Source organism: Zea mays, chromosome 5 (assembly GCF_902167145.1).
Source record: "Zea mays cultivar B73 chromosome 5, Zm-B73-REFERENCE-NAM-5.0, whole genome shotgun sequence".
Lineage (NCBI taxonomy): Eukaryota > Viridiplantae > Streptophyta > Magnoliopsida > Poales > Poaceae > Zea > Zea mays.
Window position 1 is genome coordinate 216,472,183 of NC_050100.1, and position 116,827 is coordinate 216,589,009.

Genomic DNA, 116,827 nt, shown 5'->3' on the forward strand with positions numbered 1-116,827 from the left:
TGTTGTGAAGCAGAGTTAAGTACATGCGTGCTAATCTCCTGGTTGAGCTGCCGGTTGTTTTTTCTCACGGCACGGCCAGTCGAGAAGAGTCAGTAGTGTAATCTCGTGGTTTTATGATCATCTGTTGCAGCTTATGTATGGAACTTTGTCTATCTAGTACTATTTATTGGTCTTGAACGTGTCGTGATGATGATCTGCGTCTTTGTTGTTCTCACGTCGCATGTATGTATGGTGTGCGCACTTGTGACTTGTCATCTAAGGCCCTGTTTGGGAACAAAGTTTTTGAAAACTACAGTTTTTGAAATACTATACTTTAGTTATGACAATACCGTAGCTTATAATACCGCAGTTTTGAAAACTGAGGTCCAGAGCTAAGTTTAGAATGCCTTAAAACAACTATAGTATTTGTAATACTTCAGTTTTGAAAACAGAGATTTTACCCAGCTTGCCAAACACCATTATGTATATAATACTGCAGTATTTGAGAATACTGCAGTATTCTTCCAAAACTGCAGAAAAACTTTGTTCCCAAACACCCCTAAGCTGTTGAGCTGTGGCTTTTGGCTCCTGGTTTTGTTTTGTACTGTAGCTGCAAAGCAGAGATGATGCGGCTGGCAGCCGCCTGGTGAAACTAAGCCAAAGAATTTGATGTTGCCTGCACAGCAAACCCACATGGAAAAAAAGTCGACATGCAGTGCAGTGGTGGTTTGGCGATGATCTAGGCGTGACCAGTCATCAGCTGCCCTTCGTTCGTTCATCTACCACTACCGCTGCCGGTATGGATGCACACGAGTGGTGTCCTATGGTTTGCGAGACGTTCACAATCGAGCCCGTCCATTTGTTTATTCCAAGGCGGCAATGCAATATGCGGCAGAAGCATCTGGACAACCGGCCGGCCGTGCCCATCCATCATCAGCCTCATTTCCGAAAGCTTATCCCGGCGAAAACGACCGGACGCCCGCGGCGGCCCAGCCAATCCTTTTTCCTTTGTTCGCGTTCCTTCCACCTCCAGCAACCGGTGGTTGCGCAAGAGAACCGAGAACAGTTGGGGGTATGTACAACTTGAGACACTAGTTAAAGAGACTACATAATAAAATTTGAGACCATATATTATATATGCAGCGTATGTATAAAAAATCGTGAACTCGTCTCTTTATTTTTCACTAAGCCTCTCCGAGACTCCTCGAGAAAATCCATATTAAATGAGGTTGCCCTTTGTTCACACGAAAGAAAGCAAACGTTTTCTGTATTCGTGCAGAGATCATTTCGAATCGCACTCGCTTTCAACTGAAGGCGCAGCGCAGCCAAGTCCGGAGGGCATAGGATGCGTTCACATCGCCCGAATCTGCCGTAGCCCCACCGGCAAATTATATTGCTGTAATAGCTGCGGCCGCCAATTATTTGGCTCGCTCTATGGTAATGGCACCGGATTTTGATTTCTTGGCCGCTTTGATAGTGGATGGATGGAAGGAAGGAAGGTGTGATGTGGTTGTTCACAAATTTAAAGTGACGGCAGTTACTGTCACTTGTAATAAGTCCTTGGCGAAGAATGGAATAACCTACAGGGCATGCAAACGAGGCGTGCTGAGTTTAGCAGGAAGCAGGCACTGCGTTAGAAGACGTTTCATACACTAAAGGTAATAGTGAGGGAAGTCCAATAGTTAGTTGACTAAAAAATTGTTCCAAGAGAGGCTCTAAATATGGTTCTATTTTACATATATGGCTCAAAACCATAAAACATTCTTCCAACAGCGGACCTATTTTATAAAATTTCATCAAATGGTTATAGGGCTCAGTCTCTCGGGTCGTAAATATAGTACCCATATACTGGAGCCCTATCCTCATTTCCACTTAATCTCCAACCATTTATTTCCTAATATTATGATTTATTTCCTTAATAGCATTATTTAAGGCCTGACTATTGGAGTAAACATTTCTTTTGAGACCCTAAACATTCTAAATATGGTCCTATTTCAAATTTTAGGACTCTATTTTAGGGTTCGTTGTTGGAGATGCTCTAACTAGCTAACTATTGACTAATCTATTAAAAATAATTAATAGTTAAACTAGTAGATATGATGTTTAGATGTCTATAATTAATTTTAGTCCGTAACTATTAGCTTTATTACCTCTAAACATCACCGAAGAGTTATACCCACCACCAACTAAAGTCCGGTTAGGTTGAACTGCCACGCCACGCAGGCACGCACGACACGACGTTAGTGTTAGTTCTCCTCCGGCAGCTCTTGCCTGTCCTGTCCAGCGCAGCGCAGCACAGCACAGCGGCGCGCGCCACGTTTGGTGGCTTCCGCTAGCTCACGTTTGGTGCGCCATCGTCTCCATCGCCAGCGTGACCGCGCCCACACGCCCTTCCTGGACGAGCCGCCGGCCCATGTGCGCTCCCGCGAACAGCAGCCACGCCCACGCCTTCTGGGCCACGCGCTCCAGCTCCTGTCCGCTCTATATGGCGCCGGAAAAACCGGATGGCCCAGGCCAAATTTTTTGTTCAACCGGCGCCACTAACAGGGAGCCTTGCTACGAAATTCAAGCCAGGTGGGCTGGAATACCGGCCCAGACTGAAATACTTACCCTTTTTCTTTACCTTTTCACCTCTTCTCCTCATGACATATGCAAACTCTTGCCAAAAGCACTAAAAATGTAGCACTTGGATCAGCTTTCCATAAATATATCTCTCTCTCTAGGTTTTCTCAAACACCTCACCACGTCACTAAGCACAATGCATATGCAAAAGAGACTCATATTTAATGGGACTAGATTATCCCAAGTCCCAATTAAAAGATTTCTTCTCCTTATAGTATGTTTATCTATCCTAAACTCGGTCGAGCACTTCTCTACACACCATTCGACCATTTAGAGACGAAGCCAGCCGACGGATGCACCGGTGTCAGCTCTATACTAGGCATAAATGTTAATTCTATAGTTGAACAGTTCATATCAAACATTTCTAGTTGATTTTGTGAAAATCGACGGTGTCAGCTGACACCAGTGAGTAGCCCTAGCTCTGCCCCTGCGACCATTGAAATGAAATAACATATAAGTTATATCTTTGCCTTGTGTATTCCATTTTATCTACTCCAGCTGTGAGCCTGTGATGCACACATATTCACACTTACCGAACCAACAGAAAAACACATATTTTATATATTATATACTCAAGTATATATACTTTTGTTAAAAATAGAGAAAAAAAAATAAAACCGGTTTGTACCGGGTCTAGCCCCACCATGCAGCCCCTAAGGCCTAGGTATATGACATTGTGATCGGGTTGGGCCGGCATGGCCCTAGTGGATAACAGGACAAGTCGTCCTCGGCCTGTGCTAAACTGTTCGTAATTAGATGCCCAGGCGCCAGCGTAGCCCCAAATTTATATTCTTGTCAGAAACTATGGTCATCGTGCTAAGCAACTTAGATGGAGTTTAGGCTTAAAAAGGTGAGTGTTCAATCTAGTAGTAAACTAGTAGTGATGGTTGAAGTGGCGGCTTAGCCCTTTTTTGGGATGATAATGCATTGGTGATCGGTATATTGATGTGCCAGTGTTAGGTATATTGATGTGTCGGTGTCTATATATATCCAAATTCTTTTTACTTGGCGCGTGACTTTGTTTGATGGTGAGCCACGGGAAGAAAATCGACAGCGCATGTGGGATACTTTGCAGAGTTGGAAAGCCCGGGTCCAGAGAGTCATGCTGGTTTACTACTGGGTATTTTAATGAGACTCTTTGGCAATTTCAGCATTTTTCAGCCACTAGAAGAGGGGAGAAACAAATAATGGAAGCTTTCAGGGAAACTTTAAATTTCTGTGACTTGCACGATATTGGTTTTATATGCTTTGCCATGGATCTACGACAATTGTCAGCATGGGGTTCATAATGTTAGAGTGGTACGGTGCTGGATAGAGGTGTCGGGTCCGAAGCCAGAGCTGGATGGGTTTGTTTCGTAAAGGTACGGGTGACTCAGTTTGGACTTGCCCTGACCATTGGCCTCTATTGCTGCAGACATCGCAGGTTGCGGCTGCTGATGGGCGCCAGAAAAAACGTGTCTTTTACGAGATCATGTGCGAGAACAGGAGCCTTCCATTGATGAACGAGTACAGGGTACCTGGGGATGGTCTCAGCTGTACTCCCCGCGAGTAAAAAGAGATGGACTGATGGAGTAAAAAGAAGTTCAGCTCAGTACTGTGACAAGTGTGATGAGTGATGACCAAGGGGAGTAGTGCACGGATAATGCAGGTATGGCAAATATTCATCTAGAAGATGAACGGAGATACATGCAAGCCTCTTCGGCAAAACCCAGATTGGTTATAGGCCTTCGCGGAAGGATTATTGGAAAATTATATTCAGGTGGTGGGATGACCATAAACAATGGGGTTAGCGACGCAACAGAATAAACGTCACAGGAACCTGTTCATCAGATGAGGAACAGCTCCTAAGCGTGGACAGCTAGCTTGCTTTTCTTGTGCACACATGCTAGTCTTCTTTACTGTTCTACGACTGCAGCAGCCGCTGCGAGCGAGACGAGAAATGCATTGCGGCCGGTCGGACTGACCTGCAAGCTGATGCCTAGATCGATATCAATTCGGTAACTAAAGTCGAACTAGGATCCTACTCACCAGACCAAGAAATACAAAGCGCATTTGTTCTGGCCGTTTTGTTTTTGGGGTAAAAAAAAGACGCTTTTCATCTGCTGGTGCAAACTAAAGAAGGAAAAAAAAGGCAGCAACAAATAAAAAGCAGGAAAGACGCTGATGGGTACTTTGGTGGGGGACGCGGAAAGCGGCCGCGTAGTTTTTACACGACGATGGTTTTGCCATCCCCAAGCTTTTTCTCTCTCTCCCTCTTTTCCCCCCGGCCCGCCGCGCACTAGCGAGCTCGGCCCGATCGCGACGGGCCTGAAAAATCTCTGGTGCCGACCGAGCCCACGAGCAGATAAAAAAAATTCATTTCGAACTTTCCATCTGAAATACGCATGGCGCGCAGCAATTAATGTTTGCGAGCTGACTGACATGACAGCAACCGTTCATCAGGTAATGATATTTCTACGCATTTTTATAGACGAGCAGTCTGACCTACCTATCCCCCCATCTTTCCGACCATGAACACGACGATTTAACTAATTATATGCTGTACGTGTCGCTGCAACTGCAAGTACGCGCACGGAAAGCCGGCGGCTCGTCGAGTCCATCACGATGGAAAAGTATATTTGGTAGCAGCAGTTGCTCGGTTTGTTGTTCCGACTGGCTGTTGTTATTGTTGTTGTTGCTGCTGCTGCCACCAAGAACGATGATGCGGGGTGTGTTTTTCCGTTTATTAATTTGGCTGCATCTTTTAGTGAAGAGCATCAGGCAAATCAACAGCGTAAAAGCTAGAGCAGATACCGGCCAATGAAAGCCGCTGGTGCCCGACTTAGGTCTCAGAGAATTATATGTTAGGGGGTGTTTGGTTATGTGGACTAAAGTTTAGCCCGGGTCACATCAAACGCCTCCAAACACCCCCTTAGTTGACCCTCCTTCTCTTCTTTTTTTAAGTTGCTACGCTGCACTTGACAGCGTGATCGAACAGCTAGCTAGCGCCTGACGACAGCGGGAAGAATCTGAATGGGCGGTTCCTAACATGTGAGTCAGAACTCAGAAGCAGGGTCCTAGGCATATAATTGGTATGTACGATTAAGCTTAGGGCATATACAATGGGTGTGTTGAGTTGTGTCTTTAAACAGATGCAAATTTATATCCTTGATGGTTTTGGTTATGCAATCAGTGTCGTCCCAGACCCTCCAGAAATACAGAAAAGCAACGAGCTGCGGAGTATATAAGGGTCGAATAATTTCTTCTTCTTTAACAAGTCGTCGGTTCCTAACATGTGAAGCCGCCTAGCTGCGTGGGGCATAGTTATATATGCAGCGGAATCATGTATTTTATATAACACCATCTTTGTTTCGTCCATAACAAGTTTAATTCCTAAGGAAAAAAAGACGAAAATTAGAGGAAAACCTCTAATTTGAACAAGAGAAGTAATAAGGCCGCGTCAAGCAGTCTTTCTCTCTCTCAAGAACTCGAACGGACGGCGACAAACACAATTAACTACTACTGCCACATCGTGCAGAGTGTACTTGCACACGACATTTCCCTTCTTGTTGGACAAGTGTCTAGGTTCGATGAATTTACATAACCGCGCGCCTCGAACACTGTTCTCTCTCCATCTATCCGGGTTGTTCTTACACAGACCCTACTTATCAATAGGCCAACAAGTCTATCATCTTAATGATTCAATGCTCTGATCATTTCATGTGTGCACATGAGAGATCTGGCAAATGGGCAAGGAATGCTAAACATAACATGGCATAGCACACGTCATTTCTAAAATAAATCGACTATAGTAACAGATCCCCCCAATCCAGTATTGTGCAGCCGGGACTAAACACTCTACTCTGTAGTTCAAAATGCATGTCCTAGTACCGAAAACGGCGCTTTAATTAGTATTGTTTTTTTGTGAGCACCAGTAGTAAAGGTTCCTTTTTAATACTAGTTCATATGGCATGAATCGGTACTAAGATGTGATGTTCCTCTGGACCGGTTCTAACCACAAAAGGTACTGAAAGTCTATTTTAGTAACGGTTCTTTTAAGGACCACTACCAAATTGGATTTATAAATATGTACATTAACTAATATGCGTACAAACAGATGTAGCAAGCTCTTTCCAAAGAAATATATTTACAAATAGTAGCAATAGTTTTTTTAAGAGTACTAGTAAGACGTCTATACATTGCTACAGTATCGAAACACTGTTTTTATGTTTTATTGGACAGTGTTGAAACAGTGGCCGAAATCCAAAGGTTTCCATTCAGCCCCAAGCCCCCAACGCGTTTCTTCGTCCTTCGAGATGGGTAGAACGAATAGTGCATGCGGTCTCGTGTTATGCACATCAGCACATGTAGATGTAGACTTGCTTTTTCCCTTCGCCCTCGCCCAGTTGCCGTTGCGTGCTACGGAACAAAACAATACGGCAGGGGAGCAGGGCCATCACGCACCAATGCCACTGCGGCGACCACCCCGGCCCAGAAGTCGGCTCCACTCCGGATCCTACGTGGCATGCCATCTGGGCCCACTCCCGCGCTATAAAAGTACCCCGCACTCCTCCCACCCGCATCGACCCACATCTGAAGCCCTGTCCTGAGAAGCCCGCACAGTCCTCCCAAGTCAAGGCTCGCTGCGTTTGTCCCGTCCGTCCATTTGCTTCGTGCTGCACTGCTGCGACGGGACGATCGAGAAAGTCGCCGGATTTGCCTCCCACGAACCTGCTGCCTGGGCTAGGCCGCTGGAGAAGCGAAGCACATGACGAACCAGCAGGACGTGGTCGTGTCCGAGATGGGCATTGCGGCCGGAGCCGCGCTGCCGGGCCCCAGCCCGGCCCTCCTTGCCTGCCGGGGCGCGGCCGCCGGCGCAATGTCCCTGCGGTACCTCGACCTGGCAGCGGCGGCCGCGCGCTCGGCCAGCGGCACCTGGGCCGACGCCATGCGCGCCTCCTCGCCCACCCGCTCCCGCGCCGCCGACGAGTTCACGGCCTGGGTGGTGAGTCTTCTTTGCCGCGCGCGCGTGCGCTCGTCTTCCTGACACGCGTCGGGAGCTTGCACGCGCACGCGTGCATGTTTTTTTTGCCTCGAGGTACGATGCTGACCCTGTCTGCTTGGCCTCTCCTGCTGCAGAGGAAGCACCCGTCGGCGCTGGGGAAGTTCGAGCAGATCGCCAGCGCGTCCAAGGGGAAGAAGGTCGTCATGTTCCTAGACTACGACGGCACGCTCTCCCCCATCGTCGCCGACCCCGACGCCGCCTACATGAGCGACGCGGTGAGGCTTCTCGTGCTGCTCGATCGACCACGGTCCCCGGCGCATACAACCTTCCATGCCGTCCGGCCGGGCAAAAGTAGCTCTCACTCGACTGACGTCCCCCCCTCCCCTCATCTTGCGCAGATGAGAGCGGCGGTGCGCGACGTAGCGAAGCACTTCCCGACGTCGATCGTGAGCGGGCGCTGCCGCGACAAGGTACATTGCCTGCGCCACTACTCGTCTCAGCAGCCAGTCGTCAGCACCGCAGAGGCGCAGACACTTGAGAAAAGCTCGCACGCGCGTGCAGCATGTGCACACATACATACACACCATTGGCTGATTTGGCTTTCTTCTTCGTTGTCGCGCGCGCGCGCGCGCTGCTCAGGTGCGCAACTTCGTCGCCCTCTCGGAGCTCTACTACGCCGGCAGCCATGGCATGGACATCAAGGGACCAAGCTCCAATGTGCGGTTTCTAGCTCTCCTCACTTTCATCTCCTCCTTGAGAGTTCGTCCGAGCTAGACTACCGATCATTCTCATCCCTCTGCACTCCATGCATGATGACTTTGGCTGATCAATCAAATCTTCCCCTCTCATTCCTACCTCTGCAGCCCGAGTCAGTTCTGTGCCAACCAGCAAGCGAGTTCCTCCCGGTGATGGACGAGGTACGCTGCTAATTAAAGTCGATTAGAAGAACACTACTTGCCTGCAGTCCACCTGCGCTTAGCTTGTGAAGTCCACTGTCCACCCGATGCAAGAGGAGATTTAACAATAATGGCCATGCGCGCGCGCGCGGTGACTCCCATCTCTGTCAGGTGTACAAGGCGCTGGTGGAAAAGACCAAGTCCACACCTGGCGCCAAGGTGGAGCACAACAAGTTCTGCCTGTCCGTGCACTTCAGATGTGTAGATGAAAAGGTAGGCAACGCCTTACTCCGACGATCCATCCCGGCCGTAGATGAAAATAAAGTTTGCATCGATCACGTACGCGCGGCTAATTTATTCTGAAAAAAAACAAGGAATTTGTCGTAGCTAACCACCGCCTCCATACCTTATATATCTTCCTTCCCTGCAGAGATGGAATGGTCTGGCGGAGCAGGTGAAGGCGGTGACCAAGGACTATCCCAAGCTGAAGCTCACTCATGGGAGGAAGGTAACTAGACAGACTTGACCGGAACACGCATATACAAACGCAGTGCAGCTGATTGACTGTCCTTGTCCTTGCCTGACGATAATAGCAGTACTGCTAGTGATCAGTAGTGAAGAAACTGAGCAAGACTGATGGAAACTTTGGTGTGCGCATCAGGTTCTGGAGATCCGCCCGAGCATCATGTGGGACAAGGGCAAGGCGTTGGAGTTCCTGCTCGAATCGCTCGGTACGTGCATCGCGACAATGCAGCCAACAGACTTCCCTCCCGCCTTCTTCTTCCGTATTTCCCCTGGCGCGCGCGCGGGATATCGTCTTGTCTCCGTCCGTGTGTCGTCCACAGTCGCTTTCGCCTGCAGTTTTTGTATTCAGTACTTGCGTATCACACCCCCTGCTGCATGCCCAAAAACAAATGGCAGCTGATGGATGGATGGATGGATGGATGGATGACACGCCGCCTACGTTTCCGCTGTCTCTCTCTCTCCAGGATTCGCCAACCGCAGCGACGTCCTCCCGGTGTACATCGGCGACGACCGCACCGACGAGGATGCTTTCAAGGTGCTGAGGAAGAGGGGCCAAGGCATCGGGATCCTCGTGTCCAAGTGCCCCAAGGAGACGAACGCCTCCTACTCCCTGCAGGACCCCGGCGAGGTCATGGACTTCCTGCTCCGTCTCGTGGATTGGAAGCGGAAATCATCGGCGGCCCCGATGGTTCGGCCGCGGGTGTAGCTCGGCAGCCCGGAGGTCGACTACTCGATCGATGGAATCGGTGTCCAATCATGCGAACATACCCGACCACGACCATTTTTCCTCTCTCTCTCTCTCTCTCTCTAGCTTGTGTGGTGGCCTCGGAAACCGACCTGTGGTGGTTGCTGCATTACATGTTCTTCGATTCCCTGACCACTGTGTGCTGCCTACGCCACCGAGGAAAAAGAGAGGCCACACACAAAGCACAACGTCGCTGAAAATGTGTTTGGGCATGTTGGCACTACTGTCGAATACAGTAACCGTGTCTACTCCAAGGCAGTGTACTACCCCGGCCCCTCCTCCAATTGTCGCGTTATTATTTTTGTCCCTCTTCCCCCAATGGGTCTGGAACTGGAAGGCATCTGCAAATTAAGCTACCTGCCGTCCTAGAAGAACCAACCAACAGAGAAGGTTCTTCACTTGACTTCACCCCCATCATCATGTAACTAGCTAGTACGTCTAGAGGGCCCGGCACTGTTCATGCGTACTTACCCTCTGTAAAATCTAGTGGATGAAAGTAAGATCCAGGTAACGGAATTACATTACGTCTGCAAATTGTTCCGTACCTCGATCCTATAGGTGCAGCACTGCAGCTATATGCATCATATGCCTCTCGCATGATCTGCCTGCCGTCTCCAACTGCCACTTCTTACCGTGACAAATTAATGCTATCTCCATAACAAATATTACTTAGATGATACATACAGTCATGTGTGAGCTCAGCTGATTCGTGTCGAGCAGCTGCGATCACTGGGGTGGTACGAACACGCCTGATATTAATATTATACGGCGAGCTCCTGAATAGTTTTTGGGAGTGTACTGTACGATGGGGACAGCTCATTATTGAGATGGCGATCGGAGCGCGCATATAAATAGCAGGTCTACACGGCCCCTATACTAAACTCACGCTGTGGATCCCGTATACGTGATTCCTTCAGATGGCATACAATAGGCCGGCTCGCTCGTCTCCTCCGATCCTACAACTGTGCCGTGGTCCCTGCTGATGAATTAATGTGGATGATGCTAGTATTTTATGGCGCATCTTCGAATATTAAGTACGTACTGTACTGTGGAGTAGTAAGTTCTTGAGATACGATCAGGATTCGCTGCTGCCCCGGTAACGTAAGTGCCTGGAATTAGGCGGCATACTCGATCGAGATCTAACCATTAACAATCTAGCTATGTGGAGTTCGTGGCCTTGATCAGGCCGCCAAACCCTCCTTATCTGAAGATGAGTCATTAGGCAGCCTCCTATATATATTATTAATCCCCGGTAGACGCATAGATTATTAAGGAACCAGTGAGTAATTAAGTGACAGAAGCCTTAGCTTCTCGTGTTCTCTCATTCATGCGCCCTGTCCGATCCTGCTGTCCAGATATGACGATTCCTCGCAATGATTCGACGCATATTCTCGATCACGTGATCGCATGGTGGCGTGTACAGCACACTTCTAGAGCTCATGTTCTAGTGCTCAAAAAAGCCAATGAGCACTGCTTAAAATGGAGAGAATATGTAAGGGCGACAGGGAGATAGAGAGACTGCTTCCGCGCAGCCCGGCGCCTCTCTCTCGCCGGCGGATCGGAGGTTCCATGCCACGAGCCCCTACTTACAGCCGGACGGCGCGAAGGGGTTCGTTATGCTGTTTTATGAATTATGTCATTCTTTATTTATGGTTTATAAATTAAGTAATTTGTATTTATTTTAATAAACTATATAATTTTTTGTTTGCTTAGTTATATGTGCCTCCTGCCACAAGGAAGGTATATTTTTTCTTTAAGTGTTGGCTAGCCTGGTCAGTCTGGGAGTGTGTTACAAATTGCCACTTAAATCAATCAACCACAAAACATACACTATTCGTCTGATTGGATGCCTATGTCTGGACGCGCTGGCTCGGGTGGCCCTGGCTGACCTGATACGTCAGTTTTCTGGGTACGAGTGGATGCAACCAAATGGCTATAAAATGGCTTCTTTTGCATCCGCTCATGCAGTATGCGTCTCTCTTGTGCAGACAACCAAACAGGAGCTTAGACAGAGTCAATGCATATGGTGGTCCAAGACGAGACGGTGCGAGTAACCAAACATATCATATATGTTTAGAGATTGGCTTTAGGGTTTTAATAGAGCGTCAAAACACGTGTTTCAGTGTTTATATTTGGAGAAACAAAAAAAACTCTTTTATTCTTCTTCGTAGGTTATTCATTTAGCGACACAGTGGCTTTCAAATTGGTTTATCCTCCAGCGAGAGGAGGCGCGACCGTTGGACGTGGCACGGTCGCGGCTCTTGGTGCGAACAACCATGACATTTTTCCCCGGGCGCATAGGTGGCACTATAGTCTTCGGATTGATTGTCGCTAGCTTTGGCATGGTGATGTGTTCCTTTTTTTAGTCCTTTAGGTTGGCTATGTGCATTGAGCAGAGACCAAAAGTTTGTATAAAAGACTTTGTATCCTCTTAACGTAACGCTCTTGGTAACCTTTTATAAAGCTTCATTCATCGAAAAACTGAATTTTTATTTTTGATAAAACGCCGTGCTCCATTTCAAATAAGAGTGTAAAAAAGCTGACGTGACGCTGAGATGGTTGTAAGTTGATGGTTGCGGTAGTTGTCGACCGGTGATGGTAGATACATAGATCGGACGAAAGCTAATGTGGTGATAGATATAGCCTAGTGGCATTGGATCCAACCTTATACTTGTTACCTTGTTTAAAAAAAAGCAGAATGTCATCCTCCTCATTTTTTTTTAAAAAAATATGCTGCTCAAAATGTTGATCGGTCTTTATCAGACACCGTACGCCCGCATGGTGGCCAACTGGCCAAGAGTTGACTGCTCGGGCGGACCACCAATTATCAGCCGTCATATGCGTGTTTTGAATTTTTATTATCGCCCCGAAAGAAGTCTTCCTAGCTATGGCATAAAAGGAGTAACTGGCTCTAATTGCTGCTGCAGATATGGAAGCATTGCCAGTCACACACAATAATGCAGTTCCCCTGGACTGATGCTAGGTAGGGGTGGCTTCTTGTTCTAGGTTGGCCCTCTTTGGCTGTTTCCTGCATGCATACAGCACTGCTGGAGTCTGCGTCAGGCTTTTAGTAGCTACATACATTACCCTGATGAAATGTATATGACATGGGCTTCTGTTTGATACTAGAAGCAACTTTAAAAATGAACCATGCCTGCACTGCGGAGCGCAGAGACAGGGATAGTAGTTATTCACTCTCCAAAACAAGGGGCCGGCCGGAAGCAGAAGCACACTGCAATGCGCGCGCGTCGTCCCCGGCAATCCCTCCTCCCCTTCGCTGTGTGGTCCGAAACGATGGGATGTTTGTTTCGGCTTCTGGCAGCTTCTAGCCACCAGAAACTGCTACGGACTGCTAAACGGTCAGCTTTTTAGCCAGCTTGTATAAAATTCGTTAGGGCAAAAACCATCCAAAATCAACATCTCTACTACTCTTAAGATGCTACTGTAGGCGTCCACATATTAATTTGGTGCACGGTTCTGCCCACCAAGCGCCCCCTCTGCTCCCCGCCATCAACGCGACGACGAGCGCCATCAACGCCGAGCCTGCGATCCGGGGCCCTAGCTGCGCGGCCGCCATCAACGCAAGAGATCCTCGATCCGCCATCTACGCTCCCCGCTATCAAAGCTCCTCGATCTCTGCTCCCCGCCGTCAACGCGGCCACCCCGCTCACCTTCCATCGACGGGGCCGCCCCGCTCACCTTCCATTGATGGGGCCGCCCCACCCACCGCCATCCCTGCTCCCCGCCATCAAACCGACGCCGATGGTGGTAGCCCGGATGGTGCGGCCGCCCCGCTCACCTTCCGTTGACGGGCGCTAAACCTAGATCCCCTTCCACCGATCTCGTGCTCACCTTCCATGTTCGCGGCCGTCCCGCTCCCCTTCCGTTCTCATTCTCACGCCCCGATCTATCGATGGAAGTGTTGATGGTCCGTGGCCGCCCACGCAATCAACGCTATGGTGGATGGCAGGATCGGCTTGAGGTCGACGCGGGATTTGGACGAGGCGCTGCTGCTTTGGGAGCACAACCAGAAACTAGCGGAAGCGTCGTCATCAGCAATTCAGCATCGGCGCCACTGCTGTCCGCCGCAGGGGTGCCCGGTACGCTCCCCGACCGCGTCCGCCTCGCCACCATCCCCAACGTCATCCCCTCCGAGAGGGTCCGCGGTGCCGACTTCTCAGGCTTCGTCGAGGCCGTGCATATCAAGATGGTGGCGCCCGTCGAGCGGCTGCTGGACCGGCTGTCCTGGAGCGGAAGCCGAACGCCATCGTGGCCGACACCTTCCTAGCTTGGGGCATTGGGGTTGGATTTGCGCGGGGGATACCAGTGTGCTCGCTGTGGACGCAACCGGCCACGTTCTTCTTGGCGCTCTGGCACCTGGACCGATGGCCGCCGGTGGATGGTCAGGCCGTCCGCCTCGCCACCATCCCCAACGTCATCCCCTCCGAGAGGGTCCGCGGCACCGACTTCGCAGGCTTCTTCGAGGCCGTGCATATCAAGATGGTGGCGCCCGTCGAGCGGCTGTTGGACTGGTTGTCCCTGGAGCAGAAGCCGGACGCCATCGTGGCCGACACCTTCCTGGCTTGGGGCATTGGGGTTGGATCTGCGCGGGGGATACCGGTGTGCTCGCTGTGGACGCAACCGGCCACGTTCTTCTTGGCGCTCTGGCACCTGGACCGATGGCCGACAGTGGATGGTCAGGATGTATGTTTCTTTGGGGAAAATACTGCTTTTGCTTGCAGCTCATGGGCAATAAAGAAATGCATGTCCTCATAAATCATGAATGGTAATTAACCACAAATTTCTTGATGTTAAACATGATGACCATGTTTTTTTCACTTCCTGTAATCTTGCTCTTTGTAGGTGGATCAAGTGCATCATGCCTTAGGGGAAGCCCCTTGGAGGCTTGGACAAGCCTCGGCGGGCGTGGCATGCTCTTCTTTGTTCATCATGGACACTGAGGCTACGCCAATGGATTCGAGAAGGTCAAGCACTGGAAACCAATGGCGAAGGTAGTGCTTGGTGTATAGTAGGGGCGAAACAAGAGCACATTATGAATAAAGAAAATCAATAGATTATTTTCGGTTCTATTTTCTGTTATTATCGTTCGATAGTTTGTTGCATTTGATTTTAACCATGTGTGTACTTATCTGCGATAAATTAATTGTTATAGTTAACCAAATTACCCAATGTTTTCATGACTATCGTTGCCTCCTGATTACAGGACAAGCTTGCAAATAACATCACTACACAGCAGGGGAAGACGTTGAAAGATGCTTGGGGTGACGTGTTCTGGAGCCTAGGTTACTTCCCAGATTATTGAAAGCACACACTTTGTTTTCTTATCTGGATAGACAACTAGAGTAATTATCTTAAAGTTTCTGTATCGCCCAAAAGAAAATTTCAATCATCACTTTAATTCAGACCTTAGTTTTGCAACAATAGGCACATAAACTTTGCTTTCTCATATATGCTCATAATTATTTGTGTAGCTTTACATGTGGTCTCATGATTTCCATATATAGATTCCATGAGATGTCAATATTACTGATGAATTATTTATTTTAGCCCCCAATACTCTGCTCATATGCTCCAAATGTTGACCTTTTTGTGATAGAACTCTTTCTTATGTTGATCAATTATTGTACCACTTTGGTTTTGAACTCCATATCATACAGAGGTGGAGCATGCTTGTGGAATGGGAACATTGCAAATGGGCGAATATGAATCAAATGTTTCTAATGGGAACGACACCTTCATCATTCGGGAGCCACTTGGTGTTTGCGCTGGGACATGCCCATTTAATTTTCCTGCTATGATTCCGCTATGGGTATGCCTAAACTAACCTTTTCTTCCCAGTCAGTTTGTTTGTAATAGAAGCCTTGGCACCAATGGTCATTTGAACTATGTGACAGTTATACCATTGCATTCTTACTTCAACATGACCTGTGTTGTTTTCATGAGCATAATATTCTAGACACTTTCATTATTTCTGCTGCTATTTTCCATTGAAAATTTTCAGCTAGGGAGAATATATTTGGTCACTTTGAATGATTTTTATTTCCAATGGTCAACATATTTCTATAGCAGTTACGTGTGGCAACATTAGCATCTACAATACCAAATAAATGCACTTGACATGTGGGTGGCTTTAAATATTGTGGGCTCTTTTCTAATAACATGGCCTACACTTGCTTAGCCTGGGCAACAACAGCCTCATGGGTACATTCTCGGACATGTCAGCGCTCCCCGTGCTAAGGTTCTTCCTCGTTTTGATGCCTTACTGGTTACATTCTAGAGCATTTTCTGAGCCACACCTGTTCTTCCTAGCCGCTACCCAGAAGAACAATGTTTAAATTACAAACAAATGACAAAAATCTTTTATTGGGTATCTTTTCAACGTTGGATCAGATTCTATTAGTTGGTTTTATCTTGTATGTACTCTTGAAAAATGTTGCGGTATCATTTTGTGCTTTAGTTAGTATCGAGACACTGAAACTAAAATGCTCTTTTGTGATCCGTTTGTCATATTACAATTTATTACCATACTTGACATACCAGGTACCAGTTTGACCGTCACTGTTTATAATTGATATCCATAGCTGAAAGCCTGAAACTAAGAATATAAGAAGATAAGAACGTAGCTCCCACTGGCTCTCGAGGTCTGTTTCAGTTATGCAAGTTCTGAAGGCATAGGAAAATATTTTTTATTCATAATTAATAGAATTACAGTTAAAAGTGCTTTTCCCACTGGCTTGTGTATGGTAGATGAGCATCTTCACTTTTGTTGGTGTTAAATGCAGCCCACTGTATAGCTGCTATTGAGGTATAGAGCTGGTATAGTTTCTATTTGGCCGATACTTGTCTTTATAATTCATGTACAGTAAGAATTGCAACCTCATAATATGACCAAATTTCTGATTTGCTCTACAAAGTTGTTGTGTCCAATTTTGAATATGTCTTTCTGGCTCAGGATTCTATGTGCATGTTATTATACTTTAGAGGCTTTGATGAAACAAAATCCTAGAAGACATCTCAACCACCACACTTGTTGGCTTTTGTCCATTGCTGCAGCGACCAAGATCTTCATTTGAAATTAATACCAGGGAGCCGATGCTAGAGTTCGTGATCGCTATGTGGATCGCAGTGCACGGAATAGCCGGAGCTGCTCATATCTTCTACTATTATAGAAGAATATATATTGCTAATTTGTTATCTACTGACATCATAATCTTGTTTTGATTGGTGCAATGTAGTTTTGAAAAGCTATATTTTCAGTTCTTCCTTATATGAGCTGCCATTTGCGAGGTTTCTCCTGAAGGACCATGTTGGAGCCCAACCAACCACTTGAAGAACATCACCTCTCCGTTGAATTTGAGCAAGTTTGCGGTCCTTTCTTTAAGCTTGTGTATGTAAGGAAATCAAATCACTGTAGAGCAGTTAACAATATCATATGTAAGAACTATTGTAGATATATGTTTTATATAATTGCAAATTATTCTCTAAGAAATAAAACTACTGTCTTTCTTCTTTTGGAATCAGTTTAAAGTGGAATACTCCACTGAATGTCCAGATCCATAATCATATTTGGGTGACTGCTACAGCTAATCTAAATAATGATAGTAAAGGGAAGCCATGGGAGAATGTTGCTTATGACCACTCTTGCTTTTCTATTTGTTTTTTTCTACCTAATAAATTTCACTTAATTTGCTTTTCCACATTTGAGTATGATTTCATCTGTTTTCTAGCTAATATAAACTGTAGAAGTTTATTATCCATTTCATCTGTTTCTATAGCTTGAAGCTAGCATGAGGAAGCTGAATAATGAATATATTATCCAGGTCATAAAATAGTGACAGTATAATGGGGTCGATGTTAATATATGTATTGTTGTTTTTATGTGATCGTTGTATGCTAATATTTTATCACACGTCAATATTTCATTTTATATTTGGACCAATAGGCATGAGTTCATGATTTTCTATTTATACTATTTTAGTATAAATAAGACACTTTTTTATTTAGTAGATTCTGCACACCTTTTTATTTGAGAGATTCTGCACTTAATTTCATTTTCCTATTTCTTGATTCTATATTAATGTTTTTATTTTGAGGAGTATAGACATCAAAGAAGCTGATATTTTACTTGTTCAATTGTGCAGAACCCACCCAACTGGCAGAAAATTCTTACATACTTCCATGGGTCTGAACTTTAGAACTACTTCACATGCATATTGGGAGATAACCTGAAGGTCATGTTTTTGCACTTCGGTTTCTCTGTTTGTACTTCATGCAGAGTGTGTTAGCATGTAGTCTGTAATTGCTAGAACGCGATTTCTTGTTGACTGGCACTATGCTCTGGCTTTTTTCATATGCTCTCTTTAGTCTTGCCTGTTTGCTATCCCTACAACATGTGCAATGATTTACATATTTTTACAATGTTTGTATTACATCTAAAGTTGCAAGCAATAGATGATTACAACACTATAAAGATAAGAATGGTTGTCGCTTCATAAATTTGACAAGTCATACATATTTGCGCTAAGACTGTTACTAATGGATCTACTTGCTAGAATAGAAAGGGAGACAACCATTGTTGCAACTACTTCACCCTCTTTGATCAAGTTATCTTTCTCTAGATGATCTTAAATTATTTTATGTAACCTTCCATCTCAAATTATTTTCTGCAAAGTTTCTACGTACATAGTTTTTTTGCTTTTGCTTTGTACCCAGAAAAGTCAAAAGACTTATACTTTGAAATAAAGGAAGGAGAATAATATTTTATTGTTAAAAGTACTTGCCTTGCAAACTGAATGAACCATGTTTCTTCGCTTCAAAATGAGTGCAAATTGAAGTAACTCCACCAGGTCATTTCCTTAGCGCTGACGTGAGCTACAATGCCTGCTGTAATGTTGCTTGTGTTTGGTGTTTCTTGCGATGCCCACGAGCTGTATTTTAGCCTTAGGTGGTGCTTTGGCTAACATTGTAGAGTTCCAGAAAATTGCAGAGGTGGTAGGTGATTGGTACTTCGAAAGAGGAGCTGCCGTGGAGATTGATTGCGCCTATCCCTGTGATTCAACTTGTTGCAACCTTATACCAATTGATAAGGTTAGTTGCTTCCGTGAAAAGAGGTTAACTGTTTTGGCAAAATAAATCTACTGGTTAGTAACACTTCAGCCAAAAATGGAACTGAAAAAAATCATCATTTGACATAGGAACTGAGGATTTATTAGGAGTTCGGCAGACGATTATACTCAACTAGGAGTTCCCTGTATCTACCAAATCCTGCATCTATATTGGGTTATTAGCAAATGGTTTCTCTTAAAAAGACTTGGAACATTTTTTTGTTAGGTTTGCTTGGAAATGCTGAGCTTTGCTAATTACTCTGGAGACGCTGATAGCAAAATTGTTCGAGAAGTTTGGGCTAGACTCCTTGATCAGGCACTTACTAAAGGGGGTGTTGCAGAAGCTTGTTCTGTTGTGAAAAGAGTAGGCTCGAAACTTGATCCTGCAAATGGAGCTTGTTTACCTTTAGATATTATATGCCTTCACCTTGAGAAGGCTGCAGTGGTAATGTGTATTTTCTGTACTTTCTGTACATGCATACTTGAGACTACCTGTGAGAGCATTCCACTTTGGTACTCATTATCATGCTCTTATCTACAGGATAGATTAAGTTCAGGAGAAGAATTAGTTGGTGATGATGATGTTGCAAGAGCTCTTCTTGGTGCCTGTAAAGGTCTTCCTGGACCTGTACTTGTTGTGTATGATCACCTGTTATCGAACGGTGCAATCATACCCTCACTAAATCTGAAGTTGCGCCTGCTGCGATCAGTTCTAGCAATCCTCCGTGAGTGGGGGATATCTGTCATTGCACACAGGCTAGGCACCACAAGTGCTGGGGCTTCATTCTTTCTTGATGGAACATTCTCATTGAACCAAACAGGGACTGCGAATCAAGGTGCTCGAGATAAAATAATTAGTTTGGCGAACAGGTAAGTCTATACATTAATGACACCTATGTTTACGATTCTCTTTTATCTGGACTATTTCATACAAATGTATTTTTATCAATTGTTTGAACGTTGTTAATTTCTTAAAAAACCATTACATTATTCCACTACTTGGCTGTTAAATTCTTAAAAAAATCATTGCATTATTCCACTACTTGACCTGCTTTTATTTTGTTACGTGAACCATGCTACCACTTCATACATCACCAGACCATTCTCTTACATTGTATTGCAACTTCAGGTACATGACTGAGGTGAGGCGATTAAACCTTCCATAGAACCAAACGGAGAATGTCTACCGTGGTTTCCATGAACTTGAGGAGAAATTACTATCTTCTTATTAGGCAATTTGTAATCATTACTGCATGAGCTGCTTGCCCATAGGAGCCCAATGCCAATGTGCAGCTTCCAGACTGAACTCTACATTTTTCTTGCAAACTCATGAAACCATTTTTCATTTTCATTCTTTAGTACTTAGGCTTTAGGTTAGTTTACTTGGTAGCTGAAGTTTAGGCTGCGCTGGGGCCTTTGTCAAACCGTGCCCTAGGGCGTGGCAAACAAACTGGGGCATGTTTTGGCAGAGATGTGCTGCAATATATGTACATCAACCAATCATGCCCACAACTATATTCTACTTCAAACTGAAAACTGACTAACGCAAAAGCAATCAGCTATATTCTACTTCAAGCTTGAGAGATACACATACATAGAACAGAGTACAAGTATAACACACAATGGCTCAATTTAACTGGTTTCAAAGATGGTCATTACATCGAGAACCTTTTGTTTTGTGGCATTGTCATGAGAGATTCATCTGTATCAATGTTTCATACAAATTTTGTACTTCCGTCGCAACGTACGGACACATACCTATAACAATATAACACACATATGAACATAAGTTATCTTGTTATTATACGGTTCCGTTGCAACGCACGGGCACTCAACTAGTAAACACATAATCGGTTGAGTCGTTGTAATAGTAGGAATCCGTCACTTTCTAGATCCTAAGCCCTATGAACAACTTTACCTTTCTCCGTACGTAATCGTAATGATACTCAGATTCTCCCCACAGTCACATTCTCCCTATAACCAGATTTTCAGAAAAGTTGATCAGAAAAAAGCTGAACCAAACAGACCCGATCTCTGATGGCTACAGCAAAGGAGCCTAGCCCGACCGCGCGTGTAGTGTTTCCATCCATTTGGATCCCATCCATCGTCGCACGATCGATCTGAGGATTGAAAAGTGTATAAATTTTCAATAGATCAAAAACTATCACAATATATCTTAATCCACTTTAATCTTTCTCACTACTTTAGGACTAGTTTGGGAGTCCAAAAACCGGAGAAGATTGGAGAGACTAAAATCTCCTCTTTATTGAAAATTAAATAAGGAGAGGAATTTAGCCCCTCCAATCCTTTCCGGTTTTATAGCTCTTAAACTAACCTTTAGAGTATCCAAACTACGCTGAAAGGTGTGGCATGGGATGGATCCACGTTCGTACTTTTGTGTCTTTACTCTTTAGTGCCTTTGTAATTGGGACAGCAGCCAACCAATCCCCGTTCTTTGGCTCGATTCAACTGTTGTTTGCTGCAATCCAATCAGGAGACGGTAAAATGCCTAATCCCTGAAGCGACGACAACGAGGCGAGCTGTCGTACTGCTTGTCACCACCATATCCCACTTCTCGCAGGCTGCAAACTTTTCTTTTCAAGCTACACACTTGTACTCTACTACTAGTGTAACATCTATTACTACATTTGTTCTTGAATATTTGTTCATTTTTTTAACTAAAACACGATAAATAAAAAAAAAGACTGGAGAAAGTAGTATTAATGTATGTTCAGCCTACGACTTTGTACAGTATAACCAAATAAAATATTTCAGAAGTCAGATATGCATGCTGAACTCATATAGGCGGCCATAAGTATTTCGTCACTGGCGTAACGAAGAGATAATGAAGTTCCTGCAGGCTAATAAGGACGTCATATTGTTTCCCATGCATCCTCCCACACGCCAACCCAAACATGCAATGCAATGCAACAAGACATCATTTAGAGATGTGGTAGTATAATCTATCTGGCATTATTGAGATCCCCACAGTTCAAGCGGCGATTATATTATATTAATTAAATAAGGCGTTGAAGAGGGCCATCAGGGCGACTGAAGGGTAGGGGTGGTAATGGATTGTGATCCAAATGTTATTTCATAAATTTTTGTTAGGGTGCTAAATAAATTTTAGTTTAAAAATAAATATAAATATTGTTGAACCATAATTCGATTCGATCTTTAAATTTTATAGTGTAAAATTTAGAGTTTATTGTCATCTCTAGTGCAGGGAGGATTTGCTACTTTATACAGATCAAGACTGTTGTTGTGCCAAAGGCCTTGGAGATATATCGCTTGATTGGTTGACAGTGTGTGGGAAGCCAGGCTCGCACGAGCCTGACGGGCGAGATACGTGGGTTCTAGGCGTACGAGCAGATGCAACAAATGGTGTTAAAATGCAATGTTATTGCATCCACTCAGACAGGCTGCGTGCTCCGCGTGCAAGCAACCAAATAAAACCTCAGATAGAGTCAACGCATACGGTGGTCCAGGATATGTTGGTGCGGATAACCAATAAGACAAATATTGGACGAGAAAGCTGCATGCGCGCACCTGCCTGCCCTCGAACCAAGGGACACGCATAGCGGCGACGCGAGCGGAGCGTAGCGGAGAGGAGCCAGACTCCCTCCCACATGGCTCCCAGGTGGAGATCGCGCGGAGAAGCCGGGAGATGAGATCGATGGGGCACGGAAAGGCGTGGTGACTGGCTGCTGCCGTGCCGACTGCCGAGGCACAAATTATTAGTATGTGTAAAGGAATCGGATGGATTATTGTGGAGGGAGTTGGAATCCACTAAATCCGCGCGCGCTTTTCCTTCCATTAATTTCGTGCGCTGTACGTGCAGGTGCAGCACCACCGCGCGCGATCGGCTACGGCAGGTAGGAGGTGTCCAGAAAAGGGGTTGTTTGACATTTGACAATGCAAGCTAAATTTGCCTCCCCCCGCACCGCACCTCAGTGTATATGTGGAAAGCTCGATCGGCACGTCGCAGTGTGTTTTTCACTCATGATTGGTGCCTGATTAACCCTGCCGATCGATCCAGATGGGTGGCCCTCATTATTGGTGCATGCAATGGTGTGGTGGTTGGCTGCGTGCGGTCTTGTCGATCGTGCCGAGCTCATGCCCTGCTGGTGCCTGCGCCACATCGTCTCTGAATTGAATCAGCCGAAGCTGCTAGCCCGGCCGGCCGGCAACTGCAAGCGCAGCCATTCCGGCAGAGGCGGCGTGTGAATCTATTGCGTGCGTGCCAATCATGGGTCTAGCAGTCTACCCTGCAGGTTAGCTGCTAGCCAGGTGCATGTGAGGTGGTTCCATATAGCTAGCTTAAACTGCTGGTCATGTCAAATTACCGGCGCCAGATCTAGCTTTATCGACTAGCTAGCCCGTCCCGTCCCGTCCCATGCGTGCATATGCTGCTTTCCATGCATGCCTTGTGATGCTGCTGCTGCTAGCCTGCTACCGCGCCCTAGTTCTGCTACGTACAAAAGCTTAAAAGCTTTGGCAGATCAGTCGCCAGGTTAAAGACCACGCGAGCGGGGCTCTGGCCTCTGTCTCGTCGTAGTCCTAGAGTAGAGTGCTATATGGAACCACCTCGCTCGTCGTAGGCATGCACGCTACTAGCTGCAGCAATGTAGCATGCATATGCTATTATAAATTGTTTATTCATAGCTCAAATCTTTCGTCAACCAGATTAGACGACAATTCAGGATACGGCAGACAAGTGGCGGACTAGATCTACACTAGTACAATTAATATGCCGTTGCTTGCGAGCATGCATGGCCGACGCCCGACGAGTAGAAAAACCTAACGCCGCTGGCTCGTTGCCACCTGCAGGCCGGACGATCGATCGAGGCGCTTTTCCGTGGCCCGGCCGGCAGGCGGCAGGGCCGTACGTCCATCGGTTAGGTCAGTCAGGCTCAGGGGATGGCTGAGCAGCCCCCGCCACGGCGATATATAGCTCGCTCGACCGGCGCCCACACATCCTGTCATCTTTTAAAAGAAAAAAATGGAAGCAAGAGGCTCCTCCTGCTTAGCTTGTGCGTCTCCGCACACAGCGGGGAAGATAAATCATAAACCATAAGGGAATGTAAAAATTATGTATAATATTCTTTTAATTTATTATCAAATTTCTAATTATTGAAGGAAACGGCACTAGCAATATGCATGGTCTCTAGCTCTAGTTTTCTAGGCACTAACCGGAAAGACTACTTTGTTTCATCATCACGTTGTAACTAACAGTGTTCAAAACTGTATCTAATATGTTCTCCTAAAAACAGTCTACATAAAAAAAAAATTATTTGCAATTTCTTAAGATTAGAATATTCTGACATCTTCTAATTGATCTACATAAAATGCATGGCAACCCCCACTACCGGAATCCGAGGCTTTGCCGAGTGTTGCATTCTTTGCCGAGTGCCTTTTGTCGGGCACTCGGCAAAGACGGCTTTGCCGAGTGCCGCACTCGGTAAAGTTAGGCTCTCGGCAAAGAGCCCCTTTACCGAGTGCTAAACACTCGGCACAGGTAGGCACTCGGCAAAGACAAGTTTGCCGAGTGTAACGCACTCGGCAAACGGGGCTCTCGGCAAAGGGCCGTCAGCGGCCGTCCCAGAGCTGACGGCCGTCAGTCTTTGCCGAGAGCCAACGGCTGGCACTCGGCAAAGAGGCTTCTTTGCCGAGTGCTACGTAATAGACACTCGGCAAAGCCCTCTTTGCCGAGTGTCATACCTAGACACTCGGCAAAGTGTATTTTCATTTTTTTTATTTTGTCTCCCAAACTTTTTGTGGTATGTTCCTACACTATGTAGACCTACATGTATCATTTGTGGACAATTATAACATAGTTTCCATAGTTAGTAGATTTAGTTCGTTTATTTGAATTTCTTCGGAAAATTCAAATTTGAACTGCAGGTCACTCGAAACTTGGAAAACCGTGCATGAAAAAATGATATTCATGTTACTTAGCATAAGTTACGACCGATTGCAGAAGCGTACCGGAAACTTCGAGCAACATGCTCACTAAACATGGCCGTGAACTTGGCATCCACATGTTTAAAAATTGTATAAAACACAAACAAAGTCAGAACATCATGAAACTTGTCCACGTGTCATGATATCATATGTATAGGCTGTGATAAAAATTTTAGAATGTTTGGAGAAAGTTGTGAGACACTATGTGTAGAAACCTAAGAGATCCACATGAAATAACTAGATTTCATGTGGATCTCTTAGGTTTCTACACATAGTGTCTCACAACTTTCTCCAAACATTCTAAAATTTTTATCACAGCCTGTACATATGATATCATGACACGTGGACAAGTTTCATGATTTTCTGACTTTGTTTGTGTTTTATACAATTTTTAAACATGTGGATGCCAAGTTCACGGCCATGTTTAGTGAGCATGTTGCTCGAAGTTTCCGGTACGCTTCTGCAATCGGTCGTAACTTATGCTAAGTAACATGAATATCATTTTTTCATGCACAGTTTTCCAAGTTTCGAGTGACCTGCAGTTCAAATTTGAATTTTCCGAAGAAATTCAAATAAACGAACTAAATCTACTAACTATGTAAACTATGTTATAATTGTCCACAAATGATACATGTAGGTCTACATAGTGTAGGAACATACCACAAAAAGTTTGGGAGGCAAAATAAAAAAAATGAAAATACACTTTGCCGAGTGTCTGGAGATGACACTCGGCAAAGAGGGCTTTGCCGAGTGCTAGATGTGTGACACTCGGCAAAGATGTAGTAAAGACTCTTTGCCGAGTGCCGCAACGGGGGACACTCGGCAAAGAACTCTTTGCCGAGTACCGCCGATCTGGCACTCGGCAAAGAATATTTTACAATTTTTAAAAAATCTTTGCCGAGTGCCAAATCGCTGGCACTCGGCAAAGAAGGAAAATAACTATGCTGGTTCTTCTTTCTCCTTTCTCTTCTCTCACGCTCTCTCTTTCTTTGCCCGCGCCGCCGCGCCGCCGTAGTGTCCGCCGCCGCGCCGCCCGCCGTCTGCCCGCCTTGGAGGCCGCGCCGCCCGCCGTCTGCCTTGGAGGCCGTGCGCCGTGCCCGCCGCGCCGCTCGCCGCGCCGCCCGCCGCGCCCTCCTCGGCCGTGCGTCGTGCTCTCCGCGGCCGTGTGCCGTGCACCGTCTGTCCGCCCCCTCCCCGCGGCCGTCCCCGCCGCACCCGCTCGCTCGTCGCTCCGCCGCCTCGCCGCCCGCCACCGAAGGTATAAATTATGCGTTTTTATATTATTTATATGCGTGTTTATATGTGTGTTCATGAATTTATGCATGTTTATATGTTGCGTGTTTGTTAGTTAATAAACAAAAATATTTATATGCATGTTTAACTGTTTTGGTCATTTGTTGATAACGAACCGGTATTAGTTAATAAACAATATTATTTACGCCACCTTTTAATTTGAACAAACACATGTTTATATTAATGTAATCAAAGTAGACACAGTCACATTTTTAATGAGAAGGAGAATGAGGGTATTTGTGCGTAGGTTGAATGTCCTTATCATTTTATGCATGGATTTCCGGCCATCGTGCCGTTGAATTATGCGTGGAAGACAGCCATCGTGCTGATACTTTTATTTGCAGGATTTCGAAACCTCCCCGTGCAGGGGAGGTGCTGCCGAAATTTTCTGTTGCTAGGCTTCTGTTAGGGGATGGAGGACCGTGAGTGGATGTACACGGGCCGTAGAGGAAGGAACGATGTCACCACTGAATGGATTAGAAAGACTGATGATTTCGTGGAACGGGCATATGGCGAAGCTGCTAAAGGAGCGAGTCTAGTCCCGTGCCCGTGCAGCAAATGTGACAACCGGAAAAGAAAACCAAAGAAGACCATGGTAGAACATATTTGGAAGAATGGATTTACGTCGGGCTATACTCGGTGGATATTTCATGGTGAAGCGCATCGTACGAGAGAGGAGGTGCTGAGACAACGTGTCGAGGATTATGACGCGGATGCGGGGGTAGCAGATATGTTGAACGACTATCAGGAGGCACAGTACACGGGAGGATGTATGGATGACGAGCCAGAGCCGACTGCAAAGGCGTTCTACGACATGTTCGACGCGGCACAGAAGCCCCTTCACGGCCAGACAAAGGTTTCTCAACTGGATGCCATTGGGCGTGTAATGGCGTTCAAGTCGCAGTACAGCATGAGTAGAGACGCATTCGATGGCTTGTTGACGGTTATTGGGAGTCTGCTTCCGGATGATCACGTTCTGCCAAAGAGCATGTACGAGGCACAGAAACTACTTCGTGCACTCAAGATGACGTATGAGCAGATTCATGCTTGTTCGAAGGGCTGCGTGCTATTTAGGAAAGAATACGCGGAGGCAAAGTACTGTCCCAAGTGTAATTCGTCTAGGTTTATGGAGGTAGACTCTGGTGATGGACAAAAGAGGCAGCTCGACATCCCCTTGACAATCCTACGACACCTTCCGTTCGTACCGAGGATCCAGCGTCTGTACATGACAGAGGAATCCGCGAAACAGATGACTTGGCACAAAAATGGAAAACGATACAATCCTGACAAGATGGTGCACGCATCAGATGGTGAAGCATGGAAACACTTTGATGACATTCACCGTGAGAAAGCCGAAGAGGCTCGTAATGTACGTGTTGCGTTGGCCACAGATGGGTTCAATCCCTATGGAATGAGCGCTGCCCCGTACACATGTTGGCCCGTGTTTGTTATCCCAATCAATCTCCCCCCTGGTGTGTGCTTTCAAAGGCAGAATATATTCGTGTCGTTGATAATTCCCGGACACCCGGGGAACAAAATGGGCGTGTACATGGAGCCTTTGATCGATGAATTGGTACGTGCCTGGGAGGAAGGGGTATGGACGTTTGACCGAGCTACGAAGACAAACTTCAGAATGCATGTTTGGTACCAGTACTCCATGCATGACTTACCGGCCTATGGGCTATTCTGTGCCTGGTGTGTTCACGGTAAGTTCCCATGCCCAGTTTGCAAGGAAGCTCTCAGGTTCATTTGGTTGAAAAAGGGTGGCAAATATTCGTCCTTCGATAAACATCGACAATTTCTTCCTGCTGACCATCCATTCCGCCTAGACATCAAGAACTTTACGAAAGGTGTCGTAGTGACAGACCGCCCACCTGCAGCGATGACTGGTGCCGAAATTCGTCAACAGATAGATGGGCTCGTGGCCAATACAGAAGGTGGTTTTGTGGGATATGGTGAGCAGCATATGTGGACACATAAGTCTGGCTTGACTCGGCTCCCCTATTATGACGACCTGCTCCTTCCACACAACATTGACGTGATGCACACTGAAAAAATGTTGCCGAGGCACTGTGGGCAACAATTATGGAGACGATGTCTATATCGTGGCCCAACAGGCCACACAAGTGTATTATCTCCCATATGCGTGTCAAACGAAAGAACATCTTAAGGGTTGGGATGTTGTGTATAAGGTATCGCCGCATGGGAGGTTACCTGTTCCTAACGATGAAGATTATAACTTAGACCCGGACACATATGATGGAGAGTTCTTCCAAGAAGATGGGCTAGAAGGGCGATTTGAGATAGACTTAACAGAAGCTATCGGAATGGACGTAGATATTGAAATGGTTGTTGATGAGGAGGATGATGAGGTGCAAAATGATAATGACTTAGTAATCCTTGAAGGCAATGATGAGGTTGCGTCTTCCGATGGTGTTGAGATTGAAATGCTTGATAGTGATGATGAGAGTTTTGATCCGGCTAACCCCGACACATATGAAGATTATTTTTAATCGATGTAATGCTATATGACTTTTTATTTCGCACCTGTTTTTAAATACATCTTTTTATATGTGCTTATTTGTTTACTCTTAATTGCAGGTTGTTGGACAAATATGGTGGGCGGTTTCCTGAGGAGGAGGAGGGGGAGGAGGAGTAGGACGGCGGACGATGCAGAGCAGGCAGCGCAGCAGCAGGAGGCAGAGCAGGCAGCGCAGCAGCAGCCGGCGCCTCAGGACGACGACGACCAGCAGGACGACGACGACCAGCAGCAGGACGCCTCAGGTTCAGGCGGCTCTAGTTCGAGGAGCATCTACCTGCGAGGCCCCGCGAGTCTCCCGCCGCGTCCCATACTTCGGGACAGACGGCCGTTGATTCGGCCGGAAGGGGAGAGGTATGTAACTTTATGTTCTTCATTCTTGTTCATATTATGTGTTCAAAATCATAATATAAACTAATACTTTTTATTTATCACTTGGACAGGTCTTGGACGGTTTTGGATTATGCTGGGGGTCATCGTCGCCCCCCCAACAACATCCTCGGCCTGCTGTGCAGGGAACACTTCCCTGGACTTGTGGAGTACGCCGGAGTGACGGGCCCAGCCTTCACCTTCGACCACTACGCCGTCGCCCCCGATGCAGTAGACCGGGACGGCAGGGAATTCAATAACAAGGCGGAGCGGGTGAAGCAAGAGCTGTGGGTAAGTCTTAGTATAATATAAAATATGTCGCATTCGTTGCAAATTCTTGAAATAATGTATGGATACATCGTTTTTGTATGCAGGATTTCTTCAGATGCGATGTTGGATACGAGGCTAGGGCGGATGTGGTGGCCACCACGTGCTGTAAGAAGCTCGTCGTGGACATGCACTATGAGGCCCGCATCCAGGCCATCATCACCTACCACGGCTCCGTCCTTGGGGAGAAGGTGACCAAACCTCAAGCCCGAACCATGTCGTTGACCAGGGAGCAGTACATGCAGGTAAAGTCATGCATGTTTGGTACCAGTACTCCATGCATGAATTTTATTTTATCTTCTGATATGCACTTTATGTGTTTACTTTGCAGGTGATTCCACATTGGTGCGCCGCACATCCTCTCTGCTGGGAGCAGATGGTGGATAGGTGGTGTTCGGCTGAGTGGGACGAGGTGCACACAGCTAGCCGGGAACGGCGTTTGCAGATGCAAGGGCCCTCGCACCACCAAGGCAGCCGGAGCCTGGGCCAATATGCCGAAGCATGGGTACGCCACCTTTTTATTTCGATATATAGCACTAAGTTAGATATTATTTCTAACTATCTCGTTGGTTTTCGTTGCAGTCGGCATCACATGGTGGCAGGCCTTGTTCCACCTTCTCGGCCTATGCTATGGCCCATAAGGGTAAGGCGACGTCCGACGTCACCTACAACCCGGATGACGGGCCCGAGGCCTACACCAACCCCGCCGTCTACAGCCGCCTCCATGACTACACCGCTATGGCGCAGGAGGTCCATGGCCCAGACTATGATCCGAGCACCGAGCCTATCGACCCCGATGTGCTCATGAGGGTCGGAGGAGGCAAGAGACATGGGCGGTACTGGATTGCCGACGGGGCAATCGACTCGTCCTCCACTCCCACTCTGTCTCAGGTGAGAGCAAGGAGCACTGGCTCGAGCCCAGCCATTCGACCTCGGCACGACAGCTCACAACATCGCATTTCACAACTCGAGGTTAGTGCTTCTGTAACTCGTCCTTCCTTTAGTTATATACCTAGTCTTTGAGTTACTATAACGTTGGCTTGTAATATTACAGACCCAACTAGAAGAGATGGAGGCGAGGATAATGGCGGAGCGGGCGGCGGCTGATCAGAGGATGGCGGAGATGTTCCAGTACATGCAGAGCCTTGGCGCCGCACAGGGCATCGCTCCGCCACCTCCATTGTTCCCCCCAGTTGACCCTACTCTCTTCCACACTCCTGTGAGTACCAAAATTGTAGTTAGATGTTTGTAATGCATCTGGTATAACACATGCTATCTCTTCTTTGTGCAGGGCCAATCTGGGGCGGCATCCAACAACCCTCCGGAAGGGTTCAGCCCAACGCAACCCCGGCCAAACCGCCCACCTCCATGAGTCGTTGTTTTAGACTTCACAACTTATGTATAATACTTATGTTTCTGTTTGATACTTATGTGAGAGCTTGCGACGTTTGAGACTTATGTTTGTGTTGAACACTTATGTTTGTGATGGATATTTATGTTTGTGGTCACGGTTTTATGTTGTGTTGGCTATTTATGTCTGTGATGATATCTGTGATGTATATATGTGATATATATGTGATATCTTCTGTTTGTGTGGATGGAAAACAAAAAACAAATAAAAAAGGTACATACTGGTCACTTTGCCGAGTGTAACACTCGGCAAAGAGGCTCTTTGCCGAGTGTCTGGGTCAAAACACTCGGCAAAGAGCACAGACCTGGGCACCGGCTTAGGTTCTTTGCCGAGTGTTATGCGCTGGCACTCGGCAAACAGGTCGTCTTTGTCGAGTGCCAATTGGTACACTCGGCAAAGAGCCTGACATGGGGACCCTCCCTGGCGGGCTCTTTGCCGAGTGTCCCAAGTGGCACTCGACAAAGAAGGCGGCTTTGCCGAGTGCTGCCAGGAGGACACTCGGCAAAGATATCTTCGTTGCCGAGTGTCACCGTTGACACTCGGCAAAGCCGCCGTCTCCGTCAACCGGCGCCGTAACGGTCGCTTTTCTTTGCCGAGTGCACCATGACACTCGGCAAAGATCTTTGCCGAGTGCCCGAAAAAAAGTACTCGGCAAAGAAGTCTTTGCCGATGTACTGTTTGCCGAGCCTTCTTTGCCGAGTGTTACACTCGGCAAAGGCTTTGCCGAGTGTTTTTAAGGCTTCGCCGAGTGCTTCCGGCACTCGGCGAAGAGGTTGATTCCGGTAGTGCCCAACTATAGAATATATATAGCTTCTCCTTTAAATCAAAATCTGATAGCCAACTGATGCCTAACACGTGGGATACAAAGTTAGGAGGGGGTCAACCCAGTGCAGTGGCTATACATAATACATATGGACGGTCCTCTACATTGTCTTGGCATGACGACAATGGAAGAAAAAAAATATGTTCAATTATTCGTTTCATTACGATCTTAATTAGGTTGTAGTTTATTAAAATTAACTTCACTGCACATACCAAAGATAAATATTAATTTTAGACAAAACTTTAACTTCCAAATCAATTTAGGGCCTGTTTGTTTACCCCACAGATTATATAATCTGGATTAAATAATCCTAAGAGTCAAACAAACAGTCCAACTTATTTGTCCAGATTATATAATCTAACCCCTTGGATTATGATAATCCATAAGCAAGTGAGGAGGTGCTTATTTCAGATTATTTTTTTCCCACTTCCCCACTACCCTTTCAATTTTTCTAGAAATTACCCACCATTGCCATTATAATCCAACGAATCGTTTTTGCGCCTAGTACTAATCAATTTGGGATGAAGAAGGTGACATGAATGCCTTCCGTGATAATATTGCTAATGCAATATTTGCCGATGTCAATTGAATTATTTTTTTTCATATATGAGTTTCAACCTAGTACAAATATAGAGGGCATTCTTGTCTTCCTCATACAAAAGAATCCTATTAACAACTCAAATAATCTGGGTAAACAAACAGGACTACTCAGATTATATAATCCAGATTATATAATCCAGATTATATAATCCTCTAAAAATAATCCAGATTATATAATCCATGGGGTTAAACAAACAGGCCCTTATGAGAGAAATGGATATTCCGTGGTCAGTCGGTTGGCTGGGATCGATGCGCGCGTTTGCCGACGGCCGTTGTGCTGGTCGCGCGTCCGGAGCCCCTCGCTCCGATCGATCGTGTGCTCGTGCGTGCAGATCCAGCTAGGGGTGGGCATTTTAAAACCGAAACCCGAACCCGAACCGAACCCGAACCCGAATAGACCGAATTATCGGTCTATTCGGGTTTTCGGGTTCGGGTTCGGTTCCTATATGTGCTATATTTCGGGTTATGGGTTCGGGTTCGGTTCCTAAGCTTTAAAACCCGAATAGACCGAATAACCCGAAATATAAAAAACCTCTTAATATATGATGATATTATTATATGATTTATGAGTTTATTAGCTAAAAATTATGATATCATCTTAACGATAGTATATATATCTCAGTATGATATTTTTTATAGTCACTTATTGTAATAATAGTACTTCCAATTAATTATAAATTGTATATATTTTAACAAAAGATAATAGTCTCTCTACTATTCGAGTCTATTCGGTGGACCGAATAGACCGAACCGAAATTGTGGGTCTATTCGGGTTCGGTTCCTAAAATTATTTTGGAAATTTCGGTTCTCATTTTTCATAACCCGAAATTTCAAAAACCCGAATAGACCGAACCGAATTACCCTAATAGACCGAATGCCCAGCCCTAGATCCAGCCGGTAGTTTAACTTTGTTTGTACGCGCGCTCCGTGCGCGGATAAGTTGGTGTGTGGTTTGTGCAGATCGACATGCTCACATGCATGACAGGATGTTTATTGGTTGTGCTAGCTCGTGTTGGTTTTCTATAGGGGGCTATGAATCTAAACCCATGTGGCATGTGCTACCAATATGTCTATCCACGCCTAACAAGCCAACTGATATGCATGGTAGTTAATTGGTTGCACTTTCCAAGTTCCAACCCGTAAGCTAAGGTTGTCTCTAATAGTTTCCTCCCGTCTCATATTTTAAACTCTATACCGCAGACAATACACTATATAAGTTAAAATGTTTTTTACACGACCATATACACGATCTCCTGAAGACGACCTAACACCTAAACTACCTCCCTTCACAACTACTTGGACTTTATAAAATTCAAGATTGTCCACAAATCTCTATTTCTTTAAAGCACGAGTTTCCACCGTCGTACGCCATGCGCAAAGTGTGTAGGCCTGTTTCTCTCTCCCATGCTTCGTCTAACAACAAGATAAGCTTCCATATATGTAAACGAATAAAAAACAACGAAACATATGATAGACTTTCATGTGTATGATCGGATAAAATAGCATTACCACTGCTTTATAAAAAGCATTTCTCTCACTTATTTTGTCATCTGTCTCGTCTTTCTACCCTTCTCATGGATGTGCTATCACCATGCTCACGCTGCTGGGACATAGGAGAGCATCGACGTCGCCGCCGTGCAGGTTGGGCGTCGTGCATTGACAGATGCGATGTTTCTTTGGTGGTGGCTTGTTGTGACTAATGGTGAATATGATGTGTTTTTTCTTTAATTTCTTTGTTTCCTTTGTATACGTTTATATATGAATGTGGTAGTTTCTTTTCGGATTGAGATCGTTGTTTGTTGTCCAGTTTCTTTCTCTCCTGGCTCCTGCTCTTGTTCCTGTTCGGTCGATGGTACCTAGCAACAATGATAGCACATCATTCCAAGTTCCAAGTTAAATTACTTTAATTTTGATTAAAATTGTAGAAAATGAATAATAATATTTACGGTATTAAATTAACATAGCTAAATATAGAATTTTGTTTTCATAATTTACCTCTGGGATAGGTACGATAGAGAGAGTAAAATTTTTCTAGGGCAGAGGAGTATCACCAAGAAGATACAGTTTATCTCTATCTTTATCAGCAAAAATCTAGGAAGCTGCCATTCAATGCACTTCCCGTTGAGATGAGCCTGAGAGCTGGGAGCTACTTTGGCAACCACAGTCACAGGTAATTAGCCCAAGGAAGTGACCGGGTGAGAGGGGTTATTTTTTTGGACCGTGCCCCTCTAGTTGCCTTGGGGGGATATCCCCATCCACAAAATGTTGTTATAGAATTTCACTAGGCCAATTTGGTTTTCAGAAACTGTGGCCATCTACGTGACGACAGACACACAGACAACGCAATTAGATCAGAACAGGAGCCTCTATCTCAATCTCGATTGCAACAAACATAGCGGACAAAAAAAAGTCCAATCAAAGTAGCTCTGCAAACAAGATTACTGCTAGCCAATAATTCGACGACGACGACGACGACAGCGAAATAACTTGCTAGGTCAACTGTTCTAATCCTATTACTTGTTTTTAAGAGACTAGTTAAAGATCTGATTGGCACTGGCAACCTGCAGCTGATTGCTAGCTCTAACTAAACCCATTTGTTGATTACTTGATTAACCAGACAATCCATCCATGGATCTGTGTGCTAATTTAGAACGAAGTGAGTAGTGGTTAAACCATCACGTACGGTTGCGATCACATGCACTTCCCGAGTGACGGTTGTTGCATGCTCACCGGTTCATATTCGGATTCCGTTTATGGGGGGCCGGTCTTTATATTAGCATCCACGAAAGTGACGGCACATGAGAGAAATGCAGCATAAGATGCCCCCACTACTTGTATACTCCACGCATTCAGCTCGTGGGCTGAGAAATCGCAGGCAATTCCGAGGTAAAGACACAGGCGCCTGACAACGATGCCACTAAAGAATGAGATCGCGGCGAGCAATGAGATCGCCGGAGCATCGAGGTGCTGACTGTGTTCGACATCAACCGGGCCTTGTCCTCCTCGGCGCCGATGGGTAGCGCACTCGCGCCGGCCGGCGGGGTCAACTGCCGTCCGACCTGGCGCCGCCTGGGAAATATCTACAAGGGTACCCAATCATTGGTGACCTGACGGGTCGTCGTCGGAGCTCGATCGCTTTGTGGCTGGGAACTGTTCGTATCATCGTATGTGCGGAAAATGTGGGGAGTTTTTAGTTACTGGATTCAGCTAACCCAGTCATGAACTCATGATTGACTTGCTGATGAAGTGTGTCAGGTTGGCGAGGAAAATCAGGCACATGGAAAAATGACGCACGTGTGAGCTACCCACCAGACACCTAAGATTCTAAGAACGTGCTCGGTCGTTTGAAAATGCGTTTGTTTTTGCTTCTCGTTGGCCCCCAAAGCTAGATAGTTTTCGAGATCATCTTTATTTAGGTGTAGTTGCTTTAGCCAAAAGTCGTTTGATTCAATTGGTTTTCAGAGTAACTCATAAAAGCCAGCATCCGTAACTTTTTCTTTCGAGAGTGTCAACTCTACGTCCATACACTAGTACAAAAAGGCTCAAAGCCTGCGGCACCCATATATTTTTACAGACGGATCCGGTTATCCACCGACTGTGCTATTTCTAGTGGCGGTTCCTTAAGAAAACCGCCACTAGAAATCGTATTTCTACTGGCGGTTCCTTAAGAAAACCGCCACTACAAATCATGGATTTCTACTGGCGGTTTTCTTAAGGAACCGCCAGTAGAAATACGATTTCTAGTGGCGGTTTTCTTAAGGAACCGCCACTAGAAATCATTTTTATCCTTAATTTTTCGAGTTTTTCAAACGACCTCGTATGATAAAACCACTAAAATAAAAGTTGTAGATCTCTAAAAGTTATGAAACTTTGTAGTTGACAACTTTTTTATTTGAACTCATTTCGGTTCTCAAAAATTGAATCTAAGTATGGCAAATTTAAAATTCAAATTTTGCAAACTACCTCGGATGAAAAAAGTGTCAAAATAAAAGTTGTAGAACTTCAAAAGTTATTTATCTTTGTAGTTGACAACTTTTTTATTTGAATTCGTTTAGGGTCTCAAATAAGCAATTTACACTCAAATGGTTGTAATATGTGGAGAAAACAACTACAAACTAGACACAAGTCATGTCATAGACGGAGTGGTAGTGGAGGGTACGCGCGAGGGTGAGGTCTACGGTTCGATTCCTCACAACCGCGTAGCGCGCGAAAAATGCCGCGACTTGGGGTGGTCCTAATACAAATAAATTTTTTTACTATTTTTAAAATCTGTTTTATGTTTTCTGGAAACGATTTGCACTGGCGGTTTTATTACGTCGACCGCCAGTGAAAATCGATTTTCACTGGCGGTTTTATTACGTCGACCGCCAGTGAAAATCGATTTTCACTGGCGGTCTTCAGTTACCCGCCTGTAAAAATGGTGATTTCTACTGACCTCTAGTACTGGCGGTTACGAAAAACGTCACTGTAAATATGTTTAGGACCGTCAGTATAGAGCTTATCTGTACTAGTGATAAACAATCGTCGTAGCCTAATTTTGCTCTTCAAACTGTAGAATATACCCTATGGTCTCAAAACTACATTACACCCTAAACTCTAAAGATCAGACTATCGCTAATTCGCTATACTTCTCGAATGTAGAATAGAGTTTTTTTTGTTCTTTTCTTGTTCATTATTATACGAAATCTGAAGTCTGAACTCTGAAGGCAAGAGTAAGCTGTAAGCCCATACACTTCCTTTTCTTTAACCCATCCGAATTGTAAGCGCATACGGCCCACGATATATATGGGCTTCGCATTCGGTTGAGAGAGAGGTCCGTTGGTACACAACTCAGCCCAATTAATGCCCGATAATGATCAAAATTAAGCCCGTTAAACACCTTTATTAATCCAGCAAATCTACTGTTAGAAAAAACAGGAGCCCAGTCAATGAGCTTAGCACTTCTCGAGGGCTACTCCTCCGCCGAGGAGGAGGACGGCCCCGCCGCCGGCGCCGGCGCCGAGCTAAGCGAGTCCGCTGATTCGTCAGCCGAGGAAGCCGGATCGGACGGCGACGAGGGGTCCGCTCCTCCGAAGTCGGCCTTCAAGCCCCGCCGCCGACCAAACCGTAAGAAGGGAGATGCCGGCGGCGGCGACGGGGACTCCTGTCTGCCCTCCGCTCTGGAGGCCTTCTCCGATATCTCGGGACCACCGGAGTTCTTGAGGCACAGGGTTGCGGAGCCTGAGGAAGGGACGGAGGCCCTCGGTGTACTCGATCGCCGTGGGAAAGAGGGGAGCAAGCTGCCGCCTCCAGGTAAGTAGATTTAAGGATTCAATTGAAGTGGAATGTAAGTAGATGTGTGGACTCAATTGAAGTGGAAAATAAGTAGATTTAAGCACTTGATTGAAGTGGAAACTGGAGACTACTATTGTTTATTGATCGCTGGGTTAGGAATGGTGTGTGCTTATCAGACTTGCATCGACCAAATTCCATGGTACGCTCTCCCTGTTATTTTGGTAAAAGGTAGAGCCATAGATGTCGATTAGATTTCTACTAACTAGTAGCGCACATAGAAAGTTGATAAGCGATTTGTTGCTGCAGGCAAGCACCTGAAGAATATAGGGACCTGTTATCCAACGCTCAAAACTAGGTTGCAAAGGAACCCAAAATGAGAAATCAATAGTGTTGGACTGTTGGTCACTCATTCTCGATTGCTATACACAATAAAAAACAAGGCAACACAATATTAAAAAGTTAGACAACTTTCGTCACGAAGAAGTTATCCATTCAGGATAACTCCTTCGGAGGCGAAGATTAAATCTTAGGTGAATAAATCATGACTAGGTCAGTGCCCGTGCGTTGCAACGGGGACATATAATATCTCGATAACTTATATATGCACATATGTGTTATATAGTTATGAGATATAGGATGACATATATGCGAGCTGTCCGGGATGACATCGAAGAGAAACTTGGACCTGTGACGCATGGACACTCACCTAGTGTATTATATAAGATAGATCAGTGCCCGTGCATTGCATCTGGAACATATAATATCTCGATAACTTATATATACATATGTGTTATACGATTATGAGATGGATGACAACATTCGCGAGCCGTCCGTAATGATATCAAAGAGAAACCCAGGCCTGCAACGCACAGGCACTCACCTAATAGTGTATTATATAAAATATAAAAACCTAAATGTCAAACAATATTATTTGCTAATCCATCTTACCTATATAGTGCTTTGCATCTTTCTTTGATGAGCGATGTAGCTCATATGTTCATATCCAGCTATTATACCAATGCACCATAGTTGTCAGCTGAAGGGTGGTCCTTAGAGCCACTATCATATGTTGACCTAGCATTTCTACCATACACTGGTGGTGGTGGTCTGGTGGATTGGAGGATTTATTTGGTTCTGCTTTCTTGATCTCCACCGACAAACAAAGCAAATGACCTAAGCCTGGTCAAAGTCCCTTCCATTAATTACTATTAATTTAATCAGTCATGGACCAATAGAAAATTGGTTTGGATTTGTGAGTGCGGTGAGAGGAAAATAACTGATGCATAATTCGTTAGCAAGTAGATTTAGAAGTATAGAAAAATGAGAAGACACTTTGAATGAATTGTACAATAGGAATATAACATGCATATAATCGAATGGCATCAATGAATGCGACAATTCAATGTGAAGCATATAACTTAAGAAAAAAACACTATTCAACTGGTGCAATTCAAAGGTTCTTTGATCAATAGTTGACCTTCTCAATGTTTGTGACAGTAGATTCTTAAAGAATGTCAGCATATCCACTGGATAACAATTGGCATGCCCGCTCATGTGTATTGTAAAGATTGTCTCTCACACCACCGAGTATAATGCGATATGGCTTACTCGAAGGAACCTTCTTCGAGAACTCTGTTACAGAGGAAACAATGGTTAATAGGAATAGCCAAGTTTAGCAATCTACCATCTAAAAATTCTGAAACAAAAAAACCTAAATGTCAAATAATATTATTTGATAATCCATCTTACCTATAAAGTGCTTTGCATCTTTCTTTGACGAAGCGATGTAACTCATATGTTCGTGCCCAGCTATTATACCAATGCACCATAGTTATCAGCTGAAGGGTGGTCCCTAGAGGCACTACCATATGATGACCTAGCATTTCTACCATACACTGGTGGTGGTGGTGCATTGGAGGAATTATTTGGTGTCGCTTTCTTGATCTCCACCTACAAACAAAGCAAATGACCTAAGCCTGGTCAAAGTCCCTTCTATCAAATAAGCATGATTTCCCATGGAATAGCATAACTGGTGACTTGCAATTGAAGAATGCATTTTCCTTTTGTTGACATTACTTTACATATTTTACCGTAGGTAAAAATGGAGGGGATGACCATTTGTGCCATTTCTATAAGGAACTGTAGACTATCTTCGAACCAACAAGGTCAATCATATTTCCATTTGTAACAAATCATCTACAACTTGCTCAGATTGAAAAACTATAGATCCAAAGTCTCGAGAATGTTTGGTCTCATGATCAAACATAATCTAGTGGTCTACCACAGTCCCATATCTTGCAAAGAATATATTGAAATCTTCTGATCAAGGTTAACAAATAAAACATTCATCAAGGAAAAATCAATGTAAAACAAAGCTGATCCATCATGTGACATACTGATGTTACCTTCTGTTAGTGTCGAGGGAAGCCCACCAGCAAATATCTTTTTAGTCTTGAAATCCTTAGAGGTAGACTACACTGATCCTTTTGGTATGGTTCTCTTAATCTCAACTTGGGAGTAAGCAAAAGGAAAGTATTACATATTTTTCAAAGTGCCCCCGGAGAAAACCAGGGATGAGGCCGGATCTAGGTGAACGATACATCTAGGGGGAGGGAGGAGGAGTGGTGGGGGCGTACCTAGGACGGACACGACATCCAACACAGTGGAGTGGGCGCTGGCCGAGCTGATCCAGCATGCGGACGTGCTTAGGAAGGCGTAGCAGAAGATCGACGCCATCATCGGCTGCGACCACAACCGCCTGGTCTTCGAGTCGGACCTCCCGCGCCTCACGCCTTCGAGCTCATCCCTTTCGGCGCCAGCTAGAGGATCTGCGTGCCATCCTCTCCATCGCGGGCACCACAACAACAACATAGGCGCTAGGGACGGATAGGGTTCCGGTCGGCTCGAACGTAGGGGGTCGGGATGACAGCGTAAGAAGAGGTAGGAGGTGAAGGGGCAGGGCAGAGCGGGTAGGGTTCTGGTCGGCCCGGGGACGCATGGGCGGCGACACGGTTGGGGGCGGGCAGTTGGGCAAGAGAGACGACGAGAGGGAGGGGCGGGGAGGGAAGAAGAAGTAGTAGAGACTTCGTCGTCGCTGTGCGGTTTCTTTGGAGTCGTTGTTGTGCGCGTGAGAGCCAAAAGGAGACTTGGGAGAGAAACAACGTTCAGCTGTTAAAATAAAATAAACGACCACCATGTAACACAAAACAACTGTAGGTGGCTTGGTTAAGCGTGGGCTCCTCCAGAGAATTGGTCAGAGTTCGATTCCTGCTGGCCACATATTTTTGCTGCGCGGGAGGGAGGCTACGGCTGGTGGTAGAACAGCGAGGGGCAGACTACCCTTACAACCTTAATAAGTAGTAAGTATAGACTTCGTCGTCGCTGTGCGGTTTCTTTGTAGTCGTTGTTGTGCGCGTGAGAGCCAAAAGGAGACTTGGGAGAGAAACAACGTTCAGCTGTTAAAATAAAATAAACGACCACCATGTAACACAAAACAACTGTAGGTGGCTTGGTTAAGCGTGGGCTCCTCTAGTGAATTGGTCAGAGTTCGATTCCTGCTGGTCACATATTTTTGCTGCGCGGGAGGGAGGCTACGGCTGGTGGCAGAACAACGAGGGGCAGGCTACCCTTACAGCCTTAATAAGTAGTATAGATTTATATTAGTATGAATAAATGGATATGCAAGGAGTATAAAAGAGTTTAAATATGAAAGTTCAATTTAGATATATCAATAACATGTTCCCCTTTTGTAAATTAACTTTACAATTGTACCTTCGGTTCTTCAGAGAGAATTACAATGAAGGTGATGTAGAGAGAGAATTACACAGCGATTGTCCAATCCACCAAAATGTACTTTATGCAGTGCACTGTTCATCTATTTATAGAAAATCGTACAACTTCATGCGAAGTTACACTTATGCCCTCAAGAATTACACACAAGATTTACAAATGGTACGAGGATAACATTGTCTTATGCCTTCAGTATTCATGATAACACCTTCTCCTTGCACCACCTTCCCATTGTTATTATGACGAAGTTACCTTCGTTACTCATCCATCGTTCTACACTGAAGGTGGTCTGATTCTGAAGCTTCTGCAATGCTTGACAAATATGTTGATGACCAATGGTTAGTCGGTGTTTTTGAGGACATTTGAGAAACGAAGGCCCCCAACAAACAGGTCTAGTCTATCCGACTTTTTGAGAGTTAGCTACTCCCTCTGTCCTAGAATAAAATTTGTTTTGGCTTTTTAGTGACTTCATACAATACTTGATGTATATGTACTATATATGTATCATTCATCTGTTAGAATGTGTCCTCTACACTAGCCGGTTAACAGTAACCGGGATATGGTTAATCTTAACCGTCTAACCGTGCCCCTGATTGGGAGGGTTATCCTAACCGTTTGTTGCAGCCCCCGGTCACACGACACAATATAAATAGATTAAGGGGGCCGACGGGTTTAGCTAATGCTAATCACTCGACCACAAAACCCTAATCGACATACTGTGAGGAACTGATCCCCTAAGTGCTCGGAGTGACCGGAAGAGCTGTGACTATCTCAGATCTCCGTCGCCCCATTGGGAACGAGATCTAAGCTTCCCCCTGCAGGTGACTGGAGGAGTTGATCCATCGCCGATCAACGACGGGAATCAATCTCCTCGCCACACACAGGGAGATCGAGGAGGACGAGGATGCGGGTCTTCGCTGCAAGACGCCGCAACGATGGTGGCCAGGAACATCAACGAAGGTATGTGTACCTATACCCCTCAGTAGAATAGATCTACTCATCATCGAGGTATTGTAGATACGGATTGGTATTCTAGGGGCTTAGGAGTCGATCCTAGGCACCATAGATCTTTGGTTGTGTCATAAACACATTTTCTACGAACTCTCCATTTAGGAATGTTGTCTTTACATCCATCTCATGGAGCTCTAGATCAAAATGATCAACAAGTGCCATAATGATGCTGAATGAATCTTTTGTTGAGACAGGTGAGAAGGTGTCATGGTAGTCAATGCCTTCTCTCTGTGTGAACCCTTTGGCCACAAGTCTAGCCTTGTATCTTTCTACATTCCCTCTGGAGTCACGCTTGGTCTTGTAGTTCCACTTACATCCTATTGTTTTGGCTCCTTGGGGAATGACCTCTAAGTCCCAAACTTTATTTATTCTCATGGATTCTAATTCATTTTACATGGCCGATAACTATTCGGATAAATTTACGTTTACGCTTCTCATAGCAACTTCATATGTAGTGGGATCACCTTCTGTATCAATGTCCTCACTTATATAAATCTCACCACATCCTGTGTCTTCTGTTGTATATACTTCATAGTCATCAGGAATCGCAGATTTTTTGTTCCTCTGTGACCTCCTGAGACTTGGTTTGGGTTCCGGTTCTACCTGGGGCTTCTGCAATGGTGTGTCACTTGGCGCAACACTACCACTGTATTCTGAACTTTCCTGTGCAACCGGCTCAGGGCCAAGATATGTAGAAGGTGAAGCTTCTTTATCTGTAGTAGTTGCATTAGGTGATGCAACATTTGTAGCAGGGGTTTCACCCACAATCAATATGATTGTTGGTGGGACCACTGTGGGTATCGAGAAGTATGGTTCTTCAACCATCGAAAACTGGACATACGTCCTCTTTTTCTAAAGGTCAACCTCTCTGAGTATCTTACTCACCTAGAACATGTCATCCTCTATGAAAATGACATGTCTGGTTTCTATAAACTTGGTTTGTCTGCCTGGGCAGTAGAACCTTCGATCTCTCAGGGTAGCCAATAAAATGGTAGCTAGTGATTCTCTCATCTAGCCTCCCCGTGCAGTCACTACAGGAATTCACTTAATTCCCGTCGGCCTGAAACCGACGGGAATAAGCCCTAAACCGACGGGAATAAGTAATTCCCGTCGGTTTAGGGCTTATTCCCGTCGGTTTCAGGCCGACAGGCGTCCCTTGTCGGGGATAAGGTTATCCCCGTCGGCGGCCGACGGGAATAATTAATTCCCGTCGGCTAGATAGTGGCCGACGGGAATTAAGGCTAATTCTCGTCGGTTTTGCTGGCCGACGGGAATTAACTGGGCCGACGGGAGTTATTAATTAATTCCCGTCGGCCCTACGTGGCCGACGGGAATTAACTGGGCCGACGGGAGTTAGTAATTAATTCCCGTCGGTTCGACCATAGCCGACGAGAATTATATGGGCCGACGGGAATTACTGTATACTGCTACAAAAACATCACTAAATTATGTCACTATTTCTGCACACATAACATATATCAAACATAATATAAATCACATATAACAGCCACATTACAAACACATGTAGAGATACGACATCCACAAACACATGCATTTAGACATAAACACTTGCATTTATAATTAAAACATCCACCAACGTGTACGACATAGTATTCAAACATAACATCCACCAACATCAAACAACGAGTACGACATAGTATTGAACATAACATCCACCAACGAGTACGACATTTCAAACATAAGATTAAGTGTTTAGAGATAACCACCACTTGGGTGGTTAGAGCTTTGACCGCTGCCGCCTTCACCACCAGGAGGAGGGAACGCGAAGAGCGAGTCAACAAATCCAGTCCCTACTGCTGGATCAGACCCACTGCCACCCGCTTCAGGCGTAACCTATGCAAGTTAGCAAATATCAACACGTTAAATGCAAATATCAAAAAGTATACAAGTGTATAAATTAATGGAGAGTTATCAAACGTACCCTATCTCCAGGTGCAGGTATATGTGTCGTAGGGGTGGTGAACTGTGGTGGTGGAACTGGTGTGTTTGCAAATTGGCTCCATTGTGGTGGCGGTGGAAAATTTGATGTCATGCCCTGTTTCTGCATTAACTGTTAAACACATATGTGTTACTACCGAAGATGTTGTATTGAAATATAATAATTTAGAGTTCGAATTATGTGTACTCACTTGATACATCGCTTGGTTATGTGCATTGCAAGCCTCCATAAATTCGCGTTGTTGTCTCATCTCTTCACGCATCCTCATAATCTCCAACTCCTGCTCGTTCGGTCGACGAGAGCATGAGCTACGGGAAGATGAACCCGTCCTCTGAGATCTCACCGACGACGAGTCAATAAATCCGTCGAAGAGTGCGTATCTATAAGTTATTCAAAAAATGTGATTACTGTATAATCAATTTAGTGTCAACCATATAATTTCATAAGTTAGAGCTTACCGTCCATGCGCTTTGCCACCACCACTTGCGTACACCACCGAGGGATCCACCGGTTCATGGCGCCAGTCGAAGTCAGGGCCATGGCGACGAACCATCTCCTCCCCATATGCCGCCTATACATCATTCACAACCTTACAAATGCAGGAATTTATATACTTTGAACGTTTGAACTTTTGAGCCAAAACTCACCAAGCGATCCGTGGCTGTCTGGCTGCAGAGCTGGTCAGGGTTGTTCGGGTCTGGTCCTTTGTGGCCCTCCTGGTAGACCTCAATGTCACTAGGCTTTTGGCCACTCGTAGCTTCCTGTATAAACAAAAAACATTCATAAGCAATCGTATTATTTGTTGATCGACATAGAAAGATCAAACTTACCATTCTTTTAGCTTTTCGTATCATGTCGTCATCGCCAAACTTGTGGTTAGGATTGGTTCCTCGACATTGTCTGTGATGCGCTGACGCTTTCTGGAAGCCTTCGGAAGCCCAATATCGACACCAAGCATAGTACGCATCAGGCACGGGCGCCATCCATGGAACCATCACCTGCACACACACAATGTTACATATTATATCAATCACAACAATAAATATAAAGGGTAAAACAAATTGAATACTAACCTCACGATATTGATCCTCAGTCAAATATATCTTTGCGGACCCTTCCTTTTTATTCAAGGGGCCTGCTTCTTCTGGATGCTTTTGAAAATACAGGTTTGTAGCCTGAATTCTCGCATAGTATATGGCATCCTTCACCAGCTTCTTTGCATTGTTTTGCAAGACACGTTCAGCGTGCCCCATGTAATCCTCTCCGTCAGGCAACCGATATCGAAGCTACAACATAAAGAATACAAATACAATAGTATAAGTCATAGATTTACCATATTAAGAAACATAACAAAAATAATAAAGAATTCATACCCAAAAGTCATTACGCACAAGTCCCTGTCTGTCGGTGTGGTTTCGTTCCTTTTTAAACTTGTACTCATCCCAGGTACTGACGAGCACCTCATCCTCGGTATCACCGTTTGACACCTTCACTGTACCAGGGTAGTGAAGGCGGCAAAGAGAACCCAACGTAAGGTTAACCTGAGTGTGGTGTCCCTTGCCGTCGAAGGACAGGTCCTCCCAATTCCTGCATTACACAAAAACATTAATAATACACATAATAGTTATATGAGATAAGTTAATATATTACACTCACCGATCTCCATGTGGCATGATTAAAGTCCTATCAGCCTCTCGCTCTATCGCGTGACGAGGCTTTACTGAGTGGCTTTTTCTTGAGCGACGTGTGCGTGTCGCTGAAGAGCCTCCCGAGCCATCATCCATCGGGTTGTCAGCCGGTTCGCCCTGTTGGCCCCACTGGTCCCACGCCTGTTGCTGCTCTCTCTGGTGGTCCCATTGGTCCCATGGCTGGTGATGCTGTGCGACCTGGTCCCATGTCCCGTGCTCCACCTCCTCATTGTGCTGCTCAGCCTCATTGTGCTGCTCCTCCTCAATGTGCTGCTCCTCAGTGTGCTGCTCATCCTGGTACATACAACTCAAGATTTATTTGTAAATATGTAAATAAATTTATTTGTACAAGATATGTTACCTCATCTCCATGTACCGCGCTCAACAACTCTCGACGTCTGCTGCTGCTCGAAAAACTGCCCTGAAAAAGGCCCAGGCCCTTGAACAACCCTTTCACTGACTTCTTTGATTTTGGCGGCATCCTGCATAAAAAATAAGAAATTATTCATTAGTGCATCAAAAATGACATAATACTTAAAATATAAATGGCTTTGTCGTTTGTCTGAAAAATCGAAAGATCACTACAAGGAGGCATCTCTCGTTCATCATCATGGTACCTTTTCTTTCGAGCAAATACATTATGTTCTTCTGCAAAGTAACAACTTGTGAAGTGTGCTACCTCCTTAAGTTTAAATTGTTCCGCAATACATCCTTCAACTCTTGCCTTATTGCCCACCATTGCTCTAAGCTTCTTTAAAGCTCTTTCTATATGAAACATCCACCTATACTGAACAGGACCACCGACCTTAGCCTCATATGGAAGATGTATAAAGAGATGCTGCATAGGATTGAAGAAACCCGGTGGAAATATTTTTTCCAATTTGCACAAAAGCACTGGTGCCTCTTTCTCCAGCTGTTCCATCACATCTCTTCTGATTTCTTTAGCACACAACTGTCTGTAGAAATAGCTAACTTCAGCTAACGTTTTCCACACAGCTTCTGAAATGTATCCACGAAACATTACAGGCATGAGCCTCTCCATAATTATGTGGAAGTCATGGCTCTTCAGTCCATTCATCTTCATTGTCTTCAAGTTCACAGATCTTCTAAAACCAGCGGCATAACCATCGGGGAATTTAATATCCTTCATCCACTTCATCACTTCTTTCCGTTGCTTAGATTTCAGACAATAGTCAGCTTTTGGTTTGCCTCCGTTTTCTCTAAGCACCAGGGTTGGACGATCACATATCACTGCTAAGTCCATGCGTGCCTTGTCATTGTCTTTCGTTTTATCAGGGAAATCCATGCATGTATTTATGAGGGCTTGGCAAAAGTTACTCTCTTGATGCATGACGTCGATGTTGTGCATCAAAATCAATGACTTAGCATAAGGAAGCTCCCACAAGCCACATATGTGAGTCCAGTTATGCTCCTCACCAAAACCTTGATACCTTTTCCCACTCTCGTCTAGGACAAGTTTCATATGCTCTTCTATAATTTCTATCCCACTACGTCGCTTGGGCGGTCCCTTCGTGACGATGGTGCCCTTCCTAAATTCCTTTCTCTGCCTTCTGAAGGGGTGATTGAAGGGTAGAAAACATCTATGACAATCAAAGTAACATATCTTGCCACCAGCACTAAGACGAAAACAATCTGTATCTTTAGCACAATAAGGACACGTCAATCTACCATGCACGCTCCATCCAGAGAAAATACCATACACCATAAAATCATGAACCGAGAACAGATATGCAACACGAAGATTGAATTTCTGCTTCTTGAAGCAGTCATAGGCTTCCACACCTTGTCATAACTTCTTTAACTCTTCAATCAGTGGTTGAAGCATCACATTGAGGCGTACGCCAGGATGCTCAGGCCCAGGTATAACAAGACATAGGAACATAAACTCATATTTCATGCAAAGAGCAGGTGGAAGGTTGTACGGTATGGCAATGACAGGCCAACATGAATACGACGCAGCGGTCATATTGAACGGCGTGAAACCATCAGTTGCCAAGCCGATACGAACGTTTCTTGCATCGCTGGCAAAATCTGGATCAAATTTGTCAAGAACCTTCCATGCATCACCATCTGACGGGTGCACCATTAACCCATCTTGTCTGTCCGTACAATCTTTATGCCACCTCATGTGCATAGCGGTCTTCCTCGAGAGAAACAAACGTTTCACTCTAGGAGTGAGAGGCATGTACCGAAGCTGTTTATGTGCAACCTTTGTCACCACCTTCTCCCCATCTTCATTTACAAGCTCCACGTACCTCGACTTCCCACATTTTAAGCATTTCTGTTCTCTGTCATGTTCCTTCCAAAAAAGCATACAGTTGTCTTGGCAAACATCAATCTTCTCATACTCCATACCAAGACCTTCAAGCAATTTCTTGGACTGGTACATGTCTTTGGGCATCTTATGACCCGTAGGAAGAACCTCGCTAATCAAATCCACAAGCTCCTTGTAACAATTAATTGAGAATGCAAACTTGGACTTGATTGACATCAGTCGGGTCACGAATTCCAGTACGGTCACGTCAGTGTGCCCGTGAAGAGGCTCTTCTGACGCTTTGAGTAGGTCGAAGAACTTCTGAACCTCCGGTGTAGGTGAATCATGATGATCTGGTGCCAGTTCAGGCTGCAGATCCTCAAGCATCTGGTCCATCCTATCAACATCATCTTCACCGTCATCAACTTCTACTTCTACTGCTCGTTCAACATCTTCACCATGGAGATACCAGACCTTATAGCCTGGCACGAAACCATGCGAACACAGGTGTAGTGTGACCTGCCTCTTGGTGTGGCTCGTCATATTTCTACATTTATTGCATGAACACCTAATATTATCTATTTGTGACAAAGCAGCTGCATGGTCCAGAAACATCTGCGTCTTGGCAAACCATTCACTTGTGTGACATCCACCCTTCTTGAAACCTTCATACATCCAATCACGTCTATCACCCATTATTGCGGCTGTGTGTACGAGTAAAGAGTGCGTGTGAGACAATCATGTTTCTACACGTCACACATATATACATGTTATGGGCCTAAAGCCCATTAGCTAGGGCATTATGGTTAGGTTAGACGCGACCACTGTTCACGCGAGGTTACTGTAGCGCGTGAACAGTGCCGGCCATATAGGGTTTGTTATGTTGCTTAGCTTTTAAGTTAGGGTTACCTCTCTATATAAGGAGGGGCGCATGGTGTTAGTTGAGATAAGCAAGAAGAATAGATCAGGTTTACTCCTAGGGCCTCCTACGGGAGGGCTGAGTACCGGGACTATCTTGCGAGTGCATCGCAGTTCACAACAAATTGGTATCAGAGGCACTACGCGCGCATCGCCACCATGGCCGGCGCGCACGACGATCTTGTGACCTGCTCCGCCAAGATGGACCTCATCCTCGAGCAACTTGCCGCCATCAATGCCCGTTTGGATTCCCACGACGCTCGTCTGGCCAAGCTAGAGCAGGCGTGGGTCAGCCCCTCTGCTTCTACCGCGGGCTGCCTGGGCGCGAGCGAGGGCGGCCTGGGCGCGGGCGGAGGCGACCGAGTCGAGGACGATGGGGTCAATGGGCTGCAACCCAACACACCCAGGGAGGTGGAGGCGGCGTTCTACGTTGAGGTGGCTGTGCCACTGCTGCAGCCTGCCTCCGTGCTTGTGGAGGTCCAGGCGTGGCCCGACTACGGCTACGCACGGATCTGTTCGCCCAATCTGCAACAATCGGCCGCCATGGTGGCCCAACATGTAGGGGCGCTGCTGCAGGATAACCCTCCACGCCACAACTACCAATCCTTCGCGCTGTGGCCATCAATCTTCTGCACCACGGACAGCCATCTGCTGCGTCGTCGCAGCTGTGGTCGACGTCAGCCACCTTGGCCACCGCCACGGCGTGGTCACCTGAGCTACAACACCGGAGGGTGCCATCGACCTTCTCCAGGCGCAGGGAGCCCTCTGCGCCACCGCAGCCGCGTCCGTCATCGGTCGATCTGGCCGCCGACGTGTCCTCCTTCGGTAGATCCGACCAATTTTTTTCTAGGTGAATAAAAGACTAAGTCGAGATGTAAAAGACTTAGTATTGAGTCATTAAGTGCTAGTTTAGTATGGGTCAATTCTTCTTGACTACAGCTCGCGGACGAGCTGTTTTTAAGGAGGGATGGAATGTTATGGGCCTAAAGCCCATTAGCTAGGGCATTATGGTTAGGTTAGACGCGACTACTGTTCACGCGAGGTTACTGTAGCGCGTGAACAGTGCCGGCCATATAGGGTTTGTTATGTTGCTTAGCTTTTAAGTTAGGGTTACCTCTCTATATAAGGAGGGGCGCATGGTGTTAGTTGAGATAAGCAAGAAGAATAGATCAGGTTTACTCCTAGGGCCTCCTACGGGAGGGCTGAGTACCGGGACTATCTTGCGAGTGCATCGCAGTTCACAACAAATTGGTATCAGAGGCACTACGCGCGCATCGCCACCATGGCCGGCGCGCACGACGATCTTGTGACCTGCTCCGCCAAGATGGACCTCATCCTCGAGCAACTTGCCGCCATCAATGCCCGTTTGGATTCCCACGACGCTCGTCTGGCCAAGCTAGAGCAGGCGTGGGTCAGCCCCTCTGCTTCTACCGCGGGCTGCCTGGGCGCGAGCGAGGGCGGCCTGGGCGCGGGCGGAGGCGGCCGAGTCGAGGACGATGGGGTCAATGGGCTGCAATCCAACACACCCAGGGAGGTGGAGGCGGCGTTCTACGTTGAGGTGGCTGTGCCACTGCTGCAGCCTGCCTCCGTGCTTGTGGAGGTCCAGGCGTGGCCCGACTACGGCTACGCACGGATCTGCTCGCCCAATCTGCAACAATCGGCCGCCATGGTGGCCCAACCTGTAGGGGCGCTGCTGCAGGATAACCCTCCACGCCACAACTACCAATCCTCCGCGCTGTGGCCATCAATCTTCTGCACCACGGACAGCCATCTGCTGCGTCGTCGCAGCTGTGGTCGACGTCAGCCACCTTGGCCACCGCCACGGCGTGGTCACCTGAGCTACAACACCGGAGGGTGCCATCGACCTTCTCCAGGCGCAGGGAGCCCTCTGCGCCACCGCAGCCGCGTCCGTCATCGGTCGATCTGGCCGCCGACGCGTCCTCCTTCGGTAGATCCGACCAATTTTTTTCTAGGTGAATAAAAGACTAAGTCGAGATGTAAAAGACTTAGTATTGAGTCATTAAGTGCTAGTTTAGTATGGGTCAATTCTTCTTGACTACAGCTCGCGGACGAGCTGTTTTTAAGGAGGGATGTAATGTTATGGGCCTAAAGCCCATTAGCTAGGGCATTATGGTTAGGTTAGACGCGACCACTGTTCACGCGAGGTTACTGTAGCGCGTGAACAGTGCCGGCCATATAGGGTTTGTTATGTTGCTTAGCTTTTAAGTTAGGGTTACCTCTCTATATAAGGAGGGGCGCATGGTGTTAGTTGAGATAAGCAAGAAGAATAGATCAGGTTTACTCCTAGGGCCTCCTACGGGAGGGCTGAGTACCGGGACTATCTTGCGAGTGCATATGGTCAATTCTTCTTGACTACAGCTCGCGGACGAGCTGTTTTTAAGGAGGGATGGAATGTTATGGGCCTAAAGCCCATTAGCTAGGGCATTATGGTTAGGTTAGACGCGACCACTGTTCACGCGAGGTTACTGTAGCGCGTGAACAGTGCCGGCCATATAGGGTTTGTTATGTTGCTTAGCTTTTAAGTTAGGGTTACCTCTCTATATAAGGAGGGGCGCATGGTGTTAGTTGAGATAAGCAAGAAGAATAGATCAGGTTTACTCCTAGGGCCTCCTACGGGAGGGCTGAGTACCGGGACTATCTTGCGAGTGCATCGCAGTTCACAACAATACATCTATAGGTAAGTAGTATATAAAACTATATATATACATAAATAACTATATATACACATAAATAACATCAAATTAACATGATATTCATCAATTAACAATATTTGCAAACATCCAATCCATCAAATTAAATTATAATTGCAGAACATCAAATTCATTACCTATAACATCAAATCTATCAAATTGATTAATGCTTGCATAACATCAATTTCATTAAATAATAACATCAAATACATCATATCATATTTACAAAATCAAGTTATAAATAACAAATATCATACATCAAATAATATTAGGTCAAACCATACTAACAAATAACAATATTAAACAAATTATAATCGCATTACAGCTAACTCCCGTCGGCCATAAAAACCGACGAAAATTAAAACATAAATCATTTGTTAAATCAACTATAATAATAGAATTAATATTTACCTAACATCAAGCCACACATGATATTAAAACTAGCAAGTATAATGCATAACTCCCGTCGGCCACAAAAAACCGACGAAAATAATCACATATTAATTCACATTTAGAAATAAGATTATACCTCGACGACTCGAACTTGAACGCGGACCGGATGGCGAGCCCTCGGTTTCGGTGGTTGACCGGTGCGTCGAGGCACTGACGGACGGCGGACGACGGTGGGCTGGGGACGGCGACGCTTGTGGACGGCGACGACTTGTTGAGGGCGGACGGCGGACGACGGGGGCTAGGGGGCGGCGCAGCTCGGGTGGGCCGGGGGCGGTGTGGGGACGCTCGAGGCGGGGGCGCGGGTCGGGGCGGCGTCGCGCGCTCGGCCGGGGGCGGTGGCCGCGTGGGGCAGCGGCGGCGCAGCTCAAGCAGGGGCGGCGGCGCGGCTAGGCGCGCGGGGCGTCGGGCAGGGGCGGCGGCGCAGCGCGGGCCGGGGCGGCGGCGTGGCTAGGCGCGCGGGCGTTGGGCAGGGGCGGCGGCGCAGCGCAGGCCGGGGGCGGCCTCGACGGCGGCCTTGGGCGGGGCGGGGGCGGCCTCGACGGCGGCTAGGCGCGCGGGCGTCGGGCAGGGGCGGCCTCGACGGCGGCCTCGGGCGGGGCGGCCTCGACGGCGGCCTCGGGCAGGGCGGCGGTCGGGCAGGGGCGGCGGCGCTCGGGTCGGGCAGGGGCAGGGGCGGTTTGAGTGAACGAAGAAGAATGAGCCCGCGCGTCCGCGGCTGGGCTCTAAAAAGATTAATCCCCGTCGGCTAGAAAACAGGGCCGACGGGGATTAGTTAATCCCCGTGGGCTTGGGATGTGGCCGACGGGAATAAATATAATGCCCGTCGGCTATTTGGTGGCCGACGGCAATTAGTCTATTCCCGTCGGCCAGAGCGAAAGCCGACGGGAATTACCCTGGCCGACGGGGATCAGTAGAATTCTTGTAGTGAGTATTAAATATTCTAACTTCTGGTGGACAACCCCATATGTGGAAGTAGTTGAGCGTGGGCTTTCTGCTAGTTCACAACTCATATGGAGTTTTAGCCACTGATTTACTAGGAACTCTGTTGAGTATATGCATAGTGGTTTTTAAAGCTTTCATCCATAGACCCAATGGTAGGTTAGAGTAACTAAGCATACTTCTTACCATATCCATTAGCGTCCTGTTATGCCTTTCAACCAACCCCATTCAGTTGCGGTTCACCATGTGTTGAATACTGAGCAACAATACTGTTTTCACTTAGAAACCTCGCGAAAGGCCCTAAGACCCATCCATACTCAGTATGGCGCCCACAGTACTCCCCCCACGATCTGATCTGACAATCTTTATCTTCGAATAGTGTTGATTTTCTACTTCAGCCTTGAACTGTTTAAACTTGTTTAAACCTTCTGATCTTTTCTTAATGGAATAAATATAATCGTAGCGAGAGTAGTCATCTGTGAAGGTTATGAAAGAGTTAAACTCATCTACTATCTTAACTGAAAAATGACCACATATATCTATATGAATAATTTCTAACACTCTCGTACTGTGCTTAGGCGCTTAGCATTTTTCTTAATTTGCTTCGCAAATTTACACATAATGCAATCTCTGCATTGGTCTAAGTCTGTGAAGTTTAGGGGATGAAAAATCTGTTATTTAACGAGACGTTCTATTCTTCCCTCGAAATGTGACCCAAACAATAGTGTCATAATTTCGACGAGGTTTCTCCATCACTTTGTTTTCTTTTCCTGCCACTGCTGGCTGGTTCATTTTTTGGTGTATGCAAAACATTAACAACATCAATGTACGAAAGTAAATAAAGCATATCTCGTCGTACGGCGAAATCAACATCTTTATTATCAAACTGAATAACACATTGTCTATCATCGAAATGACAATGAATGTGCTGATCATCTAATCTAGAAACTAAAATAAGGTTCTTTCGCAAGAAAGATATATAGAGTACGTCTCTAAAGAACAATATAAAATCATTAGGTAAACTAAGATGTATATCTCTAATGGCCTCGACTGCTGTTTCGACTCCATTTGCCACTCTAATTGTTCTTCGGCACTTTGTGAGCCTTTGACTTGAACGGAGTCCCTGTAGAGAGTTGGCAACTTGAACAGTTGCACCTAAGTCAACTCAACAAGAATAATTAGAATATTCTAAGTATAGAGACTCATTTACAAAAGTAACTTGGTCCTTACCACTCTTTAAAAGAAACACATGAATTCATGACACTTCCTATTGTAATGACTTGTCTTCTTGTAGTAGAGGCATGTATCAGCGAGAACTGAGAAGCTGCCTGATTGTTTTGGTCGATTGTTGTTGCTAGAAAAAGTCTGGTTATGTTGCTTACCCTGTTTTTTGAACTTCTTATTTGAGTTCTTATTCTGTTTAGGGATATTGTCTTTTACGAAGTTGATATAGTCTCCAGTCTGCTTCAATCTCTTTTCCTGCTAGACATATTGTGTCAAGAGTTGATATATGTTTCACTTATCAGTGACACTGATGTTATACTGGATGTGAAAAGTTTCAAATTCCTTGGTAGAGACTTCATTATCATAAACACTACAAATTTCTCGTGTAAAGCAAACTCGAGGTATTTGTTTATCTTAGCAACGATGAATATCATTTTCTGAATAAATGGTCTGACATCATTTCCATCGTATTTGGCATTTATAAACTCGGTCATCAGAGAGCAAACATTTGTCGTAGAGTACACTTTATGATGAGAAGCTACCCTCTCAAGGTACTCCTTAACAGTCTCACACTCTAATATGGAACTCATAAGAGATTCCTTGATGCCCCTCTTAAGAATAATCATACATTTAGCATTTGATCTCTCTCACTTGACTCTGTCGATGTTGTATTGCATCTACTTGTGATCATAGTTGGGAGTGCCCACTGTGGGCTTTGTTGGTCTATCAAACCGCAGTGAGTAATCTATTTTACCCACTGTGGTTATCACACCAATATACACCTTAGCCAAGAATGGTAATTACTACCATCTAGTGGTTTCACCTGAACAATCTGGATAATCAGCATAGCAGTATGTGCACCTTTGCAATGTAAAACAGAAAATATTTAGGACATCTTTTATATGGGAAATAAAGCATTAATATGCATGAATTAAATATTCAACGTTGGTTAAATAATAATCATGCCAGATCTATGGGAAAAAAATTCTGGTCACAATTGTAAACCATCATTGGATGATCTAGAAAATATAAACTTGTATAAAATTGTGGTAACAATATTCAACATTGGTTAAAATATTCAACCACAACAAAAAATTCTGAATTCTACGCAATTCAAACAATAATTAATCCACGTTGGTTTCATAATCCACTGAAATTTGCATAAAATATAAATAAAGTACCAAAGTACGCAACAGAATAAAATAGTCCATAAAATTCTCTGTAATTTTCTATAACTGGAAAAAATATTTTAGAAATTTCCTGACATTTCTATACAGTTTTACTAATTTCTTTTACTGTTTTTTTCCAATGTATACAGAATTGTGACCAAATTTTTTTTTCATAGATCTGGCATGGTTATTATTTGACCAACGTCAAATATTTAATTCATGCATATTCTATGATTCAATATTTATTTCATATGTACTAAATATTTTCTGTTTTAAATTTTGCAAACGTGCACATACTGCTATGTTGATTAGTCAGATTGCTCAGATAAAATGGCTAGATGGTAGTAGTTATCATTCTTTGAGAGAGGATATTGATATGATGAATACAGTGGGTGAAATATAGATTACTCAGTGCGGTTTGATAGACCAACAGAGCCCGCATTGGACACTCCCAACTATGATCACAAGTGAATGCAATACAACATCGACAAGGTCAAGTGAGAGAGGTCAAATGATAAATGTATGATTATTTTTAAGAGGAGCGTTAATGAGCCTCTTAAGAGTTCCATACCAGAATGTGAGACTGCCAAATAGTACCTTGAGAGGGTAGCCTCTCATCTTAAAGTGTCCTCTAAGGCTTATGCTTACTATCTGATGATCGAGTTTGTAAACTCGAAATACGATAGAAATGGTGTCAGACCATTTATCAAGAAAATGATATCCATCGTTGCTTAGATAAACAAATATCTCGAGTCTCTCTTACACGAGTAATTTGTAATGTTTATGATACTGAAATCTCTTCCCAAAAAGTTTGAGACTTTTCACATCCAGTATAACAACAGTGTCACTGATAAATGAAATATAGATCAACTCTTGACATAGTGTGTCCAGGAGAAAGAGAGATTGAAACAGACTGGAGACTCTATCAACTTCGTAAAAGACAATATCTCTAAACAGAATAAGAACAAATAAGAAGTTTAAAAAGCAGGGTAAGCAGTATAACTAGGATTTTTCTAGCAACAACAATAAGCCAAAACAAGGAGGCAATTTCTCAGTTCCGCTAGATACCTGCCTCTACTGTAAGAAGACAGGTCATTACAAAAGAAAGTGCCCTGAATTGCTGCATTTTCTTCTAGAGAGTGGTAAAGACCAAATTACTTTTGTAAATAAGTCTTTATACTTAGAATATCCTATTTATTCTTGGTGAATTGAATCAGGTGCAACTGTTCATGTTGCCAACTTTTTAAATAGACTCTGTTCAAGTCAAATGCTTTCAAAGGGCCGAAGAACAATTAGAGTGATAAATGTAGTCGAAGCATCAGTCGAGGACATTGGAGATCTACATTTTAGTTTACTTAATGGTTTGTATTGTTGTTGAGAGACGTACTTTATGTACCTTTCTTCCGAAGGACCTTATTTCAGTTTCTAGATTAGATGATCAGCACATCCATTATCATTTCAAGCGATAGACAATGTGTTATTCAGTTTGATAATAAAGATGTTGGTCTCGTCGTCCAACGAGATATGTTTTATTTACCGTTGCATAGTGATGTTGTTAATGTATTAGATACACCATAAAACGAATCAGCCAACATTGGCAGGAAAAGAAAACGAAGTGATGGAGCAACCTCGTCGAAATTGTGGCACTATCGTTTGAGCTACATTTCGAGAGGAGAATAAAACGTCTCGTTAAAGAACATATTCTCTATTCCTAGACTTCACAGACTTCAATGCAGAGATTGCATTAAGGGTAAATTTGTGAAGCAAATCAAGAAAAATGCTAAGCACAGTACGTGAGTGTTAGAAATTATTCATACAGATATTTGTGATTCTTTTCCAGTTATGACAGTAGATGAGTTTAATTTTTCATAACCTTCACAGATAACTACTCTCGCTACGGTTATATTTATCCTATTAAGTAAGATCAGAAGCTTTAGACATGTTTAAACAGTTCAAGGCTGAAGTAGAAAATCAACACGATTGGAAGATAAAGATTGTCACATCAGATCGTGGGGGGAGTACTATGAGCGTCATACTGAGTATGGCCAGGTCCAAGGGTCTTTCGTGAGGTTTTTGAAAACGGTATTGTTGCTCAGTATTAAACACCAGATGAACCACAACAGAATGGGGTTGCCGAAAGGCGTAATAAAACGCTAATGGATATGATAATAAGTATGCTTAGTTACTCTAACCTACCATTGAGTCTTTTGATGGATGCTTTAAAAACCGCTATGCATATACTGAACAGAATTTCTATTAAATAAGTGGCTAAAACTCCATGAGTTGTGGACTGGCAGAAAGCCCACGGTCAACTACTTCACATATGGGGTTGTTCTGTAGAAGCTAGAATATTTAATCTTGGACAGGAAAAGCTAAATGAGAGAACCACTAGCTACCATTTTATTGGCTACCCTGAGATCGATGGGTTATAGATTCTACCGTCAAGGAAGACAAATCAAGTTTATAGAAACCAGACATGCCATTTTCCTAGAGGATGACATGATTAAGGGAGTAAGATACTCATAGAGGTTGATCTTCAGAAACAGAGGACGTATGTCCCGTTTCTGATAGATGAAGAACCATACTTCTCGATACCCACTGTGGTCCCACCAACAGTCATACCGACTGTGGGCGAAACCCCTGCTGCAAATGTTGCATCACATAGTGCAACTACTACAAAGCAAGTTCAGAACACAGTGGTAGTGTTGCACCAAGTGACGCACCATTGCAGGAACCCCAGATAGAACCAGAACCGAGTCTCCGGAGGTCACAAAGGCACAGAAAATCTGCAATTCCTGATGACTATGAAGTCTATGTAACAGAAGACACATGAAGTGATGAGATTTATATGAGTGAGCACATTAATACAGAAGGTGATCCCACTACATTGAAGCTGCTATGAGAAGCGCAAATTCATTCAAATGGTTATCGACCATGTAAGATGAATTAGAATCCATGAGAATGAATAAAATTTCGGACTTATAGGTCATTTCTCAAGGAGCCAAAACAGTAGGATGTAAGTGGGTTTACAAGACTAAGCGTGACTCCAGGGGAATGTAGAAAGATACAAGACTAGACTTGTGGCCAAAGGGTTCACACAGACAGATGACATTGACTACCATAAAACATTCTCACCTATCTCAACAAAAAATTCATTCAGGATCATTATGACACTTGTTACTCATTTTGATTTAGAGCTCAATCAGATAGATGTAAAGACACCATTACTAAATGGAGAGTTAGTAGAAAATGTGTTCATGACACAACCAAAGGGTTTTGTTGTAAGCGGTATAGAACACATGTGATGTCACTTAAGGAGGTCTATTTATGGATTAAAACAAGTCTCTAGATAGTGGTACATCAAGTTGATTAGTCTATCAGAAAGTTTGGTTTTGAGGAAGACAATTGCATTTATGCGAAATTTAGGAAAGGAAAGTATATCTTCCTTATTCTGCATGTCGATGACATACTCTTAGCTAGTAGTGATAAGGATCTGTTGGCGGAAACAATAAGGTTTCTTTACTCGAACTTTGATATGAAAGGCATGGGAGAAGCCTCCTATGTTCTTGGAATAGAAAATCACAGAGACAGACAAAAGGAGTATTAGGACTCTTACAGAAGTCATATATAGAAAATGTACTAAAGAGGTATAATATGCACAAGTGTAATTGTTCGCCTGGTCCAGTAGTCAAGGGTGATAAGTTTGAGGAATATCAGTGTCCCAAGAATCAGTATGAGAAAAACAATATAAAGTCAGTACCATATGCTTCAGCTATCGGAAGCATTATGTATGCTCAAGTATGTACTCGCCCTGACTTAGCTTTTACCACCGGGATGCTTGGTCGCTATCAGAAGAATCCAGGCATAGATCACTGGAAAACTGTCAAGAAGGCTATAAGGTACCTTCAAGGTACTAAATGTCTCATGCTTACGTATAGAAGATATAGTCCCCTACAAATAGTTTGCTATGCAGATGCCGACTGGGGAGGGTGTAGAGATACACTGAAGTCCACTTCAGGGTATATATTTATGCTCTCTGGGAGCTATTTCTTGGAATAGTTGCAAACAGACAGCGACAACATCGTCGACAATGCACGCTGAGTTTCTAGCTACGTATGAGGCAACTGGACATGCAATATGGATAAAGAAATTTGTATCCGAATTACTGCGACAATGCACGCTGAGTTTCTAGCTACGTAAGAGTGGTTGATAGCATAGAGCGACCACTGAGACAATGATCCAGCGGTATTTTTCTCCCATAACAATAAGTCAATTGGCTCTGCCAAGTATATTGACATTAAGTGTTATATTGTTAAGGAGAAGATTTTGGATCACACCATTGAAGTTGAGCATATAAGAACCCATCAGATGCTTGCGGATCCGCTCACAAAAGGTCTTCCACCCAACGTGTTTAGTAAGCACATAGCCGACATGGGATTAGAGAGTACCTATGATCCTGAATCACAGGGGCTACAGATTGCAACCTAGTAAAGTCTTTTTGTTCTGAAGCAGGGGAGCATGATGTAGTCAATGCATTGGTCTCTATGTGTAAACTTGTCAAAGAATGGAATTCATAAAAGTTTTGAGTGAAAGGTATGTTGAGAACAAGGGGGACATTGTTAGGATGTGTCTTTTACACTAGTCGGTTAACAGTATCCGGTGTAGGATTAATCCTAACCGTCTAACCGCGCCCCTGATGGGGGGGTGGTATTCTAACCGTTGATTGCAGCCCCCGGTCACATGATGCCATATAAATAGATTAAGGGAGCGACAGGTTTAGCTAACGCTAATCACTCGACCACAAAACCCTAATCAACACACTGTGAGGAACCGTCCCCTAGGCGCTCGGAGTGACTGGAAGAGCTGTGACTATGTCTTAGATCCCCATCACCCCATTGGGAACGGGATCTGAGCTTCCCCCTACAAGTGACACAGGAGGAGTTGATCCACCGTCGATCAACGACGAGAACCAATCTCCTTGCCACACACAGGGAGGTCGAGGAGGAGGAGACGAGTCTTCGCTGCAAGACGTCGCCGCGATGGTGGCCAGAAACAACAACGAAGGTATGTGTACCTATACCCCTCAGTAGAATATAACTACTCATCATCGAGGTATTGTAGACACGTATTGATATTCTAGGGGCTTAGGAGTCGATCCTAGGCACCATAGATTCTAACATCATCATCATCTTGTTGAATATGGACGTAAAAATCAAGAGATTAAACGAATACTATTTGAGGATAGAGGGAGTATTTTTCAATACGTATAAAATCTTCTTGGGCAAATTACAGGATCAAGATGTCCAAAGATATGTAGAATTGGGCAAGGAACAACCCATACAGCTATGCTACATCAGGCAACAACAGGAATTGAATCGCACATACATCTATCCATTTTACAGTAGTAACAAGTAGCAAACTGAACATCAGTGCAGCCTATGCTACCCATAATGAATCGCCCATACATCCGTTTAATATGCTAAATAAACAAACATTGTGATAAAAAAATAACTGCAACATGATTGGCGTAAGAGAGATTAAAAATATAGTAAGGCAACCGAAATAAAACATCATCAATAATAGGACATGATAAATTTAGGGTGTTGTGTTGTTGACCATGGTGAACTGCACAACGAAATAATGCAGTGGCCTCATCTCAGACATCATTGAGGACACCGGAGATTTGAACTTAACAAAACTGCAGCTGCACTGTATGTTTGTTTCTTTTGGGGACACGTAGAAGAATTTCTAGTTCTAGATCTGGGCCAACACTTGCAAGTAAAAAACATGACATTAAAGTGAATAAAGAGTAATTTATTCTTGCCTAGGCAATATAAGCGTCGTAGTGAAGTTGATGGTCATCTCCTCACCGTCATCCAACTCACCACCGGTGGCAGTGTCGACCTTGACCAGAGGTTGAAGAACGTGAAGCACATTAGAAGGGAAACAGCGACAATTGATAGAGGAAAGAACAGGGGCACAGATTCATGATGGTGGAGCTGATGCACCGACTGCCGATCGCACCCTAGACTAAAATTTGCTCCCGCGGGAAGTCGAACTCAGGACTTGGGGAGTGCTGATTGGACCACCTACACCTAATCAACTCAGCTAGAGGAACCAACCAATCTGCTAAAACACTAAAGAAAGAGCATGCACATCACATAACCCTCAAGGAAAAAGAACATAGCAAAAGATGCAATAATTCTTGATTCTATTTGTTTGTTTCACCGTTGTGCTTTTGGCCATGTAAACATGGTTGTTCAGCTGATATCTCCTATTGACTGTGTACTATTGTTTGATGATTGTTGTTAGGTTATTGTTACAAGTTGTAATTATTTGTGCGCCAATTATTGGGGCTAGTATAAACTTATCAAGCAAAACCATGATGACATTTTAGGATGATGCAATAACGACAATGATATGGCCTTTGAGCAGTAACTAGTATAGAAATACTTAGGTGGCCTCACCAAGCTAAGTAAATAGGATGTTACTTTTTGGTGTTTAGTTTTATGGTTTTACCTTTACTTTGAAACTTGGCGATTGAAAGTATTTATAAAAGCTGGTTTTCTCAAAATGCAATACACTATAACACCCATCCATCATTCCATGTCCCTGTTAACTGTTCTGTTATTGGTTGCCACAATGCCACCTCAATATTTCTGAGTTTGGCTCTCAGATGACAGTAATGCAGGATTGGTTTCTCAAAACACAATATGCCAGAACATCCATACATCATCCCACATTTCTGTTAACTGTTAAATTATGGGTTACCACCTCAATATTTCTGACCTTGGCACTAATATGATAGTAAAGCATGTTAGTTTTTTTCAAAATACAACACACCAATACATACATCTATCATCCAATGTGCCTGTTAACTGTTCTGTTACGGGTTACCACCTCAATATTTCTAAGCTTGGTGCTGAGATGATAGCAGTGCAAGTTTCATCTTGGGTGCCAGTTATGCAATTTCAGATATATGCTACACCCCTTATGATATGACTAGAAAAATAATATCCAGGAGCTGTTGTGGTGGCAAAACCGCAGTTGGTTACCACAATTGGAGCCAACCCTCCAGGTTCAGTGACATCTGGTTCTGTTGATGGAAAAAGAATAATAGGTGCCGCAAATCCTGGTCCAGAAGATGCAGCTGATCTTCTGAGGTATTATTGGTCATTTTTGTATCCATGTCACAACGAAACAAATATTTTGAAATAGCTTGTGTACATGTTTTACGTGAACTCTAATATATACCAGAATTCCTTAATACTATTAGTGTTCTTAATTGTGACTTCGGCTCATTGTTTAGGATGTGTCTCCAATGTGGTGTACCAAAGACCTACTCACATGGCAAGGGTATGGTTTGCCCTCAATGTGGTGATAGACCGGCGCTGACAAAAGAGCCCGAAAAGAAGAAGGGTTCCACTGTCAAAGACAAGGAGAAGATCAAGAGGATGAGGGGCCAATCGTCGCATGCGTCCTGGAAGAGCGAAACCGAGATGGCTCTTCGACAACATTTCGACTGATAACTAGTTAGCGTGGCCAATATTTAGATGGAGTACCCTGTAAACTGTACGTTGGTGAAACTTTTTTTTGCCCTGTGTAATGTACCATGTGATGGCCCTTGTGCCTCACACAGTCACACTAGGTTCCAGAGAGCCTGATCCAGAGTTGTGTCTTATGTATATGCCTTGAACGGTTTTATTTGCTGATCTGTCAAAACTGAATCTTAGATATCAGATTCCGTGGAATGGTTTTTGTTTGCTAAGCTAGACTGAGCACCGGGGCACGAGGCAATGTGAAGTGTGAGCTGGTTTGTGCAGTTTGCGGAAGGCATACTGGTCACTGCTTCGTCCGTGCAGACTTGCTTGCAACCGCCGACCGCTCGCCTGAGTCCCTGACGGTCGTTCGTCGTTGATTTGGCCGCTCTGCTGTAGCGTGAGTCGAATTATCTTCCTTTATATAGACAAGCTAAAATGACTTGTGTAATTTAAAATAGATCGATGACTTATAGTTCGGAACAGAGGCAGTATTGGCTGTTTTCAATGGATCGTTTAAAAAAGAGGACGCGGTATTGTATATGATACTGTTTGAATAGTGAAGTTTGAAATAAACAATAAGAATAGCTGATACTGTTTGAATAGTGAAGTTTAAAATAAACAATAAGATAAGGATGCGCTGGAGATTGCCTTACGTTTTGATTGGTTGTCTGTGTGGAGCTGACTTAGGCTCTGCAGGTGTAAGTTGAAGATGTTTGGTTACCTGACACTGACAGGTCCAACCCATACGAAATCAGAGACAAGCTGATTGCGTGGGAAAAAGCCGCATCCCTGAGAAAAGGCTGGGCACTAGAATCGAAACAAAATTTTTTGAAACTTTTGTTATATGTATTAGATAAAGAATAGTTTCACCTTAATGTTCCTCATAATTTTACGAACAAAACTGGACCATACTTAACATATTTTTTTTTGGAAAATATATTTTTATTTTTTGTTCTCATTCCATCTCAATCCTTAACCAATCAACCAAACATCATATTTTCGTAGCCCGACTAATCACATGCAACCAACCAAACATACTAAATTACACATACCCAACATTTCTTAAGTGGGCATGTTTCACTGGATACGAGTCAGGCTGGATCATGTGGGTAACCAATCAGACCCTTAGATAAGGTCAAAATAAGTGAAATAGATGGACTATTAGGTGAGTTCAGAATAAGTTGTATAATTTGAAATGGAGAGAGTATCAGGTGAGGTCCAGATAAGTTGAGATGGCTCATCATGATTGTTGCAATGTTTGTACCGCGGGGCCTTGCAAGTATTGTGAGATCACGCGGTCGTATTTGTGGTGACTGCTAATGTATACTTAAGAAAACGAGACCGCGACAATTCAATCGAAATCTCGATAGTGGAGACGGCGGGGAGCATCTGAGAGAGGCAAAAAACGAGGCACCACTTATGTGGGGAGCACCTGGAGAAGGATCGATGCTATCTAATACTTGACTGAGAGCTTGGTCCTCGCGTGGTCATTCCCTTATGTGGGGCTCCAACAAGGATTTGTGTAAAGCTTGTGTGCTTCTCGATACCTCGATAAAAATAACAACATGTCAACGGGAGTTTGTATCTTTATGAGAAGTCCTGAGGAGGCTCAAAAGGCCTACTCTAAAGATAGGAGCATTGCCTAACATGGTCTCGACCAAGGCCCCTCAATCATAACATCCTCGACATAGTTGGACCCCGACAGAACTCAGCCGGTTTGATTTCTCGGCGTGGTCGGCCCCAACCTTAATCACTCTGACTTACCCCAACCTAGTCACTCTGACCTGGTGGATCATGTCCTCAAAAACGCCTTAAGCAGCCCCGACTGAGTCACCCAACCAGTACGGTTTCCACCTCAGTTGCTTTGGGCTAGGTCAGTCTGACCTTCATGTTAAGACTCCATGAACTAGGGGTACCATGAACCTCTATGAAAAGCTAACACATTTATGATCCTCTGGTCGTTCGACACATGTTTTTGACTAAGGCATGTGCTGGGTGAAGACATGTATGAAACGAAGGACCCCTCATGACCCTAAAGGACAAGGACCTGTAGACCATGACGGACCTTGCCACAATTGTATGGCCATCAGACGCCCGGAACAAGATGTAAGCAGAAGGAGGGAACTTCAGAAGGAGGGAACTTCAAGATGAACCACCCATACGACAAAAAAGGACCAACAAGACACCCACTGCAAGAACTAACTGTTCCATGGGTCGGTTAGGTCAGAAATGATGGGACCACGGGCTTAGACGCGCCAGCAACGATAGCATAGGGGATGACCTAGGAACCGAAGGAGGGAAATGAAACACCCCATCAAGTTCTTAATGTAACATTGGCCACATGCTCGCTCAACTATATATATAAGGAGAGCTTCAAGATAATGTGTAGCTATTTTTTCTTATCTATAGTTTTCTACTATAATAAAATTAGTATGAATGATGGAATTTAAAATATAGCCATATAACGTCGTAGAGGAAGATAACTATCAAAAATAAAATATTTTAATCAGTATTGCGATAATTAAATATATAAAATATAAGGAAACTATAGATAATATATATAGATTACTCATTTCAAATGATTAAACGCAAGTTCTAGAAGTATATAAATAAAATAAAATACTAAGCAATATGATTACTCGTATTCAAATTAACTAAATTTAATATATATATACTATAATAATATTAGAATTATATGAATCATATATAACTTCAAAATTATGATACCATCTGTTATATTAAAAGTATTTTAATTTATATAGTTAATTAGTTTTAGTTATATGATTTAAATGGTTTCATAATAATGTATACTTCGTTGATACAAACAATATTAGACATTTTATATTTTGTCAATTACAGATGTATAATCGGAGAAAGAATAATCTGCAAGAATGAATATGAATACATCTATTTAACATCTATATTTAAATCAAATACGAATACGTGCATATATGTTTCCGCTAAAACGGATACGTGTCTTCAAAATATGTGGACATCCGAATCCAGCGCACGTCGACGCTCGCGTACGTGACCCTCCCTGGTCGGCATCGCGGATAGTGCTGGCTGGAGTGGGCGGTAGGGGGCCAGGCCAGGGCCATCCATCGCACGGTCGGTGCTCTCAAGTGCATCGCCCCTTTCATAATGGCGCGCGCCCCTTCTTAAATGAGGGCAAATCAAGATCAAGCTAGCGCAACAACCCATCCCTCATCATTGGCACGCGGCTAAACAAGCGAGCAATTTGCAGCGAGCGACCCGACGCCATTAGCGGTGATGATTTGGTGGCGCTAATCGTACGAGATCGGCCATCATTAGTAGCGTTGATGGAGGGATTAGTATAGTAGTTAACAAACGTGCCGCAAATATCATACATCTGCAGTGTGGCTCTGGTTTGCGCCGCATATATAAAACACATTCATCAAGAAATGTATGAACCTACTGATTCTCCAAACGACTATTAATTAGGAACGGAGGGAGTATCATTTATTTAGATGTGTCATTACATCTGCGGTCAGAAGTGTGCCTTTTCCTTTTTGATGATGATGAAAATGCGGTTAGTTTGGCTTTGAAGCTTCGCGGGCAAGTGGCTGTGAGATGCGGCAATCATAAAAGCGTTGTTTCTCTCCGCCGGCGGCGGCCGGGATGGAATTCATAAGAAAAACTGCCTCGTCGTCGCATGGCCATTATGCGGTTTAATTTGGCGCCGCGCCGGCCAACCCTTCCCTTCCACTCGCCACTCGGAGATGCCGTGCGCGGCGGCGTTTCATTGATTGGACGCATCCCGCGGCAGCGCAGCAAGTAGTGTAACACCGCAACTGTACGTGTATACTGCCAACGGCATCGCATGTCCAGTCCTTACTCTCTACGTTCCGTAAAGGCCAGTGGTGGGCGAGTCCTTTGGGCATTAAATAAACTGATGTAACGTAGAATTAAGAAAAAGTGGTAAGGTAGAAGTTTAATATGAACAAAATTTATCTGCACTTTCATCAATACATGATAGTTTTAAAAATAGTGTTTTTGCAGTGTTTCTAATACATAACAGTCTTAATTAGAAACAGTGACATAAAATTACCATTGAGACTGACCAAATACTTGGTGTTTTAGATTCTCTCAGGGACACCAATATAAAAGTCAAAAGACCAAAACAGCCCTAAAAATACAGATATACTCCATCAGTCTCAAATTTAAATTCGTTTTAAATTTTTAGTGGATTTATACAATAATTAATGTATGTGTCTAGATTCATCATCATCCATTTAGATATAGATATAAAAATTAAGAGCTAAAGCGAATGCTAATTTGGGATGGAGGGGGCATTAGAAAAGGAAAAATATTTTAAAAAGAGAAAAAAAATAACATTTTGCCATCATTACAGGGTGAATGGCACATAAAACCAACTTTTTTACGCGCGGTCCTCTTAAGCAACCGAAAGTGTTTTCTTAAGAGAATCGCATGTAAAAAAGACCAACCCAACAACCCATTAAAAAGTCCATCACAAATATAAAGTCAACCAATGATGCCATCACTCTTATAGCCCTAGTTCAGAAGTCTTCATAACGACACCTCTTTCCATTCTTATCTTCTTCTCCCTTGAGAGCTGCGACATACGAAGAGACCATGAAAACGCAACATCCACAAGCGATGGAGGATCCATCACCGACGACCACCCCTGTCATCTCCGCCACCAGGTGCGCATCCCCCACCCTCCTCCTTCTCTTCATCCTTGTGTTTGTATGTGTGGACTGAGGAGCAGCCCAATGCACCATGAATCTTAAAAGTTGTTCGCTCAAGTGGTTTTGTATGTCTATGTTTTTCCCTTTTCTAGTCTCTACTACTATAAAAGCACATATTTCCATCATTGTCGTGTGTCGCATGTGAAGCGCGTAGATATTTTCTTCTCTCCTGCTTCTTGTCTAACAAACAATAGTGTTGCAGACCAGCTCCCATGCATATGATCGGATAAGAACAACAAAAATAGGATAAACTTCCAAGCATGTGATTAGATAAGGACAACAAGAGTAGGATATGGCATCTAACTAAATGCACACAAAACGCTCCCAATAAATTCTTAACAATCCATCTATTCACCCATTCATCAGCTGGCTACTGTGGAGGCACAAGTGTGGTGCAGCGTAGCGCATGGCAACAAGGTCGTCACCGCGGTGCTACGCGTCGATAAGGATAAGGACAACAATGGAAGAGAACGAGAGGAGAGGGTACATACACAAGTTCAGATAGAGAGAAGTGGAACGGGAGCGGAGAAGTCGGAGCTGCTTGGAGCAGCGACGTGTTGAGGAAGATGAGATGGTTAGGATGCACGAATTCGTGAATCCTCTTGTATGCACATGGAAGTGAGTGATAAGTACACAAAAGATAGTTAGGATACAACTAGCTCTTCATCTAAATGGATATAGTTAGGATGCGGCTCTTCATTTAAATGGATTGCCAGAGTCTCTCATCAAATATAATTATATGTCGTCATGACACACGAGTATTATACTAGTGTCTAATGTAGAGGCTTGACTTGTCAATGATAAGACGATCACATCCATTGAACCACAGCCAATGATGTACAAGTTACATTGAACAAATCTACACAAGATCATGCACGACTAAAACATGGAATGGACTACCCTAGGTGGCTAGGTGTGTGCATGCCAGCCTTGTCATGTCCCTGCAAGTAGAGATGGCAATCGAGCAAATATGACACGGATTTATAGTTCACGAATCCATACTCGCGAGATAAAATTATATCCATACCCACACCTATATACACTCGTAGGTATAGATTTGTACCCATACCCATATCTGTCGGGTATCCGCTACCCGATGGATACCCGTTACCTGCCCATCACTACAATTTCAACATTTAACACTAAACAACAATTTTATTACGATTCAATACTTTCATCATTTCAATAGCATCAAACAAAAATATTAGCACCAAACAACATGTCATGGATGAATATTAGAAAAATATGAATTTAGGATAGTGTATTGAGTCCGGATGACCTACATGTTAGATATCTATTTGATAACGAATGTGGATATTGGATATCCATATCCGCGAAAAAATATCTGCTTCACGTACTTCTCATGGATAGTACACCAAAACCGTGCGTAATTGTTGTTTTCCTTCTCCATTTGTGCCCTAAAGAGTAGATGAAGGGTTTGTCTGGTTATAGAAAAATATGATGTGGGCTATGGCTATAGAAAAAGATGTTGTAGGCTGTAAGTTGTAAAAAAACTGTTGTGTGTTGTGAGCTATTAAAAAGTTTAAAACTATTTGATAGAAACCACTAAAAGCCACTAAAAATTATTCCATATATATTTTCACATTCCACTCAAAAGCCACAAAAATCAGATATAGATGTGTTTTCAGTTTTACGCTGCGAGAAAATCAGTTTTTAGAAAAATTTGCTTCCTGAATTTAGTCCTATAGTTTGGGATTTGGCTTTTAAGGGATAAAGACGAAAACCAAAAGCCAAATCAAACACACCTAAATCAATCATGTCAACGGTTAAGGTCCGGTCTAAAGACCTGTTCTTATTACGGCGGCAATATATAATATTAGCCGAACTCCTGAAAATTACATATACTAGTAGAACAAAACGTGCTTGACTGATTGACGCATTTCATAACGACGCAACAATACAGAAATACTCTTTTGATTGGATCGACCTAAGCTAATGGTGATGGATGATCATATGAACTACCTAGCTTCTATTTTTTAGGAAAAAATCTATCTAGCCTCAAAGAGAAACCAGCAGTACAGATAGATTATATAATCTTAAGAAAGTAGTATTCATAAAAAAGAGCAAGGACCACGAAAAGGGCTCTCTTCTCGACCCCGTGATCAACTACCTCAATTAGTTCTCCCAAATCTGAATAGTTTAGGCTCTAAACACTACACCAACACATGACCAGAACGCCACGCTGATCTCGATGTCACAGCAAACGTGTCCAAGCAGCATACGGCTGTCTACTACCCAGCATGGCAACTAACACACACACATCATTTTTGCCTACACGTCAGCATCACGACGATATTATGCGGCTGTGAGTGCATATATGTTGGCATAAGCTTTTCTCCATGATGACGCTTACTTTTTTTAAGCGCTGGCAGTGGCTGTGGCACCAACTGAAAGCTGGAGGCCGCCTGCTTTTTAACAAACACCTAGTATAAACAGATCATCATCACTCTCTCTCTCTCACACACACAGCACCATGCTTCACAGGAGGAGCCGCACGCTGGGAGGGAGCTCCGATCGACCTGCGCGCCGAGCTGTCGCGGTGAAGAGCGGCAGGGGGAGCAATGGCGCGGCCACGGACCTGCTCGTCTGCTTCCCGTCGCGGGCGCACCTCGCCCTCATGCCGCCCAAGGCCATCTGCAGCCCGTCGCGGCCGTCGGCGTCCGAGCCGGTCAAGCGCCGGCACAGCACCAGCCGGCCGCCCAGCGGGCTCTACAAGTCGGCCGCGGGCGCGGCCAGGAACCCGAGCCGCCGCGGCGCGGACGTCCCCGTGGACGACGAGCCGACGTCGCCCAAGGTGACGTGCGTGGGGCAGATCAAGGCCCGCCAGGCCAAGCCCAAGGGCCCCGGGCCCGGCGGTGGCGGTGGCGGTGGCAAGAAGACCAAGAAGGCCACGTGGCTGCAGGCGCTGGGGATCAAGAAGGACGCCCTGGCGCTCTTGGACGCCCTGCACGGCGCTTTCAGGTTCAACGTTGCCGGATGCTTCGGCAGCTTCCCCGGCGCCGTGGGCGTGGGGTACACTTCCGGGGAGGACGACGAAGACGAGGAACACGATGCGCCGCGCACCGAGAAGGAAACAGAACACGGCGCGGCATTGGCCCGGTGGTTCATGGTATTGGAGGAAGGCAAGAAGGTGTCTGCCAAGAAGCTGCAGGGCCAAAAACCGGAACAGAGCCACCAGGAGGAGGACAGGGAGGAAGACGCGGCCCCGCCGGCGAACGCGCTGATGCTGATGCGGTGCCGGTCGGCACCGGCGAAGGGATTAGCGAGGAGGCTAGAGACAGAGGAGGAGCGCAATGATGTGAAGGGCGCCGCCAAGAAGACTCCAGATCAGGAAGAGAAGGAGAACGAGGGCCTGGTGCTCATGACATACTCGCCGGACTTCTTCAAGGTGTCCCTTGACATTGCCAAGGAGACTTGGATCGTCGGCGGTGATGACGCGGTCCTGCGCTGCCGGAGCTGGAAGAGATGATCGCAGTGACTGTTCAACAAGGAATGTATGTGCCTTTTGTTTACCTTTTACTCCTCCGCTTGCTTTTTTTCTTCTTTTTTTCCGACACTCTTGATGATTACTACTACTCTTGCATAAGGCTCGTGTGAAGGGTACGATCAGCACACAGCAGAATTGGTTTAGCCAAGGCCACTGTATGTCTGTATTGGCCTCACCCTGCAAAACATTCCTGCTCTGTAAATAGTGCTGTAAAGTCCCTTGTTAAATGTTGCCCAGGTATACTTGCTCGGTGAGGGCTGATTTGGTTAGAGAATTGATTCACTGGTCACCAAATTAAACCAGCCATGATATGTGAGTGAGACTGAGTAGTACTCGCACATATGATGAACTTGACAGCTCATCCTTTCGTGCCAGTAAAGCTTCCATCTTGGCATTCAGATAAAATTCTCTAGATGCTTTACTCTGGCCTAATAATGGAACAGAATCTCTATGATGATCTTTTCAGAATATCTCGTTTTTCTTCCTGGAAACCGAATGCTTTGTTGGCATGGTTCATTGGCTTGCCTCTATTCAGGTCATGTGAGCTGTGAGGAGCGGCAAGATCAGGCCCTTTTACGGACAGAGCCTACACTGATGTCTGTCTGTCGGTTTTAGCTGGAGCTTTCATTTTTTTTTGGACAAACCAACTACTCTCCATCAAGGCCATGAGCCATGTTCCAACAAGAAGTGTACTTGCTCCTGCGGCCTTGCCCAAAGGCAATTATTGTCTTAGCTATTATCTCATGGGCCTAAAGGAGAGAATAAAGAGATTGATTAAAGGAGGATTTAAGTGCGAGATCCATGAAGTGATAGCTTACTCGCAAAGCCCATTGCTCCAGGGCCGGCTCTACGATTTTAGGGGCCCCTAGGCGAACTAAACAGCACAGATGGGTCATTTGTGATATATATATTTTTAAAAAACCTACCCCATGATTAAAAGGATAATAGTACTAATGATATATGTATATATAATTTGTTTAAAATAATGCCTACAGTAGAAACTAAAAGAGCCATGAAACAAAACAAACATGAACACCTGATCATTTTGTTTTCTCTCTTTTTTGTCTAAGCATCCGACAAATGCTTCTGAGCAACATTATAAAATCAAAATTATACATGAAAGTAAAAATAGTTAGTGATCACCGGAATTAAAAGCTTTAGGCACCTAGCTAATTATCATGCTTTTTGAATATTACATCATATTAATCAGTGTATTTTGTTGGATTACCAAGACATATCATTTTTTTCACCAGAAGAGTTGATTCTAGGCAACGAATTCATCCTATATACTTGAAAATTTGGGCCCCTCTCCAACGTGGGCCCCGGTGGTCGCCCCTATTGCATAGGGCCAGAGCCGGCCCTGCTTGCTTCCATTCTTGAGGCTGGGTCCAACAGCGGTCGATAGCAACACGTGACGACGTGGGTTGGGCACCGGTCAACGGACAATATCGACCACATTAAAGCCAGCGGTTGGTAACAATTAGTCTGTTGGACGGTTGGGTCGGTTACACATAGTCGGTTCTGATTTGTTTGTTCGATCAATATCGATTCGAACCAGTTGAAACCAAATGATTTAGTGACACGGTGTATTCTAGTTGGTCCCCGTGTGTGTCTTTTCAGCTAGCCGTTGTATATGTATGAATGTATCCGTTTTAAACTGTTTGAAATCTAAAAATTCCAAAAAAATAAAAAATAATTCATGGAATCTGACCTATAAATATAGGATGATGTTTGAAATCATTCACACCCCTCACTCGCCATTTCACTCATATTCCTTGGTATTGTAGCTGCCTACTCTCCTTCAATATGGATCACACGTGGAGTCCGAGCTTTCAAACCTCCACCGACTTGTTCAATGACCAATTTCCACAGCTTCCCCGCACTCATACTGGTGTGGAGGAGGTCTTCTTCGACGGTATTTCTCTCATAAATCATCATCAAAAGAATGTTTTGTCTATCACCATTCTCTCGCTTCACAGCCTCTATTTTCATACACATATCCTTTGTATCCCTACCGACTTTCCATTGATGTTCCTCCTTCCTCCACCACTGAAGCTTCTTCCCCCACTGAAGCTCCTATCCCTGACGCTCCTCCTTCGTCACCATTGTGCAAAAAATCATCTTAATCCGAGTTTATTTAAGACGTTTTGCATTTTGAGAGGAGAAGTTTTAAGGTCTAAATAAGCCAAACCTGACTGGGGCACCCATCAATCTTGGTCAGGCATGGATCCTGGCCGAGCCGACCCTATAACCCGGCTATGCCGCCTTTGAGTAAGCTAGGAAGGCCAAACTCGGTCAAGCCGACCCTTCACTCCCGACCAAGCCGCTTTGCATGTGCTATTTGTGTTATGAGTGTTTTTCTGTTTCGGGTGTCTAAACTTCATTCTGTTTATTGCAGTGGGTTTCTAATTTTCTCAGAAACTTTTTTCAAATCATCAAACCACCCGTTGGTTTAGTTGATTTGTGTGTGCTTTCTTCACCTTTGTTGAGGTCGAGAGTAACACTTTCGAGTTTCGAAGTGTTTCATGTGTGCGTTTATTTTTCCGTTGGTTTAAGTGTTACATTGTGTTTTCTGGTCATAACAGAGAGCATGCAGTCACTAGCTGCCTTAGGAGATACTTGTTTGGAGATTTTGGATTTTTTAGGATTAGTTCAATAATGGCTATTAGAAAGAATTTTTAATTTGCTCTCATTCACCTAGCCGTCTGATTGTCCTTCAGGTTTACCACTGAATTGTAGTTGTTTAGGTTGTCATGCTCAGTTTTTATTTTGCAGAATTTCTTCTAATAAATAGTGCACTTGTTAAGTTTTGAGCCTAATTTCCTTTTCTTTTTAGGTGAACAGCTGAAATTCCCTGAATTCTTTGGAGGGTTTTCTTCAAAAGAAAATAATTAAGTCATCGATCAAAGTTTTACATCTGAAGTTGTAAGATGGGAACAGCAGGAGAATGGCTGCAGCTGCAGCAAAAGAGGCCTTGCTCAAAGGAACAAATCACATAATTTAGATTCGAGATGATCATTCATTTCTAGAGCAGAGTCTTCAGTCGGTAGTTGTCATTTTCAGAGCCAAACTGAAACCTTACAAATCTCTGGGATCCGTCACCGGCACCCCTGCAACCAAATACATCAGCTTTCTTTTCGCAAGGAACCAAACGCATTCAACTAACTATACATCACACTGGAGCAAGTATTATGTACAGTTCCATCTCTTGACCTCCTTTTCAAATTGGTGTATATGGTGGACAAAAAAAACATACAGATTTGGTATAACAAATTGTTCATCGGCGCATGCAGAATTGTTCTTTCGAAAATCTTGTCCTCTTAAGTCTTAAGCAGTCGCGGTTGATTTCTCTGGTAGCCGACAGAGTAAAGAAAACCTGCAAAGAAAGACAGGCTATCCTATGATCAACATGCCAAACTTTTGCTTTAAAAAAGATGGTGGGCAGTCAAGGAATCTGCCGGATTTTCTAATCACTACTTATTTGTTTATCTAAGCGTGACCATCTACCACCTATTAACCAGTTAAAATTTAGATAGATAAAGAGCACTGAAGTTTGTTAGGACCGACACTTTGAATCATTAGTCCAAGGAATATGAGTGCGCACTTTCAAATGTAGTTGACACAAAATACAACTGCAAGAGCTGGAGAAGGGACATGTAGTTACATGACGTCAGTGCTGAGATCTGGCTGCTGCGGCCCCATGCCTTTGGCCCTTGAGCTTGGCTTCGACCTCAGAGAGAGCCTTCTTCACGTCCTCATTCTCCGGCAGTTCTTGGACCAGCACCTGGTAATCTCTCAAGGACGCTTCCCACCTCTCCAGCTGAACACACACGACAACACCAAAAACACAATGGCAAAAATAAGATCACCCGCACGGGGAGACTGCAGTTGCAGTGTTGCAGAACAGCAGCGGCGTACAACGCACCTTGACGTTGCAGTCCGCCCTCCTGAGCCGCGCCTTGCTGTACGAGGGGCGCACGTCGAGCGCGGCGCTGCAGTCCTCGACGGCCTTCTCGTGCCGCCCGAGCTTGGCGTGGCACGCCGCGCGGTTGCAGAGCAGCACGGCGTTGCCGGGCTCCCTGTCGAGGCCCTCGCCGTACGCGGCGCACGCCTCCGCGAACTTGGCGGCCTTGAAGAGGTCGTTGCCACGCAGCCGCGCCGCGGCCGCCGCCTTGGCCCTCCTCTGAACGACCGAGACCTCCCGGTTGCTTGGGTCCAGCTGAAACGCCGTCTGCGCCGTCGCCACCGCGTCCTCGAACCTACCGTGATGTGAATCATGTGGTCACGAGAATTCGAGCGTCAACCACGCCACGTTTTTTTTTTTTTTTGAGAGGGGGAGTGCGTTTCTGTGTGGAGGCAGGACAGGACGGGAATGAACAAACCTTCCAGCAGCCATGTCGACCTGAGCTCGCACGATGAGGAAGTAGGCGTGGCCGAAGGTGCCGAAGAACTTGGTCGACTCGTCGACCCCGAACCTTGGCGCGCCGGCGCCGCTGAGAAGCGAGTCGGCTTCGTCGTGCCGTTGCAGCCTCAGCAACGCCTCGGCTTGCAACGCCATCACCTAGCAGATAAGTTCACCGAGAGGAACACGTTTGTCACACGTGCAGTACAGGGGTCATGCATGGAGCTGTGTGGCACATATCGTGGCGGACGAGCGCTGACCTGCGGAGCACAGTCGGCGCCGTCGGCCACGGCGGCCTGCGCTTCCTGGAGCACCGTGATCCAGTTCTTGAGCCTGCGCGCGTCGTTGCTCCTGGCGATGCGGCTCTTCACCGATTGCGCACGGGAAACGTCTGCGCCCGCGGATTCGTTGGAGGATTGCTTCATGTGGTAGATGGCTTTGTCAGGTTCTCCTAATCCGATGAGTAACACGTAAACTCGTTACGATATGCAATGAATTCCTATACATATTTAACCGATTGCCACAATTCTATATAATCCAGTACAATGTTTGGCATCTGACTCTAGGTGATTCTTAATCCTAATAATAACATCCTAAACAATTTGCTGTAGGAAAATGAAGGCAAGGACTTGTTTCTCTGAGAGTTCTCAATTAGTGCAATCATGAGCTTGAAAAAGAAGGGGGTAGCCATGCTTGCCGAAGAGGTAATTAGCTATTCAAAGCACTAATCATCAAAGTGTTCCTACCGTAAATTAAGGCAGACGGCTGTGCACTTTGTGCTTGACCTGCTAATCCAATGACCTAACGTACGTTCCAAACGAGCACATGCGGAATAAAATAATGCCATGATCTAATCATCAAGGAGTTGTAGTAAGTGCAGTTCTTAGGGTGAAAAAGGTGGAGGCGACCACCAAGAGCAGATAATTTTATTCATACGAACCATCCTAAAACCTTAGTGCACAGTGACGTATACGTAGATACTCCATTATAAATTTCATTCTAGTAGCTAAGAATTATTATATTGTTAGCTGCTACAGCATGCAATGATTCGATATTTAGTGTTTTTCTATAGGTAAGGTCATAAAATTCAAAAAAATTATTTTTAGCAACTTCAGTGCAACAATGCTAATATTGTGTTTTTCTAGTCATGCTAAAATCAGATTCCCCTGTTCAATGTTGTAGCAGCATTAAATATCGATAACTGCAACTGGCGTATATGTATAATGAACAGGTAAAAAACAGGCACCATGCATGCAGTGTCACCGCACAACTGGTGACGAAGAGTTGAAGCAGAATTGGACGAGCAGTGACACGACGGAGGGGCAAGGCAATGGATGGCAGAAATCTGTAGACTGTGCCTCTCTCTGATCTGAAAATCGGCGAGATGTACGCGGTACCTGAGGTACAAGCCGGCAAGCCGGTGGTGCGCGCGATCGTACGAAGGATCGATCCGGACGGCCTCCTTGCAGTCGGCGACGGCCTCGATGAGGCGTCCGAGCGCGGCGAGCGCGGCCGCCTTGTTGCTCCAGTACGCCGGGCGGCTGGCGTCCATGATGATGGCCTGGTCGTAGAGCGCCACCGCCTCCGCGTAGTGCCCCTGGCGGTACTCCTCGTTGCCCATCTCCTTGAGCTTCTCGGGGTCCGTGCGGTGCGACAGCGCCCGGCACAGCTGGCCCCCCGCTGCAGGTGCCGGCCGGGGCTCCCTGACGATGTTCCCCATGCCGGAGGACGCGTACCCGTGGGGCGCCTTCCGCTCGTTCGCCGCCCTGCCGCCCGCGTTCAGGTTGCCGAGGTTGCGGTGCAGCATCATGTTGCCCGAGGTGGCGCGCACCAGCTGCGCGGTGCCCTTGACCCTCTGGTGGTCGAGGATCATCCTGTCCAGCTCCGCGGCCATGCCGCTGTACTCCGCCGCCGGCTCCGCGGCGGGCGCTGCCTTGGCGGCCGGCCTGCTCCTGCCGTTCTGCGCCGCCGCCGGCACGGGCATGGCGCTGGGGCGGCGCGCGAGGGAGGAGTCGCGGTGCGCGGCGGGCTTCTGGTTCGGCGGCGCCGCGGCCTCGGCCTCGGCCTCGGCCCCGTTGATCCTGTGGAGGGAGGTCATGGACGCGGAGCGGCGGCGGCGGAACATGCCGTTGTAGATGCCGAACAGGGCGCAGCCGGTCGGCGGGTCGCGCGGCTCCGTCATGGCGACCATGACCGTGGCGACGTTCGCGGCCGCGCGGCCCCGGCCCGCGGAGTGCTGCGTGGGGGCGGGGGGAAGGCAGGGGACGATGTGGGGGGCAGTGCCAAAGATGGAGAGGCAGCCAGGTGGTGTGCTGGGCGTTTGGTCCTGGTTGACAACCAACGAGGCAACGCAACGACGACGGGCTCCGGACATGGGGTGGGAATGTGGGGAGCACGGGGATTTTTAAAGTTCTCAGTTTCTTCTCCTATTATTTTCAGTTTTTTTTTTTGGCTATGCATGACTGCATCCATCTTTTTTGTTCGGGAGATGTGTATATAGTCATTGACAGAAGGACGATCACGCGTTCGTTAACGCACTCACGGTGTGAATGGCTTGGTTAGGTCAAACGTCCAGATTTTGGTAGTTATGGTGGCATCTGGTTTATTAGTTTGGACTGTGTTTACAACGTTGTACGTGTTTTGTGTTTAAATGGAGACGCCCACTCAACATGGGAGTTGGTTTGTAGCAAAAACAAAGCACTAGCTAGACAAAGCTGCGCAAAAGCAAACTAAGCACATACAGAGAATAATAATAAGAGGGCTAGAGTACGTACGTGTGAGCAATGAGCATGCACCATTTGACCAAGGATGAGGCGTGTTCATGAGCCACACCTGCTCTAGGCGGCTATGGAGGCCCCAAAGGAATAAACGGATGTTCAGAAGATTTTGTGTTTTTTTTTTTCTGTCTATCTCTCGTTTAAGTTTCCTTGTTGCGAGTCTATGGGCTATGGCGAATCAATTAGGGTCACTCCCTTTTCTTTATTTCTTTTTAAAAAAAAATAAAGTGTAGCCGGGCAACCACATTCTTCCCTATTAATCAGGCCGGCTCATCAGTCATTCCCACGATCAAATCGTAAAGTAATATTTTGAAAAACAGCTGGTGACTGACACTGTAGCGGGCTACTGTATTCCCGTGTACTCGTTACTACCCATTAGGCCGGCCCCTCATTAGGATTTGCTCGCTATCACCCCAGCTCATCAGCGTAATGTGATGTTTTCCTGCTGGATGCATGGCTGCCGCCTGCCTGGAACCCCCAGCTTTGCTTGCACGTATGATTCCATTGACGCGCGCGTGCTGCTGAAATCCCCGGCGGCTGGAAGCGGAAGGTTTACTGGCCCCGACTCGCTGTAGGGCATGCAGTTCTGGTGGAGTACCCCTCCATTATTCTCCACTGTTCATGTACCAACCAACCCGACCGGCAACTCCCGAAAACGTGTTGGTGGTGCTGAACGTGCAAAACACGTGCGTCATCCTCCGCCTCAGGCCCGACCCCGAGTTGGCACAGCGTCGTCTGCCGGCCGGTCTCCCCGTCATTTTTATTGGTCGCGACTCGGCGACAAACACGGTGCCACGCAGCTGTGCGCTCTCGTCTCTCGTCAACCCCTTTGCCTGCTTTAGTTTTCCGATTCAGGCCCGCAACAACGCACGTCTAAATTCTGCTAATTATAGAGTGATGGATGACACGCATGTAATCAATCCAAAAAAAAAGTATGGTTACAATTGTGATATTGGGGTGGACTGGTAATGGCAGCATAACTAGGTCAACTCGACGTCATTACAATTGTGATTGCATAGTATGGTTAACAAGGTTTGAGTAGCAATGGATGTTTTGTACAGTGACGAGACTGGCCAGTGGCTTCCCGACCGCTCCCATATCCCCTACCCTATCTCATCCACTATTTTAAACTTCACTTTGTAAACAGTATTATCTATAGTGCAAATCCTTCATTTTCCACGATCCACTTAAGACATCCTAAGGTAGAAGCTGTGCAACAGACATGAGCAGGGTTATATTGGTTTAGGGTGAAAAAAGCAACTATGAATTTATAAAAGGAAATAAAAATACTAAAAAGTTAAATTCATAAGAGGGTCAAGGAAATGAATAGGAGTAATTTGTAGGACACTTGACATTAGTATTCACGCCGGGGCCTGCGGCCGACAAACTGGACTGCGGTGGTGCATGTTGCATTGCTGCTACGGTGGGCTGGATGGAACTGGATGGCTCAACCCCAGACAGGCCGTCCCATAATTTTTTCGGGCTATGTATATAAGCGAGCCGATAGGATTGTGTGCTGGGCTGTGTATATAAGCGACCCGATAGGAGGTAGAAAAAATAAGTTAGTTCAATGGATGGTACAAAGCTAAATTGGTAGTAGCGTCATCTATGCCTTCGTAGAATCCTGAAACAATCGGATCATTGGGCTTAACCATTTTTACGCTGCCTACATATGACGGAAGTTTATATATCGATCGCTCTTTTACCTTCTCCATTTACATTGTGTATAATCTTATTATGTGTTTTTGTCTTTCTAGCTTAGTTATTAGACTAGTAGACAACTATTTATTGTAGGGATAGCAACAATACACGTAGTTAGAGATGGCCAAACGGGCCGCCTGACACGGTTAGAAAACTAGGATGGGCCGTCTAAGACCGCGGGCTCGATTTCTTGTCCAAGCCCGACACGCAGCGGGTCTTGTAATACCCAACTTGCAATTTGTGGAAGATAGCCTAAGAGGAGAAATGATATTCCTTTGTATATATGTGTTGTCCATATTTATCATCTTATGAGAACATCACAGGAGAACAAATAAATAAATAATACAAAGATATACCATTAAATTATGTGACATACTGGAGTTTATGGTTTGTGCATTTAATGAAAAGAGTAATGCCACTAATAGAAATAAATTAGTGGCAAAAAAGCAAGGATTTAATACCTAATTTGAGAGTTTGAAAAAGAGAAGATATATAAAATATAAAGAAATTTTATGTGTATTTCCAAAATTAGTACCTTAAGGTCACAATATAACTTGAAGATAAATTTTGGCACAAGATTTGAATGTAAATTTGAATTCTAGAAATTGAAAAGGGAGAAAAAGAAAACAGAAAACGAAAGAAAAAGGGAAAGAAGCTTACCTGGGCTCACTGGTGGCTATTCGGCCCACCAGAGGATTTCCCTCGCATGGCCCACACTCCACCGCACCGTTGCTCGCTTACATTTGGGGCCCGCTCGTCGGTCACCTCTCACGGGAGCGCGGGGTTGAAGTCTGTCGCTGACTCCAGTGGCCCACCAGCCATTCTCTGTGTCGCGCGTAAGTCCTCGTGCTCCTCCTCCCTGGTTCCTGCGCGCATGGCGGGCGGATGGTTGTAAACCAACCAACGATTTGACCGGGGGTTTGGGTGGTGATTTGCCCCTCGATCTGAGTATAAAGATCCGGGTGCGTCCGCCTCCTCCCACCTACCTTCACGCGAATTCGTTGACCACCACAAACCGCAGGGGAAAACTGGGAGCCTTCCGCCGCCGCGAGGACAGGCTTCAATACCCGTTCGTCTAGCCCTGGGATTTGGTTCTTGTGCTCGGCCCGACCACTGGAATCGTGTGGTGCTGTTGCTTTCCCTCGGGCACCTTCGTGGCGGCGATAATTCCTCGCCGGAGTACCATCCTTGCCGCTGATTCGCCCTGCGTCGTGGCTGGCCCTGCCCTGGTATCCGCCTCTGGTAAGAAGCTATCCCAGTGATTCGGTTTGTTTCCTCTGCGCGTAGCACCGATTCCATCTGAGTAATTCGCATCGGGGCACCAAATCGTGGGTCACCGGCAATGGTGCCGCCGTAGTGCAAGGGCGGCGGCGCTGCCGTGTTTGGTGACGGGGGGAGAAGGCGAGCTCGCCGCCATCCGATTCTCCTCGGACGGTAGAGATTAGATGTGCTCACCCGTTCAGCTTGGACGACTACTATCCGTCTGATCGTGATCGGGTGATGGACATCGCTTTAGAATTTATTAAATCCGGGGCGCTAGTGTTTGATCCAACGGCACAGATCGTGTACCGGTTCGCTGAGTGAGTAGTCTAATCCTAGCCGCGAGATCAAGATCCAGTGGCTGATAATAGAGAATACCCCTTCGCGGGTCCATTTTACTTAAGAGCCCTCTGAAATCCTGAAAATGAACCCGCCGTCCAGGGACCCTGTTCCTTGTGTCTTGGAAAACTTGCACCGAGCCCCCTGCTATTCTCAGATTTCGAGGCCCAGTCCAGAACATTATAAAACCAGAGAAAAGAATTTATAAATGGATTTTTAATAGGAAAATAATTGCTAGAACTTCAATAATTCATAGAAAATGCATATGAACTTCAAATTACTCCATTCCAGTTTCTAAAATTTTGTACTTTTATTCTCTATCACTTAGAGCCTTTGTTTTGTCATGAAAACAATATTAAAATTTATTTCTCACTTAATCCTATTTTAAGCACATAAAACCTTTGAAAATCCATAACTTAAAATCTATAACTCGAAAAATTATGATTCCTGTTCCTAGAATTTTATTTTAATGTGTAGAATATTACTGTGTATTTTGTTTACATGTTTGGTATGATGTTAATTTTCCTATATACTGTGCTTGTTTGTATTGTGGCGAGTAGAAGAGCCTGTGACCGACGATCTTGGTGAGCATCAGGTTGAAGTAGCTGAGCAGGAGCTCATAGAAGGCAAGTTGTGCCCTTGACCACTTTCTACCCAATAATGTTCTTTAATATCACTTATTCATGCATAGGTTAATTTTGATGGGACCCAATAGGTCACCCTAGATTGTTTATCTCATTACCTTGTTTACCCCTGAATCACTTGGGTAGTTTGCTATTGCTTTACATGGTTTTGGGATAATCATTTATTATATCTATGTTCCAATTATTCTTGTTATTCTATTTATGTTCATGTCAAGTTCATTAATGTTAATTGGAACATAGAGCTTAACTTGAGAAACATGTGCCACCACAAGGGTTTAATGGGACGCCCTTGGCTGACTAATTCGGAAAGCTAGTGGAAGACTACCTTACCCGAAAGGGGCAAGGGCAGTAGGGGAGTGGTCAGTGTAGGGAGGTCCTTCGTTGATTTTGCTGCGATGGCGGTCAGGCAAGAACCCTGCATTGGAGCTTCCTATAAACTGTAGCGGGTTTTCGAAAGCTAGTGGAACTTTGTAAAGGCCTCGTAGTGTTGCCCTGCCGCGCTTCCTAGGTAGAGGTGTATGGGAGTCGCGACCCCTTGGCAGATGGGTAACATGACTTGTGGGTAAAGGGTACTGTCGGGGACCATAATTAGGGGTACCCTCAAGGCTCCTAATTCTCAGCTGGTAATCCCCATCAGCATAAAGCTGCAAAGGCCTGATGGGAGCGATTAAGTCAGGGATCAGTCCATTCGAGGGACTCGATCACGCCTCGCCCGAGCCTAGCCTCGGACAAGGGCAGCCGACCCCGGAGGATTTCTGTCTCGCCCGAGGCCCCCCTCCAGCGGCGAACATATCTCTGGCTCGCCCGAGGCCCTGCCTTCGCCAAGAAGCAACCCTGACCAAATCGCCGCACCGACTGACCAAATCGCAGAAGCATTTAATGCAAAGGTGACCTGACACCTTTATCCTGACGCGCGCCCTCCAGCCGGCAGAGCCGAAGTGACCGCCGTCACTTCGCCGCTCCACTGACCGGCCTGACAGAAGGACAGTGCCGCCTGCGCCACTCCGACTGCGGTGCCACTTTACAGAGTGAGACTGACAGGCAGTCAGGCCCTGCTGAAGGCACCATAGGAAGCTTCGCTCCGCCTGACCCAGGGCTCGAACTTGGGCTCAGCCCCAGAAGACGACGAACTCCGCTCCGCCCGACCCAGGGCTCAGACTTGGGCTCAGCCCCAGAAGACGACGAACTTCGCTCCGCCCGACCCAGGGCTCGGACTCGGGCTCAGCCCCAGAAGACGACGAACTCCGCTCCGCCCGACCCAGGGCTCGGACTCGGGCTCAGCCCCAGAAGACGACGAACTCCGCTCCGCCCGACCCAGGGCTCGGACTTGGGCTCAGCCCCAGAACACGACGAACTCCGCTCCGCCCGACCCAGGGCTCGGACTTGGGCTCAGCCCTAGAAGACGACGAACTCCGCCTCGCCCGACCCAGGGGCTCGGACTCGACCTCGGCCACGGAAGACAGACTCGACCTCGGCTTCGGAGGAGCTTCCACATCGCCCAACCTAGGGCGCAGACCAGCCACGAACAGGAGGCGCCATCATCACCCTACCCCGAGCTGACTCGGGCCGCAGGGAACAAGACCGGCGTCCCATCTGGCTCGCTCCGCCAGATAGGCAATGATGGCGCCCCGCACACTCTGTGACGACGGCGGCTCTCAGCCTCCTTACGAAAGCGAGAGGACGTCAGCAAGGACTCAACCGCTCCGACAGCTGTCCCTCCGCTAGGCTCCATCGCTCCTCCGACGGCCACGACATCACACCAGCTGGGTGCCAAAATCTCTCCGGCTGCCACAACAGCGTGTACTTAGGGCGCTAGCTCTCCTCCGCTAGACACGTAGCACTCTGCTACACCCCCCATTGTACACCTGGATCCTCTCCTTACGCCTATAAAAGGAAGGACCAGGGCCCTCTTAGAGAGGGTTGGCCGCGTGGGGACGAGGACGAGACAGGCGCTCGCTTGAAGCCGCTCGCTCCCTCTCCCGCGTGGACGCTTGTAACCCCCCCTACTGCAAGCGCACCCGACCTGGGCGCGGGACGAACACGAAGGTCGCGGGATTCCCACCTCTCTCACGCCGGTCTCCGGCCGCCTCGCTTTTCCCCCCTTCGCGCTCGCCCTCGCGCTCGACCCATCTGGGCTGGGGCACGCGGCGACATTCACTCGTCGGCTCAGGGACCTCCCGGTCTCGGAACGCCGACAGTTGGCGCGCCAGGTAGGGGCCTGCTGCGTGTTGACGAACAGCTTCCCGTCAAGCTCCAGATGGACAGTCTCCAGCAACCTCTCCAACCCGGGACGACGCTCCGTTTCGGGAGTCTTGAGTTCATGTCCCTCGACGGCAGCTACGACATGATACTCCTTCCACCGCCGCGCGACAACGACAATGGCGGCCGACAGCCCGCCCGCCGGCGGCGGAATCGACGACGTCTTCCCCGCGTGGTGGAAGAACAACCTTCGAGCTCATCCCGCCCTCTTCCCCGCCGACGGAGGGGAAGGCAGGGCAACCAAGGCCAAGCAGGAGGCAGCGCCTCGTCGGCTGTCGAGCGAGTCGACAGCGCCGGCACCCCAACGGGGGGCGCACCGGGTATCGACTTCGCGCTTGAGACGAAGACGAGCGCCGTCTCCCCGCGACATGCCAATCTCGAGCAAGCGGACGACGCCAGCACGCTCGCGAAAAGCTTGCTGGACGTCACCCTCGTACCTGAGACAACGGTGCAGTCAGTCCCCGACATGACTTTATTGCCGCTCGTCGACCAAGAGGTACCGACCGATTCCCATCCCACGTCATTTGGATTCAGCCTCAACCCGCCTAGCGACTTCGCTTTGGCGGGCGCTCGCGTAGAGGCAAGTCCAAACCCTCTGGGGTTTCGTATGCGGTCACCTTGGGACCGGCTGACGGACGTCTCGACCTACGGGCCCTCCGGGTCCGAGGAAGACGACGAGCCCAGCTTCTGTTGGGATTTCTCTGGACTTGGCAACCCCAGTGCCATGCGGGACTTCATGACCGCATGCGACTACTGCCTCTCCGACTGTTCCGACGGTAGCCGTAGCCTCGGCGACGAGGACTGCGGCCCAAGTCGCGAATGCTTCCACGTCGATCTAGGGGGTCCCTCCGAAGGCAACCATCTCGACATGCCGGAGGACGGTGATCTCCCTAGGTGTAGGATCTAGGACACCGGCTAGAGGGGGGGTGAATAGACGGTTTTGACTAAAAACAACAATACTAAGTAAATTTAATCAATACAACAAGGGGAATAAATTTACTAGTGTCAATAAGTAAACAATGTATGAAAGACAACTACGGAGATTGAATACTTGAAGAACTATAAGCAAAACACTAATCAATTGCAAGGCAATAAGTAATGCTAGAAGAAATGGACACCGAAATTTATCCCGTGGTATCGGTGATTTGCCGATCACCCCTAATCCACGTTGAGGTGGACTTCAAGCTCTCACTTGCTCCTCTATCAAGACACGACTTGATCTTTGAGCCAAGTGGACAAGAAATCACTCAATACCTCGATTCCACTAATGTCACCTTTGCCGCTCCGGCGAGGTAGGCGCGAACCCCTCACAATCAACACCGCGGCTTCTCCACAATCTTCTTGGAGAGCTCGACGGAGACAATCACCCGAGCCGTCTAGGAGGCGGCAACCTCCAAGAGTAACAAGCCAACGACGCTTGCTCGGTGTACCACCTAGTGCCTCAAGAATCACCAAATGATGCAAATGCACTAGGAACCCTCAATCTCTCACTAGAATGCAACCTCAAGCAAAGAGTGTGAGAGAGTGAGTTGGAGGATCACAAATGAGCTCAATGTGTGCAAGGAATGGCCAAGACAGGACTCACACACGAGCTACCCTTCTATTTATAGGCCCCCATCTAAAACCAACCGTTATGCACAAAAGAGGGCAGTTCTGCGCACGCGCGGACCGTCCGCGCCCTAGGGCCGGACGGTCCGCCGTACACCATAACGGCTATAATGACCGTTGGAACATGTCAGAGACGACTCAAAAGGTGGGTCCGGACAGTCCGCCCTTCAAGGTCGGACCGTCCGCGACCAGGCAATTTCAAACACCTGAGCCTCGGATCAAACGGAGTTAACACACGCGGACCGTCCGGCTATAAATCCCGGACCGTCCGCGACCTGAGACAGTACTGTCCGGACTGGTCTCCCGGACCGTCCGTAGTACAACTCAATAAAAACACACAGTCCCTGTCCAAAAACGAGATAGACACATGCGGACCGTCCGCCCCTCACAGGCGGACCGTCCGCCTATAATTCAGGGACTGACCCGAAGCCACCTTCCTCTGGTCAGGACTGCGGACGGTCCGGCCCTAAGGCCCGGACGGTCCGCAGTGCAATAGAACACAGTGCCAACACAAATGGTCAGACTTCGGACCCTCTGGAGGATCGCGGACGGTCCGCCCCCAAGGGCCGGACAGTCCGCGCGACCAAGACTTCTCAAATTTCAAACATGCTTTTGAATGAACTTTTAACTCACGAAATGAGAAGCGCTGTTAGTCCTCATGCAAATGCAACTACTTGATGCTCTATGAGGCACTAAGTTTTACACAGATCTAAGTCATTGACCCCTCTTAATAGTACGGCTATCTAGCCTACTAATCCGGTCAGGTATCTTCTCTAAACTCCTCAAGACCGGCAAAAGTAAAACCTATATTATACCTTTGCCTTCATCTGATCCACAACCAATGCGTATGACTCTTCAACATTTCCTGTTCTATGTGGTCCAACCCTGCATTCTTATTTCTCCAAGAATCGTTAGTCCACAAGTAGTTGTCATTAATTACCAAAACATTACTAAAGGGGCCTAGATGATTCACAATCTCCCCCTTTTTGGTAATTGATGACAACACCACATAGTATATTAAAGAGAAGTTTAGTTTCTCCAAATCTCTCTCATACCTAAGGTATAAAATAGATTTTGGAGATGAGTTTCATAGGACTTATCTTGAATTGAAGTTCTGTCCAAAAGATAGATAAATCCCAATAGAAACTCAGTATGCAAGAAAGGCTCCCCCTAAGTGTGTGCAGGATTATTTGAAGTTGAAGATATAACACACATAATATATTGGAGCTTGATGGAGACTTTCCTACAAACATGGTTATCGAGACATACAAGCGATGATTCGTAGAGTGAGCGCAGCAATTATAATCACATCTCGATTAACCACACACAGAGTAATTTGAACTAAAACATAGTTCATCCCACAGAATATTACAGATAATAATCCACAGACATACGACATAGAGTTAATAGATCGAACCAAGTTCCAAATGCATAAGACATAAACTAAAACGGCACAAAAAAGATAAAATGCATATGCATGGTCTTAGTGTCCACATAGAACCACCCCCCTGAAGGAGACGCCTGACAACTTCTCATCACTTCTCTCCCCCTTTGGCATCAATTGCCACAAAGGAGAGGCCTTACTGATCACTCGGCGGAGGATGCATGTTGTAATAATGAGTGCTGAAGGTGTCAAACAGGGAGGAGAACTGGTCAAAGTCCTGCTGGAGCTGCTGCTGCCTCTGACTGATATCATGCATGTTGTCAGTTGTAGAAAGATTATCAAACTGACTGGAGAGAGCACCCATGTTATCTTGAAAGCTTTGTTGCATATTATTCAGCCTTGACATGATGGGATCAGTGACATTAGTGTGAATGTGATCACGAAGGTCAGAAAATTCAGAGTTGAGCGCATCCCAGTTGCTATCAAAGCGAGACTGCATGTCATCGAGGCGGTGATCCACATGTGACATCAACCCCTCAAATCGAGTATCAATATGAGCCTCCAGCCCTTGCTGCATGTTGTGAAAATAAGGATCAAAATATCCTGGAGCAGGCTCCCAATAGTGCTGAGGCTGAGGAGGAGGTGGAGGAGGAGGCATCTGCTGTTCCTCAACATTAGGCGCTGCTCCACCCTCATAGCCAGGGTCTTCCTCATCATCTGGGAATGGAGTGAGTGGCCTGGTGAGAAACCCTATCTCATTCTTAAAAGGCCTGAATGGAGTGTGGACAATCTCACATGGGCCCTCAAATCTTGTCTTGGATTTGATAAGAGCCATAATGTATGGAGCATATGCCAAGTTTTGATTCTTGTCCATCTTTAAATCATTAAGCTGCCTCATCATGAAAAGAACAATGTTCATGACTTCTCCATTCATAATGTGATGAATTATGTTCCAGAACTTATCTCGAATTTTACTCTTATCACCACTCTTGGGAAGAATGGTGACTCTGGCAATCTTGTTGATGACAGCAGGATGATGTCTGAGTCCTGCTGTTTCTCCAAATCTCCTGGGTATACCGAGCCTGGCTGGCTCATAAAACTGCACAAAATCCTCAAAGTTATCTTCAGTATATAGATCCACCCCAGCAGAAATAGTGCCATAGTTCAGACTGTTGGCAGCGGCAAAGTCAGCAAAAGAAGCAGAATACCGCTTGAAGCCAGTCATCCAGGTGATAGATTCTTCTGCAATATCAATCTCTGAGGTAGCCAAGAATTGCTTAACTGCCATTTCATTGAAATCGGTGCGCTGCCCCATAAACTGGTATAACCCACATGTTTCAAATTTGGGGATAAGACCCTCCATGACTGATTGACTGAGCAAGAAGGACCAATCAATCACCTGATGCTTATGAAAGTTGGTATCCACCAGGGTGCCCCAAAAGACGTCAAACTGCAGCTGAGTGTGGAAAAACTGAATATTTGTATCTGATGGCAGAGCATATTGGTTCATAGTCCGTCTAGAGCAGTACTCAGCCATAGAAAATCGCCGCTTGGGATAAGTCCATCCTTGGATATCAATGGGATAATCTGGATGAACATTAAGAAAATCTTCAGCATCCATGGATTCAGTGCCCCCAGCTGAGGATTGGGCCTCTGAATCAGTGGTCGGTGTATAATCATCATCATTGCCACGAGGGCGCTTTGATTTAAAGCGACCTGCAAGTTTCTTGCGGAGACCACCAAAACCACTGCAACAAGGTGACAGACAGCTAGAGATAAATAATCGATACCAATCGCCACTTATAAGAAGGAATGGAATGGTAACACTCTGCCAGGGTCCGGACGGTCCGCGCTAGGGGGCCGGACGGTCCGCGCCAGAGGCCCGGACGGTCCGCGGCCACCAGGCGGACGGTCCGCGACCGACCAGGGGCGACTCCAAGAACCCTAGCCGCCACAAGTGTTCAATTTGATGGTTTTGCAGATAATACCCAGCCAAATAAGTTGAAAATTTTGCATAGCATTGATATTGAGAAGAACTAACAATCCCACCAATCAGATTTTGAAACCCACTGCTCAATTTCAGATCAGAGAAGAAACCCAAATAATCTCAAAGTTGATGAAATTTGATTAAATCCACAAGATTTGAAGATACCGTGATGAAGACATGTTGAGGGAATGGTGCAGCAAGCTGTCGGACTGTCCGCACGCAACTTCACTTCACGGTCCGCGCACACTCGACACAAGAGAGTATAAGCGAGAGGAGAGCAAAAGAGAACAACCGAATGGGCACAACTGGCAAGACTGCGGGCTCTGTCCCTTTTTCTGCCCTGTCGCGGACGGTCCGCGCGGGGACGGCGGACGGTCCGCGCCCTGATGATCTCAGACGGTCTGCGAGGCTGCTCGGACTGTCCATTTCCTGATGCTGCGGACGGTCCGCAGTCCATGGGCGGACGGTCCGCGGCCTGATACTCATTTTTCCAATTTCTGTCCACTTTCTGATTTTGAATTCCGAATCCAAATTGGTGCTCATATATGGACATTTTGACCAATCCAAAAGTTGGTATGCATGCATATACTTATGATGTATTTGAGAAATGCAAGATTTTTGAATTAAACTATCTAGAGCAATTAGAAATGAAAAATGCACAAATAATACCAAATAAATAGCACAAAAAACATACTTAGACCCAAGATGCAAGGCGACACATGTGTGATCAACTTCAAGTCACATTAGAGATATCGATCACATTCATTTCACTTCTTAGAGAACAAAATCTTGTTTCATCCAAAGGTTTTGTAAAAATGTCTGCTAATTGATCATCGGTGCCAATGGAATAAATAGAGATATCTCCCTTGCCAACATGATCTCTTAAGAAGTGATGCCGTATATCAATATGCTTGGTTCTTGAGTGTTGGACCGGATTGGTAGCCAATTTCACCGCACTCTCATTATCACACATGAGAGGCACATTCTTGAAAATAATTCCATAGTCCAATAAGGTTTGTTTCATCCATAATAGTTGAGCACAACAATTTCCGGCCGATATATATTCCGCCTCGGCGGTAGATAGAGCAACCGAATTTTGTTTCTTAGAAGACCATGAAACAAGAGATCTACCAAGAAATTGACAACAACCGGAGGTGCTTTTTCTATCAACTTTGCACCCCGCATAGTCCGAATCCGAATATCCAATTAATTCAAATTGAGCACCTTTGGGATACCATAGACCAATATTGGGAGTATACTTCAAATATCTTAGAATTCTTTTAGCGGCCTTCAAGTGAATCTCTCTAGGAGAAGCTTGAAATCGAGCACACATGCATACACTAAACATAACATCGGGCCTAGATGCGGTAATATAAAGCAAACTACCAATTATTGAACGATAAAGTTTTTGATCAACTATTGTACCTCCTTCATCTAAGTCTAGATGACCATTTGTTGCCATAGGAGTCTTGATAGGCTTAGCATTTTCTAAACCAAACTTCTTGAGCATGTCCCTCAAATATTTTGATTGACTTATAAAAATTCCATCTTTCAATTGTTTGATTTGAAGGCCAAGAAAGAAGCTCAATTCTCCTATCATAGACATTTCAAATTCCTTTGACATCATTTTTCCGAACTCCTCACAAAATAATTCATTAGTAGATCCAAAAATAATATCATCAACGTAGATTTGACAAACAAATAAATCTTTACCAATTCTTTTAGTGAATAGAGTAGTGTCAACCTTCCCAATTTTGAAGTCTTTGGAAAGCAAGAAATCCCTAAGCCTTTCATACCAAGCGCGTGGAGCTTGCTTAAGCCCATAGAGAGCTTTAGAAAGCTTGAACACATGGTTAGGTCTTTTGGGGTCCTCAAAACCGGGAGGTTGTTCAACATACACTAGTTCACTAATCTTACCATTTAGAAAGGCACTCTTTACATCCATTTGGTAGAGCTTGATATTGTGTGCACAAGCATAAGCAAGTAGAATCCGGATTGCTTCTAATCTTGCTACGGGAGCAAATGTCTCCCCAAAATCCAATCCTTCAATTTGAGTATATCCTTGTGCAACTAATCTTGCCTTGTTTCTTACTACCACACCATCTTCATTGTGCTTGTTGCGAAACACCCATTTTGTACCAATAACATTGTGGTTCTTTGGTCTCTCAACAAGCTCCCAAACTTCATTTCGAGCGAAGTTATTTAATTCTTCATGCATTGCATTCACCCAATCAACATCAAGTAGAGCTTCATCTACACGGTTAGGTTCCATACAAGATACAAAAGAGAAATGTTCACAAAATGAAGCTATGCGAGAGCGAGTTTGAACACCCTTACTAATATCACCCACAATTTGATCAACCGGGTGATCCTTCACAATGGAATGATGAATTCTTGATACGGTTTGATAGTTGCTTGTTGAAGCATTGGGAGGAACCGTAGGTCTTGAAGTACCTTGATCATGAGTATCCAAGGTTTCATCGAGTTGTTGGCTTTGGTGATCTTCCTCATTTATAGTTGAGGATGAAGGAATGACAACTACACTATCTTCATCATCATCTTCCTTAGGTTTTATTTCACCAATGGCCATTGTTTTCATTGCATTTATCAATTGAGTTCCCCCAACATCATCGAGATTATCACTCTCATCTTGAGACCCATTTGTTTCATCAAATTCAACATCATATGCTTCCTCAATAATACCATGAGATTTGTTGAAGACTCTATAAGCCTTACTATTTGATGAATATCCAAGAAGAAAACCCTCATCACATTTCTTCTCAAATTTAGAAAGCCGGCTTCCCTTTCTCAAAATATAACATTTGCAACCAAATACCCTAAAATATGAGATATTTGGCTTTCTACCAATGAGCAATTCATATGGAGTTTTCTTCAAGAGTTTGTGACAATATAGTCTATTTGATGAATGACAAGCGGTATTTATTGCCTCGGCCCAATAAGAATCCGATATATTATATTCCGCTAACATAGACCTTGCCATATCAATAAGAGTTCTATTCTTTCTTTCAACAATACCGTTTTGTTCTGGGGTATATTTAGAAGAGAATTCATGTTTGATACCCTTGTCATCACAATATTGATCAATCCTTGCATTTTTGAATTCCGACCCATTATCACTTCTAACCTTTTTGATGTCGAAATCAAATTGATTTTGAGCTAATATAGCAAATGACTTGAATGTTTCAAACACATTAGATTTGTCTCGTAGAAAATAAACCCAAGTAAATCTTGAATAGTCATCCACAATCACAAGACAATAAGAATTACCACCAATACTTACAAAAGATGTGGGCCCAAATAAATCCATGTGAAGTAATTCCAAAGGTCGATGAGTGGACATTTGACTTTTATTTGGATGAGTATTTGCCACTTGCTTACCGGCTTGACAAGAGCTACACAATTTGTTCTTTTCAAACTTCACATCTTTCAAGCCTCGAACTAAGTCATGCTTGGTTAACCGATTGAGTTGCTTCATCCCAACATGACCAAGTCTTCTATGCCATAACCAACCTAGTGAAGCTTTTGAAAATAAGCAAGTTGTGAGCTTTGCCTCATTAGATGAGAAATCAACAAGATAAAGATTTTCATGTCTAAAACCTTTAAATTTAAGATTGCTACCGTCAACACTAGAGATAATAACATCTTCAACTGTGAAATTGCAACAAAATCCTAAATCACATAATTGAGCTACGGAAAGTAAATTAAAATTCAAAGACTCAACCAATAGCACATTTGATATAGAATGATCATTTGAAATAGCAATTTTACCCAAACCTTTAACCTTTCCTTTACGATTATCTCCAAATGTGATACTATCATAATTTGAGCAATCTTCCTCACTCATTTGGGTAAACATCTTCATATCCCCGGTCATGTGTTGAGTACATCCACTATCCAACACCCAATGATTCCCTCCCGCCTTGTAGTTTACCTACAAAAGGAAATCAATCTCTTTTAGGTACCCAAACTTGCTTGGGTCCTTGGATGTTAGTGACCAAGGTCTTTGGCACCCAAATAGCTTTCTTTTTGTTTCCAACAATTGAAGTACCAACAAATTTAGCATGAACACCTTTTGCATTATGAGAAAGAACATAACAATGCTCAAAACAAGTGGAGGATACATGTTTGAACTTGGGACAATTTTTCTTAACATGTCCCTTTTTGTGACACTTGTGACACACTTTGTCACATTCTTTCACAAACAATGTCTTTTGCTTTACAAAAGCATTCTTTCCTTTCTTGGGAACATATCCAAGACCTTCACGGTTAAGAGAACATCGTTGACTTCCCAATATGAAATCCAACTTCTTCTTACCACCATATGCCTTTTCTAGGTCATGAGTTAGAGTATTTATTCTATCCACTAACACTTCATTCTCAACAATAATTTTTGATTCATCAAGAGCAATATTATCATTGAGAGAAATTTTGCATTTATCACAAATAGAGTTAGTGGGTAGTGGTTCACTTGTAAGACTATCAAGTAAGTCACAAGTGACTCCAACATCCTTAGTGACCACCTCAACTTCATGCACAATAGAGGATTTTTGAGCATCCGCAAGCTTCTCACAATTTTCTTTGAGATCATTGTGAGAGATCTTGAGCTCCTCAAAAGACACTTGGAGGTTTTTATACAATTCCCTCAAGGCCTTAAATTTTTCTTTTTCTTTGTGCATGTAGTCATCGGCCTCACCTAACATTCTAACAAGATCATCATATGAATAGCCATCATCATCAACATCATCGATATCATCATCATCATTTATATCATTTAAATCGGTGATGATTTTTACCTTAGCATCTCCCTTTGCCATGAGGCAATGGGGGGATGAGAAGAGTGAGGGAGCTTCCTTGATGGCAATTCCGGCATTAAGCTTGGATGAGGTGTCATCATCATCGTCATCCGAGCTATCATCCGAGTCCCATTCAACTAAGTAGGCTTTGCCATCTTTCTTCTTGTTATAGTATTTCTTTTTCTTCTTGTCACTTTCATCTTTGCCCTTCTTCTTCTTGCTTGGACAATTCATGGCAATGTGACCGGGTTCCCCACACTCAAAACATTTTCTATCATTGAAAGCATTTCTTCTAGATGTTTGACCTCTTCTAGGTTGACCTCTTTTCATCTTCATGAATTTATTGAATTTCCTTACAAATAAAGCCATGTCACCATCACTCTCACTTTCATTTTCTTCATCATTGCTATCTTCCTTTTCAATTGCCTTTGAGGCCTTGGCTTTGAGAGCAATAGATTCATTTTTCACCTTCTTTGCCAAACTTAAAGCATCGGCTTGTGACTTCTTAAATATATCTTGAGTGAGAATTTCTCCCAATACTTCGGTTGGAGAGGTTGTAGATAGATCACTCCTTACTAGCATTGTCACAATAGTCTCATATTTCTCCGGAAGTGATCTAAGGAACTTGTGTGTGAAATCCACATCCGGAACATTAAAACCAAGTCCTTTGAGTTCATTTACAATCTCATTCAATCGATTGAACATATCGGATACACTCTCATCTTCTTTCATAATAAATTGCTCAAACTTCCCTTTGCACACATATAGTTTGGCACTCTTCACAATTGTAGTTCCTTCATGAATTTCCATTAGTTTTACCCAAATCTCATGAGCGGTTGTGAGATTCTTGATACGATTGAACTCATTTATATCAAGAGCATCATAAAAGACATTCATGGCTTGATCATTTGTGAGGATATTCTCATTATCACTAACGGATGGTTCATCTTCCTTCAATACAACAAATCCATCTCTGACAATTGGCCAAATTTTTCCACCCATTGCTCTAAGATGCATTGACATTCTTATTTTCCAATAATCATAATTGTTTCCATCAAAGTGCGGTGGCTTCCCTATGTGCACATTGTTGTTACTAGCCATTTTGTCCCACTCCGGGATGATTAGATCCACAAACAATGGAGTCCTCGGCTCTGATACCACTTGTAGGATCTAGGACACCGGCTAGAGGGGGGGTGAATAGACGGTTTTGACTAAAAACAACAATACTAAGTAAATTTAATCAATACAACAAGGGGAATAAATTTACTAGTGTCAATAAGTAAACAATGTATGAAAGACAACTACGGAGATTGAATACTTGAAGAACTATAAGCAAAACACTAATCAATTGCAAGGCAATAAGTAATGCTAGAAGAAATGGACACCGAAATTTATCCCGTGGTATCGGTGATTTGCCGATCACCCCTAATCCACGTTGAGGTGGACTTCAAGCTCTCACTTGCTCCTCTATCAAGACACGACTTGATCTTTGAGCCAAGTGGACAAGAAATCACTCAATACCTCGATTCCACTAATGTCACCTTTGCCGCTCCGGCGAGGTAGGCGCGAACCCCTCACAATCAACACCGCGGCTTCTCCACAATCTTCTTGGAGAGCTCGACGGAGACAATCACCCGAGCCGTCTAGGAGGCGGCAACCTCCAAGAGTAACAAGCCAACGACGCTTGCTCGGTGTACCACCTAGTGCCTCAAGAATCACCAAATGATGCAAATGCACTAGGAACCCTCAATCTCTCACTAGAATGCAACCTCAAGCAAAGAGTGTGAGAGAGTGAGTTGGAGGATCACAAATGAGCTCAATGTGTGCAAGGAATGGCCAAGACAGGACTCACACACGAGCTACCCTTCTATTTATAGGCCCCCATCTAAAACCAACCGTTATGCACAAAAGAGGGCAGTTCTGCGCACGCGCGGACCGTCCGCGCCCTAGGGCCGGACGGTCCGCCGTACACCATAACGGCTATAATGACCGTTGGAACATGTCAGAGACGACTCAAAAGGTGGGTCCGGACAGTCCGCCCTTCAAGGTCGGACCGTCCGCGACCAGGCAATTTCAAACACCTGAGCCTCGGATCAAACGGAGTTAACACACGCGGACCGTCCGGCTATAAATCCCGGACCGTCCGCGACCTGAGACAGTACTGTCCGGACTGGTCTCCCGGACCGTCCGTAGTACAACTCAATAAAAACACACAGTCCCTGTCCAAAAACGAGATAGACACATGCGGACCGTCCGCCCCTCACAGGCGGACCGTCCGCCTATAATTCAGGGACTGACCCGAAGCCACCTTCCTCTGGTCAGGACTGCGGACGGTCCGGCCCTAAGGCCCGGACGGTCCGCAGTGCAATAGAACACAGTGCCAACACAAATGGTCAGACTTCGGACCCTCTGGAGGATCGCGGACGGTCCGCCCCCAAGGGCCGGACAATCCGCGCGACCAAGACTTCTCAAATTTCAAACATGCTTTTGAATGAACTTTTAACTCACGAAATGAGAAGCGCTGTTAGTCCTCATGCAAATGCAACTACTTGATGCTCTATGAGGCACTAAGTTTTACACAGATCTAAGTCATTGACCCCTCTTAATAGTACGGCTATCTAGCCTACTAATCCGGTCAGGTATCTTCTCTAAACTCCTCAAGACCGGCAAAAGTAAAACCTATATTATACCTTTGCCTTCATCTGATCCACAACCAATGCGTATGACTCTTCAACATTTCCTGTTCTATGTGGTCCAACCCTGCATTCTTATTTCTCCAAGAATCGTTAGTCCACAAGTAGTTGTCATTAATTACCAAAACATTACTAAAGGGGCCTAGATGATTCACACTAGGCTGGTGCCTCGCGTTGACATCCCACGGGAGCTAGCTGTGGACCCCGTTCAGGCGGGGGCTCATGACCCACAGCTCGAGCAAATCCGCGGGGTGCAGGCCAGGCTCGACGAGGGAGCAGGAGCGCTTGAGCCGATCCGCCGGGACGTCGAGCAGGCATGGGCGGGCTAACCCCCGGCCGGAGAAATACGTCAACTACCCCAGGGCTTCCAGCACCGCGTCGCCGACGACGTCAGGGTCAGGCCACCACCCGCATCTAGTGGGGTCGGCCAGAACCTGGCTGCAGCAGCGATGCTTCTCCGCGCGATGCCGGAGCCATCAACCACCGAGGGGCGGCGAATCCGGGGGAGCTCAAGAATCTCCTGGAAGGCGCCGCGGTCCGACGGGCCGAGAGCTCTGCCTCCCGAAGGCAGGGGTACCCCTCGGAACCTCATGCCGCGACTTCCCGATTCATGCAGGAAGCCTCGGTCTACACCGGGCGCACGCGCAACACCGCGCCTGCGGCCCCGGGTCGCCTCGGCAACGAGCACCATCACCGCGACAGTCGGGCCCACCTCGACGAGAGGGTGCGCCGAGGCTACCACCCCAGGCGTGGGGGACGCTATGACAGCGGGGAGGATCGGAGTCCCTCGCCCGAACCACCCGGTCCACAGGCCTTCAGCCGGGCCATCCGACGGGCGTCGTTCCCGACCCGGTTCCGACCCCCGACTACTATCACAAAGTACTCGGGGGAGACGAGACCAGAACTGTGGCTCGCGGACTACCGTCTGGCCTGCCAACTGGGTGGAACAGACGATGACAACCTCATCATCCGTAACCTCCCCCTGTTTCTCTCCGACACCGCCCGCGCCTGGTTGGAGCACCTGCCTCCGGGGCAGATCTCCAACTGGGACGACCTAGTCCAAGCTTTCGCCGGCAATTTCCAGGGCACGTACGTGCGCCCCGGGAATTCCTGGGACCTTCGAAGCTGCCGACAACAGCCGGGAGAGTCTCTCCGAGACTACATCCGGCGATTCTCGAAGCAGCGACCGAGCTGCCCAACATCACCGACTCGGATGTCATCAGCGCGTTCCTCGCCGGCACCACCTGCCGTGACCTGGTGAGCAAGCTGGGTCGCAAGACCCCCACCAGGGCGAGCGAGCTGATGGACATCGCCACCAAGTTCGCCTCCGGCCAGGAGGCGGTCGAGGCTATCTTCCGGAAGGACAAGCAGCCCCAGGGCCGTCCTTCGGAAGATGCCCCCGAGGCGTCAACTCAGCGCGGCGCCAAGAAGAAGGGCAAGAAGAAGTCGCAAGCGAAACGCGACGACGCCGACGCGGACCTTGTCGCTGCCGCCGAGTACAAGAACCATCGAAAACCCCCCGGAGGTGCCAACCTCTTCGACAAGATGCTCAAGGAGGCGTGCCCCTATCACCAGCATGGGGCCCATCAAGGACTTGAAAGGCGTACAGAGGGTCATGGGATGTCTCGCGGCTCTGAGCCGCTTCATCTCACGCCTCGGCGAAAGAGGTCTACCTCTGTACCTGAGAGCACCTAGAGGGGGGGTGAATAGGTGATCCTGTAAAACGTAAAACTTATAGCCACAAAAACTTGTTTAGGCGTTAGCACAGTAATTTGCCAAGTGGCTAGAGAAGGATCTCAACACAACACAATAACCAAGAGATATCAATCACAGAGATGGCACGGTGGTTATCCCGTGGTTCGGCCAAGACCAACGCTTGCGTACTCCACGTTGTGGCGTCCCAACGGACGAGGGTTGCAATCAACCCCTCTCAAGCGGTCCAAAGACCAACTTGAATACCACGGTGTTGCTTTGCTTATCTTAATCCCGTTTGCGAGGAATCTCCACAGCTTGGAGCCTCTCGCCCTTACAAAAGATGTTCACAAAGAATCACGGAGCAAGGGAGGGATTAGCAACTCACACACGACACAAAGATCACAGCAAATACGCACACACAAAACCCAGACTTGAGCTCAAGAGACTAGCACACTAGAACGGAGCTCAAATCACTAGAATGTCGAATAAGTGCGCAAGAATGAAGTGTGAGTGATCAACTATGCTCAATGGATGCTTGGTGTTTTCCTCCATGCGCCTAGGGGTCCCTTTTATAGCCCCAAGGCAGCTAGGAGCCGTTGAGAGCAATCTGAGAAGGCAATTCTTGCCTTCTGTCGACTGGCGCACCGGACAGTCCCGTGCACACCGGACACTGTCCCGTGCCAGATTTCTTTCCTTAAATGACGAAGCCGACCGTTGGCAGACCTGGAGCCGTTGGCGCACCGGACATGTCCGGTGCACACCGGACAGTCCGGTGCCCCCTTCTAGTCGTTGGCTCGGCCACGTGTCCCGCGCAGATCGCGCGGCCGACCGTTGGCCCGGCCGACTGTTGGCTCACCGGACAGTCCGGTGCACACCGGACAGTCCGGTGAATTTTAGCCGTACGTCGCCGGTGAATTCCCGAGAGCGGCCACTTCGCTCGGGCCAGCCTGGCGCACCGGACACTGTCCAGTGCACCACCGGACACTGTCCGGTGCACCCAGACTCAGCAGATTCTTGGCTGCTCGAGCCAAGACATTTCCAATTGGATTTTTCCTGTTTCCAGCACTTAGACACAATACATTAGTCCATTAAACAATGTACTAAGTCTGAGAAACATACATTTATCCTTGGTTTGTACTTTGTCCACCATTTTACATTTAAGCACTTGTGTTAGACACTAAATCACCAAAATACTTAGAAATTGCCCAAGGGCACATTTCCCTTTCAATCTCCCCCTTTTTGGTGATTTATGCCAACACAACATAAAGCAAGTAGAACAAGTACAAAATCAAGTCAACTAAGAACTCAAAATTGTTTTGATTCAAATTTGACATATATGGATCACTCTATGCCACCACTTGGTTTGTTTTTGCAAATCAAACTCAAATTCCTATCTCTAAGTCAAAACCACTTGTAGAGACATAAAGAGAGGTTTTCCGAAGAAATTTGATCAAGGATTTCAAAAACTCCCCCTTTTTCCCATAATCAACACTTCTCCCCACAAGAAGCCAACTTTTGACAAGAGAGACAATAAAAGAGTTTTGAAAAAAAACTCCCCTTTTTCCCATAATCAATACTTCTCCCCACAAGAAGCCAACTCTTGACAAGAGAGACAATAAAAGAGTTTTGCCAAAAACTCCCCTTTTTCCCATAATCAATACTTCTCCTTACAAGAAGCCAACTTTTGACATAAGAGACAATAAAAGAGTTTTGACAAACCAAAAGCTCTAATCTACTATTTTCAAAATCTCTCAAGAGGTAGCTGATCCATTTATCGCTTTGGCCTTTATTTTCTCCCCCTTTGGCATCAAGCACCAAAACGGGATTAATCTTGGCCCTCGAACCCCATTGCCTCACCAAAATCTTCAATAAGAATACAAAGGCAATAAGAGTACTTGAGATGAACTTGGAATAAGTGAGAGCACCTAGAGGGGGGGGGTGAATAGGTGATCCTGTGAAACTTGAAAACTTAAGCCATAAAAACTTTGATTAAGCGTTAGCACAGTTAATGCCAAGTGGCTAGAGAGAAGATCTTGCACAATACAATAACCACAAGGAGTTCAACACAGAGAAGACACAGTGGTTTATCCCGTGGTTCGGCCAAGTACAAAACTTGCCTACTCCACGTTGTGGCGTCCCAACGGACGAGAGTTGCACTCAACTCCTCTCAAGTGATCCAATGATCAACTTGAATACCACGGCGTTATGCTTTTCTTTTCTTATCGCGTTCGCGAGGAATCTCCACAACTTGGAGTCTCTCGCCCTTACACTTGAAGTTCACAAAGAAGCACGAAGTAAGGGAGGGAAGCAACACACACAAATCCATAGCAAAATGCGCACACACACGGCCAAGAATCGAGCTCAAAAGACTATCTCAAAGTTCTCACTAGAACGGAGCTCGAATCACTGAGAATGACAAACGAATGCGCAAAGACTGAGTGTGGATGATCAAGAATGCTCTAAGGTTGCTTGGATTTGTCCTCAATGCGCCTAGGGGTCCCTTTTATAGCCCCAAGGCAGCTAGGAGCCGTTGAGAGCAAATCTGGAAGGCCAACCTTGCCTTCTGTCGTCGGGTGCACCGGACAGTCCGGTGCACACCGGACACTGTCCGGTGCCCGATTTCCTTCCTAAAATGGCACAGCCGACCGTTGCAGATCTGGGAGCCGTTGGCGCACCGGACATGTCCGGTGCACACCGGACAGTCCGGTGCCCCCTTCCGACCGTTGGCCCGGCCACGTGTCGCGCGCAGATTCTGCGGCCGACCGTTGGCCCGGCCGACCGTTGGCTCACCGGACAGTCCGGTGCACACCGGACAGTCCGGTGAATTTTAGCCGTACGCCGTCGGCGAATTCCCGAGAGCGGCCAGTTCGCGCCGAGTCAGCCTGGCGCACCGGACACTGTCCGGTGCACCACCGGACAGTCCGGTGTGCCAGACTGAGCTGAGTCTTGGTTGCACACAGCCAAGCCTTTTTCACCTCTTTTCTTTTCTTCTTCTTTCTGTTTCTAACACTTAGACAATTACATTAGTACACAAAACCAATGTACTAAGGCTTAGAAACATACCTTTACTCTTGATTTGCACTTTGTCCATCCATGAGCATAAATTCACATTTAAGCACTTGTGTTGGCACTCAATCACCAAAATACTTAGAAATGGCCCAAGGGCACATTTCCCTTTCAATCTCCCCCTTTTTGGTGATTTATGCCAACACAACATAAAGCAACTAGAACAAATGCAATATCACTTCAAATAAAACTCAAATTTATTTTGATTCAATTTTGGCATATATGGATCATCCTTTGCCACCACTTGGTTTGTTTTTGCAAATCAAACTCAAATCTCTATCTCTAAGTCAAACACACATGTTGAAGCATAAAGAGAGTCTTTCCAAAAGAGATTGATCAAAGATTTCAAAAACTCCCCCTATTTCCCATAATCAACACTTCTCCCCACAAGAGGCCAGCTTTTGACAAAAGAGACAATGCAAGAGTTTTGACAAAACAAAAAGCTCTATTTTACTATTTTCAAAATTTCTCAAGTGGTAGCTGATCCATTTATTTCTTTGGCCTTTATTTTCTCCCCCTTTGGCATCAAGCACCAAAACGGGATTAATGTTGGCCCTTTTAACCCCATTGCCTCACCAAAATCTTCAATAAGAATACAAAGGCAATGAGAGTACATGAGATGAACTTGGAATAAGTTACCCTCTCATCGGAGTGCAGTGGAAGTCTTTCATGGTCCAAGTCCACCTTTTCCCTTCCAAACCTCCTTTGAGACTAAAACAAGCAAACTCAAGCACATGGTTAGTCTCAAAGGGTCAAGTTGTAGCACAGCTCCCCCTAAATATGTGCATCACTTGCACAAAGGACTTGTGAGGTCCAGGGAGTGTTTGTACAACTTGAGCACCATAAGTAAGCAACGAAATGCATAAGGAACATGATCAAGGGCATAAACACATGTATGCTATAAATCAATCCAAGTTCCGCGAATCTAAGACATTTAGCTCACTACGCAACCTGCAAAAGGTCTTCTCATCTAGAGGCTTGGTAAAGATATCGGCTAGCTGGTTCTCGGTGCTAACATGAAACACTTCGATATCTCCCTTTTGCTGGTGGTATCTCAAAAAGTGATGCCGGATGTCTATGTGCTTTGTGCGGCTGTGTTCAACAGGATTTTCTGCCATGCGGATAGCACTCTCATTATCACATAGGAGTGGGACTTTGCTCAGATTGTAGCCAAAGTCCCGGAGGGTTTGCCTCATCCAAAGTAGTTGCGCGCAACACTGTCCTGCGGCAACATACTCGGCCTCAGCGGTGGATAGGGCAACGGAGGTTTGTTTCTTAGAACTCCATGACACCAGGGACCTTCCTAAGAATTGGCACGTCCCCGATGTACTCTTTCTATCGACCTTACATCCAGCATAGTCGGAGTCTGAATATCCAATCAAGTCAAAGGTAGACCCCTTTGGATACCAGATCCCGAAGCAAGGCGTAGCAACCAAATATCTAAGAATTCGCTTCACCGCCACTAAGTGACACTCCTTAGGATTGGATTGAAATCTAGCACACATGCATACGCTAAGCATAATATCCGGTCTACTAGCACATAAATAAAGTAAAGACCCTATCATTGACCGGTATGCTTTTTGATCAATGGACTTACCTCCTTTGTTGAGGTCGGTGTGTCCGTCGGTCCCCATTGGAGTCTTTGCGGGCTTGGCGTCCTTCATCCCAAACCGCTTCAGCAAGTCTTGCGTGTACTTTGTTTGGGAGATGAAGGTGCCGTCCTTGAGTTGCTTCACTTGGAACCCAAGGAAGTAGTTCAACTCGCCCATCATCGACATCTCAAATTTCTGCGTCATCACCCTGCTAAACTCTTCACAAGACTTTTGATTAGTAGAACCAAATATTATGTCATCGACATAAATTTGGCACACAAAAAGATCACCATTGCAAGTCTTAGTAAAAAGAGTTGGATCGGCTTTCCCAACCTTGAAAGCATTAGCAATTAAAAAGTCTCTAAGGCATTCATACCATGCTCTTGGGGCTTGCTTAAGTCCATAGAGCGCCTTAGAGAGCTTACACACATGGTCGGGGTACCGTTCATCCTCGAAGCCAGGGGGTTGCTCTACGTACACCTCCTCCTTGATCGGCCCGTTGAGGAACGCGCTCTTCACATCCATTTGGTACAACCTGAAAGAATGGTGAGCGGCATATGCTAGCAAGATACGAATTGATTCTAGCCTAGCCACAGGAGCAAAAGTCTCCTCAAAGTCCAAACCTGCGACTTGGGCATAACCTTTTGCCACAAGTCGAGCCTTGTTCCTCGTCACCACCCCGTGCTCGTCCTGTTTGTTGCGGAACACCCACTTGGTTCCCACAACATTTTGCTTGGGACGAGGCACCAGTGTCCAAACTTCATTGCGCTTGAAGTTGTTGAGTTCCTCCTGCATGGCCAATACCCAATCCGGATCTAGCAAGGCCTCCTCTACCCTGAAAGGCTCAATAGAAGAGACAAAGGAGTAATGCTCACAAAAATTAACTAATCGAGATCGAGTAGTTACTCCCTTACTAATGTCACCCAAAATTTGGTCGACGGGATGATCCCTTTGAATCACCGCTCGAACTTGGGTTGGAGGTGCCGGTTGCGCTTCTTCCTCCATCACATGATCATCTTGTGCTCCCCCTTGATCACACGCCTCCTGTTGATGAACCTGTTCATCGTCTTGAGTTAGGGGAAGCACCATAGTTGAGGAAGACGGTTGATCTCGTTCATCTTGTTCCTGTGGCCGCACTTCTCCAATCGCCATGGTTCGTATAGCGGCCGTCGGAACATCTTCTTCATCTACATCATCACAATCAACAACTTGCTCTCTTGGAGAGCCATTAGTCTCATCAAATACAACGTCGCTAGAGACTTCAACTAAACCCGATGATTTGTTGAAGACCCTATACGCCTTTGTATTTGCATCATAACCTAACAAAAACCCTTCTACAGCTTTGGGAGCAAACTTAGAATTTCTACCCTTCTTCACTAGAATGTAGCATTTACTCCCAAATACACGAAAGTACGATACATTTGGTTTGTTACCGGTTAGTAGCTCATACGACGTCTTCTTGAGGAGACGATGAAGGTAGACCCTGTTGATGGCGTGGCAAGCCGTGTTCACGGCTTCCGACCAAAAGCACTCGGGGGTCTTGAACTCTCCTAGCATCGTCCTTGCCATATCGATGAGCGTCCTGTTCTTCCTCTCTACCACACCATTTTGCTGAGGTGTGTAGGGAGCGGAGAACTCGTGCTTGATCCCCTCCTCCTCAAGAAACTCCTCCACTTGAAGGTTCTTGAATTCGGACCCGTTGTCGCTCCTTATCTTCTTCACCTTGAGCTCAAACTCATTTTGAGCTCTCCTTAGGAAGCGCTTGAGGGTCCCTTGGGTTTCAGACTTATCCTGCAAAAAGAACACCCAAGTGAAGCGGGAAAAGTCATCAACAACAACTAAACCATACTTACTTCCTCCTATGCTTAGATAGGCGACAGGTCCGAAGAGGTCCATATGTAGCAGCTCCAGGGGTCTTGATGTGGTCATCACATTCTTGCTGTGATGCGCTCCTCCCACCTGTTTACCTGCCTGACAAGCTGCACAAGGTCTATCTTTTTCGAATTGTACGTTAGTCAAACCTATCATGTGTTCTCCCTTTAGAAGCTTGTGAAGGTTCTTCATCCCCACATGTGCTAAGCGGCGATGCCACAGCCAGCCCATGCTAGTCTTAGCAATTAAGCATGCATCTAGACCGGCCTCTTCTTTTGCAAAATCAACTAAGTAAAGCTTGCCGTCTAATACACCCTTAAAGGCTAGTGAACCATCACTTCTTCTAAAGACAGACACATCTACATTTGTAAAAAGACAATTATATCCCATATTGCATAGTTGACTAACAGATAGCAAATTGTAACCAAGAGACTCAACTAAAAACACATTGGAGATAGAGTGCTCATTAGAAATTGCAATTTTACCTAACCCTTTTACCTTGCCTTGATTCCCATCACCGAATATAATTGAATCTTGGGAATCCTTATTCTTGACGTAGGAGGTGAACATCTTCTTCTCCCCCGTCATATGGTTTGTGCATCCGCTGTCGATAATCCAGCTTGAACCCCCGGATGCATAAACCTGCAAGGCAAATTTAGGCTTGGGTCTTAGGTACCCAACTCATGTTGGGTCCTACAAGGTTAGTGCAAATATCCTTAGGGACCCAAATGCAAGTTTTGTCTCCCTTGCATTTTGCCCCTAACTTCCTAGCAACTATTTTCCTATCCTTTCTACAAATAGCAAAGGAAGCATTTAAAGCACAATAAATTGTAGAAGGTTCATTCACTACTTTCCTAGGAGCATGAATAATATTCTTTCTAGGCACATGATGAATAGCATTTCTCCTAGACATATTTCTACCATGCATATAGGAAGAACTAGAAGCAAACATGGCATGAGAGTCAAAATCATCATAAGCATTATAACTCCTATAAGCATTTCTAGTTTGTCTACTATCATGATACATAAAAGCATGGTTCCTTTTAGTACTACTAGCCATAGGAGCCTTCCCTTTCTCCTTGGCGGAGATAGGAGCCTTATGGTTTGTCAAGTCCTTGGCTTCCCTCTTGTACCCAAGTCCATCCTTAATTGAGGGGTGTCTACCAATCGTGTAGGCATCCCTTGCAAATTTCAGCTTATTAAATTCATTCTTGCTAGTCTTAAGTTGGGCATTAAGACTAGCCAATTCTCCATTTAATTTGGAAATTGAAACTAAATGATCACTACAAGCATCAATATCGAAATCTTTACACCTCTTACAGATTGTAACATGTTCTACACAAGAACTAGATTTACTAGCTACTTCTAGTTTAGCATTTAAATCATCATTAACACTTTTTAAAGTAGCAATGGTTTCATGACAAGAAGATAATTCACTAGAGAGCACTTCATTCCTTCTGATTTCTAGAGCAAGAGATTTTTGTGCACTAACAAATTTATCATGCTCCTCATATAAAAGATCCTCTTGTTTTTCTAGTAATCTATTCTTGTCATTCAAAGCATCAATCAACTCATTAATCTTATTAATCTTAGATCTATCTAATCCCTTGAATAAGCATGAGTAATCTATCTCATCATCATCACTAGACTCATCCTCACTTGAAGAAGCATAAGTACTAGTATCATGAGTGCTTACTTTCTTCTCCCTTGCCATGAGGCAAGTGTGACGCTCGTTGGGGAAGAGGGATGACTTGTTGAAGGCAGTGGCGGCGAGTCCTTCATTGTCGGAGTCGGACGAAGAGCAGTTCGAATCCCACTCCTTGCCAAGATGAGCCTCGCCCTTTGCCTTCTTATAATTCTTCTTCTTCTCCCTCTTGTTCCCTTGGTCCTGATCACTATCATTGTCGGGACAGTTAGCAATAAAATGATCAAGCTTACTGCATTTGAAGCATGAGCGCTTCCCCTTGGCTTTGGTCTTGCTTGGCTGTCCCTTGCGACCCTTAAGCGCCGTCTTGAATCTTTTGATGATGAGGGCCATCTCTTCATCATTAAGTCCGGCCGCTTCAATTTGTGCCACCTTGCTAGGTAGCGCCTCCTTGCTTCTTGTGGCTTTGAGAGCAAGAGGTTGCGGCTCGTTGATCGGTCCATTCAAGGCGTCGTCCACGTACCTCGCCTCCTTGATCATCATTCGCCCGCTGACGAATTTTCCTAGGACTTCTTCGGGCGACATTTTGGTGTACCTGGGATTCTCACGAATATTATTCACCAAATGAGGATCAAGAACGGTAAAGGACCTTAGCATTAGTCGGACGACGTCGTGGTCCGTCCAACGCGTGCTTCCGTAGCTCCTTATTTTGTTGATAAGGGTCTTGAGCCGGTTGTATGTTTGAGTTGGCTCCTCGCCCCTTATCATCGCGAACCGTCCAAGCTCGCCCTCCACCAACTCCATTTTGGTGAGCAAGGTAACGTCATTTCCCTCATGAGAAATCTTGAGGGTGTCCCAGATCTGCTTGGCGTTATCCAAGCCGCTCACTTTGTTATATTCATCCCTGCACAATGAAGCTAGAAGAACAGTAGTAGCTTGTGCATTCTTATGGATTTGCTCATTAATGAATATAGGACTATCCGAACTATCAAAGTGCATTCCACTATCTACAATCTCCCATATACTAGGATGGAGAGAGAATAGGTGACTACGCATTTTGTGGCTCCAAAATCCGTAGTCCTCTCCATCAAAGTGTGGGGGCTTGCCGAGTGGAATAGAGAGCAAATGTGAATTTGAACTTTGCGGAATACGAGAGTAGTCAAAGGAAAAGTTCGAATTAACCGGTTTCCTTCTCTCGTAGTCGTTGTGGTCGTCGTCCTTTTGGGAAGAAGTAGACTCATCGCTGTCGTCGTAGTAGACGATCTCCTTGATGCGCCTTGTCTTCTTCTTCTTTCCTTCCTTTCGTCTATGACCAGAGCCGGAGTCGATAGGCTTGTCATCTTTGGGCTCGTTGACGAAGGACTCCTTCTCCTTATCGTTGATCACTATCCCCTTGCCCTTAGGATCCATCTCTTCGGGCGGTTAGTCCCTCTTCTTGAAGAGAACGGCTCTGATACCAATTGAGAGCACCTAGAGGGGGGGGTGAATAGGTGATCCTGTGAAACTTGAAAACTTAAGCCACAAAAACTTTGATTAAGCGTTAGCACAGTTAATGCCAAGTGGCTAGAGAGAAGATCTTGCACAATACAATAACCACAAGGAGTTCAACACAGAGAAGACACAGTGGTTTATCCCGTGGTTCGGCCAAGTACAAAACTTGCCTACTCCACGTTGTGGCGTCCCAACGGACGAGAGTTGCACTCAACTCCTCTCAAGTGATCCAATGATCAACTTGAATACCACGGTGTTATGCTTTTCTTTTTTTATCGCGTTCGCGAGGAATCTCCACAACTTGGAGTCTCTCGCCCTTACACTTGAAGTTCACAAAGAAGCACGGAGTAAGGGAGGGAAGCAACACACACAAATCCACAGCAAAATGCGCACACACACGGCCAAGAATCGAGCTCAAAAGACTACCTCAAAGTTCTCACTAGAACGGAGCTCGAATCACTGAGAATGACAAACGAATGCGCAAAGACTGAGTGTGGATGATCAAGAATGCTCTAAGGTTGCTTGGGTTTGTCCTCCATGCGCCTAGGGGTCCCTTTTATAGCCCCAAGGCAGCTAGGAGCCGTTGAGAGCAAATCTGGAAGGCCAACCTTGCCTTCTGTCGTCGGGTGCACCGGACAGTCCGGTGCACACCGGACACTGTCCGGTGCCCGATTTCCTTCCTAAAATGGCACAGCCGACCGTTGCAGATCTGGGAGCCGTTGGCGCACCGGACATGTCCGGTGCACACCGGACAGTCCGGTGCCCCCTTCCGACCGTTGGCCCGGCCACGTGTCGCGCGCAGATTCCGCGGCCGACCGTTGGCCCGGCCGACCGTTGGCTCACCGGACAGTCCGGTGAATTTTAGTCGTACGCCGTCGGCGAATTCCCGAGAGCGGCCAGTTCGCGCTGAGTCAGCCTGGCGCACCGGACACTATCCGGTGCACCACCGGACAGTCCGGTGTGCCAGACTGAGCTGAGTCTTGGTTGCACACAGCCAAGGCTTTTTCACCTCTTTTCTTTTCTTCTTCTTTCTGTTTCTAACACTTAGACAAGTATATTAGTACACAAAACCAATGTACTAAGGCTTAGAAACATACCTTTACTCTTGATTTGCACTTTGTCCATCCATGAGCATAAATTCACATTTAAGCACTTGTGTTGGCACTCAATCACCAAAATACTTAGAAATGGCCCAAGGGCACATTTCCCTTTCAATAAGTTACCCTCTCATCGGAGTGCAGTGGAAGTCTTTCATGGTCCAAGTCCACCTTTTCCCTTTCAAACCTCCTTTGAGACTAAAATAAGCAAACTCAAGCACATGGTTAGTCTCAAAGGGTCAAGTTGTAGCACAGCTCCCCCTAAATATGTGCATCACTTGCAAAAAGGACTTGTGAGGTCCAGGGAGTGTTTGTACAACTTGAGCACCACAATAAGCAACAAAATGCAGAATGAACATGATCAAAGGCATAAACACGTGTATGCTATAAATCAATCCAAGTTCCGCGAATCTAAGACATTTAGCTCACTACGCAACCTGCAAAAGGTCTTCTCATCTAGAGGCTTGGTAAAGATATCGGCTAGCTGGTTCTCGGTGCTAACATGAAACACTTCGATATCTCCCTTTTGCTGGTGGTCTCTCAAAAAGTGATGCCGGATGTCTATGTGCTTTGTGTGGCTGTGCTCAACAGGATTTTCCGCCATGCGGATAGCACTCTCATTATCACATAGGAGTGGGACTTTGCTCAGATTGTAGCCAAAGTCCCTGAGGGTTTGCCTCATCCAAAGTAGTTGCGCGCAACACTGTCCTGCGGCAACATACTCGGCCTCAGCGGTGGATAGGGCAACGGAAGTTTGTTTCTTAGAGTTCCATGACACCAGGGACCTTCCTAAGAATTGGCACGTCCCCGATGTACTCTTCCTATCGACCTTACATCCAGCATAATCGGAATCTGAGTACCCAATCAAGTCAAAGTTAGACCCCTTTGGATACCAGATCCCGAAGCAAGGCGTAGCGACTAAATATCTCAAAATTCGCTTCACAGCCACTAAGTGACACTCCTTAGGATCGGATTGAAATCTAGCACACATGCATACGCTAAGCATAATATCCGGTCTACTAGCACATAAATAAAGCAAAGAACCTATCATGGACCGGTATGCTTTTTGATCAACGGACTTACCACCTTTGTTGAGGTCGGTGTGTCCGTCAGTTCCCATCGGCGTCTTTGCGGGCTTGGCGTCCTTCATCCCAAACCGCTTTAGCAAATCTTGCGTATACTTCGTTTGGGAGATGAAGGTGCCGTCCTTGAGTTGCTTCACTTGGAAACCAAGGAAGTAGTTGAACTCGCCCATCATCGACATCTCGAATTTCTGCGTCATCACCCTGCTAAACTCTTCACAAGACTTTTGGTTAGTAGAACCAAATATTATGTCATCGACATAAATTTGGCATACAAAAAGATCACCATCGCAAGTCTTAGTGAAAAGAGTTGGATCGGCTTTCCCAACCTTGAAATCATTAGCAATTAAAAAGTCTCTAAGGCATTCATACCATGCTCTTGGGGCTTGCTTAAGTCCATAGAGCGCCTTAGAGAGCTTACACACGTGGTCGGGGTACCGTTCATCCTCGAAGCCAGGGGGTTGCTCCACGTACACCTCCTCTTTGATCGGCCCGTTGAGGAAAGCGCTCTTCACATCCATTTGGTACAACCTGAAAGAATGGTGAGCAGCATATGCTAGCAAGATACGAATTGATTCTAGCCTAGCCACAGGAGCGAATGTCTCCTCAAAGTCCAAACCTGCGACTTGGGCATAACCTTTTGCCACAAGTCGAGCCTTGTTCCTTGTCACCACTCCGTGCTCGTCTTGTTTGTTGCGGAACACCCACTTGGTTCCCACAACATTTTGCTTGGGACGAGGCACCAGTGTCCAAACTTCATTGCGCTTGAAGTTGTTGAGTTCCTCCTGCATGGCCAATACCCAGTCCGGATCTAGCAAGGCCTCTTCTACCCTGAAAGGCTCAATAGAAGAGACAAAGGAGTAATGCTCACAAAAATTAACTAATCGAGATCGAGTAGTTACTCCCTTGCTAATATCACCAAGAATTTGATCGACGGGATGATCCCTTTGAATCATCGCTCGAACTTGGGTTGGAGGTGCCGGTTGAGTTTCTTCCTCCATCACATGATCATCTTGAGCTCCCCCTTGATCACACGCTTCCTGTTGATGAACCTGTTCATCGTCTTGAGTTGGGGGATGCACCATAGTTGAGGTAGAAGGTTGATCTTGCTCCTTTCGTTCTTGTGGTCGTACTTCACCAATCGCCATGGTGCGTATCGCGGCCGTTGGAATGTCTTCTTCATCTACATCATCAAGATCAACAACTTGCTCTCTTGGAGAGCCATTAGTCTCATCAAATACAACGTCGCTAGAGACTTCAACTAAACCCGATGATTTGTTGAAGACTCTATACGCCTTTGTATTTGAATCTTAACCTAATAAAAACCCTTCTACAGCTTTGGGAGCAAATTTGGAATTCCTACCCTTCTTCACTAGAATGTAGCATTTACTCCCAAATACACGAAAGTACGATACATTGGGTTTGTTACCGGTTAGAAGCTCATACGATGTCTTCTTGAGGAGGCGGTGAAGGTAGACCCTGTTGATGGCGTGGCAAGCCGTGTTCACACCTTCCGACCAAAAACGCTCGGGGGTCTTGAATTCTCCAAGCATAGTCCTCGCCATATCTATGAGCGTCCTGTTCTTCCTCTCTACCACACCATTTTGCTGAGGTGTGTAGGGAGCGGAGAACTCGTGCTTGATCCCCTCCTCCTCAAGGAAATCCTCCACTTGAAGGTTCTTGAACTCGGACCCATTGTCGCTCCTTATCTTCTTCACCTTGAGCTCAAACTCGTTTTGAGCTCTCCTTAGGAAGCGTTTGAGGGTTCCTTGGGTCTCAGACTTATCCTAAGCCTTTCACCTTGCCTTGGTTCCCATCACCAAATATGATTGAATCTTGGGAATCCTTATTCTTGACGTAGAAGGTGAACATCTTCTTCTCCCCCGTCATATGGTTTGTGCATCCGCTGTCGATAATCCAGCTTGAACCCCCGGATGCATAAACCTGCAAGGCAAATTTAGGCTTGGGTCTTAGGTACCCAACTCTTGTTGGGTCCTACAAGGTTAGTCACAATTTCCTTAGGGACCCAAATGCAAGTTTTATCACCCTTGCATTTTGCCCCTAATTTTCTAGCAATTATTTTCCTATCCTTTCTACAAATAGCAAAGGAAGCATTTAAGGCATGATAAATTGTAGAAGGTTCATTTACTTTCCTAGGAACATTAACAACATTTCTCCTAGGCATATTATGAACAACATTTCTCCTATCAACATTTCTATCATGCACATAAGAAGAACTAGAAGCAAACATGGCATGAGAATCAAAGGCATTATAACTCCTATAAGCATTTCTAGAATGTCTCCTATCATGGTACATAAAGGCATGGTTCTTTTGCACACTACTAGCCATAGGGGCCTTCCCTTTCTCCTTGACGGAGATGGGAGCCTTATGGCTTGTCAAGTTCTTGGCTTCCCTTTTGTAGCCAAGTCCATCCTTAATTGAGGGGTGTCTACCAATCGTGTAGGCATCCCTTGCAAATTTTAGCTTGTCAAATTCGTTCTTGCTAGTCTTAAGTTGGGCATTAAGACTAGCTAATTCCTCATTTAATTTGGAAATTGAAACTAAATGATCACTACAAGCATCAATGTCAAAATCTTTACACCTATTACAAGTTTCAACAATTTCTACACAAGAATTAGATTTACTAGCTACTTCTAGTTTAGCATTTAAATCATCATTAAAACTTTTTAACTTAGCAATAGTTTCATGACAAGAAGATAATTCACTAGAGAGCATTTCATTCCTCTTAATTTCTAGAGCAAGAGATTTCTGTGCTTCTACAAATTTATCATGTTCTTCATACAACAAATCCTCTTGCTTTTCTAAAAGCATATTCTTATCATTCAAGGCATCAATCAATTCATTAATTTTGTCTACCTTGGTTCTATCTAATCCCTTGAACAAGCATGAGTAATCTATCTCATCATCATCACTAGACTCATCCTCACTTGAAGAAGCATAAGTACTAGTATTATGAGTGCTTACTTTCTTCTCTCTTGCCATGAGGCAAGTGTGACGTTCGTTGGGGAAGAGGGATGATTTGTTGAAGGCGGTGGCGGCGAGTCCTTCATTGTCGGAGTCGGACGAGGAGCAATCCGAATCCCACTCCTTGCCAAGATGAGCCTCGCCCTTTGCCTTCTTATAGTTTTTATTTTTCTTCCTCTTGTTCCCTTGATCCTGATCACTATCATTGTCGGGACAGTTAGCAATAAAATGACCAAGCTTACCGCATTTGAAGCATGAGCGCTTCCCCTTGGCTTTGGTCTTGCTTGGCTGTCCCTTGCGACCTTTAAGCGCCGTCTTGAATCTTTTGATGATGAGGGCCATCTCTTCATCATTAAGTCCAGCCGCCTCGATTTGTGCCACCTTGCTAGGTAGCGCTTCCTTGCTCCTTGTTGCCTTGAGAGCAAGGGGTTGAGGCTCATTGATTGGACCATTCAATGCGTCGTCCACGTATCTTGCTTCCTTGATCATCATTCGCCCGCTCACGAACTTTCCAAGTATCTCCTCGGGCGTCATCTTGGTGTACCTAGGATTCTCACGAATATTGTTTACAAGATGAGGATCAAGGACAGTAAAAGACCTTAGCATTAGGCGGACGACGTCGTGGTCCGTCCATCGCGTGCTTCCATAGCTTCTTATCTTGTTGACAAGGGTCTTTAGCCGGTTGTACGTTTGAGTTGGCTCTTCTCCCCTTATCATAGCGAATCTCCCGAGTTCTCCTTCCACCAACTCCATCTTGGTGAGCATTGTGACATCATTCCCCTCATGAGAGATCTTGAGGGTGTCCCAAATTTGCTTGGCGTTATCCAAGCCGCTCACTTTGTGGTATTCATCCCTGCACAAAGAAGCTAGAAGAATAGTAGTAGCTTGTGCATTTTTATGAATTTGCTCATTGATAAACATGGGACTATCACTACTATCAAAATGCATTCCACTCTCTACAATCTCCCATATACTAGGATGAAAAGAGAACAAGTGACTACACATTTTGTGACTCCAAAATCCGTAGTCCTCTCCATCAAAATGAGGAGGTTTACCAAGTGGAATAGATAATAAATGAGCATTTGCACTTTGAGGAATACGCGAATAATCAAAAGAAAAGTTCGAGTTAACCGTCTTTCGTTTGTCGTAGTCGTTGTTGTCGTTTTCCTTGTGGGAAGAAGTGGACTCATCACTGTCGTCGTAGTAGACGATCTCCTTAATGCGCCTTGTCTTCTTCTTCTTCCCATCTTTTCGCCTATGACCCGAGCCCGAGTCGGTAGGCTTGTCATCCTTTGGCTCGTTGACGAAAGATTCCTTCTCTTTATCGTTGATCACGATACCCTTCCCCTTAGGATCCATCTCTTCGGGCGGTTAGTCCCTTTGTGAAGAGAACGACTCTGATACCAATTGAGAGCACCTAGAGGGGGGGTGAATAGGTGATCCTGTAAAATGTAAAACTTATAGCCACAAAAACTTGTTTAGGCGTTAGCACAGTAATTTGCCAAGTGGCTAGAGAAGGATCTCAACACAACACAATAACCAAGAGATATCAATCATAGAGATGGCACGGTGGTTATCCCGTGGTTCGGCCAAGACCAACGCTTGCCTACTCCACGTTGTGGCGTCCCAACGGACGAGGGTTGCAATCAACCCCTCTCAAGCGGTCCAAAGACCAACTTGAATACCACGGTGTTGCTTTGCTTATCTTAATCCCGTTCGCGAGGAATCTCCACAGCTTGGAGCCTCTCGCCCTTACAAAAGATGTTCACAAAGAATCACGGAGCAAGGGAGGGATTAGCAACTCACACACGACACAAAGATCACAGCAAATACGCACACACAAAACCCAGACTTGAGCTCAAGAGACTAGCACACTAGAACAGAGCTCAAATCACTAGAATGTCGAATAAGTGCGCAAGAATGAAGTGTGAGTGATCAACTATGCTCAATGGATGCTTGGTGTTTTCCTCCATGCGCCTAGGGGTCCCTTTTATAGCCCCAAGGCAGCTAGGAGCCGTTGAGAGCAATCTGAGAAGGCAATTCTTGCCTTCTGTCGACTGGCGCACCGGACAGTCCCGTGCACACCGGACACTGTCCCGTGCCAGATTTCTTTCCTTAAATGACGAAGCCGACCGTTGGCAGACCTGGAGCCGTTGGCGCACCGGACATGTCCGGTGCACACCGGACAGTCCGGTGCACACCGGACAGTCCGGTGCCCCCTTCTAGTCGTTGGCTCGGCCACGTGTCCCGTGCAGATCGCGCGGCCGACCGTTGGCCCGGCCGACCGTTGGCTCACCGGACAGTCCGGTGCACACTGGACAGTCCGGTGAATTTTAGCCGTACGTCGCCGGTGAATTCCCGAGAGCGGCCACTTCGCTCGGGCCAGCCTGGCGCACCGGACATTGTCCGGTGCACCACCGGACAGTCCGGTGCTCCCAGACTCAGCAGATTCTTGGCTGCTCGAGCCAAGACATTTCCAATTGGATTTTTCCTGTTTCCAGCACTTAGACACAATACATTAGTCCATTAAACAATGTACTAAGTCTGAGAAACATACCTTTATCCTTGGTTTGTACTTTGTCCACCATTTTACATTTAAGCACCTGTGTTAGACACTAAATCACCAAAATACTTAGAAATGGCCCAAGGGCACATTTCCCTTTCAGTACCGCCTCTTGAGGAAGGCCGAGTGCTTCACTTGGACCCCTGAGGCCGAGGAAGCCCTCGGGAACTTGAAGGCGCTCCTCACAAAGGCGCCTATCTTGGTGCCCCCAGCTGCCGGAGAAGCCCTCTTGGTCTACGTCGCCGCGACCACTCAGGTGGTTAGCGCCGCGATCGTGGTCGAGAAGCAAGAAGAGGGGCATGCATTGCCCGTTCAGAGGCCAGTTTACTTCGTCAGCGAGGTACTGTCTGAAACCAAGATCCGCTACCCACAAGTTCAGAAGCTGTTGTATGCGGTGATCCTGACACGGCGGAAGTTGCGACACTACTTCGAGTCTCATCCGGTAACTCTGGTGTCATCCTTCCCCCTGGGGGAGATC

The 116,827-nt window shown here is 45.7% G+C and overlaps 6 protein-coding genes across 8 annotated transcripts in view; 5 read left to right on the forward strand and 1 right to left on the reverse strand.

The window, feature by feature from the left end:
• Positions 1–156, forward strand: part of LOC100280553 (uncharacterized) — a 1,845-nt gene extending 1,689 nt beyond the window's left edge. Inside the window, exon 1 of the mRNA NM_001153472.2 lies at positions 1–156. This exon is cut by the window's left edge and continues 1,689 nt beyond it. The gene's annotated coding sequence lies outside the window, so the exon portion shown is untranslated.
• Positions 157–7,164: 7,008 nt separating this feature from the next.
• Positions 7,165–10,335, forward strand: LOC103627752 (probable trehalose-phosphate phosphatase 4). The gene is made up of 9 exons (XM_008648061.3): positions 7,165–7,585; positions 7,720–7,860; positions 7,984–8,055; positions 8,225–8,302; positions 8,449–8,502; positions 8,653–8,754; positions 8,912–8,989; positions 9,143–9,212; positions 9,471–10,335. Exons 1-9 carry the CDS (start codon positions 7,349–7,351, stop codon positions 9,710–9,712), a joined length of 1,074 nt encoding a protein of 357 aa, XP_008646283.1. The 5' UTR covers positions 7,165–7,348; the 3' UTR covers positions 9,713–10,335.
• Positions 10,336–19,098: 8,763 nt separating this feature from the next.
• LOC109939597 (nuclear pore complex protein NUP155) lies at positions 19,099–20,103 on the forward strand. Its single transcript, XM_020537785.1, has 3 exons — positions 19,099–19,321; positions 19,418–19,746; positions 20,006–20,103. Exons 1-3 carry the CDS (start codon positions 19,115–19,117, stop codon positions 20,040–20,042), a joined length of 573 nt encoding a protein of 190 aa, XP_020393374.1. The 5' UTR covers positions 19,099–19,114; the 3' UTR covers positions 20,043–20,103.
• Positions 20,104–37,117: 17,014 nt separating this feature from the next.
• LOC100382940 (uncharacterized) lies at positions 37,118–63,379 on the forward strand. Its single transcript, NM_001321951.1, has 3 exons — positions 37,118–37,494; positions 62,635–62,776; positions 62,923–63,379. The coding sequence occupies exons 1-3, from the start codon at positions 37,131–37,133 to the stop codon at positions 63,137–63,139; spliced, it is 723 nt and encodes a 240-aa protein (NP_001308880.1). The 5' UTR covers positions 37,118–37,130; the 3' UTR covers positions 63,140–63,379.
• Positions 63,380–70,254: 6,875 nt separating this feature from the next.
• On the forward strand, positions 70,255–74,496 carry LOC100216650 (uncharacterized). 3 transcript variants are annotated; one of them, XM_008683043.4, is made up of 2 exons: positions 70,255–71,399; positions 74,229–74,496. In XM_008683043.4, exon 1 carries the CDS (start codon positions 70,379–70,381, stop codon positions 71,372–71,374), a length of 996 nt encoding a protein of 331 aa, XP_008681265.1. In that variant the 5' UTR covers positions 70,255–70,378; the 3' UTR covers positions 71,375–71,399; positions 74,229–74,496. The 3 variants fall into 3 exon arrangements, with proteins under 3 accessions (XP_008681265.1, XP_008681266.1, NP_001136533.1); XM_008683044.4 differs by lacking the exon at positions 74,229–74,496 and adding an exon at positions 71,928–72,180; NM_001143061.1 differs by lacking the exon at positions 74,229–74,496 and having other exon boundaries at positions 70,360–71,660.
• LOC103627755 (TPR repeat-containing thioredoxin TTL4) lies at positions 74,411–78,415 on the reverse strand. The gene is made up of 6 exons (XM_035959318.1): positions 77,187–78,415; positions 76,055–76,245; positions 75,775–75,953; positions 75,318–75,651; positions 75,057–75,212; positions 74,411–74,768 (listed from the first exon to the last, which is right to left on the reverse strand). The coding sequence occupies exons 1-5, from the start codon at positions 78,166–78,168 to the stop codon at positions 75,063–75,065; spliced, it is 1,836 nt and encodes a 611-aa protein (XP_035815211.1). The 5' UTR covers positions 78,169–78,415; the 3' UTR covers positions 74,411–74,768; positions 75,057–75,062.
• Between the last annotated feature and the right edge of the window lie 38,412 nt (positions 78,416–116,827).

Excerpts from the sequence above, each read along its gene's own strand:
- LOC103627752 (XM_008648061.3), top strand. The coding sequence starts at position 7,349 with ATGACGAACCAGCAGGACGTGGTCGTGTCCGAGATGGGCATTGCGGCC. Across the intron at positions 8,990-9,142 it reads AGCTCACTCATGGGAGGAAG|GTTCTGGAGATCCGCCCGAG; the intron begins GTAACTAGACAG and ends TGTGCGCATCAG. Across the intron at positions 9,213-9,470 it reads GTTCCTGCTCGAATCGCTCG|GATTCGCCAACCGCAGCGAC; the intron begins GTACGTGCATCG and ends CTCTCTCTCCAG.
- LOC109939597 (XM_020537785.1), top strand. The coding sequence starts at position 19,115 with ATGCTGAGCTTTGCTAATTACTCTGGAGACGCTGATAGCAAAATTGTT. Across the intron at positions 19,322-19,417 it reads ACCTTGAGAAGGCTGCAGTG|GATAGATTAAGTTCAGGAGA; the intron begins GTAATGTGTATT and ends TCTTATCTACAG. Across the intron at positions 19,747-20,005 it reads ATAATTAGTTTGGCGAACAG|GTACATGACTGAGGTGAGGC; the intron begins GTAAGTCTATAC and ends TTGCAACTTCAG.
- LOC100382940 (NM_001321951.1), top strand. The coding sequence starts at position 37,131 with ATGAGCTTAGCACTTCTCGAGGGCTACTCCTCCGCCGAGGAGGAGGAC. Across the intron at positions 37,495-62,634 it reads GAGCAAGCTGCCGCCTCCAG|GAGCTGTTGTGGTGGCAAAA; the intron begins GTAAGTAGATTT and ends AATAATATCCAG. Across the intron at positions 62,777-62,922 it reads GATGCAGCTGATCTTCTGAG|GATGTGTCTCCAATGTGGTG; the intron begins GTATTATTGGTC and ends CTCATTGTTTAG.
- LOC100216650 (XM_008683043.4), top strand. The coding sequence starts at position 70,379 with ATGCTTCACAGGAGGAGCCGCACGCTGGGAGGGAGCTCCGATCGACCT.
- LOC103627755 (XM_035959318.1), bottom strand. The coding sequence starts at position 78,168 with ATGTCCGGAGCCCGTCGTCGTTGCGTTGCCTCGTTGGTTGTCAACCAG. Across the intron at positions 76,246-77,186 it reads CGGCTTGTACCTCAGGTACC|GAGAACCTGACAAAGCCATC; the intron begins GCGTACATCTCG and ends TCATCGGATTAG. Across the intron at positions 75,652-75,774 it reads GTCGACATGGCTGCTGGAAG|GTTCGAGGACGCGGTGGCGA; the intron begins GTTTGTTCATTC and ends ACATCACGGTAG.